The 133,835-nt window shown below is 45.6% G+C and overlaps 1 protein-coding gene across 1 annotated transcript; it reads right to left on the reverse strand.

Annotated features, from left to right (window-relative positions):
• Positions 1 to 7,833: 7,833 nt before the first annotated feature.
• On the reverse strand, positions 7,834 to 111,142 carry LOC142576545 (monocarboxylate transporter 13-like). Its single transcript, XM_075686711.1, has 8 exons — positions 110,784 to 111,142; positions 80,350 to 80,484; positions 60,912 to 61,058; positions 55,201 to 55,344; positions 50,651 to 51,008; positions 35,105 to 35,359; positions 12,503 to 12,759; positions 7,834 to 9,087 (listed from the first exon to the last, which is right to left on the reverse strand). The coding sequence occupies exons 2-8, from the start codon at positions 80,480 to 80,482 to the stop codon at positions 8,858 to 8,860; spliced, it is 1,524 nt and encodes a 507-aa protein (XP_075542826.1). The 5' UTR covers positions 80,483 to 80,484; positions 110,784 to 111,142; the 3' UTR covers positions 7,834 to 8,857.
• Between the last annotated feature and the right edge of the window lie 22,693 nt (positions 111,143 to 133,835).

Below are 133,835 nucleotides of genomic sequence, written 5' to 3' on the forward strand. Positions count from 1 at the left end.
ACGACTGACCTTGTTCAGGTGGTCGTGGGAACATCTTCTTGCTCATCCTTGATGAAATGACTCTCACGAAAATGGCAAGAACGTAAGAAAAGAAGCATAGGGCAAAGTAACTAGTATTCAAATACCGAAATAAAATTTTCGCAGGTTGCCGAGACCACGTGTTATTGTCTTGACTAAAACATTTCTCAGAATTCTGCACAATTTCAGCGCCAAACAAGAGGCCTGAAACATTTGATTCACATGCCCATGCAGCTTGCATGGGTATGCTGCAACGTTCAAAATACTTATTCGAGAAAATTGGGTTGGGTAGGTTAGTCCGTGCGTGGGCGGTTGCGGAGTCAGCGAAGCCAGTGCATTCTGCCAGGTTTTGTGACATCATATCTCGTTTTGATGTTATTTTCTAACTGAAGCAATCAAGGGTATTATGCCGCACAGTAGTGAATTGCTAGTTGGTGTGTTTTCTAGTAGCTTCTTTGGCTATTTGACTGGCAAGCATGCTAGAGAATAAATAGCGCTCAGATAACTCACTGTCAACATATTCCTTTCTGTGGAAGTGCTTATAACCCTATGGCAGCCACAAATTGGCGTGGGCCGCACGCGATAAATAAGGACAAAAGGAGAGACAAGGACACGCCTAACGCTCACTATGAACCTGGACTGAACAGAACCCGAACAGGAAAATGTACCCGAACAGGTATTTTTTCTGGTCCTGCAACTGTACCCGAGCTTAACCCGAATCCAAACAGAACAAAACATGTAATAGCCGAAACAGCTGAAGCATTACGGTGGCATTTGTAGTCAATAAATTTGCTGTGCACTAAAATCTGTTCTCCAGTCAACGGCCTCTCCCACCCCACTCTCCCGCAGCACGTTCTTGTGATTTGCACAGGTTATTGTAGGCAAAAACGTGGAAGTACTTGGTACATGCAGGTAACTTTTTACTAGAGAAGGTTGAATTCTGCTTTGATATAGGTAATGAGCTGTTTCACCACCAATTCGCCCAAGTTTCTCTTCTATTACTGTTCCTTAGCATTTATGTATTGTGTTTTTTTTCTCCAATGCCGTTCTGTGGTGAGGCTAGAGGCCTATAAGGCAGGTGGCCGTTTATGTCGCCGTTTTCGCCTCGTTTCACTGCAATTCTTTGTGTTCCACAAAATAAACAAAAATTATGCAGGAACTGCACCGGAGTTTATCTAAGTATGTGTAAGCATTGTTCCACTTGCTCGTCTCCATGCAGCTTGGTGTCATCACCAATCTTCATCAAACCTGATCTGACCAGTATTAATCCTTATCGCTCGTTATCAACCTTATCACAATCGACCTGATTTTTATCAACCCTGATATGTCCCTATCAACTGATCGGACATGATCCACGCCTTCACGGTGCTTATCATCCTCATCGGATTTCATTCGATCCTTATCCGTCCTTATCAAAATTATCAAAATTGCTACGACTATTATAAGCCTTTATCGGTGTTTGCACCTTATCCATCCGCGTCCAACCATTATCAACCGTGATGAGGCCGATATAACGCCTCAGCGCTCCTTATCCACTCATTGACTGCTTATCCGTCTGTGCTGCGCTACGCGAAGCGCATGAACCCTCAGAGATCGGTGGCATTTCGAACCACGAAGGGACGCACGAACGGAAGGCACGTCCCGATACCGCCGGAACGCGTAGGGAATGCGACATGTTTCGCATTACATTCTGGTAAAACCATTACTTTCCTGATGTCTACAAGGCACTTAGTCCGCTCAACGTATGTTAATATAGGTGGCTTTTATTCAGCCATCAGCGAAACTTTCAGCAAAGCCCTCATACAAACTGTTTCCCTTTTACATTTTTGAACCGTCCCTACAACCCATTCAAATGATTCAGACTTGTTCACCCACTGCAAGCGCTGTCGTTTATGCCAGTGGGTAAGAGACGCGGCTTCTAAGAGTGGGCTCGTAAGTTCTAAACTGACGACCACCAATTTTTTTCCGCATTTATTCTGGTTTTCGTTATATGACGCACCGTGTTACGCGTGACATCGTGTTAGCTTCAAAAATGTAACAAGGCAACTGCCTTAAAATGATCAAGAAATCATCTACCAATGGGAACGTGCGCAGCGCTCTATCGTCATTAACGGTGGCCTCCTTAATCATTTGGTGAAATTTAGACAAATATATCTTGCATAACACAGGCATCATAGAAGAGCCAATACAAGTGCCTTGTTCCTGTATAAAGTGACGCTATCGGAATTTAACTATAGTCGACGATAAGTACGTAGTCAGCAACTCAAACACTTCGGCGCTGACACCACATTTGTTCTGAAATTTGACCACACTCGCTTTATCAATCAATCCGCTAATGACACGGAACAATTTGTAATGGTGCACAGAATAATTCAGGCCTTCAATTTTTCAATGGATAAATTGATAAATTGCAGCACTGGTTGCCCCGGGCATTCTTTCTTATAGAGCTGCAACCTTGTCCATCGAGCTACGAGTTTCGAACGGGTCATGTGCGTCCAGGAAGTTGAGTTGGCTCTGTGGGCATTGCCTGAATGCCTTCTGCCATGATATATCTTCTGTCACTATTGCTCTGAGCGGGCAGTTCACTTTATGTGTCTTTACGGCGAAACACACTTTCAATTCTATTACATCAGTTTTCTTCACTACATTTACAAGATTCACCAAGTTTAGCTCGTTCAACTTCTACACAGCAGACGTTTTTTGCCTTAAGTAAAATGCCTTAAGACTTAAAGTGCTTTTACATGGCTTCCGATGCCTTTTACTAAAGGTCTCTTTTAGGAGCACCACGAGACCTCCTCCTTTGTCAATCGCTAGAAACGTCAAGTCGTGACCAACGGCCAACTTCATGTTATCGGCATACTTAACGAAAGTTCCTATGTAAGAACCCGCTCCAATACATATGTCTGCACCTAGATAGAACGGCGCACAGATTGCTAAATAGTTTCGCGAACAAGTCTAATGTGGTCTAATATTTATAGCACCCGGCTGCTGTTCACCGCGGCAGCGGTTCCATTCCCACTATGATACACATCATTTTCTTTTTCTTGAATCGCGGCCAGACAGGAACCTACCCGCCGCAAATGGGCAAGTATGAACAGAGAACGCTTAGCATTAGCAAACTTCCGGAAGTCGGCAGATACGCTTGCAGTTTCGAACTGGGCCATGCCAGCTGAGCTGCAAGGCAAAACGTTTTTTGACAGGCCTCACAGCACGAACATTCCCTTAAGCCTCACGGTCCACACTTTCCAACAGCAGAGTTAAACGCTTTCTTTAAAGAAAGGAAAGTTCACTGCAATATTGTTTTCATCTTTCAGGTCAACATTTACAAGCACCACGCAGTGCGAAAAGAAGCGGGATAGTAACTGTCTCCCGAAAGGGATAGGAAAACGTGTAAGCACGTACGGTTGGGCCTCCAACAAGCATTTGGGCCCTCGAACTCACTTTGGCTCGCTCGCGGGAATAACAAACATGCGCGAACTCGATAGTATCAACTACCAACATGGTACGAACAACAGTTCCTGGACTATGGCCACAGGAAATCATTCACGTTACGCACACGCCGCATTTGAGTCGCACTCATGTGCACTTACACTCACCCGATCGGCGCTCACGTTCACACTCACTTCCACTGAAGCTAACGCTTGTTGTCAAGGGCGCACGCACACAGGTTCATACTCACATTCACTCCCATTCACCAGCACTGACTCATCTTCATACACCAACTAATATGCAGCTCACTGAGGTTCACACTCATGTCCGCTAACTTACCTGCATTCACTGGCGCTCATACTCGCGTCCTCTCAGCGACACTTGCGTTGACACTATCCTCCATTCACACTTGCCAACAGTCATTCATATTCGTGCTTACGTGTGCTCACCGGCTAGATTCGGTTTGTAATCCCGTCTACCCCGTCGCGTCGGCTCTTGCACTCACACATCATGTTTGCGAAATGAGTATAAACATGAGTCAGCGTACCCACGATTGAAGATGCCGATCTAGATTAGGCCTCAGGAGAACCAGGAGGTAGGAGTAAGGAGCGCCCACGACGTCAGCCAGCTTATAACCTAGAAACCTTAGACGAAGCTATTGTTTCACAAAAACACGTTTACAAATTTACAGCAGATTGGCACCTTACGTTTCTACACTTTCGTTTATAAGACATACATGATTTCATTGTCGGCATGTGGTCACTCATGCTTAGCGTTCAAAGAGAACCACTACTAAATACAAAACTATATACGCTCTGAATGTTGTGGAGTCATCCTCGCATGCACTTTCATGCATTCCGAAGCAACTGCGATCACTTACAATTCACGATAGTTGCACCGGCTCCAGTTCAATCGTTCCTCTCTGCACGCCCTGCCCGAGTCAACACTATTCGCTCCATGCTCCCGCCTACTCGGAGTCAGCTCGACTGACTCAGAATCACAACACTGCGGCTAACTCAGGCTCACTAAAGCTCACACTTGTGTGTTTGTTTGAGCCGGTCAGACTCCTGAGTTCGCCTACCAATGGCTCAAAAGGCGGCAGGAGTGTGTGTGTGTGTGTGTGTGTGTGTGTGTGTGTGTGTGTGTGTGTGTGTGTGTGTGTGTGTGTGTGTGTGTGTGTGTGTGTGTGTGTGTGTGTGTGTGTGTGTGTGTGTGTACATTTGTGTGTGTGTCTACATTTCTTGCTTTAGCCTTTGTGACTCTCGGCTCTAGCGAAATTGCAAGGCATCTCTTATGTTCAGTAGGCTCAACAGACTTTCGCTATCGCCTCAGTAGCATATGAAGAACCTTTATCGCTGTTGGAATAAAGCAGGTTGTTTAGTGAACAGCTTCGTGCGCTCATTGCGTGGCGTGTCACTTTTGGCGAAAGCGGCACTGGATGATTTCCTCTCGTATGCCATCACCGTCCTAGGCAAGGCGACAGAAATGGTATTGAGTAGCAGAAAATACTGACAAACATGAATATTATATTAGGACTCACGAAGATCACTTTGACGTGTTTATTTTTTCTCTCTTAGTATACTGCTCAAATACTACTGCCAAATGCACTATTAAAACGCACCGAGCAAGAACTTCGTAAAAGTCTAGCTCGTGAAGGAAAAAACTTAAACAAATTTTGCTGTTGATTCAGAACAGTAGGTGGACTTTAGCCTAATTGCTAGAATAAATAAGTGAGAAAATTTCTGGCCCTATTTGCAGGACCACCTATTCACGGTCGCTCGGTAGGCATTTTGCCCTCTAATGCCTGTCGTCCATCACAACAGTTTTCTACTGAAGTAAAGTGGATATGGAGGAACACCTTTAGGCACAATATCGCGCCACTTGCATGGCGCAGTTAGAGGATAGGAAGCGGTAAGTTCAAAATGACGCGTCTTGCCTTGTGTCTGATTTTGCCGCACCCCTCCCTAGGTGCCATCTTGAGCTACTTATTTTCGGAATTCTGCTGCGGATGCTATCTATTTTCGTGCATTCACAGAAACTTCAGAATGTAGCAATTTGTTGCTTTTTGTTATCGAATGAATGTATTCTTTTGGACGCGCTGCTTTATTGCCATATCTGCTACTGTTCCGTATCGCTCATGCTTATTTAGCAACACATTCTGCGTAGAGAAGTCCGCCACAATATAATAGTCATACTTCTCATTTGAACCGCTTAAAACAGTATTTCAACAACACAGAGTTACTAAAGAAACCACATGATACTGATAGCATACTGCTGATTTATATTTCTCGATGGTGACAAACAAAGCAAAGAGCAGTAAGCGTGAACTAACACTAAAACGGAGAATTCTTGGTTTCCTACAACATGGACCACATCATATTTTCTACAGAAAAATGTGTAATATCCTGAGAACTTGAGCAAGTACAGCTCTACCGCCAGAGCACACGCATCTCTCCCACACATAATTTGTTCATCTGCGTCTGCATATATTCCAAAATTCGTTTCGTGATTACATGCTGACTGTATACACAGAAATCGTAAGTAAAACATTCTAGGAGAACCAACGTTGCATTGATATCTTTGCAAACTATAGCGATTTAAACATCCCTCAGCACATTGTATCAGTAACGGAGACATGCAAACATATAACATACAAGTAAATATAACATATTTAAATAGTTACATAGTTTCTGCTTTTTACAATAGTCAGAAATAAACAGCCATGCCTTCTTTCTTCTTTTTTGTTGCGCGTGTATTTCTTATGGTAACTGCCTGTGATTTATTGACAATGTGTGGTGCATATGTAATGAAACACTAAGAATGGTTTGGTTCGGTTTATTTTGATGAGTTTTATGTAGGAATAGTAGTGGGACTTGCTCAGTCACGAAAATTGGCAAAGAACACGCTAACACCATACTTCTCATTTGAACCGCTTAAAACAGTATTTCAACAACACAGAGTTACTAAAGAAAACACATGATACTGATAGCATACTGCTGATTTATATTTCTCGATGGTGACAAACAAAGCAAAGAGCAGTAAGCGTGAACTAAAACTAAAACGGAGAATTCTTGGTTTCCTACAACATGGACCACATCACATTTTCTACAAAAAAATGTGTAATATCCTGAGAACTTGGGCAAGTACAGCTCTACCGCCAGAGCACACGAATCTCTCCCACACATACTTCTCATTTGAACCGCTTAAAACAGTATTTCAACCACCCAGAGTTACTAAAGAAAACACATGATACTGATAGCATACTGCTGCTTTATATTTCTCGATGGTGACAAAGCAAAGAGCAGTAAGCGTGAACTAACCCTAAAACGGAGAATTCTCGGTTTCCTACAACATGGACCACATCACATTTTCTACAAAAAAAATTGTAATATCCTGTGAACTTGGGCGAGTACAGCTCTACCGCCAAAGCACACGCATCTCTCCCACACATACTTTGTTCGTCTGCGTCTGCGTATATTCGAAAATTCGTTTCGTGATTACATGCTGACTGTATACACAGAAATCGCAAGTAAAACATTCTGGTAAAACCAACGTTGAATTGATATTTTTGTAAGCTATAACAAATTAAACATCCCTCACCACATTGTATCAGTAACGGAGACATGCAAACATATAACATACAAGTAAATATAACATATTTAAATAGTTACATGGTTTCTGCTTTTTACAATAGTCAGAAATAAATAGCCATGCCTTCTTTCTTCTTTTTTGTTGCGTGGTATGTCTTATGGTAACTGCCTGTGATTTATTCTGACAATGTGTGGTGCATATGTAATGAAACACTAAGAGTGGTTTGGTACAGTTTATTTTGATGAGTGTTATGTCGGAACAGTAGTGGGACCTGCTCAGTCACGAAAATTGGCAAAGAACACGCTAACACCATACTTCTCATTTGAACCGCCTAAAACAGTATTTCAACAACACAGAGTTACTAAAGAAAACACATGGTACTGATAGTATACTGCTGCTTTATATTTCTCGATGGTGACAAAGCAAACAGCAGTAAGCGTGAACTAACACTAAAACGGAGAATTCTTGGTTTCCTACAGCATGGACCACATCACATTTTCTACAAAAAAATTGTAATAACCTGAGAACTTGGGCAAGTACAGCTCTACCGCCAGAGCACACGCATCTCTCCCACACATACTTCTCATTTGAACCGCTTAAAACAGTATTTCAACAACACAGATCTAGTAAAGAAAACACACGATACTGATAGCATACTGCTGCTTTATATTTCTCGATGGTGAGAAAGGAAAGAGCAGTAAGCGTGAACTAACACTAAAACGGAGAATTCTTGGTTTCCTACAACAAGGACCACACCATATTTTCTACAAAAAAAATTGTAATATCCTGAGAACTTGGACGAGTACAGCTCTACCGCCAGAGCACACCCATCTCTCCCACACATACTTTGTTCGTCTGCGTCTGCATATATTCCAAAATTCGTTTCGTGATTACATGTTGACTGTATACACAGAAATCGTAAGTAAAACATTCTGGTAAAACCAACGTTGCATTGATATCTTTGTAAGCTATAGCAATTTAAACATCCCTCTGCACATTGTATCAGTAACGGAGACATGCAAACATATAACATGCAAGTAAATATAGCATATTTAAATAGTTACATGGTTTCTGCTTTTTACAATAGTCAGAAATAAATAGCCATGCCTTCTTTCTTCTTTTTTTTTGCGTGGTATTTCTTATGGTAACTGCCTGTGATTTATTCTGACAATGTGTGGTGCATATGTAATGAAACACTAAGAGTGGTTTGGTACGGTTTATTTTGATGAGTTTTATGTCGGCATAGTAGTGGGACTTTCTCAGTCACGAAAATTGGCAAAGAACAAGGTAACACGCAAAAAGCAGTTACTGAATGGCTAAATAAAAAAAAAAACGAGTAACGCGAAGAGTCTCTTAAATATAATACACCATACTAATAACCAATGGCTATGCTTTGGGAATGCCTGCGAGCTGACCTTATATGATCTGGTTTTATGCAGGAATTAATTTTTCCTAGCGTATAACTAAGGTGTACCATTCTTGGTGATCATAAGATAGTTATATACTGCCGTCCGGTGCTACTTTCATTCGGCGCCTAGCAACACCTAGTGAAATCCAGTGTTCACGAAGCTGACAGCAAGCGATGAAAACCTGACAGATCGCAAAAATACGGGAAGAACCACAGAGAGCTATCTCTTAAAAATGACGTATAATGAGCATGGTGGCTGGAACTTCTGTTCCATCCAGAGTTCTCACGGCTTTCAAGAGGACAGAGCCGTCACACGAAGCTCCTCGCGAGGCACAAAATGCACATTGTGTTCCGTGTACGCCAGAGTGAAGTCCCACTGCTGCACTGCATACACTGGGGAAGTACAGTTTGTCACAGGGAGTACGTAGCGGGGAGTTCTGTTGCATTGCCGATATACTTTGGTAGAACGGATGGCGCTTGTACACTGATGTTGCTCTCACAATCGCCGAGATTCCATCGCCTGGACTGCTTGTTCGTCTCTACTAGGCGAACAGTGATCCAAATAAAACCGCCCAAGATGACTCCAGATCCGCAGATTATGAAAAGCTTGTCATAGGCTCCGACGACGTCCCTGAAATAACCTGAAAAGAACGGACGAGAAGAAAGGGGGTTAACCGAGGGGCCCGATGTTTATTAGTCATATCATAAGAAGCCAACAAACACTGACACCAAGGACAACATAGGGGAAATTACTTGTGCTTAATAAATGAAATAAAGAAACGATGAAGTAATGGAAATAAAAGTGGATGAAAAAACAACTTGCCGCACGTGGGAACCGAACCCACAACCTTCGCATTTCGCGTGCGATGCTCTACCAATTGAGCTACCGCGGCGTCGTTTTCCCATCCACTTTCTTGGGTATTTATGTGTCCTTGTAGAACCCTGGGAGTGTTAGCCAGCGCCATCACTCACAGACCTTGGCGGCGGACGTGGAACGTCTTTTTTTTTTGCCGCAGGCGTCACGAGAACGTGATCTTTTAGGGTGAAGGCAACTGGTCAATAAACCCACATATGCTACCTGAAGGCATCAATGTTGCCGGATTCGAGACCCTCGTTATGTAATGAACGAGAAGAAAGGGGGTTAACCAAGGGGCCCGATGTTTATTAGTCATATCATAAGAAGCCAACAAACACTGACACCAAGGACAACATAGGGGAAATTACTTGTGCTTAATAAATGAAATAAAGAAACGATGAAGTAATGGAAATTAAAGTGGATGAAAAAACAACTTGCTGCAGGTGGGAACCGAACCCACAACCTTCGCATTTCGCGTGCGATGCTCTACCAATTGAGCTACCGCGGCGTCGTTTTCCCATCCACTTTCTTGGGTATTTATGTGTCCTAGTAGAACCCTGGGAGTGTTAGCCAGCGCCACCACTCACAGACCTTGGCGGCGGACGTGGAACGTCTTTTTTTGCCGCAGAACGGAGTACTTTATTACATCTTTAGGCCGTGTGCTCTAAAATGCAGCAAAAATGTCATTTTGCGCTGACTAATTGGGGGGCGGATTCTAAAGCCAATGAATTAAATACATATGTCATGTGCATACTCTGTCTCTCCATGGAATACATTTCCAGATATTCTGGCTTGCGTGAAACCTTTCGCTTAGTCATCCCTGCCACAGCCACTATGTTGTATTTTCGCATTCTTCTTTGCTAGCCGCACAGTGATTGAATGTATTAGTTCTGTCACGTCAACGCCACTCCGTGTTCACGTGATCATGGATGGATGGATGGATTAAGGCTGTGAGCGTCACCAAACACTTTTTATTATTTTGCCTAATGTGCTACCTATCTTTCTGAAAAAAAAGAAGACACGCACACAAAGAATTCACAACATCGAAGTTTCTGAACCACAAATGGGAACTATGTTTTTGTACGCCCCCGTTGTTTGTGGTCTTCCTTCTTTCCTGCTGCAAAACCTCCAATCACCTCTCACTCAGCTGGTGCAACGCGCCGCCATCGTACAGTCCGAATCACATGTTCCGCAGTCCTGTCATTCGATGATCATGACGCCCCTTTATTATTGTGATAGAAATTATCAGGGCCCTCCAGGCTCATGTTTTCCATCTTCGTGGCTGTGATGTTGTGTATAAAGTCCAAGCGTGATAACATCATCGACGCGCGCCGTATGCTGTGTGTGCGAGTGAAAGCAGGCAAGGCTGAGACGATGATGGAGGCTCGATCTCGCGTGCGCAAGGGAGGAAAGTAGGGAGAGTGCGCATCGTCGTCCGTCGCGCGCAAGGCAACGACGGGGGGAGGCGCATGGAGGGGAGGCTTGTTCCACTGCGGAGGCTGCTGCGTATTGTGCGGCCGCACGGGCCCTCTCTTGAAAGCGATCTGCGATGACTACATAGTCCAGGTGCGCCTAGGGATGATAGCTTCGTGGGCGCTACTTTCCCGCCGCTTAGTTCGTGATGAAGCGCGAGGCAGCAAGAAGGTTAATTCCCTCGCGTCTAATGCCGTGCTTCCTCAATCCAGAATTGTGAAAGCGAGATTCCGCGGTCATCGAGGGAGATGTTTTCATGCTTGATTGTGCACTCGTGTATGTTAATTTATTCAGTGAGCGAATCTTCACAAGCTTATACGGCAGAAAAAGCTACTATCTTTACTTCGTATAGGTCTCAACTAAAGTTCTATATCTATCAATGCTTGGCCTTTACCACGAAACTGCGACTTTTTGCAACCACCTCCAGGCACTGAGGTAGAAAGCATCGAGCAATCAATCGCGTCTGCCGCACGCATACTTCTCTACGTTAATTCACTTCGCTGCTCCTTGTTCCTCAGTCCATCGCTCTCCCTCGACCAGCTGCTCCGCCGTAGAAATACCTGTCAACGTCACTGAATGCCTTTGTGATTTGAGTAAAGCTGTCGCGTTAAAGCCTGTGAGGACACATCGCGCACTGGTATCAGGATCTATCAATATACATTGCTTCGGAGATCTGACCATCTGATAACGTACCGACGTGTAACTTACGTCCAGGAGAAGGATCCGTACAACGACAGCGAATTAATTTATACGCGAGGTAATAACACAATGGTGCTTAAGTATACGGGGCGTTTATTTTTACCTCTGCCAAATTAAAAAAAGATATGGCTGTGGCTGATAGCACTGTTATAAACCTTGAATTAAACTACTCGATAAAGCCGCCCTTACTTCTAAGATAAATCAAAATGTCTAACTACATAATTTACATAATTACACTAATTATCTTTCTCAATTATTTGATTCACCACGCTTCATGTCTTTTATGTGATTTTCATGATGAAGCATAAACAATTACTTTTCATTTTCTCATTTATGACCGGCTAATTTGTCTGCGCAAATGTCACAAAAGGCACTGCATGTGCGGAATATTGTAAGCCTTTTTACCAAATACAATGGTTACGTTTACCGTATGCCAAAATGACTTAGTTTACGGAATTCGACTGGATTCGCAAATTTTGGAATTGAGACATTACTGTCCAAATATGCAGTATGCCTAATATCGAAATAAACCTACTGCGCAGAATAAATTAAGGTAATAAAATACTGGAGTGATGCGATATAGTATCGGTCTTTCATTGCAGAACCGAAACAGGTAACCGAAGGAGCTAGGGTCTATTTTTTTACACCTCTCAATAAGTTCAGTTTCCCAGTACTTATAAAAAGAAGTGAAATGCAAGCAAGATGTCACGATATGTTGTGCTACAGGCCTTGGCTGCTGTTGGTGTGGGGTAAGGCAGAAACCATAGTACATTCGTTAAAAGCAGGGTTGTGTAAGAAAAGAACAAAATTAAGCTTAAGGTATAGGACAAAAGGCACAACAAAGTCATATAAAAGCCTGAGAAAGGCGGGGGGGGGGGCGAGTTTGGTGAACCAAATAGGCAAGGGACAGCGAATGCGAAATAAACGCAATGGATGTAGGCCTTGGAGGCATATGAGCATTTGGCATGATCTCACAGGAAGGGAATGGTTCGGAGTTACGTATGTGCAGCCGGGCCTCGAACACTCACCGATTATCAACGGTTTGAAGAGCGACGTGACACCGGAGAATCCGGACACCATGCCGTAGGCCATGGAGACGCGATCGATGCCCACGTATTCCGCCAGTAGCACCGAGAACAAGCAAATTGCAACGCCGATGCAGAAGGCGATCGCCGTGGCGAAGGCAAACACGGTGACGTAGCTCGAGGCCATGGGAAGCAGCACGAACAGCGACCCGAGGCACAGGAACGAGACGGTCAGTAGCGTCTGGCGACCGATGTAGCCCCTGTTGAGGAAAAACAGAGCGCATAAGCTTGAAATGTTTTATTTATTCTATCATTCGAAATAAAATCAACCTCAAATTTCACTCCATGGACTCCCAGGGCTAGTCTTGCACGCATACGCAAGCACAAAAGAGAGCGGGCGTGTGGATCGTGCCGCGGTAGCTTAACTGGTAAAGCACCGAGCGTGTAATGCGGAGAATGTGAATTCTGTTCCCACTAACAAAAAGTTAGCTCTTCATCCACTTTCATTTCTCTTTGCCCTATTCCGTTCCAGTTCATTTCTTTAATGAGTAGATATACAGGCTTGCACAAGTATACAGAAGGGGGTGCCAGAGCATGTGGCTGAAACGGGACCTCCTGTCAGAAAATATACACATTACAGCAAATACACAGCATGAAACAGCAATACAGTAGTCACTAAGTGGAAGATTATACAAATTAAATGTAGTACAAACTGCAAAATAATATAAGGTCAATAGCTAGTAGTAGAATTAAAACAATAGTTTAATGCATTCGCAACACAACAAACCAAAAACATTTATAAAGGCTACAAATGAAAAAAAAATACAAAAGAAAAAGAAAAAACGGAAAGAAAATGAGCAGGAGTGAAGTGAATAGCAAAGATATGTGGATTATTTTGGTTATCTAGTAGAAAAGTAAGTAATGCTTTCTTGAAGAAACCTAAAGACGAATAGTGCTTGACATTTAGTGGGAGGCTATTCCAAGTAGATAATGCTGCGAAATATCCAGATTGTTTTCCGTAATTAGTATGCATTAGTGACAATAAGAAATGGTTGTTAGCTGAAAATCCTGTGCGCTTCAAGGTAAGCAAAGTATCCTCAGAAAATATATTTACTGGTGGAGGATTAGGTGTTACCTTAAATAACATTACGGCTAATTTATATTTACCATGATTTTTTTACTGAAAGTACTCTGCGGTTCAGAAGCATATCAGAAGCATTGCAGTAGAATGAGCTGAACGACAGTACCCGCATGGCTTAATTCCGCAAATGCTGTAGTGGTGCTATAGAGTTGGATATGTGTTACCCTATGGTGTAATGCAATGACTGAGATGGCTGTGAATAAAAGAATAATACAAGGTTAGCAATGTTGGTTTGCTAAAATAATATCTAGATGTAAGTAAAACTCTAATACCAGGATAAATTTTGGGCTTCAAATAGGCGAGATGCTTCGTTATTTTTTAAGATTGAGTCAAGAATTATACCAAGAAATGAGCATTCATTAACTGCACTCATGTCAGATTGAATTCTGGTGACCAATGATTCGATTGAAAAAGCATAAAAGACGTTTCGGTAGGCTTCATTCTTAGCGAGTTAAGCTGGCACGACGTTAAAATATTTTTTTTCAGATCAGTGTTTAGCTAAGTACTCAGAGAATTTAGTGAACGATCGGTTGAAGGAATGTGGTGTCGTCAGCGTAAAGGAAGGCCTCAGTTTCTAGTAAACAACCGGGTAAATCGCTTATATAGAGCAGGAATAGTAGTGGGCCAAGTACATACCCCTGCGGAACCCCTTTATTGGTTGTTCTGAAATTAGAAATTGAGGAACCAAAATACACAGCTTGTTGTCTATCTGTTAGGTAACTTTTTATACGTGCTAATGCTGCGTCATCGACGCCTACTGCCCGTAGTTTAGCGACTAAGATGACGTGGCTTGTGGATTCAAATGCTTTGGATAGATCGATAAAAACTGATCCTGCTCCGGAACTGGCACCTATAGCGCTTTCTATTTTTTCAATGAAAGAAAGTATAGCAAAGTCAGTCGAGAATCCTACCCTAAACCCTAATTTATTTGGCGAAAGAACGTTAAATTTTGAGGAGTATCTGGTCGAGCGCTTTTCAATACATTTTTCAATAACCTTGTTAGAGAAAGGAAGAATAGCAATAGGGCGCTAATTAGAAACGTAGCAGCGGTCACCCTTTCTAAATACTGCAATTATTTCTGCATTTTTGTGAAACATACCCTTTAATTTCGCAGTGTTTTCTATGGCTTTATTGACTGGCACATCGTTGTAACTCAACTGAGAGTCAGCGCCAGAACCGAAAAAAGTCCAAATAACGCTCACCATACATGTTGTACACGCATTCGGTAGGAAAATTAAAATAACTTGCAGGACAACACATAAGACTAATACGGATGTCGCCCTTCTTGGGTAGCAGATCTCGCTCAATACTGACTAGCCAGGGCCAGGAAGTACTGCGCGAAGCAGAGGTTTCGTGACATGCCCGATGGGTGCTCTGGTCTTATCAGTATTTGGAATTGTGTCGCGTCATCGCGCCAAATATTCGTGTTACTCTGTGAATCATGGGTGGAGGGCAACAATCTACTTCAAGTAGAATTTACAGTGAATATGTTATGCTCCGCGATTCCGTTTTAAGCTCAGTATATCAGTCCACCTTGTAACTATGAATCAGTTCATTGAAGTTATCGGCATAGAAATATGACCGCGAAGTGTCATCATCATCATCATCAGCCTCGTTACGCCCACTGCAGGGCAAAGGCCTCTCCCATACTTCTCCAACAACCCCGGTCATGTACTAATTGTGGCCACGTCGTCCCTGCAAACTTCATAATCTCATCCGTCCACCAAACTTTCTGCCGCCCCCTGCTACGCTTCCCTTCCCTTGGAATCCAGTCCGTAATCCTTAATGACTACCGGTTATCTTCCCTCCTCATTACATGTCCTGCCCATGCCCATTTCTTTTTCTTGATTTTAACTAAGATGTCATTTCCTCGCGTTTGTTCCCTCACCCAATCTAGTTTTATCCCTTAACGTTACACCTATCATTCTTCTTTCCATAACTTGTTGCGTCGTCCTCAATTTAAATAGAACCCTTTTCGTAAGCCTCCAGGTTTCTGCCCCGTACGTGAGTACTGGTAAGACACAGCTGTTACGCACTTTTCGCTTGAGGGACAATAGAAACCTGCTGTTCATGATCTGAGAATGCCTGCAAAACGCATCCCAGCGTATTCTTATTCTTCTGATTATTTCAGTCTCATGACCCGGATCCCCCGTCACTAACTGCCCTAAGTAGATGTATTCCCTTACCTATTATTTCCAGTGCCTCTCTACATATTGTAAATTGCTGTTCTCTTCCGAGATTGTTAAACATTACTTTAGTTTTCTGCAGATTAATTTTTAGACCCACCCTTCTGCTTTGCCTCTACAGGTCAGTGAGCACGCATTGCAATTGGTCCCCTGAGTTACTAAGCAAGGCAAAATCATCAGCGAATCGCAAGTTACTAAGGTATTCTCCATTAACTTTTATCCCCCATTCTTCCCAATCCAGGTCTCTGAATACCTCCTGTAAACGCGCTGTGAGTAGCATGGGAGAGATCGTATCTCCCTGCCTGACGCCTTTCTTTATTGGGATTTTGTTGCTTTCTTTATGGAGGACTACGGTGGCTGTGCAGCCGCTATGGATATTTTTCACTATCTTTATATACGGCTCGTCTACACCCTGATTCCGTAATGCCTCCATGACTGCTGAGGTTTCGACAGAATCAAACGCTTTCTCGTAATCTATGAAAGCTATATATAAGGGTTGGTTATATTCCGCACATTTCTCTATCACCTGATGGATAGTGTGAATATGGTCTATTGTTGAGTAGCCTTTACGGAATCGCGCCTGGTCCTTTGTTTGACAGAAGTCTAAGGTGTTCCTGATTCTATTTGCGATTACCTTAGTAAATAGTTTGTAGGCAATTACCAGTAAGCTGATCGGTCTATAATTTTTCAAGTCTTTGGCGTCCCCTTTCTTATGGATTACGATTATGTTAGCGTTCTTCAAAGATTCCGGTACGCTCGAGGTCATGAGGCATTGCGTATACAGGGTGGCCAGTTTCTCTAGAACAATCTGCCCACCATCCTTCAACAAATCTGCTGTTACCTGATCCTCCCCAGCTGCCTTCTCCCTTTGCATAGCTCCCAAGGCTTTCTTTACTTCTTCCGGCGTTACCTGTGGGATTTGAAATTCCTCTAGACTATTCTATCTCACATCATCGTCGTAGGTGCCAATGGTACTGTATAAAGCTCTATAGAACTCCTCAGCCATTATACACAGTTCGCGAAGTGTCACGAACTGTGTGTAGGCCAGGTCACGTAGATCCGCGCCCGCTCCGCTAGTGTCTCTGTGCATTGACATATCAGGGCAATTTTTCGTTACAATAACCCTAAGTATGGTGGCTTCTTTCCGGCACATGTACTGTTTAATAAGTTTTCGTGCATGCATGAATGCGCAGTTCACTGATCGGTCGTAGATTGTCTGCAGACAGCGAAGGACTTGCGTCATGGCGCGTTATCTTATTTTATGCATGAGACCTTGCAATGCAGGGGTCGAACTCTACCGCAGATACAGAATTTTCGTCCAAGAGGTAGCAACCAACCAATTCTGGATGGATATGAGCAGAAGTTGTCGCACTGAGGCCAATGAAAATCGCTGTTGCATTAACCCCACGAATCACCTACAGATAGCACTAATCACTAAAACTAGACGCAAATAACTTGGTGGTGCAACCCACCGCCCCGTTTCAAGAGGGGACGATCATAGCATCCATCCATCCATCCATAGGCCCATAGTTGCAGGGCGCCACCACTCAAAGAGCGGTCACAACCACGAAACTCGTATGGACCATTTAATCCTTGAAAGACAAAAATCGTAATCTGTCCGAATCACAGGCTTTGACTACTACAGAGACAACAGGCCCTGCATCGACTTTCTCTGGCTAAGATGATGGAGACCATGCGGTACTAAATTTCCCGCATTAACAGGCCGTCTTCCGTATATACAGTGCAGGGCAGTATCGAAGATGCATGCGGAAGACCTATAGCCGTATTCTTCTGCGCGGCTCCTCTAGCCACCCTTAATTTTTTACCCGGCAGCGCAATTTTCGGACAGCAGGAGGCAACGAGACAAGACAACGAGGGGACGATACGCGGCTCGGGGCTTCTTGGTAAGCGCTGAAAACTTGTTCCTTCCTCTTACTTTTTTTTTCACAAAGGTTTTAAGCGCTGTTCAATTTCGCTGAAGATACAGCAGATACCTAGGCGCGTTCAAGGCCGAATGCGTGCGTGATATTCGAAAAACTCGATGTTAGTACCACTGGGAGTTGACACTATATCGTGCAACGTACGACTAGGGCAGACAAATTGACGGATCTCTTAGGCATGTAGGGCCCTCTCGACTGTACTTTTCGGCGATAAGGTAGCCTTGCCACCTGCGGGATTATCCGACTGAGTTATGTCGCATGCTCGGTTGCGATAGTCAAAAGTTCAAATCCTCGTTTTTTTTTATTAACGATGGGATGCCTGACTTCGATCTCCTCCAGTGCACTACATCTGCAGGCTTGGAGTGACGCCTAACACAGGCAAAAGATGCCGAGAGCAACTGGGGCTATAGTAATCCAGGTACAACCAAATTATGAAGGGCCACTGAGCTTCAACAAAGACACTCCCTCACCAGAATAGGAATTGGACACCCTGGTACAGTATTCGGCCAGCCTTTCCCTGATTATTCATACAATGTACACATCGCCCTCAGTCGCCAGCAGCTACGGAGCACCTGACCAAGGCGGCGGTCAGACCTGTAATGCAGCAGAGGGTGCTAAGAATCTCTCGAGCCGGACAGGCCCAATGGAAACTGGCCCTGGCAATCGTCAACAGCCGACCTCTGTCGAGTGAGGCTAGCTTAGCAGGGTTCTTTGAGGAACTATCAGATATTGTTTGAGATATCATTGGCCCTTGCGAGATTAGAACTGGTGCTCACTAACGGCCATGTCCTCTGATATGGAGGTCTCCCTGATGAGGAGAAATACGGGATAGGATTCCTAATTCATAAGGACATACCGGGAAACATTGACGAATTCTACAGCATTAAAGACGGGGTGGCAGTTGTCGTAATCATTCTTAATAAGAGGCATAGCTTAAAGGTAGTACAAGCCTACGCTTCAAGATACAGACACGATAATGATAAAGCATATCAGTTTTATGAAGATGTTGAATTAGCGAGTGATAAAAGTGCAAACTCAGTATAGTGTAGTAATGGGCGACTTCAATGCAAAAATGAGGGAAAGCAGACTGGTGAAAAAGTAATCGGCAACCGCGGTGTCGATTTTAAGAACTCTAGAGAGATGCTGGTAGAATTCGCAGAAATTAATAAGCTGAGAATAATGAACACCTTTTTCAGGAAACGTTGCAACAGAAAGTGGACGTTGAAAAGCCGTAATGGTGAAACAAGAAATGAAATTGTTTTCATACTTTCGGCCGATACCAGCATAGTGCAGGATGTAGAAGTGATAGGTAGGGTAAAGTGCAGTGATCACAGGTTCGTGAGGGCTAGGATTGACCTGAATTTAAAGGGAGAAAGAGTAAAATTGGTCAAGAAGAAACAGGTCAACCTAGAGGCAGTAAGGGTAGAGGCAGATAAATTTATGCTGGTGCTTGTCAACAAATGTGCTGCCTTAGAACAGAGAGATGAATGTGACATAGAGGCAATGAATGAAACCGTAACTAGGCTGCAATTGAAAGTGGGAGGTAAGGCACCAAGGCAACCAGTAGGCAAGCTCTCCGAAGTAACAGAGGACCTAATAAAGAAACGACAAAGAATGAAAGTCTCCAACAAAAGAGATACGATAGAATTCGCGGAACTGTCAAAACTGATCAAAAAGGCGAAAATAACTGATATTCGAAACTATAACGTGAGAAAGACTGAAAAAGCCGTAAAAAATCGACGCAGCAGGAAATCGGTGAGAAAGAAACTTGGCTTGGGACAAACCAAGGAAGTATGCACTGAAAGATAAGCACGGTAATATCATCAGCAATCTGGAAGATATAGTAAAAGCAGCGGAAGAATTGTATACTGACCTGTACAGTACCCAGAGGAGTCAGGATACCTCAGTTAGAAACAGTAATGAACAGGATACAGGAACTCCTGCTATAACTAGCGATGAAGTCAGACGGGCCTTGCAAGACATGAAACGGGGAAGAGCGGCAGGTGAAGAGAGAATAGCAGTCGATTTATTGAAAGATGGAAGAGACATAATGCTTGGAAAGCTGGCAGCTCTCTATACGAAGTGTCTATCGACTGCAAGAGTCACAGAAAACTGGTATATTGCAAACATACTAATCCACATGAAGGCAGACGTTAAAGAATCGAAAAATTATAGACCCATTAGCTTACTCCCAGTATTATATAAGATATCCACCAACATAATCTCCTATAGTATAAGGGCAACACTGGACTTTAGACAACCAATGGAACAAGCAGGTTTCAGGAAGAGACACTCTACAATGGATCACATCCATGTCATCAGTCACGTAATTCAGAAATCAGCGGAGTGCAATAAGCTTTATATATGGCTTGCATAGATTACGAAAAGGCATTTTATTCAGTAGAAATACCAGCAGTCAAGAGGCATTAGGTAATCAAGGAGTACAGACCGCTTATGCAAATATCCTGGAGAACATCTACAGAGATTCCACAGCTACCTTAATTCTCCACAAGAAAAGTAGGAAGATACCTATAAAGAAAGGGGTCATACAAGGTGACACAATCTCTCCAATGCCTTTCACTGCGTACTTGGAATAACTATTCAAGCTATTAAACTCGGAGGGCTTAGGAATTGGGCTTGACGACGAATACTTCAGCAATCTTCGGTTTGCCGACGGCATTGTTCTATTCAGCCACACTGCTGATGAGTTACAACAAATGATTGAGGACCTTAACAGAGAAATTGTAAGGACGGGGTTGAAGATTCACATGCAGAAGACAAAGATAATGATGAATAACCGGCAAAGGAACGAGAGTTCAGGATCGCCAGTCAGCCTCTAAAGTCTGTGAAATAGTACGTTTACCTAGGTCAATTATCACAGGGAACCCTGATCTTGAGAAGGAAATTCATAAAAGAATAAAAATGGTTTGGATCGCATACGGCAGGCGTTGTCAGCTCCTGACCAGAAGCTTACCATTGTCATCGAAAAGAAATGTATATAACCAGTGCATTTTACTGGCGCTGAAATATGGGGCAGAGACTTGGAGATATGAGAAAGAAGCATGAGAATAAGTTAAGGACCGCGCAAAGAGCGATGAAACGAAGGTTGCTAGGCATAACGTAAAGAGACAGAAAGAGAGCGGTTTGGATCAAAGAGCAGATGCGTATAGCTGATATTCTAATTGACATTAAGAGAAAAATTGGCGCTGGGTAGGGCACGCAATGCGCATGTTAGATAACCGTCGGACCATTATTGTTACAGAATGGGTACCAAGAGAAGGGAAACGCAGTAGAGGAAGGCAGAAGGCTAAGTGGTGCAATGAAATTAGGAAATTCGCAGGTGCTAGTTGGAATCGTTTGGCGCAGCACAGGGGTAATTGGAGATCGCAGGGAGAGGCCTTCGTCCTGCAGCGGATATAAAATAGGCGGATGAGGATGATAAGATACTATTTTAGATACTCTTTGGGTATCTTGTATCTGTATCATGATACATCTGGCAAGACGTGTATCAGTATCTGTATTTCCGATACATGAAATAATATATCGTGTGTATTAAGATACAAGATACTGCTATCGCGCCACCACCGTGAGAAACTATATAAACGTTGGCTGAACTCCTCTTCTCAAGCTGATACTGCGCAAATAAGCCACTCTAGTAAATCTATATGCAGCGACATTCTTTTTCTTTCAGCCAGAACCCACCAGCGAGGGCAGGCGATGAGGTCTGCGCGTCCTTATTAGTGGGGCAGAGTCACGCGTTGGCACTCGTGCCGTCTCGACAAAAACAAGACCGCGAACATCTGCGTGCAGCCGACCTTTAGTATCTAGATTTTTTTTCTTTGGTTCTTAGTAACGTCGGTGCCATGACACTTTCTGGTAGCCACCGCACTGTTCTGCGTACGCAAATGCGTACGGCGTCCTTGGTGCCAAATATGATGCCGCTACATTGTCATTAACGAAGTTTCTATTGCGTGGTGCTTTTTTACGAAGTCTCAAGAATGCAAGAACTGGGTTGCGTTGTAGTGGCTTTCACACATCAGCGATTTAAAGGATCCCGCGGATGTACGTTTGGTTGTCATGAACCAAAGCGTGGATGGCGCTGCTTCCGGAAGACATGGCATAAGGCGGCTCTTCTTTTTACACAATTGCTGCTCGCAAGCACAGAAAACAGCGGGGATCAATGGGAGCGGCCCCTTCAGTGACCAGCGCGCGGAAAACTGATGCAGAGCCGCTGAACCGCTCGTAAAGGCCCATTCAGACTAGGCCGACCCGACACGGACCGACGCCGTGCTCGCCGCCGACCGTCGGCTGATTGTCAGCGTCGGTACAGTGTGACAGAGGCGGCGACACAAAGGAAAAAACGCGGTCGCTGACAGTCGGCACACCGAAATCGGTGTCTGGTCTGCCTTTTGTGAGTGAGCCTTCACTGCATGGTCTGAGCCGGATCGCTCGTTTTGTCCTATCGTCTGCCACGGCAGCACTCGCTCGCGCTTGTTTGGTTTAATTGGTTTGGTCTCGTTCGCGCTTCTTTCGATTGTTATGGTTCGTAATTTTTTTTTTGTAATTTGACTGTACGCGCGACGCGAATTGTATAGTACCTTTTGGAAGCCACGCGGCACCAACGATTACACTTCAAGAATCAACGAGTCATTAGAAAAGCCGACGCGCTTGACACCCAGATCACATTTTCGACGATCGCCGACTATCCTCTCTCAATTATTCGCCTCAATATATCGCGAAATGAAAACACGTATGTAGCTGTGCTCAAATTGCGCATTAGGGAGTATCGTAATCGTCAGTGAATTTTTTTGACTACGTTACATGCATAAAAGGTAATACGTTTACAAGCAAGGTAAAATTCCAGAGCGTTATTTGCGCCATCGTGCAGAAACTTCATATTTACGTGCTTGAGCTGGTGGTGACCCGCTAGCTAGTCGGCAAGCAGAGTAATGACTCCCTTCAATTACAAAAGCTACAAGCAAAAAGTGCTGACAGCGCAGTATATACAAAGAGCATTCTTGCTAAGCTGCTAAAGCAGCCTCAATAAATTGTTTCAGAGTGAAAATATACTACAGCGCGAAAGACAAAAATGTTTATATACTAACAGACATTTTAATCAAATGAAACAAGGTGGCCAGAGTTAAGAAATTTCCAAGCAAGGAATTTTTGTGCGTACGCGCTTGCTGCAACATTATATATATTTACAAATTTGCGAATGTATCGAAGTATTTTAAATAGAAATGGCGCCTAGGCGCCCAGGCACGTCGCTCGATCAACATTTGCAAGTTAATGGGTGTGCCTCCGGCGTGTTTCCTCGTCTGGCCCGTGATCTCAGGTGTTGCAAGAATACTGACGCGTCGCGTGGCCCTCCGGTACTCGAACCCGTACTCGAACCCGTACTCGAACGCGAGCGATGGCTCTGCAGTACACAACGCTGCGTAGAGGAAGGCCGAACACATCTTTCCTGTCCCAAATTTCAGAGCGCAAGCGTGCACCACGTGGCAGCAGATAAAGGCGACACCGATCAGCCAACGCGCACAAAGCATGTAAAGTGCATTGGACGAAGCCATACGCAAGCTACATTTCACGACCACAGTCACCTACCCGTGCAAGACCTGCTTGCCAAAGGCTTTCTCGGGATGACTAGAAAGGCTGTTTGAAATGTTGCGACTGGAATGACGAAAATCGGTGCAGTCGCACGCGTAGGAATGCGATTTTTACGGCGCCCATTTCACATGATGGCGATTTCAACAGTGCGACTGGTGCGACACCCAGGGTTGCTTACTGCCAGGTTTCGTGGCACACGCCGCATAATTATTTTATTGTAATAAATAAATATTGTTGACCTGTCCTTATTAAGAGTAAATAATAGGCGTGTTCGGTCATTTAAAAACGTGTTTTAGCTTGAATTTGTTTTGGAGCGTGTAACGGTGGTTTCTGAATTTCAGTGCGAAAACACACGGCGTACGTAAACGAGAACTGTTCAGCGCTGTGTGTCGTCTCATGTGCTCTGTATGCCAATCTCCTTCTACGTGCGCTACAACAAATTACAAGGTGACCTATCAACAAGTCAATATAGCTACCCTCTCCGCATGTGCAGTATTCGGAAGTCGGCTGCAGCGAAGTCGAAGTGTCAGTGCAGCGAGATCCTCACACTATCCGTGCACAGAAGCGTCAGCTTCTGGAGAAATGATGCGTGTATCTGTCCTCTGTCCTGATGTCCTGATGTACGCATCTGTCCTGATGCGTACATCTGTCCCTGAAGGAGGCCGGAAATGATCTGCGTGTAATTGCTGAACGTGGAATAGAAATTGTGTTATGACATTCAACCTTAGCGCTAGCCTGGTTTGTCCATTGCGGTGCGCGTGCTGGGAATATATATAGAAGTTCTCTCTGAATGTTTCTAAAGGCGCAAAAGCCGGCCCACGAAAATTTTTGAGCAGCTACTGTGACTCGTGTTGAAACCTGTACGTGGCATCATGGTATTCTAAAAGACACGCCTGCCGTCTGGTTTGTTGTCCCGTGTCTCGCGCTTTTAGTATGCTGTGAACCTCTAACAAGAAGTCATATAATTACGTGCTATGCATAACGCAAGAACGTACACGCAGGGCAGCTGCACTTGCCGTAGTGTTTTTCGCCTTTCTGCTCAGCCTCGCACGCTGCTCACCGCTAGCCTGCCTTGTGCAAATAAATATTATTATTATAGTATTATTGTTATTAGATTTGCTGTAATTTATAGCAGTCATCTATATTTCCTGAGCTAATCATGTATTTAACCAGTATTAGATGAATATTGTTCCGACAGGGTAATGGTATTCCTTTCAATCTTGATTACTCAGCCAAAGTACAAAGGGAAACCTCAATGTTCATTGCTATCTCGTATTTCCAAACAGATTCTATTTGCAGAATTTTATGCCCGCTTGAATTCCCTACAGTTCAGTGCTCCAAGCTGGTAAAAACTGATTCCTTTTCTTGCTGTAGAAAGGCTGCTTCAATGTCAACAGCAAGTTATATTTAATAATTTCGAAAGTGTTAAGCAATGCCTACATCCCAAAGCATATCGAAGCGATTTTGTTTCATGAACAAAATCAACTTTTTCTTTCACCCTCTCATTAACACCCACGAAATGAAACTGTTCGCTTTCATAAATTGCAGGGTCCAAACATTCTGGAGTTTGTCCTGGGCATTTTTCCGTATCCTATAGCGTGCGTGTTTTTGTGATTTTCTGTTGTTGCAATCGCACTGATGTACGGATTCTTTTAAATATATTGGAACTAAGTAATTTATTGGCCTTTTATTTTTTTTTCAAGTACACAAGATGTGTCCAAGCAGTAATGACCACATTAATACGAAAAAAATGCAGATTCAGTGCACGCGTTGGAGTCTGTGTGAAGTTATTGTGAAGCGGTCAATTAAACGCTGTTAAAATAAGTGTGCTTTATACAATCGTCCTTCTTTTCAAGGATACAATATGTCATCTTTTACACGGTTTGAGCATGCCCCGCATAGGTCGCAACTTTGATGTCATGTAAGGTTTATGTCCACGAACTATACCAGAAACCGCAGTTAATGTAGATGCGCACCGCGAGAGATCAACACAGTGACACAGAGAAATCAACACGACGAGGAATGGGGAGCGTTGTATGCAGAGAAATGAATTACACTTGCTTGTGTATTTATTTATTTATTTATCTATTCGTTTATTTATTTATTTATTTATTTATTTACTTATTTATTTATTTATTTATTTATTTACTTATTTAAATACCTCGCAGGTTCTAGATTGGAGGGGGGGACTAAGAATGTAGTTCGAAAGCAAGAAGGACACAGCCTTATACAATACTTACAAACAATACCAGAAAGAAGAATGAACACCTTTCTGCTAGCGACCAAGGTAGAGTGTAAATCTGAGGTTGGATTGTAGAGGAAGAAGCTATCATTCCGTGCAGATCTGCTGATCAGCTGCCTAGAGAATTTATGCAAGCTGTAGGTTTAAAACACTGGGATAACTTTGTGTCAGCATGTCTACCGCTAGAGATGGTTGCGTTTCCTGTCAGGTAACACGCATTAGTTTTTGCTTACACTTTTCGTGTACGTTCGGTTTATTGCTTGTCAGCCAGCATTTACTCCGCCTGTTCATTAAGCTTTCGGCTGTTAGAACAACTGACTTTTCTTGTTTGTCCTGTGTGTTCGCCGCCGCCGGACGCGGCATGACGAGCGCAGACCAGACAGCGCTGGTCCGCAAGCCGCTCGTGGGACTCGACGCTCCCGCTGGCGTCGATCATGCTACGACAGACGCAGCGCCAGAAGACGCCGGAACAAACGTTGAATGTGGGCGGCCTTTAACGCCACGGACGCGTGCATCGACAAGCGACATATAACGCCCTTATGAATTTATCGCGGGCAAGCCACTGCGTTGAGACGGTTTGCGCGTTTGGATTTAGCCATCACGACAAGCTGAAGCATTCAAAATTAGTAATGATAGTGCGTGTTGGTGGCGTCTTCTGCATTTCGAAAAGCGTAGATTGCTCTGATATTTACGACAATGAAGGAATACAAAGCGCAATAAGGGAATCCACGAGAACGTCTTAATCCACAAGCACGAAGATCAGACAAATCCATCTGCTTCCCATCATTCTCATGGTGGCTCAACGATTGCAGCGCCAGAGATCTGTCCAGTCATGGAGGAAGGAAATTAGAGGACGGAGCATCCCGCAACGCGATTGAAGCCGAAATCTGTTGCGCCTGTGGTGACCCAACAGGTGATCGCACGTCTAAGTGCGCGGTTGGTTTTAGTGTTCTCGCTCTGCAGGCAGAGTGGCTACAATATTGGCTACGCAATTTTCGAAGCTGGCATACCGGGGCGCTGAGTAGCACGCTACCGGCTCCTGTGCGTGCAAGTCAGCAATCGCCTTCTCAGCTTTTGCTTCCGGCCAACTATTGCCGCTTCGTGTGCGCGCTTCGCTAAGTACGCACGACCTCGCGCGCTGCGTACGTGAGTGGTTGCCGATGCCCAACAAAGACGGTCTAATCTGTCTCGTGTATGTAGCACGTTGCAAATGGAGCGAAGTGTGGCTCGACTACCTCGGAGGTCGCGAGCGGCAGCGCATGGCTGACGCGTGAGCGTGATTCACACCAGCCGCAGCGGGCAAACGACGCGTACAGTGCCCCGATGTGCGCGTCCCCAAGAACGGAGCTAAGGCGAGCGAGCACATCGGGGCACCCTAACGACGCGTGCTTCCCTGGCGCCTTCTCGTAGCGATCGTCGCCAAAGTCCGTTTTGCGTAGCAGTACGCTTTCGCCATACCCACTTCCGCTTTCGGCCTCATGGCACGGCCGCTGCATAAAAAAGAAAGGTTAGGCCTGCCGCGTGCATCGAAAACGCTGTCATCCGCCGCGGCGCTACCAGTCGGGGTCTGTTGTCCGGGATCGACATACAAAATGCGTGAGGAACGCGGTTCGAACGCTGTCGCCCGTGGTGGTGGTGGTGGTGGTGGTGGTGGTGGTGGTGGTGGTGAAAAACGTTTATTTGCTCTATTTACATATCGAGTTAGCGGTTCTTCAGATGGCTTCTTCCATCTTGATTTGCAGGGTTGGTGCCCCTAGTCCAGGGCCCCACTGAGGGTAGCTGCCGTGCGAGCACGCCTTACTAGCCCTTGCTGGACTTTCAGGATGTCGCTGGAAAGCATCCTCTCCCACTGTTCCGCACTCGGGTTTTCTATTATGGTTATTTCTTTTGCTTTTTGGCAGGCCCACGTGATATGATATAGCGTGGGCTTGTCCCCGCACCAGGGGCATGTGTTCTCATAGTGGGTAGGGTAAATTTTGTTTAGAATGTATAAGTTCGGGTATGTGCCCGTTTGTAGTTGCCGCCAGATTACGGCTTCTTCTCTGTTGAGTTGTTTGTCTGGTGCCGGGTATCTCATTCTGGCGCCCCTGAAGTAGTTTAGCGTGTCAGCGTATGTTTGGCCTACCGGTTCTGGGTCCTCTATGGCGGCAGTGTTCTTGGACGCCCGGTTTGTTGCGTACCCTCGAGCTATCCTATCTGCCTCCAGATTTCCCTCGACACTCGTGTGTCCCGGTGTCCAAACTATCGCTTGTTTGCTTTGCTTGTCTGTGGGTCGGCCGTTAGAGCGGAGAATGTTCAGCGCTTTGCGGCTGATCCTGCCATTCATGTAATTCCGGCATGCTGTTTGCGAGTCTGTTAGAATCGTTAGGGATTTGCCTAGTCGATAGCCCTCCACTGCCGCTAGAGCTACGGCCGCTTCCTCGGCTTCAATTACCGTTCAGTTCCGTATTGACGCGCTGGTGATTTCCCTGAGGTCCGGGCCAATCACCGTCGCCACTTTATGCTTATTGCCTTCTCCTTTGCCGGCGTATGTTGCGGCGTCAACATACACCGTTTCGTTCCGGATGGCCAGTGTCCTTTGCACGTACTCTGCCCTCGCCTCCCTGCGTGCCTTGTGCAGGTTCGGGTCCATATTTCTGGGTATTGGTGCTACCCTGATGGTACTGCGGTACTCGTCCGGGATCGTCATGTTATCTTGTACTTCTCGTAGGGTTGATTCGCCGCCGTACCTGACTAGAAGTCTTCTACCGGTTTCAGTTTGCTGTAGTCTTTGGAATTGTGCGATCCTTTGGGCTTCTTGCAGTTCCTCAAAGCTGTTGTGCAGCCCTAGGGCTAGCAGCTTCTCGGTCGACGCTGTTTGGGGTATTTGAAGCGCCGTCTTGAGTGCTTTCCTTAGGATGGTATCGATTTGCTGGATTTCGCTTTTGACACAGTTATAGTGCGGTAGGCTGTACACCACTCTGCTGACTACTAGGCTTTTTAACAGCTTGAGTGTATCTGCCTCCTTCATGCCATATCTTCTTTTCGACACCCGGTTTATCATTCTGGCCACTTGGTTGACTGCAGTCTTGGTTAGTGCCAGGGCGTATGTGCAACGCTGGTTTGTTTGCACCCACATCCCCAGTATTCTGCATTGCGTCACTTCCGGGATCTGGTGTCCCTCCAGGTAGATTTTCAGGGGCTCGGCCTCGTCGCTGGCCTTGCGTCTCCGGCGTACTCTCAGGAGCTCAGATTTCTCCGTTGAGCATGCGAGTCCTCTTGCCCTGACGTATGTTTCTACGCATGCTGCGGCCTCTTGCAACTTGAGTTCTTGGTATCCTAACAGAGCTCTTTGCGCCCAGATGGTGATATCGTCGGCGTACATCGCATGACGTATACCCCCAATTTCCTCTAATTGTTTGGCCAGTCCTATCATTGCCACGTTGAAAAGGATGGGCGAGATAACTGACCCTTGCGGTGTGCCTTTGTTTGGAGTGCTGAACTTGTCTGATCTTAGCTCTCCTAGCCCGATGGTCGCTGTTCTGCCCGACAGGAATGCTTTGACATAGCCGTGTGTCTTTCTGCCGCAGTTCAGGTTGTCTAGGCCCGTTAGTATGGCTTCGTGACTGACATTGTCAAAGGCGCCTTTGATGTCGAGTGCCATGATGATATTTTCTCCGTAGCGTGGGATTTCGCTGAGTATTTCTTCCTTTATATGCAGCAGCACGTCTTGCGTCGACAGCTTGGCTTTGAAGCCGAACATGCTGTGCGGGTATAATTCGTTATCGTCCATGTAGTCTTGAAGTCTCTTCGTAACCACTCTCGTATATCTTACCCAAGCATGATGTGAGAGAGATTCGTCTGAGGTTCTCTACTTGGAGTTTCTTTCCTGGCTTTGGAATCATGATGATTTCAGCGTGTTTCCATTCTTCTGGAACTGTTTCCACTCCCCAGTGTTTGTTGAGGTAGTCGGTTAATTTTTCGACTAACTCGTCACTGAGGTTGCGGATAAGTGCTTTGTTAATTTTGTCCGCACCCGCTGCCGTGTTTCTTGTTGCTCTTCTTATTGCCGCATAAACTTCTTCCTTACTTATGAGCCTGTCCAATGCTTCGTTTTCTTGCCCTTTATATCTTTCTGTGTAAGCGGCCGGGTTGCTGTCGCCAAAGCACTTCTTGCGTACTTTTTCTAGCAGTTCTTCATTCGTCCCTTCATACTGGTGAACCAGTCGATGGATGGCTTTGTTATTCTCTGACGTGGTTTTGGTCGGGTCTAGTAGGGTTTTGAGTATGCTCCACGTCCTTGCTGTGTTCAGGGTCCCGTTCAGTGAACTGCTGAACTGCTGCCAGTTTTGTCTCGCAAGCTGCTCCGCATACTCCCCCGCTTTCCTTGTGATCTCTGCTATATTTATTTTGAGCTTTCTGTTAAATTTCTGCCTCTTCCACCTCTTCGTGAGTCCCTTTCTTGCTTCCCACAGTCTGAGTAGCCTAGAGTCCACGTCCGGTGTTTGCTGCGTGCGTTCTACTTCTTCCGTGAACTTCCTTACTTGTTCTTTGAGTTTTTCTCCCCATTCGGATATCGACTGGATTTCCCCTCTTGTCGTGTCGTTGCTCGACTCTCTGAAGGCTCTCCAATCCGTGATGCTGGCTTTGCCTATTTGCCGTCTGATTTTATCTGATGTCGTGATTTTTGTTCTTATTATATAGTGGTCGCTTCCTAGGTTTTCCATTAGGTTTTCCCACTGTGCTTGTTTTGTTCGCAGGACGAAGGTGATGTCTGGGCAGGTATCTTCGGTTACGCTGTTCCCGGTTCTTGTCGGGTATTCGGCGTCGGTGATTAGCTCGCACCCCGTGTTATCTGCCGCGTCGGTTACTGTCCTACCTTTTATTTCTGATGTCTTGTACCCCCAAATTTTCTCTCTGGCGTTGAAGTCGCCTAATATAACCAGCGCATTTCCTTTTGCGATTTTGTTTGCTCCTCTAAATAGCTCTTCAAATATGGCCTTCTTTTGCTTAGGAGGACTATATACATTGAATATGAATATGCTTCCTCCTGCCCTTTTCTTTTTCGGAATTATTTCGACTATTACATGTTCTACGTCCGTGTCAGCTATCCGTGTTGTATGGCCGTGAGGCTTTTGCTAACTAGGATCGCTGTCCTTTTCCGTTCTTCGTCCAGATTTTCGTAGCACGTGTAGCCTTGTAATTTTGGTTCTACGTTTGTTTCTTGTAGCGCAATTATGTCCGGAGGTATTAATCGCTTGTTAATGTATTGTTGTAGTAACCTCTACAGTTCCACTGCCATATTTCTAGTTTTTCTTCTTTTTTCTCTCTTTTGGCTCGACTATCCATGATTATATTTCGGAGTCGTCTCTCGTACTGTAGTTTTCTAGCATTGGGCGTCTCTGATTAAACTTGTCTTTGGCTCCCTCCGTAATTTTCTGTTTGCGCATGGTGTGGATTTCCGTACCCTGTATCATAATCTGCTGTTTCATTTCTTGTATTGCTTTTTGCATTTCTGCCATGAATTGGGCAAAGTCCGGTTGCTTTGTTATCTCAGGTTGGCTAGGTGGGGGGGTTGGTGGCGTGAGCGATCTAGGGGAGCTACCTGATCTTTGCTCCTGCATCTCTTGGATTAGTCTATTAATTTTCGCGTCCTGCTCTTCGAGTTTTCTTTTGAGGACCTTATTTTCCTCCTCTAGTTGTTTTTCCCTGTTGCTTATAATGTCTTGATTTTGATTGTCCGAGTGCGGAAAAAGGGATTTGGGAGGGCCTGCTTCCCAGCTCACCTTTGTGCCGCCGTTGGGCTTCTTCTTGGCCATCTTCTGCTGCTGCTGGCCCTTGTCCTTGGTGGCCAGGGGCACCAATGGCGGGGATGATCTGGAGCAGCTGCGTGAGCGGCTCCGTGAGCGGCTCCGTGAGCGGCTCCGCGAGCGGCTCTGCTAGCGGTTCCACGACTGGTTCCGCGAGCGGCTTCGTGACCTATCTTGTCCTCCCTCCGAGCTAAACCACCTTGGTCTCCGTTCCCGTGCCGTTCTATTCCGTTGCTGGTGTAGTTGCTGCTGTTGCCGGCCTCGCAGCTCTCTTGCTTTCTTGAGTCGGTCCTTGCAGTCTCTGGATCCCGTGGTGTGATCGCCTCCGCAGATCAGGCACTTGGCTTGACATTGGTGGTTCTCCGGCGGGTTCTGCATACCGCACGCCCTGCACGCCTTTGTGCTGGGCGCAGGGCAGACGTCGGACCGATGGCCTTGCTGACAGCAAATGTAACACACCTGCCTCGTCGGTCTGTACGGGTAGCATCTGAATTCCTCTCCGGCGAAAAGCACGTACTTGGGTATGGTGGGGCCGTCGAAAGTGATAACCGCCGTTTGTGACTCTCCTAGCATTCTTGCCGTGAGTACTGTGACTCCTTGCGTGCGTACCTTGATTCTTGCTTTGAGCTCTTCCGACGAGGTCCCTGCGTCGATGCCATGTATAACGCCTCGCCTGACGTCGTCCGATAGAGCCACGTACTTGTTGATTTCGTAGGTATGTCCTCTAAATTGTAGATTAGTCATCCCCAGCATCGTCTTCGCTGCTTCCTCGTTTGAGGTACTTGCGATGATGATCTTGGATCCCGTTCTTAGTCTGACGGTGACGTCGTCTTCTTTAAACTTGGCGTCGTACGCCTTTACAATAGCTCTTGCAACCTCGGTCACTTTTAGCTCTCTGATTGGTAGGCCGTTCCTCGGGCGTATTATAATCTTCACGTCGTCCTTGGGGAGCGGCGGTAACCTTTGTCTCGGCTGCCGTTGACCTTGGCTCGCAGCTGCTGCTCCAGCTGTCTTCGCGTTCGCGCCACCCTCTGCCGAGGCGGACGGCGCCATCTTGCTATTCGTCTCCCCGCTCGGGGCTTCTTTCTGATTGAAAGTGGCGGCGTTCCGGGATCCGCTCTTCTGTAGTTTCTTCTGGCGTTTAGAGTAGTAAATCTGCCAGTGGTCGTCGAAATTTTGCATACCTGAGGTACTGGGCTGGTCTTGCTGCATGGCGGTGGCTGCGAGCTCTCCGTCTCCGGTGGCCTCGGTGCCGGAGGAGCTGCTGTAGCGATTGTCCTCCCTATCTTGAGATTCGAGCGGTTTTTGGGCTGGGCCACTCATGAAAAGCTTGGGGTTCGGTAGACTCGGTCGGCGGGAGTCCATTTCGGCCCGCGTCGGTGTCGTCGACGCGGCCTGGTCTCCCTCGAGCGTCGCGCTCGTGCCTTCCTAGCCTTGCGTTCGGCTTAGCTCCATGGCCACGTGGGAGGTTCAAAGTCCGGTAAAACGCCGAAAATTGGGCCTACCGCCTTGAAACTGGTATCCGCGTGGTCCAGCTTGTGAGATGTATCAGGTCCTAAAAGCTTTTGCAGGCCCCGTGGGTCTTGATGGCATGGGTCGGTCGAAAACTGCGGAGCGCATGCGGCGCCCGTTCGCACTCCTCCGCTGCCACGACGGAACTCCTCGCCCGTAGAAACTGACGCGTCCCGTAGTTGTCCGGAATCGACATAGAAAATGCGTGAGGAACGCGATTCGAACGCTGTAACCCGTGGAAACCAACGCTCCCGTCCCCCAGAGCTAGCGCCGTTCGGCCCAGCCAAGCGGCCGAGAATGCAACTACGGCTGAGACATTCGCTCCCATTGCAGCCTGCCTGACGTGGCAGGCCACACCTTTTTTTTTATCCAGATCCAGCGGCTGTGCCAAAGCCACCTAACTTTGGCTTTGGCACAGCCGCTTTCACCCGCGCCGAAATGCGGCTTCTGCGGTCGAGATCCCATCCGCGACCTCGAACAATGACATATCCGCGAAGCTGCCACGGGGGCACAGAAGTGTTTATTCGACGTGCCACCACTTCCGTAGTGTCGCATAGACCCTTTTGATTAATGCGGCTCGGCGTCTGCACGCCCTGCGTAAGTAGTTCGCTTCACATATTTGCATGACGTTTCTTTTTTAAAAATAGAAGAAATGTACGGTACCGCACCTTGAACTTAAGTTTATCTCGTTTTTCCTTAACCACTGTCGTGTCCAGTAGTAGCGTTTCCTGGCCTTCTCACGTCACCTTTCTTTATCTCCACCCCCTTTTAAAGCGAAATGTGGCAAGGCTGTTATTCCCTCGTTTCTCAACTGCCACCGCTCCTACCCATTCTCTACGTCCTCTCCCCCTTCTCCTAACCATTCTATTCAGTTTCCCTCTGGACTTGCACGTTGGTAGAAAGGCGGTCACGGACAATTACAGCTGTCAAAAGACTATGTAGGGATGCCCTGGGAGCTCCCGAGGATATTTTGCGCATTCGACGCGGTGCAAAAGTGAAATGAGTTTCTCGCGTCTCCTTTCTTTTCTGCCACGCTTCTTCTATAATACAGACGTTCTAAACAACCCCGACGTGGCGTGCAAGCCAGCAGCAGCAGAAGCAGTAGCGCGAAAGTTGAAGGATGAGGCAAAGAAAGCTTCGATTTAAAACAGGTGATGGGGCGTGTTCAAGACGTACCGTAGGATCAGGCTACATGCAATTTGTGTCAGGCGCCAGTTGTAAGCCTGAAATCTAGGCTTGTGCTAGAGAACATTCTAAAAAACTCAGTGCCCTTCCACTCTGTGAAGAAGGATGACCCTGTGTATGTGGGCCCCTTACTGGCGAACTGCACCACCGCCGCGGGTCGGGTCGGCATTGCAATATCTTCGGGATCGGCCCACGTATGTGGACTGCTTAACGCCTGCTTCATCTCCGTCACGGGTCGGCCCGGCATTGCACTATCTTCGGGATCGGCCGACGTAGGAGGAGTGATTAACGCGTGCTCCACCTGCGCCGCGGATCGCGCCGCTGACGTAAATGACCAATCATTTACGTTCGTCATACACTGTTTTTATACTATGCCAATCTTGGTACAAACCAAGACGTTGTCGGCTGCTTGATGACTTATATGGTACTTACTTCATAAGATTCATGTCATGACTTATTATTCATGTTGGCCATACGCTCTTGTCATAGTATGCTAATTTTGGCGCATACCAAGTTAATCAATCGACAATGAGAGCACGAAGACGCAGGCGGCTGTTTCATGGACTACATGACACGCATGTCATGACCTATCATTTGTGTTCGTCATACACTCTTGCGATACTATGCCAATTTCGATACATACCGAGTTAACGAACTGGCCATGAGATCACATAGACGCAGGCGGCTGTTTCATGACCTACATGACACATATGTCATGACATTCATGTTATGACCCCTCATTTATGTTTGTCACACACTCTTGTGCTACTAGGCCAATTTTGGTACACACCAAGGTAACGAAACTACCATAACAGCATGAAAGTGTAGGCGGTTAGACAGATACAAAGTGGCAAATGTTCGCTCAGAAACGCTGCCCATTTAATGATGTGCGGTGCCATCAACGTCCGGTATTCTCCAGCTCCTAGCAACAGAAGAATTTTCAAGCAGCCCTTCCTGAAAGGTAAGGAAGAGCATAGCTTGAATATGTGTACAAGACACTTACCTATCTGCTGCCAGAGGCAGCGTGAGACGGCCCACCAAGTCTGCAACCGAGCTCATGGATAGCATCGTGATGGCTCGAGAAAAGCTGACGCCCTTGTCTGTAGCGAAGTCCACCAGAAGCGAGATGTAGCACTCGAAGGCGAAGATGAAAGCGATGTACGAGTAGGCGACCAGGTAGAACATGGGGCAAGAGAACACCGTCAGCGCGTGCCGGAACGAGCCCAGTGCTGGTGCGCTGCGAGCTTTCTTCTTTGGTCTGCAAAAACAAAGCCACAAGCTCTCATGGGCCGATGGCGGGACCCTTACAAAAATGAGTTTAGGCTGTCTAGAGAGTGTCTATAGAGTTCTTGTAGACGACTTTGCCTCTCTATAGATTTGGTCTTGTTGATACAAAGTCTACAGACAATCTGCTGATAAAATATAATAAGCTTTCTTTTTTTTGTCTGCTCCCGGGTTTATAGAGGGCCTTTAGAAGAAATACGATAAGATCTTCGTTCCGTTTTCTCTACTTTCGCTCTATAGACTAGCATTAGATGAAAGGCGATGCAGTCTCTATTTACTCTTGTTCATTCTTTGTCCATAGAATGTCAACAGACGAGAGTTGGTAACCTGTTTGTTTCTCTTTGTCTACTTCTGCTCTGTAGACTACCTGTAAATAAAAATTGATAGAGTCTCTATTGTTCTTTCTTCGTCTATAGACTGTCTATAGAGGAGAGTCGATGCGGTGTTCATTTTTTTGTGCTCCCAGTATATATATTTCCTTACACACACACACACACACACACACACACACACATATATATATATATATATACATATATATATATATATATATATATATATATATGTGTGTGTGTGTGTGTGTGTGTGTGTGTGTGTGTGTGTAAGGAGCTGTATATACTGGGAATAGACGCAAACATCAACACCACATCGACTCTCCTTTATAGACAGTATACATACATACATACATATATATATATATATGTATATATATATATATATATATATATATATATATATATATATATATATATATATATATATATATATACATATATTAGCGTAACCTGGTCCACCAGGAATCTATTGTGCAATAGATAAGGCATATTGTTCGTTTTCTCTGAAATTTTAACTCCGAAGCCAGCGTCCTTACACACAGTGTGTCCCAATAACTATCATGCAACAAGGTATCTCCTTACCAACTACATTACCTTGGTTCTGACAAACTACATGGGAAGAAGAGCGAAACTTCTGCAAATAAAGTTTCGTTCTCCCCATGTAGCATGGTCAGAACACGGATTATGTAGCTGGTAAAAAGACAGTAACATTATTTCTTGCGTTCGGCCCAATTACATATATAGCTTAAAATAATGATCTTCTCAATAACACAATTAAATGAAAGTGTTAATGAGAGAATCGCAGAACAACGTGAGAAACTACCGATACAGCTTTCTGTTGCTCAGTGCGTGCTACATAAAATTGTTTTTCCAAGGGTGAAAGAAGCCCGCGAACACACGCAAAATTGTCGCGCCACTGGCCGCTCAAGGCACATTGCTTGTATTCGCTGGCACGCTGTATCGGGAGGTTCTCATGTTGCTCTACAATTTTTCACGGAGGCTTGTCATCGAAATATAGTAATCGAAAAGTTCATTAATTTATTAAGACTAATTATCTAATCACGGGGAATGCATAAATAATCTGAGTATCTCTAAGATATGGCAGACAACAATACTTTGGTTCTGTCCAGATACAGAGCATTAGCATATTATAAAGTTTGGCTCAAGTTAAGTGAAACACCCTGTATATTTCGCAATTCTAATTATTGTTCATACTTTGCTATATCAGCGCCAATGAAGGCCATAGGGCGGGACGTCACCTAAGGTCATGTTAACTTGAGCGAACAGCCTGTATACCGATTGTGGCAAGGCATGAGATGAACTAGAAGACAGGTGATGCTGTTAAGTTCTTAGTGCTTCAGGTTTACATGCCGTCTATAGATTGATTATAGACAAAAGTAATTAATCTCGGCCCAACCCATGTACGCTGCAACCAAGCGCAGGTACTGGCGTATAATACGAAGCTTCGTCAGATATAACCACTGGAGTTGTATACTGCCGAAATTGCCTTAGAGCCTATTTGTAGACGTTAGTATACATAGTGTATACCTCCGCGTTCGTTGACCACATGATATCACCTATGTAGTTGCTCTCGACAGTCCCAAGACAGTCTTCACAGTTCTCATGACTTTTGCGGACGTAGAATAAAGAAAAGAGATGCTGCTCCAATCGTGATAATAGATGTTATAAACGCCAACTTTAGTTACAAGCGGATTCTAAACAGGCATCAAGCTAACAGCACAGAGACTCGTAATGTTCGTAGCTGACAACGCAGACATTGCGAGCGTTCGATGAACCGATGTCGCGCATGTGGTGTGCGCGTTGTGTGTCATCGAATTCTCAGATGCTTTTCACGTTGTCCCCATATCTCGGCTGCATCACTAACATCGGTTGGTTTTTCGTTGACTGATATCCTGCACTATAAGCTCATTAAAGTTTCTCGTTCACTTAAGAACTGTACCAAATCCTCAGTTCACCCAGTTCTTCGCAGGCGGTATGCCCGCACGGCCGAGCGCATGCGTACGCTATTACTGTATTGGTTGCATTCACCTAACATCGAAATTTCCACTAAGATGTATGCAGATATGCCATTTGGCGGCAGGCGGGAAGATATGCTAGAAATACACGGTATTACTCATCGCCGACGGCGATAACGCAAGCGCCTCACGGGCATTGTAACCGCTTTTACAAACAGTGCGTTCATCCAAGTGTGCATTCCAGTCGAATATGATAGTCCACAGCGTTTGTAATACAGCGCGGCAACGCATTTCCTTCATCCATGGAAAAAACTGAAAAAAAAACTTGGAACAGGCTTCAGCTTTGCCTTTAAGAGTGGAACGCCATAGCATTCAAAGATCCCTGTCTGTTTACCACGCTTCCAGGCAAGTTCAGTGCATGTAATCGTAGTGTTTACCTCGACACGTTCACGGCGAGTGCTATGCACGAAGGTGGGCTTTCTGGTAGAAACGCGGCCTCTTGGGCTATGATGCGACGGGGGCAAGCGCCATCTCGAATTGTTTCTAGGAAAGGGACGCGCGTTTCTGTGACCACCGAGATATTAGCGCGTCGGTGCGTGCAAACGGCATACGCCGTGGCTGGTCTGTATATGGTGGAAACGCTGGAAAATGGTTTGTTTTAGTTCTCGCATAAGAAAATTATGTTCGCTCGTATATTCAAATTATAATCCGACGCTATCATGTCTATAGGTTGTGTGTAAATGGTACTTTATTATTTTTCTATGTATTTTAGCTTGAGAAATTAAGTTCAGTAACTTCGTTGCGCGACATGGGGGGCCTGGGTATGAATGGTTCGAAAATCTATTTTGCCGGAACGACGTGCGACGCCGACGCCGAATTTGCTGCGACACAGGGTCCTTTTCAAATGGAAAAGAAAAGCAGTCCGCAGAGAGAGATAGAGAGAAAATGAAAAGGGCAAAGGCGCCAGGACTCCTCGGAGCGCGCACCCTCTCATCGACCTGAGCGCATGCGCAATGGCAGCAACAGCGGTGCGTCATCGGTCCGCGTCAATCTGAATTCTCAATGGTAGCTCATCGCTTGTTGCAGCGGTGTGTGGTGTCTGCCTGTACGTTGGTGTCTATGTATGCGTGTCTTCTTTGTGGCATCACACGTTAACTACACTGAACGGTGCGTTTAAGCAAAGACGTTTTCCGTCAATAGCTCATGATTAGATGAACGCATTTCGTAACGCGAACCGGGTAAATGTAAGTGTCGGTTTGTCGTTTAAATGATCTGATAACGGGCTCTTCTTCACGCTTCTACTATGTGGAATGTTTTACGGCAAGCGATCGCTAAGTGCTATGGTTTGCATTGCTGCTGCATTTAGTGCCATCGTCGCGCACAGACATGCGCTGTACAAAAAAAAAACGCCAGATTATTGATTATGTGGTCTTTCTTTAATAGATAACGCACAGATCATCAAAATAATTTAGCGTACATTGGACTTGTCCACCCTTATCAACACACCCAAGAGATCGTACCAGTGTTCTTACTCATAAGTAACCTAATCTACAGATCTCATTTATGGAAGTTCTACTGAAAGTGTAGCAAATAACGTATTCATATCGAAGTATGACTCTTGCAGACTCTTCTAAGCGGAAGTCAATTGCAGTTCTTAACGTCGATTGTTGAAAAGTAGTCACTATTGTGAGCATGCACGTGGGCCCGGCCATATTGCATTAACACCCGAAAAGTGTGCACAGTCGAACCGGGTATCCTTTTTTCCGCAATTATTATTATAGAAACGATTTTCGATTCTCTCTATTGTTTCTCATTTTGCTAAGTAGACTATGCGTCATATGAACCTGTCTTGAAAGGAAACGTATCGTTGCTGGCACCTGCGACAATTACGGTTGTCTAATTGCTCATTATATTTAACAAGATGAAACATTACAATGGTACTGATTCGTATTGGCATGTAGTCTTTATTCAGAAGTAAACCAAGTTAACTAGAGACATAAGTAATGAGAGAAAATTATATATAAAGCTACTAATGAACCGGAAAAAGAATACTCATTAATATAGCTTTCCCTCACATTGTTGCATCTGCTATACGTGTGCGTATTTTTGTGTCCTTGTCTTCCATGCTGTGCTTGTATTGCCATAAATAAGAACTTTGCCAAGCCCTTGTGACTTTTACTAAACAAGAGATTCAATTCAGTTTAATCTAATAGCACATGTCAAGTGACTGACGTCTTATTCATTTTATCTAAAAGTTATTGACTGGCAGTAACTTTTCAAGCGTTAAACCATAATATTTTTTCATTGCACTTAAGCTGCGGGTGTCATAGAATGCCAAGGAATTTTTATGAAAGCAGCCAGGGAAGACTTGGAGAAAGATCAGAGATTGTGAGAATGCTAACATAAGTAGGCTGTCTTCTTATATGCCATACAAGGTTTCCCAAGAATGTATCTATCAAACAGATTTTTGAAACGTTTCACCTCAGAAAAATTTGACACAAATTGGTACCATTTATTCAAAAAAAAAATGAAAGTGAAGCATACTGACATGGTATTTGTTACTTGTTTTTTGGCACAACTAAATTTCCTGAACCTCGAAACTCTAGAAAAATTACTCATGTTTGAAAGCACCCTAAATAATTTCCTGTGATGGCATTCATTCGAACTGTAGTTTCAGTTTTGTATCCCAGAAGGTGAATATCTGCCGTGCCATGACACATAAAGTGCTCACATGGTATTTATCATGTTCATGTAGTATACCTAACTTGCAACCGTGTCTTCATCTTCAAGAGGCCTCGTTATGTATAAGAAACTAAGTGACTCTATCAATACAATCACTCCATCTGCCTGCTAGTGAAGTTATGGCCAATGATGCATTCATTTAGGAGTATGAGAAAAACATTTAAATGTGTATTAGGAAAAATAACAGTCCTTTGCATGATGGTGGCAACACTCAAGTCACTCTTCGGAGCATATCATTCTGCGCGAGCATATTTAATTACCAGCCAAGAAGTGTACAGATAGTCCAACTGGGCAACGTTGTTTCAGCAATTCATAAGAGATCATTTGGGATAAGTACAATAATGTGTCATATATGAACTTGTCACAAAAGGAACATGCTGTTACTGCAGCACCAGCATCAGTTGTGACTGTTTAATTGTTCATCATGCCATAAAATGAAAAACAGTAAAGGAGTGCTGTATGTATTGACAAGCAGCCATCAGTTTTACTTCAACCGCAACGATTATTGACTTAAGTGGTTCAAGCGAATATATTCAGCTGCTGAATGAACATACAAAAATACACAATTGTTACTCTTGTCTCACATTGTTGCATCTACTTAATTGCAGCACGCACTTGCGGCACCTTTGGAACATATGACACGGAGGGCAAGGCCGGCCTCGCGACCTTGCTTGCCAAGGGGAAGTAGCCTGTAAATCTGTAAATAGTCTCTGTCGATTATGGCGTAAGACTTACATTTCCATAAAATTAATATTTTATATGACGCAACAAAAAGCGGTAATTCAATTGGATAGTCGCATATCGCATTCGCGCGTGGCTGTCGCATTTTCGTGGAAGAATATTTTTTTTTCTTAAAACGGCTCGCCCCTTTTGTCACTTAACATCCATCGGAGTCATGGAAAGCCTGTTCAATCGATCTCTGTGCGCGGAACAGCATTTGCTAATACGTTCAACTTACATTTGAGGGCACAACAAGTGCGGCGCCTTAGCTGGCAGTCACTTGGTAGTTTTAAATTTCACACACTGTAAGGAAAGCTGGGAAAAAATTAAACAGGGCAGTTAGCATGGGTGAAATATTCCGATGTTTTTGGACAAGCGCTAAAACTTCTGTATTGAAGATTTTTCGCTGGACTTCTATTTGAAAAGTTTATTAAGCAATCTTTATTAATCACCCAGCTTGGCGGAGTGGGCAAAATATCATGACGTGCTCCTTATGACTCAGAAGAATACTGCACCAATTCGACACGCGTAGCGCCTGTCTTTGCTTTTTTAATACTTGGCTCAAGTTAGCTAAAACGCCGTGTATAGATTAACTATAGACTGTTCTACAGGAATTGTCTACAGGCAGTCTATAGACCATAATTTGCACAAAGTGAAAGGGCACAAGTCCATAGAGAGACTAGACTGGTCCATAGGAATACTCTACAGATGGCCCAAAGACATTTCCTAGCCTTCAGTCCACAAAAGTACAACTGCATAAGCCTATAAACATTTGTCTATGACAGCCTGCAGACGTTTTTCTGCGAAAGTGAATTTTCTTTAATCTATAGACAGTCTATAGTCAGCCTATAGACTCAGACATTTTGCAGACTAGTTTACAAAAAGCGTAAGGCCATAATTCCATAGACAGACTATAGACTGGTCTATAGAAATAGCTTATACTTAGCCTTTACACATTTGCCTATATACATTTCATACACTTCAGTGTACAAAAGTAGAACTGTATTAGCGTATACAGTTTTGCCTATAGACATTCTGCGGATATTTACCTAGAAAATTGAATTTTCAATTATCTGTAGACAGTCTATGGACTCGGGCATCTTGTAGGCTGCCTACAAAAAGTGTGGGGCCATAAGTACATAGACAGACTATAGACTGCTCTATAAGAATAGCCTATAGACATTCCATTAACTTCAGCCTACAATAGCAGAACTATATACGCCTATAAACTTTTGTCTACAAACATTTTGCACATATTTGTCTACAAACGTGAATCTTCATTAATATACTATTTATTTATTTAATTTAATTGTTTATTAATTATAAATTATAATAATTACACATTATAAATCATTTATATAATGATTTAAATCAATTAATTCTATAGACTAGTCTACAAAAAGAGTAAGGCCCTAAGTCCACGACCGTCTTAGACTAAAGAAATATCTATAGAAAGTCTATTCCTAGGCACATGTCTATAGACTATCTGTGCACTTTCTACAAAAATTTTTTGTAGGAGTTCTCGCGGTAAGCAACAGAAACTGTGCAGGATTCTTTGTGAAAGCACAGAGTGAAACAAAAAAGAAATTAACTTGATCTTATGCAGCAATAAAAAAACGACTTCATACCAATGCATTACACTCTAAAAAAGTTTGCAGCCTTTGGGGTGTATATCTGCCACACAACAATAATCGTCATCCGCCTTGGTGCGTTTTCTTTCTTGAAAACGCCGCGCCCGCTACTTTCCTGTCCTTCATGCTACGTCATGCTCATAACGCGCATGCCGTTCGTTAATGGAAAGTACCAGGCTCGCAGCGTTAAAGAAAGGAAACGCATCAAGGCAGATGACAATTATTGTGTGGCAGATATACACCCCAAGGGATGCAAACTTTTCTTAGAGTGTATAGTAAAAGCCACGAATAAAAAAGTCACAGTTTCGGCGGTGAAGCATCGATTGCGGTCGCAAATTGGTAGACAGCTATACGAAATAAGGATAGTAGCTTTATCGGCCGTACAAACTTGCAAGCATGGGCTCATGCGCCCGCAAGCAAACGTGAACACATCTCACTCGATGACCGAGTATACTGGCTGTTAAGAGAAAGAGAGAAAGGGTTCAAAGAAAGGCAGGCAGCTTAACCAGGGGCAGTTCCGGTTGCCTACCCTACACGGCGGGAAGGCTTTGAGTCCTGATAGTGGACGATTGCCCAATTAGTCCATCACTCTGCACATCACTTGCCTCTCGGAAATATGGCACGGGCAGACACTGTCAATGCGTGCGAGCGTATCTTGACAGCTGCATATGTCACACGCGGGGTTTTTGGCCATCGCAATAAGGAAGGCACAAGAGCTTGTAAATGCTACGCTTTGGCAGAGACGCTACAGCAGGGTCTGTTCACGACGTGATAACTCAGGCGGTAGACGCATCTGCATATCCGGAGTCAACGAACGCAAACGACACATGGTGAAAACATTCGAGTCCCACAGGAAAAAAGAGTCAGTGCGCAAAAATGAAATGAAGACACATTGAACACTTTCATGTGCAGATCAGCCGGATTCGCTGGTGTGGTCATTCTCGTTGATGTTTCGGTGTCCTGGAAGCCATTGAAAGCTCTCAAAACTGCAATGAAGAAGCTCGGCAGCAGCAGCGAGCGATTTTACCTTTCTTGTGATGCTCGCATTAGTGCGACCTAAGCAGCCAGAACACAGTGTACACGAAGCTATAAGCACTCAGCGCACTCTGTCCCAAGCGCAGATGGCTTTCAAAATAGGGCCCACGCGGCCGCCACCGGAGTAGACCCCCCTCTCCCCCCCCCGTGCCTTACGCTCTTCTTCCACGCTTTCCTCGCGCGCGCAAGATTGAGCTACTGTCATCGTCTAACCCTCGCAAGCTTTCAATCAAACACACAGTATACGGCACGCGGCAACGATGTTATCGCTCTTGGATTTCGCACGAAGCACCACGGCGACAACGACGGCAGAAATGCTCCTGGAGTGCCCATATAATTGCTATAGCAATAGAAAGATGTTGATGTTGAGTTTAATGGCGCATAAGCAACTAAGGCCATCATGCGCCAACAGCAAGGTATAATGTAGGGAAAAGCTGGGTAACCTCAAAAAGGTCCTTTTCTGATAGAGGACCCCGAGGATTCCAACAAATTAAATAAACACCTCAGCGTTCTTCTCAGACATGAGAAGGTGGATGAGGTGTGTCACCGGATGTGAAAGAGAACAAGATCAAGCTTTACAATTTTTCGAGAAAACCGGTTTCTTTTAAAAAGCTAAATATATGAATTGTGCCAACCAGTGCATCTTCGCTTAAAATCAATGAAGGATGAAAAGGAATGCGTTCGCTGTAAAATGGCGTAAAATATTTTTTTCTTAATGTCTCAAGTCGTCTGCAGGAGAGTAAAATGTGAGTTACTGTAAGTTCGTCTCCGCATTTGTCACAAACAGGCTTGTCTTTTTTTGTCAGCAAGTAATTATGGGTGAGGTGTGTGTGTCCAATGCGGAGTCGACATAAGACAACTTCAATAAAACGTTCTTGGTGTGAACATGACTTCCACTCTTCGATGATGGGTTTTACAAGGCGTAGCTTATTGTTCGTTTGGTTGTTCCATGCGGACTGCCATTTTTCTTTCAGTTTATGGCACACTAATTTCATGCAATCTCTGTAAGGAATTCTTATGTTTTTGATTTGCTTATGTCGAGCTTTCGCTGCACTCTCGTCTGCTTTCTCATTTCCACAGATTCCTACGCGGCTCGGCACCCAACAAAATTTGATGTTTTGTCCCCGCCTCGCGGCTTCTGTTATGTTGTTTAGGATGTCACCGATTATTGGCAGAACTGCATTCCTAGGCTGAAGTGCTGTAAGTATGCTTAGTGAGTCTGTATAAATGATGCTGTTTTCAATGTTTTCATGTAATATTCTTTCCACATCCATGGAAATTGCATGACCCTCTGCAGTGAGAATTGATGCACATTGCGGCAGCCGTACTATTTCTTCCCAGCTATTCTGTATCACAGCACATCCCACGTAGTGTGCAGCTTTGGAACCATCGGTGTAAAATGCTGTGTGTTCCACATATTTTTCTTTTAGTGCTAAATATTCTTGTAATATATGTTCCTGCGCCGTTAGTTTTTTCTGAAAACGTGTTAATGATAAGTCACAAACAGAAGGCAAGCAATACCATGGTGGCAGTGGATCGGGTTTCTGGGCAATATTAGGCAGTGTGTCCGTTACATGTAACTCTTGTAATTTCTCTTCAAAACGGAGAAGGAGTGGTCTGATATCCTGGGGTTTGTTTGTGAATAATATTCTAGATGGGCATTTGTTAACTATTGGGTAACATATATGTTTTGGCAAGGAACGGATTTTTAGAACATACGAGCATGTCAGCATGCTTCTTCTGTCGGCAAGTGGGGGTTCGTTAGTTTCTACATACAAACTGGTTATGGGCGACGTCCTGTAGGCACCAGTTGACAAGCGTAAACCTAAATTGTGTACTGGGTCCAATCGTTTCAAATATGATGATCTGGCAGAGCCATACACTATACACCCATAGTCTAAGGAGGAGCGTATGACGGAGCGGTATATTTGTAGAAGGCATGCCCTATCAGAGCCCCAGCGTTCCGTGAAAGGACTTTAAGTATGTTGAGTGCTCTAGAGGCCTTGTTTTTCACCGTGTTTATGTGAGGTAGGAATGTTAGCTTTTTGTCAAATGTAATGCCAAGAAATTTGTGCTCGTTTTTCACTGGAAGTTCGGTTTCATTAAGGTGTAGGGTGGGATCAGCCTGTAAACCTCGTTTCAGCGAGAACATAACGGCCACTGTTTTCTGTGGAGAAAACTGGAACCCATTTTTATCTGCCCATGTTGCTAGTTTGTTTATTGTTAACTGTACTTGCCTCTCGCATGTTGATACGCTTGATGATGTGCAAGCTATCTGGAGATCATCAACGTAAACTGAATACATAATGGTTTTCGGAATTATTTGTGCTAGGGAATTCATTTTTACAATAAAGAGTGTAGTGCTTAAGATACACCCTTGTGGTACCCCATTTTCCTGACTGAACTTCCTTGAGAGAGTTGAACCGAGGCGCACATGGAAGGAACGGTTGGACAAAAAGTCACGCAGGCAGTTTAACATCCTGCCGCGAATGCCCAGATCTACTAGGTCGCGGAGAATGCCATACCTCCAGGTAGTATCATAAGCCTTGTCTAGATCAAAAAAGACGGCAAGGCAGTGTTGTCTGCGGATGAATGCCTCTCGAATTGTGTTTTCAAGTCGAATGAGGTGATCAGTTGTAGAGCACGTTTTTTAAAACCACACTGATGGATGTCGAGTAGTTCACGGGAGTCTAGAATAAACATCAATCTAATATTCAAAATGCTTTCGAAAGATTTCGCCAGACAGCTGGTAAGGGCTATTGGCCTATAACTACCGGGAGATGTCGGTGGCTTTCCGGTTTTCAAAAAGGGTACAATAATAGCTTTTTTCCAGGCCTCCGGTATTTTCCCTTGTAACAGTATCTTGTTAAAAAAATTCAGAAGTGCATTTATAGCGGATTCGGAGAGATGTGCCAGCATTTCATAATGAATTTCATCGGGCCCTGGTGCCGTTTGTTTCCCGGCAGACAGTACTCTAGTGATTTCTTGATGAGTGATTAAACTATTATACGGCTCATTTGTGCTGCCACTAATCGGAAGCCTTTGCTTTTCAGCCACGTTCTTATATTTTAAAAATGACTGAGTGTAGTGTGAAGACTAGAGACTGCAGCGAAATGTTCTCCTAATATGTTGGCCTGTTCCTCTATACTTGTTTGGATGCCAGGGGTTGTCAGGAGAGGAATTGTAAATGGGGAGTAGCTACCATGGAGCTTACGTACCTGCTCCCACATGTTTTTTGATGTGACTGTGCTATTTACTGATGAAACGTGTACTTGCCATGACGTCTTTTCGGCATTACGGCGGACGTATCGTGCTTTAGCTCGTGCCTTTTTAAAGATTAGGAGGTTTTCCTGAGTGGGATATCGGCGAAGGACACCCCAGGCTTTATTTTGTTTTCGCTTTGCTTCTTTGCATTCCCGAGTCCACCACGCCTTGTGATTTTGTCTCACCACTCCTGAACTCTGGGGGATAGCTAAACGGGCAGCGGCTAAAATACAGGTTGTGAGTTGTTCATTGAGATCATCGACACTAAGGTCTTCAGAAAAGACTTCATCTAGATTGGCTTTTTCTCTAAACAGTGTCCAGTCAGCTGCTTGGAGCTTCCATCGTAATAATAATATACTAATAATATTTGGGGTTTTACGTGCCAAAACCACTTTCTGATTATGAGGCACGCCGTAGTGGAGGACTACGGAAATTTTGACCACCTGGGGTTCTTTAACGTGCACCTAAATCTAAGTACACGGGCGTTTTCGCATTTCGCCCCCATCGAAATGCGGCCGCCGTGGCCGGGATTCGATCCCGCGACCTCGTGCTCAGCAGCCCAACACCATAGCCACTGAGCAACCACGGCGGGTAGCTTCCATCGTCGTGGTTTGTTTGAAATGATTGCAGGTGAGGATGGAAGAGTGATTATGACTGGTAGATGATCGCTTCCATATAGGTTATCTATGACGTCCCATTTAAAATCGTTAAAAATACAACGTGAACTAAAAGATAAATCGATACAGCTCATCTTTCCTGAGCTTGGGGAGCAGTATGTTGATTTGCCAGAATTCAACAAACAAACATTATTGCTTAAAATAAAATCTTCTATAATTTGTCCTCTTATGTCTGTTTTCTCGCTTCCCCAAAAACTGGAATGCGCATTAAAATCCCCAACTACCAGATAGGGTTCTGGTAATTGTTGGAACAGGTACTCTAACTCATGAAGGGTTATTTTTAGGTGTGGTTCTAAATACACAGAGCACACCGCAATCGTTTTGTATGAGAGCAAAGTGGCTGCCACAGCTTCAAATTTGGTTTTTATTTTGACTTCACGAGCTGCAATGCCACTTTGTATAATGATGGCTACCCCTCCTGAGAGCCTGTTTGCTTGCTCTCGGTCACGGCGAAAGACTTTGTATTTTTTATTACATTTGTATGCTGAGGACCTAAGTTCGTTTCCTGTAGGCACATTGCTACAGGAGAGAAAGAATTTATTATCTTTTTTATATCACTAAAATTATTTAGGAGTCCTCTGCAATTCCAGTGTATTAGGAACGCCATATTGATTTATGTGTGTGGGGTCGGGATACGTTTAATTGGTTTTCGCCCCGTGATTCGGGGGTTTTCTTTACACGCAGTATCCAAGGAGTTCCGCCGTCCCTGTGACGTTGACGGCACGGAACCACCCTGGCTCGTCTCCATTACCTCATCAGAGGCGCTGGAGGGTCGTGCAGACTGCACGTAGGCACTTTTTTCAGACCTCTCCTCGTGGGCAGAGGCCTTGAGGCTTGCCAACTCGAGGGACGGCATAGCCTGCTTTGCGGCTGGGGGAGCAGCGTGAGCTGCTCCCACCGGGGGCGAGGGTGGCTCCGTCCCAGCCTCACTATGTGTGGTCTGGGCAGGTGCCGGAGGCCGGTGTGGTGGATCGCCCTGTCGCACCACATCGGCGAAGTTCATGTTCGGTTTCAGTGAAAACTTGTTTTTAACTAGGATGCGGTTTCTAGCCTCTTTGAATGAAATGTTCTCAATTGTTTTCAATGTAATGATTTCTTTTTCTCTCTTCCATGAGGGGCAAGATCTGGAGTATGCAGCATGCTCTCCTTCACAGTTCGCGCAGCGAGGTGCTGCTTCGCATATTTCAGAAGCATGGTCTTTGGATGCACATTTCGCGCAGGTTTTGCGACCACGGCAACTCTGGGAGCCATGGCCAAATCTCTGACAGTTGAAGCAACGTCGAGGGTTCGGTATGTATGGGCGAACTGCAACTTTCGTATACCCAACTTCAATTGTCTCTGGAACTGTGCAGCAAGTGAAAGTCAAAATTAGATGCTTGGTAGGTAACTCTTGGTTGTCTTTTCTTATTTTATTTTCTCTGAACGTTGCTGACATTTTGTTCGGAAAGCCCATTTAGCATTTCTTCTTCGGAGAGATCCAAAAAGTCAATTTCAGAAATCACCCCACGCACTGTGTTCAACGATCTGTGGGTTGCAATTAAGACGGGGATGTCTTCAAACGACACGATATTAGCAAGTTTGCACACTTGAGCTTTGCTTTGGATTTCTAGCAGTAAGTCACCGCTAGCGAGCTTTGTTACTTTATAGTTGGTGCCTATGGCTTCTTTCAGACATCTTGCTACTGTGAACGGGGATATTTTTCTAGCCGGTTTTTCTGGCTTTTCACTGTGTATCACGTGATACTTAGGGAAGATTTATTTTGTTTTTTGAAAAAATCAGCTGTGACATCGGTCCGCCCTCTTTTGTGAGGGCGATCTGGTTTGGAGAGAGGAGGTGCCATGGGAAAATGTATTATTCGGCCGCGGTGCCAGCCACCCACCATGGAGCCCTACAAGGGGACGGGAGAGGAACTTGTAAGCAAGTCCTCCCCACGCCAGCTGTACAGCGCAACTGTAACCAAATATGGCTGAACTCAGGGCAGCTCGCCACACAAGGTTAACCCTAGCCACCAAGGAAAAAAGGGAAAACGCAAGAAGAGATGAGGAGATAGGAGAGTTGTGAGAAAGGAAATAGGAAAGTGAAAGATATAGGGGAGGACAGGAAAAGGCGACTGCCGATTTCCCCCGGTCGGGTCAGGCCGGAGGTGCCGTCTACGTGAAGCAGAGGCCAAAGGAGTGTGTTGCCGCCGCTGGGGGGCCGTAAAGGTCCAAGCACCCGGCATAGACTCAACTCCCAGGATCCCCTTTTCCCCGGATACGGCTAAACCGCGCACGACTACACGCGGGAGGGTCCAACCCTCGTGTGCTCGGGTACGTGGTGTCGCAACACACCAAACGCCTGCTCGCGCAGACGCCCCTGCGGGGCAATAGAAAGAGCAGCAGCTAGGCTTCTGTGCCATCGCGCAGTACGAGAATTGAGAGTCACGCAGGGTCAGGGTACAGAGAAGCACCTACTCATGAAGAAAAGCACTGACTCTTCGGGATCCTTTTTTTGTGCCTAATAAAATAATATAGTGCACATGCTGCAAGTAATCTACTGTCTGTGCCAATACACTTCACATCGAGAGCATCTTTAGCGCCACAATCGTCAGCTGTAGTAGCTTCCTTTTTTTTTGAACCCACTTTGCTGGTGCGTTCACTACAGAATAAAAGTCGCAGTTTTGCCCGAAAGACGGTGCACAAATTTCAACCGCAAGCTTGTACACAGCTATACGAAGTAAGGATAGTAGTTTTATGGGCCGTATAAGCATAGAAACATTCTTTACTAAGTAAATTAACAAGCATGGTGTCAACGCCCACGCACAAACACGAACACATCACACTTGATGACCGTGGACGTACGGAGCCAAAACACTGGCGAGAGGTACGAAACACCACAATACGTACGCGACACCATTGACAACTCCCGCCGAATCATTGGGAGCGTCACACATTGCTTGAGCATCCACGGCTATCTGGGCTGCTGCGGCTGCTGCTTTCGCTTGAAGCTCTAGGCGCCTTTTCAACCAACCCGGCTGCCTCAGGAATAGGCTGAAGGCGACGGAGTTGAGGGTGATGGCACCGAACAGCAGCATGGCAGCCCGGAAGCCGTACGTGTCTGTGAGCACCTCCAGCATCTTGGGGAATGCGAACGTCGCCATGGTGGAGCCAGCGAAGTTGATGCCCATGGCCAGACCCCTATAGCGGACGAAGTGCTCGTTGATAACCGTCGGAATTACGACGAACACCAAGCCGCTCCCAATCGCTGGAGTCAGGGCAAGCGGAGAAAAAGAAAGAGAGAAAAGAAAAGCACGAAAAGGTATCCCTAAACGACGGCACTAAGCCGAAATATCTGCACACCGAACACAAGGAATTTCACGGCGAGCCGCCCAAACACCCGCGGCGGTGGCTGCGTACGATGAGTGAGCGAATATGTACAACCGGCAGCAAACAGTTATATGAAGTTGTAATAGTAAATCAGGTTTCTGTAGTAACAAAACGACCATTCTTAAAATGGAACGAGGCATGGTAAACTGTACGTAAACGCGCCTGACGGCGCGCTTACGTCCCACACCAAGTCGCAGTTTGGGCAATGCCAGCAGGTTACTTCAGGTTACATCGTTGCCTATATTTAGTGGCAACGAAGGCTAGTTGCATTCTGCCAAAATTAGAGAGTCAACCAAAAGAGGATAGCAATCTTTTTTTGCGACGAGACGCCCAAACACGCGTACGTACAAGATCGATGACGTCAATGTGATTTACTGATGTCTACGTCTCGGTGCTATAACTTTGACATTGGAACAATCAGGTTGTACGTTTATTAACAATGACCAACTTCCTTCGCGAGAACGATAAAAAAAAGCATTAAAGTGACACTTCACCAGCCTAATGAGATTTAGCAGTCCTCCTCAGTGTCCCTTTGAGCAGTTCTTACTAAAATACTAGAGAGCACAGTAATACATTAAATCTTCGGAGAGACATCATTATTAGTGCAGGACGACGTTAGAAAGTGTGTTGTTTCTCTTCTCGTGCGAAGAAGTCATCAATGCGGAATTGCTAATGTTGTTTTGTGAGGCGTTCATTCCAAATGCGAAATTAAAGCCATCCATTGCTAAAGGCGCATAGAGATGGGATCACCCGTGCCTCTAGTCATTAATCCGTCCGTTGCGGACGACATTTGCGATGTCCATCTGTGGCTGCTGGTCTCGCGGTCATTTGGAAAAGAGAGCCAAGGACTGGCATTGGCGCCATTAAAGATCGATGGCCTCCTCTTCACGAGCACAACTGCATTTCGAAAGGGTCATCGTTAAGCCATCCCCGCCGCTGGCCGACTACAAGACCAGCGTTCGACTACGTCTCCATAACGGCTTGCGTCATGCCACATGCTTGCTGGTGCCTGTGCTCATTGTACGAGAGCACGTATACTTGGGAACTACATTACGAGGCTAGCACCGCTCTTGGTGTTTTCGTGTCGTAGCTTGCATGGATAGGCATTTGCCTTCCATTAGTTGCGTTCCTAGAAAGCTTATCTTGGGCATTTGGCAATAGTTGTGGCCTGCATTTTTATTGACAGTGCATCTGCCAAGTTACGTTCGGCATTAGTTTCACGGAATTTACGTTATTCTCGAAGATATCGCATTTACTTCAATTCCCGCCATCGTTTCAATTCAGTAGTTGTAGCATGGGTCCTTCAACACTTCAATGAACTGCTGAATACGAAAACTTACTGAACTATATGTTGTACAAATCGTACTACCGTTCCATATATAGTTTTCGTATACCTTTGACCCCGTTATGGGAGCATGTGTGTAGCGGTGCGACCATGGGCCACGAACCACATGCGAATTATGGTCCGCTAGGACGATACCACAGAGCCGCAGAGTGAATGCGTTGCACCAACCTTCGTCAGCCCTGCCGGAATGCCGTCTTTAAAAGTATGTGTATAACAAAGTTAATCGTCGATTATCGCCACCTTTACTACTGTGTCAGAAAAAAAATAAAGATACGCTCCTTATCTCTACAGCACTTTTTAATCTTATTTGATGCATTGGTTTAGCCATCCTGTATTACACATAAAGTAATCCAGTGATCGTCACTTTAAGTGATACGCGACATGTCCACTAAGACGAACACTACTAGTAATGAAGTGTCCATCAAAAATAGCGCAGGCATGAAATGTCCACGTGAATGACGTGCTCCACGTCACGTACCCTAGTGCATAATTTACGACTAATGTTCGCCCACAAGCCTTGTGGCGTCTTTTGAACTACTAATTTTTGTTCTTTCGTCTATTAAATCGCACGATTCACTTCCTAAGGGCAAGTTACCTTAATTTTTAGCCGTTACTTTAGATACGATTAATACCCAAAGCACTCGCCCTTATCCGACGCCCCGTTGCGACACATGGTTTGGCTTGGTTACGTGAATTAAGGCACCACGCTTGCAACCAGCTGGGTTTCTTCAATTCTCCAATAGTTCACTACATTGTGTGGCTCCCTAGACATTGTTTTCACGAGGACTCAATGACGCACAGGAAAGGACACCGGAACAGTTAATCCACGAAAAAGATCCATGTACAGCTCGCTCAGCACAGCCTGCATGAAAATTTTTTTTATCGTGGAGCCATGCTAAAGCAGCACTTCGAGACTGAACACATTGTCGCGCCGGAACTCCGGAACTCACGTGCAACTCCACAGCTTTTTTTCAATGATGTTTATGAGGCGGTCATTTGAGCGGAAGAGCGAATGTTGAAAAAGCATAGCACTATGTACAAGGCCTATGAAAACTGCACAACCTTGCTCCCAGAAAAAAAAAGAAGAGCATCACCAGGTATTTCCGCGTTTCTAATCTCTTCAAAGTAGTTACCTCCTGCGCCCAGACACTGAGTCTTAGGTCCCTCCACTTCTCAAAAGTCCTCCAACACCTCCTCAGGAAGTGCTGCGTATTTCCGTCTTTCTAATCTCTTCAAAGTAGTCACCTCCTGCGCCCAGACACTGAGTCTTAGGTCCCTCCACTTCTCAAAAGTCCTCCAACACCTCCTCGGGAAGTGCTGCGTATTTCCGTCTTTCTAATCTCTTCAAAGTAGTTACCTTCTGCGCCCGGACACTGAGTCTTAGGTCCCTCCACTTCTCAAAAGTCCTCCAACACCTCCTCGGGAAGTGCTGCGTATTTCCGTCTTTCTAATCTCTTAAAAGTAGTTACCTCCTGCGCCCAGACACTGAGTCTTAGGTCCTTCCACTTCTCAAAAGTCCTCCAACACCTTCTCGGGAAGTGCTGCGTATTTCCGTCTTTCTAATCTCTTCAAAGTAGTTACCTCCTGCGCCCGGACACTGAGTCTTAGGTCCCTCCACTTCTCAAAAGTGCTCCAACACCTCCTCGGGAAGTGCTGCGTATTTCCGTCTTTCTAATCTCTTCAAAGTAGTTACCTCCTGCGCCCGGACAGTGAGTCTTAGGTCCCTCCACTTCTCAAAAGTCATCCAACACCTCCTCGGGAAGTGCTGCGTATTTCCGTCTTTCTAATCTCTTCAAAGTAGTTACCTCCTGCGCCCAGACACTGAGTCTTAGGTCCCTCCACTTCTCAAAAGTCCTCCAACACTTCCTAGGAAAGTACTGCGTATTTCCGTCTTTCTAATCTCTTCAAAGTAGTTACCTCCTGCGCCCAGACACTGAGTTTTAGGTCCCTCCACTTCTCAAATGTCCTCCAACACCTCCTCCGGAAGTGCTGCTAGGGCAGCCGCTGCGTTGACTTCATGCATTCTGCAGTTTGAAACTGGGTTCCTTTCGGATGCCTTAAGAATTATGGGAACAACTGAAAGCCTTATGTGTCCGCCAACCGTTCGGTACGTGCCACTGGTAACGTGCCCGTCCTTTGCAAATCCTCCGGAATGGACATATTCCGCTATGATACATAAGGTACGGAATACCCAAATGTTGCTCGATACATATTGTGCTTTCCTATGCATAAACCTGTCATGCGCATTCATCTGTCAAGAAGGTTCGTACATCGCCATCGTCATTGCATCGATGCGTACAAGTCTCACGCTGTACAACCTTCTGAATTGGAGCTCGCGTTTAGGCATAGCTTGTAAACGATGTAGTGCATAAACTACACGACAATAAGGTCATAACCATTCTTGTGGATAAATGAATGCATTCCGTGAGATTACTCGTTGCGTAGGAAGAAAGTAAACAAAATTGCATGTATCGCCCTTAGTTGTAAAGCATTTTATTATCTAATGGACAAAAGCTTTGCTTCACACCGATTTCAACATGTGCGCTAGCGCTGCATAACTTTCTATTCTTTCCAATTATTCATTCCTGCATCAATTTTTTCCTATTTCTTTCGGGATGGTATGTAAGGCTGAAAAATTGCACGGCTGATTGCGCCAAGAATTGTCGAAGTTTAAGCGACAATCGAGCGTGCAATATTAGCAGGTGCCCAAAGTGCTAGAACTTACCGTGGAGTATTCCGAGGCTCATGATGAGGTGCTCAATGCGCGTTGCAAAGAAACACAGCATGAGTCCAAACGCCGCTATCACACCTCCCGTGATGGCCACGGGTCTGGCAGTGTACTTGTGCGCCATTGGACCAGAGATTAGTCCTGCGTCAATACAAGGACAACAGGCATTCCCGAGTGATCGAAAAACGCAGCAAGGTGGACACTTGTACTAGTTGCTTGCCTGACATTAATTCCGCTACAAATAAGGAAGACCGTTGGCACACGATACATACAAGGCATCCGCTGGACAACATCCGACTTTTTTACGAAAGTAGCAAAGACACAAAAAGGTCAATAGAGGCTTTAAAAAGTGAAGCTATGATTGCGTATCGGCTCGTTCTCTTGCGCTTATTGAGTGCGACACAGTTTTTCAATGCTACGGATTGAAGTGTATGCATGCATACATTTCGCCTTTTGTAGTTCATATATGCACATTTAAAGGACTGTCAATTGTTTGTCATCGTCTGTTTTCCTTCGTTTCAATTTCATGTTCTTAAGTCCCTTCTGCGCTGCAGGTCAGATAATAATCAAGCAAGGTCACTCGGTGCTCACCACCGTATCTGCTCAAATTAAGGTCTATAAGCAAAGCAAGCAAACACGATTTCTATTTCATAGTGTCATGACCAGCATCAGCCTGGTTACGCCCACTTCAGGGCAAAGGCCTCTCCCATACTTCTCCACTACCCCGCTCATGTACTAATTGTGGCCATATTGTCCCTGCAAACTTCTTGAACTCATCCGCCCACCTAACTTTCTGCCGCCCTCTGCTACGCATCCCTTCCCTTGGAATCCATTCCGTAACTCTTAATGACCATCGGTTATCTTCCCTCCTCACTACGTGTCATGCCCATTCCCATTTCTTTTTCTTGATTTCAACTAAGATATCATTAACTCGCGTTTGTTCCCTCACCCAATCTGCTCTTTTCTTATCCCTTAACGTTAAACCTACCATTCTTCTTTCCATAGCCCGTTGCGTCGTCCTCAATTTAGGTAGAAGCCTTTTCGTAAGCGTCCAGGTTTCTGCCCCGTACGTGTGTACTGGTAATACACAGCTGTTAAAAAACTTTTCTCTTGAGGGATAATGGCAACCTGCTGTTCATGATCTGATAATGCCTGCCAAACGCACCCCAGCCCATTCTTATTCTTCTGATTATTTCCGTCTCATGATCCGGATCCGCAGTAACTCCCAGTCCTAAGTAGATCTATTCCCTTACCACTTCCAGTGCCTCACTACCTATCGTAAACTGCTGTTCTCTTCCGAGACTGTTAAACATTACTTTAGTTTTCTGCAGATTAATTTTTAGACCCACCCTTCGGCTTTGCCTCTCCAGGTCAGTGAGCATGCACTGCAGTTGGTCCCCTGAGTTTCTAAGCAAGGCAATATCATCAGCGAATCGTAAGTTACTAAGGTATTCTCCATTAACTCTTATCCCCAATTCTTCTGAATCCAGGTCTCTGAATACCTCCTGCAAGCACGCTGTGAATAGCATTAGAGAGATCGTATCTCCCTGCCTGACGCCTTTCTTTATAGGGATTTTGTTTGTTTCATTATGGAGGACTACGGTGGCTGTGGAGCCGCCATAGATATGTTTCAGTATTTTTACATACGGGACGTCTACACCCTGATTCCGCAATGCCTCCATGACTGCTGAGGTTTCGACTGAATTAAACGCTATCTCGTAATCACTGAAAGCTATATATAAAGGTTGTTTATATTCCTCAAATCTTTCTATCACCTGATTGATAGTGTGAATATGGTCTATTGTTGAGTAGCCTTTACGGAATCCTGCCTGGTCCTTTGGTTGACGGAAGTCTAAGGTGTTCCTGACTCTATTTCCAATTATCTGAGTAAATACTTTGTCGGCAACGGACAGTAAGCTGATTGGTCTATAATTTTTCAAGTCTTTGGCGTCCTCTTTCTTATGGATTAGGACAATGTTATAATTCTTCCAAGATTCCGGTACGCTCGAAATCATGAGGCATTGCGTATACTGGGTGGCCCGTTTTCCTAGAACAATCTGCCCACCATCCTTCAACAAATCTGCTGTTACCTGATCCTCCCCAGCTGCCTTCCCCTTTTGCATAGCTCCCAAGGCTTTCTTTACTTCTTCCGGCGTTACTTGCGGGATTTCAAGTTCCTCTAGACTATTCTCTCTTCCATTATTGTCTTGGGTGCCACTGGCACTGTATAAATCTCTATAGAACTCTTCCGCCACTTGAACGATCTCATTCATATTAGTAATAATATTGCCGGCTTTCATACATCGGCGTTTCTTGATCAGATCTTTCATCTGCTGCAATAGCTTACTGGCATCCTGTCTAACGGAGTTACCACCGACTTCCATTGCACACTCCTTAGTGATGCCCATAAGATTTTTGTTCATATCTTCAACACTAAGCTCGTCTTTCGGAGTTAAGGCCGAATACCTGTTCTGTAGCTTGATGGGGAATACCTCCATTTTCCCTCTTACCGCTAACTCATTGATTGGCTTCTTATGTACCATTTTCTTCCGTTCCCTCCTCAAGGCTTGGCTAATTCGAGTTCTTGCCATCCTATTGTCACCGCAGCGCACCTTGCCGAGCACGTCCACATCTTGTATGATGCCACGGTTAGCGCATTTCTAGTCGCGGTATTCGGGCTCCTCCACGTCCACTTTCGGCTATCCCGCTTTCGGAAGAAGGTATTCATTATCCGCATATTATTCTGTTCTGCAAACTCTACTAATAACTCTCCCTTGCTATTCCTAAAGCCTATGCCATATTCCCCCACTTGTCTCCAGCCTCCTTCTTGCCTATTCTGGCATGGAAGTCGCCCATCAGTATAGTGTATTTTGCTTTGACTTTACCCACCACCGATTCCACGTCTTCATAGAAGCTTTCGACTTCCTGGTCATCATGACTGGATGTCGGGGCGCAGACCTGTGCGACCTTCATTTGTACCTCTTATTAGGTTTTACAACAAGACCTGCCACCCTCTCGTTAATGCTATAGAATTCATGTATGTTACCAGCTATATCCTTATTAATCCGGAGTCCGACTCCTAGTTCTCGTCTCTCCGCTAAGCCCCGGTAGCACATGACGTGCCCGCTTTTTAGCACTGTATGTGCTTCTTTCGTCCTGGTAGCTTCACTGAGCCTTATTATATCCCATTTACTGCCATCTAATTCCTCCAATAACACTGCTAAACTCGCCTCACTAGATAATGTTCATAGTGTAAAATCGGATAATCCAGCGTGCGCTGGCCGCGGACGCAACCACTCTATGTTGCACCTTTCCCTTCTTTATATGAGAAATGCCAGCAGATTTTATCCTTCGCTACTTTTACAAAAAACAACGGAACGAAAGTCACTCCCCTAACACAGGAAGCAAACGCCATGGCGGCTCATTGGTTATGGCGTCGCGTCGCTGAGCACAAGGTCGTGGGTTTGCTTCCCCGGCGTGGCGGCCGCATTCTAAAGGACTTTGTGGAAGGCGAAAGTGCAGGTGCACCGTGATTCGCGTGCACGCTAAAGAAATCAACGCAGTAAAGACTATTCGGAGACTTCCATCACGGTGTCTCTGGTAAACAATTGCGCAGTTTCCGAACGTTAAAGCTATGATTAATTTATTGTATCAAGCATAACAAATGCTTAAAGTAAGGAGTGCTATCTGAGGCTGCGCTACATATTCCTTTCGAAAGAAATGAGCAATTTTGGCTCACCCAACTCAATATAACGGCATACCTACGCTAATGTTTAGAGAACACACAGCGGAGTCCGGAGTAATAAGGAATAAGTTAGGTCAATTTCATAGAGGTGCGAAGTTCATACCGCTACAGCTGTGGTGCATGACTGGTGTCCATACATTTACGCATTGCGGAATTATGTAGCCGATAACAATTTAATTGGTGTATTAAAAATGTAATCGATTACAGTGACTAATTACTGCACCACGAAAGCAACTGCACAATTTTAAAAAAAATCATCATGATTGTTCCAATAAAGCGAAGAGAACAAACTACCTTGGCTCTCTCAGTGCGTCTTCTGCAGCCCTTAAGGCGTTCTATATCTTTGCTAACAAATAATTTTCACACTTATCGCAGGTCATCTTCCCTCGTTTTCCTGTGTAGGTATCCGCTGCGTTAATGAAGACTCACTAGACGTGCATGCTTGAGGGTACGGCGGTGTTCTAACGTACGAACACTTGGCTCAAAAGATCGCGGAGGCTCAACGCCAGGATGCTCGCGTCCAGTAACGAAGCACTGTGCTTCGTTGCTGAGGCTCAGTCGCTTAGCGGCCTCTCAGAAGGCGCTAGGGGCAGGGCCTGCGAAAAGCTGTAAAAAATATCGCAGTAGGTGATTTCCTGGCGCCAGCGTCTGAGATGGCCATCGATTCAATTTGTGAGCAACAGCATCTGGTGGAGTGTTAAGGGGAAGCATTACCTTGGCGCCTGCTATCTGAATGCATGGGAACGGCGAAATCGAGTTTTCACGGCAACCTCTGCACCAATTTGATAGGGCTGGTTGCATATAAAAGAAGAAGGCAAAATCCAGTTACTGCAGCAAGCAGACTGCTTCTTTAGATTGTCCATTTTGTTGTAAAAATTGTTGAAAATTGCGAAATTTCTGAAAACGATACCATCTAGTTTAAAACGTTGTAACCCGACAACGAAAAACATTCATAATTTTGTAAGCCGAACCTAAGAATCCATCTTAAAGAGGCAAAATTGATGTTTTCTGCAGCTCTCTGAAATCTACTGCTGATTCGTGATTCGGACTTTTGCAAACCCCTCGTGAACGTCGTAACATATTCACGTAAGCTGCTAATTCATGTATCGAAACGAATGCACTATACAGAGCGCGATATCTGTTTGGGGGGCAGTGTTACGAACTAGTAGACTTCGCGCTTCTATTTTTCTGAAACTCAACGATCTTTGGAAATTCCTGTAAGACACTCATTTCGCAAAACAAATATTCTTCTCACTCTAGTCACTAGAATTTACCATTCTCTCCAGAATATGCAAGAAATTTCGTTCACCTTCATGAACTGGTTCTCTCACAAAGGCATTTCTCCATTTGACATGTATTTTATTAAGTGACCTGGGAGTTGGCCCCGATCTAAAGCTTCCTCTTAAGATGAAGAACCATGTGCTGTCTGCTAGGGTTTGCATGTCTAAACACACGCATCCGCCACGCTGCTACGTGACACGACCGCAGACGTTCTACTGTAGCTCGGGTTAAATTCTAGCGCTCAAAACTTCATCGCCAGCTGCAGCTTGTGCTGCAGCTGGCGATGCTGCAAACAGTAATTTGAATTACATAGTGTATTACTGAGTAAAAAAGTCATAGAAATACCAAAAGTACCACATCTGTTGCAAGTTACGAGTAATTTATTACATGCAATTTGTTGCAGTAGTGCTGCATTAGGGGTGGTGCATTAAACCAGTGCACATAAAAACTTCATAAGCAATACTGCCCATATTTATGTGGTGGAGCTTTTCAATTACTATTATGAATACTCAACAAGTCAGATGCAAAAACCGACCTAGGGTCCCGCCAAAGGCTTTCGCCTACCGCCCCAACTATCTATGCGTTATCTCTCCCGTTCGTGAGAAGGAGATCAGTGCTGAAACCAAAGCGCCCTCTGTCAGCCTAGCTATGCTGCCAAGGGCACTTAGGGGCTTCACCTCACCTGCTAGCGATATAATGCCGGTCATGATGATGACTGCCCACGCTGCATCGCTTCGGCTGGCGTGAAACGTGTGCAAGATGGCCACGTACAGGAAGCCAGCTGACCGGCGGGCGGCTACGCCGAAGAACGTGGACAAACTGCAAGCCGCTGAAACGAGGAGTACAGAGACACAGAACGTGAGATCCTAGCAAAAGAAGTAAGGCGGCGCCTGCCTTCTCACATCACTGATACGTATAGTCCTCCCTCATTAAGGTTGGTTCAAACCAGTCCTCAGAAGGCCCACACAGTTTCTATACATTGTATATACCGAAAACGGGCTTATATGTCCTTCCTTCGAATTAGACGTACCCGTCCGCAAGCCGCGCGGTGGAGCAGTGCAACAAAAACCACCTTCCGCTATGCAAAATTTAGAACATACCGCGAACTGAGTAAATATCGGTGCAGGCGAAACTTTCATGAGTGAGCAAAACAAGATAGTACATTTGTGAGACGCGCTGCAGATTTTGTTGACGAAAGCGTCCTATTTGTGATGACTGTATGAACAAAGAACATCCAATGTAGATCAAGGGTGATACGTACACCTGTGTTGGATGATAACGCATCAAGAACCGTGTTGTCAATTAAGTAGTGTATGTTTGTCGATGCATGAAAGTAGAAGCGCCCGAACTTTACCTTGACATGTTCAGTTCCATATACTATGCCTGGAACCAGCTAACTATGTTATCAAGATCAGTCTGGAGACAAAGAACGTCGCTCTGGGTAATTATTTTCCTGTAAGTGGCACAATCGTGCACAAAAAATCATACTTCATATGCTATATTAGTTCGACAATCAGTATTATAAATCAAAGACAATAAAATGCGTAGGCTTAACATTGCAGGACACCAGAAAGCACAAATTTTTCGGAAGTGCCAAATCCATTAGCAAACAAGAGCGAGCACGGTTAGCAAGGAAATCACTAATCCAACTGACTGTTGGGTGGATCTTTGGAAGAACTAACTGAAAGAAATTTAAAAAGAAGAGGGTGACTGCATCAAAACGATTTCGCGCTCTCTAGGAATCTGCAATCAGTTATTATTCCAGATGTAAGATATATATATATAAGTTGGCAGTGAAAGCCAGTAACTCAAGTCTACACGAAAATAACTTACGGAAGCCGCGTTAGGCGGGTGTGAAGAAATTGTTGCTTTCTAGAAAAGTAACGACATGCAAAGATACGATATGCTCCGTCATTTCGCGTGGTATGGACGTGGGAGGATTGAGGCGATACTTATTTGGACCCGAACGTGGACGCAGACTTACGCAGCCTCATCAATGGTACGTTAGCGCCAAGTGCTCAGACTCTGAACTGGACTTATTCATTGTCACGTATGACGTATATTTGCCACGTGTCATTACCTATTTAGTTTAAAGACAGCGCTAGCGTCGCGTCTTCTAGTTTGTGTCCCTAAGTTGCACTGCTACACTGTTAATGTATTCCAACTCGCCCAGTGAACTATTCAGAACTTATTCCTCTTCCTCAGTGCCGCCTGACGTCCTGCACGCAAGGTTAGAAGATCGAAACTGGGTATACGGTGTCCATTCAGTCTTTCGGTTAAGCTCTCGTTATGCTGCCGTTGTCAGTTACAACCCCCCCCCCTTTTTCTCAATATCAGTTTCACCTTGAACCCACAAGGGAAAGCATAACATAAACGTCGTCGACACCACTATGCGATTGGAAGCCGGATGTGCAAAGCACTCAGCTTGCCGCACAGCATTCCCGCGCGGGGTGTTTTGCGCGCCACGCAGACTTGTCTGGGGCGTCGTCTGTGAAAGCACGTCGGAGACCACCACACACGCTACTCAAGCGGACGAAGACGTTTTGCTCATGTCAGCGAAGTTGTTCCCGAGAAGACAGCTGTGTCGGCTGTGACAGCCTGCTTCTGTCGCCGAATTTGTGTTCAGTGAGAGAATCGTTTCTGAGTCTTCTAAGTTCGCGATAATCACGCATGTAAGAAAGACGTTTTTTTTTTGTTTCCTTCAAGAGTGAACTTCCGACCAGTTCAGAGCACCGTGGACTATGTACCGTATTCGTAGGCCTCCTTTCAGAGGAGCAGCGGCACCAGTCGTTTGACACTATTATTAGCGCGTTCTCTTGCTCATTGTTCTAGCAAAAATCTCATATGACAAATATGCCACCCCATCCAATTTTCTCCTATGGACACACACACACACACACACACACAAATATATATATATATTGTACATTATTTGATCTGGCGCATATGTGTCATAAGAAATGTGATAGCATGGGTATAATCAGTCCATTTCAGAATGCATTGGAAGCGACTGGTTTTCATGCAGCGTTTTGCTGTACCATATGCTGTAGAGTTGTGCGTCAAACGAAATCAAATTTTATTTCATCTCTCAACAAAGAGAGAACGGGCGTGGCGGGAAAAAGCTTCATTACTGCAGCTTGACTAAGCCCGGCCCCTATGGTACAATTGGACAGTGTGGAGCAGTAACATAGTTACATAATAACATAAGTCTAGGCACTTTAAAGGAAATGTGAAGAAAAAAAGAAATCATAATATGGACGTACAGGCAGTAAATTGTTGTTCTTTTTTGGCAAGGACAAAAAAGATGAAGAAAGCAGAGGTGCATAGGAAATAATTTCAGAAAATAAGCTGTGGCAATGCAGTTAAAAAGAAAATGAAAACAAAATTGAATACATAACACGCTTCAAACTCGATCATAAGCATATATAGTCCCTCCTATTGTGAAGTTGTTCACTTCGAATTCACCGTTTTAATTCACTGGTTGTGGATTCCTGATCAGCGTTGAGAGCATCCCTGCCCTCAGGATTGGGGATTTCACCAGTTGGAGTATTCAATGGATACTTGACTGAGCGACGGCTTTTTCCAGTTCGCTTAGCGACATCTGGGCTAGGAAAAACACCAGAAAGTTATGCTCCATAATTAACCTTGCCGAGCTTTTGCTTTGTAATTTCACCACGTGTTTTTTTTTAAGTTTACCACGTATGAGAACCCCGCCGCTCTTGAGCTGTCACGCTGCATACGCAATGAACACGAGAACCGCTTCACATAATCCTGAAAAGTATGAACAAAAAAAATCACCGATGATTACGATACTTACAAATGCGAATTTCTAGCGCTGCTGTTTAGGCACTTTGAATTGGCGATACATCATTGCAAAATAATGTGATTCTGAACGACATGACGCTCTGGGCGACGGCGCTGAGCCTGTGCTCAGACAGCTGGTTTAGCAGCAGCGACAGAGGAAGCACTTCCAGCGGTGGCGTCACTCATTATTCAGAAAGAAAAGCTGAACACAGGAACCCGTGGTTCGCGCATGGCGCATTCTCTAGAGGCGGCGGCGCTGTAGGCAAAGGGGCGCATGCGCAGTGGGTCAGAAGCCCACGCCAGCGCTTAGTTTCCGCCCGGGCCGCAAACCTGGTCGTGCCGGCACTCCGCTTTCCTTCTCGCCTTTTTTGCCATATCTTCGTGAGTTTTCAGCCTCATTGTTGCACTGCGCCCTCGCCTCTCCCATTGTCCTCCGCGTTCGCTTTCATCTTTCGCAGCGCTCGTTCACTCGGTTCAGCCGAGGATGACGATCTCCGCAGGAACGCGTGCGTAAGAGATGCGTTTAAAAAAAAATTACAAGGTCTCTTAAGATCTCTCTTAAGAGGTGAACAGCGAAAGCCTACTCTTCCTCCTCTTATCATTCGCCTCTTTCTCCTTGCCTCTTCTCTTCCTCTTCTTTCTTTTAGTCATTTCTGCTCAGCACTAAGCAATCTTCGCCATTTGTAATCAAATGTGGTCATTACAAGCCGTCGTCAGATATGTTGGTCATATCTTAGTCACCAGTAGTCATTTCAAGTCATTTCAGTCATTATTAGTCATTACTGTCATTACTAAGCATTTTTAGTCATTTCTAATCAATTTTAGTCGTTACAATTCATCGCTAGACACATTGGTAATTTCATAGTCATTACTAGTCATTACAAGTCATTTCAGTCATTATTAGTCATTACTGCTCACTAGTAAGCATTTTTGGTAATTTTAATCAATTTGGGTCATTACAAGCAATCGTGAGACGTATTGGTCATTTCGTAGTCATTAGTAGTCATTACGAATCATTAGTAGTCATTTCAGTCATTATTGCTCATTATTAGTTATTTCTAATCATTTCTAATCAATTGTGATCTTTGCAAGCCGTCCTTAGACATAGTGGTCGTTTCGGAGTCATTACAAGTCATTAGTTGTCATTATTAGTTCCCATTACTAGTCATTATAACCTCTAACGCTCTCTATTATAATATTGTCATTCACTGTCACTATCAATCATTTTCCATTCTGTTTTTCATCTGCCTTTAATCTGTCTTCAAATAGCCTGATGACGCTTCGGCGGACACTCCGGCTTCAGGTCTGCTGACACAAAGTTCACCATTAGCCTATAAAGGCTTTCGCCTTAAAAAAGAACATGAATTGCTAACGCGTAAGCTACAGTAAACTTGAGCTAGCCGCTGCGGGAACCAGGGAATTTCGGCAGGCATTCGGTGGAAGGCACGCCTCAGTGACGTGAAGTGCAAAAAATATGTGGCACATGTTGGCGACCTGGGCCTCGCATCTTTGTTTATCGCAGCTTGGGCCCCTTTTATATCATGACTGTACTAGAAATAAACACCACGTAGTATCAAGTTAACCGCAAGATCCATGTGAATTTGGCTCGTCTGCCCGGCTCTTCGCACCATTGAAGAGTGCTTGGCGTCCTCAAGGACATCGGGCAGCTAATTTACTTTTCGCTTTTCTACCACACACCCACAACATCATTCTGAAGTAATGGGACGCCGAATGTCCGTGTTTCTTGTTTTCTTTTTGTCTTTATTAAGTTAAACAGCTTGATTACAAGGAAAATGATGTTCTTGCAGACCCACTGTGCGTACAGGGACGTACATATGTGGTGTAAAATGTTCGAAATGACATTTTATAAACTTGTGTCGCCGCCTGCCGGCAGCTGCAGAAAAAATCCATTCAGAGAGGGCTTCCGCATGTTGCCCGCTACCACGGCCGCTCGATGAAAACACACAGAGTGCGATTTTGTCGAGCGGCCGTGCCGCTACATTGGAACACGCATTATGTCGCGAAGCCTTCCTATTATTTATCTATTAATATTTATTTTTATGTTGATCTGTTATTTCGCGTTGCCTTTCTTTCTCGCGCAGAGACAGGCCATCCCTTTCTCTCTGGTCACATGCTTAATTTATGATGCGCGCACAGTTGTTTATTAGCTACGTGAGCCGCACGCCTTTCCTAGCACCAAGCTAACGTTAGCACTTGAAGCTTTCTTCCCTCTCAATTTAATTCAATCGCCTGCTTACCTATTTCAAGCGCAATTAAATTGAATCAAAGCGTTATGAAATTTTCAAGGGACGGGATTTAAGGGGACTTCCGCAGCGTTTTTCACGCGGCAGCGAAGGCCAGCGTGGGATAAGGATACCAATTGCGGATTTGCAAATGCAAATGGAACACAACATGTGTGGAAGCCTTGCATTTAACTTACAACGTAATGATCGGCGATTGTAAAATATAACTTTCTTGGTTTGTATCTCATTCGACTAGACAATAACTTATATGCACGATTTTTTAAATCAGTAATTCTTAATTCTTGCTCCTTTGCGCCGTGTTATGTCGGAGACAAGCTAGATTTCTTGAAGGCTGCAGCTGTGGAAGCTGACTCGCTGACTCTATAGCTCGTCAGCGCAGCTTGCGTGGCGGTCACCACTAAGAAAGTGCCTCCTACATGCTTATATGATCGCATAATGCTGCATGGGATTGTGTGAATGTCTGCATGAATTGCGTGCTGCAGGAATTTTGCGAATTTCCGTGGGGACAACCGTATGGCCATCGAGAGATGCGGCCGCCAAGAGATTGCGTCGCCTGTCCGCGTCAAGCCAGCACACACGGACAGTGACGGGTCTGCGGTGTCTCCGCCAAGGGAGCACCCACCTTCGCCAGAGTCTCCATCTGCAGCGCCAGCTCCCGAGGTGCTCACGCGACGTACGCACAGCAGACGGCGCTCAAGAGTCCCTACTCGCCTGGGCCTTTTCGTTCGGCAACTCACTAGGCGGGGAGTGGTATTGGCCTCGAGCTCCACCACTGGAAAAGCTGGCGCCACCGTCGGCGTGACGTGCTAGGAGGGATCACGTGGACATAGCGGCCGCGTCGGCTGCTTCGGGAGCGCCGAAGCGAGCTGAAAACGAGTTAAAATCCCTTCGTACGCTGCTGTCCTTATTTAGTGACGAAATTTTCCCGCTTCGAGTGTCTCCTTTACAACGCTTGAAAGCACTACAATAGGTAGTGGCTGCCTTTGAAGGCGCGCAACATAATAGGCTACCGCTCGGTGCCGCAGGGCCGGACGCACGTAACGGAGGCCGGTGTCAGCCTTATTCACACGTCCGCAGGTCAAGAAGCTGCGTGAAGCTTGGCTCGCGAAACATAAAACCGGCAAACAGTCGTCGGCTACAACTCGAGTATGCAGCAAGCACAGACGCGAGGAAGATTTCTACTACGGCGCCCGGTCTGCGATGTTCTGAAAACGCGCACTCAGACGCTCGCCCGAGCCCGCTGCCCGACTAATGTCATGACGGTGTGATCTATGAATTTGTCGATGCTATAGATACTGGCAAGTTCAGTGGAGTGGAAAGGCAGCGGTAAGAAGCACATTTAAAAAAAGCAAGGCATATGGTCATGTTTGTGTCATGAATTAATGCACTGGATTACAAGAAAGGAGCAGCGGGAAATTGCACGTTGAGAGCACCGATAAACATACAGTGCGACGCAACTCGAGAAATAATATTGAAAGGTCAAAGAACTTAGAAGAAAGAAAGATTGAATCGTCGCGACGGCACATCACAGTCCCCGTAGGCGTCGAAGTCTCTACAATGAAATTATTTTTGAACAGCTCTAATGGCGCCCACGCAACAATGGTTGCTTGTATACTGTCAAATGCTCATATTCTGCGGCCTAAAGCTCATGGCACGGTGCGAAAACGCGCGCGCGCTGAGAAAGCGAAACAGTGCGCGGACAAGCATGCAGACGCGCAGTCGGTCGCTGCGAATCTGTGCGATCGCTGCATTGAGGCTTCATTTTATTACGCTCCATTCAGTTATAAAAACACTATAAGAACATATTTCACATAGTTTGCTCTCAGCGTTTACCTACCTTTCACGCAAGAAGCCGGTTCAGGAGACTCCATCGCGGCGACCGGGCGCAGTGGCGTTCACTGTACGTATTCGGTAAAGAGACATAGCGTCTGTAAACGATTCTGTGCTTTCAGTTTGCCCAAGGTTATTATTTAGATAGTAAAAAACTTATCTCGTTTCGAAAATATTTACAGAAATATCCGGGAGAGCTCGCGCATGTTGTTTTCAGTGAGCGCTGACAGCAAAACCTATGAGGAGCGCGCCACGTGATCCCTCATACTACGCCAGTGAGGCGCTTCCGATAGATGGCGACTCCGTAACTCCTCGCCGCCAATAGTGGCCGCTAGCAGGCCACAGCGGGGAACTGGTTTCTCTCTCCCCCCTGCCGTCTCCACTCTCCACCGATGGAGATGAAAGGGGAGGGCGAGATGAAGGCGGGCTGAAGCAAAATAAAACCAGTTGCCAGTTGGGATTCACGCCGCCTGGTCGTCTCTTTCCCCCAAGCGTACTCGCGTCCCAACATATGCTTGGCATGTGGTACGGTTACCGTCACGAGCGAACGTGAACGAAAATTACCTCGAGATTCGCACTCTTACGCCGCACGGAATTTCGCAGTTCCACTCGCCGCCATCCATGTTCCGTGTTTTAATTTCGACATTATTTATATTGCCTCTCCCGCTTACCATTTGCACTTCTTATCGCGCTTCTGTGAACTATCATGTAGCTTTTTCTGGCTCATTACTCGCAGCTTATAACTCGTCTCCTTGTCTACAGCTTGCGTGCGTGAATGGAAGAAGGTATCAGCATCTGACGGCGCAGGGACGCCACTACTACAAACGACGTTCAGTATATACGTCCTTCGAAATGGCAGAATATTGGTCACGTGAGGATTCTATACTCTAGGAAGGGTTTTATAACTTGTTTCGCACTAAAGGCGCACCATGGTTGTAAAACTTGCAAAGCGGTCAGTGGTCTAAGGAGTGCCACACCTTGTACCGCGAGCCCCTTCCTCCCGCTTGCATGAACTTCTTGCCCCTTCACGTATTCTATGCCAGTCCAAGCAATAATGTGTGCACACACGCTTGCTCTCACCTCCGCTCAACCACTCGGGAAACCGGCCGGAGTTATTCTGCGAGATTACCGTGACGAATCATCAAAACAGAATTTGATACGTATTGAAACACGAATGCAACACTTAATCGTGAACATTGGCTGGTGCGTGCGTAGAGTCGCTCCTCACCAAATAAATTAGTGGACGTATTGATATATTACCGCTTTGAAGAAACGAGCTTCGCCAACATTTCCTATACTATAATGTTACATTGCATTTCCACATTTTCGCCCTCTTTAGAACTGAACTCTTGAAAAGAATTATATCTTATCGCACGGGGTGATCAATTTTAAATTTTATGAACTTTTTAAATATAGCGACTGTTGCAGATAACGAAATTATAGTCCTTGAGCTGGATTGTTCAGAAAGGCGGACATAACTTGCAGAAAAATATAAATGCATGTTCAAATAATTAACGACGTTTTACTAATTAACTTCTTAAATAAATACTTTACATGCAATATTTTAACTTACGAACTGTAGCCGGTGCAATTCTGAGGCGTATCTACTTGAAAAGCATTTCTAGAATGACACCACCTTGGAGATATGCGCAATCAAACTCACCGTAAAAATGAGCTTTCGTGCCCTTCCTAACAAGACGCTCTTTTATTCATTGAAACAGTAAAGGAATTGGAACGCCGATGTATTTTATCAGGCATTTCCGGAAATAATATCTTTGATGTGGTGTCACCTTGCAAATTCATTTCAAGTGGATGCGTCTTGCAAACTCACGAGCGGCACTTCGTAAATTGTATGTGACGTAAAGTAAATAGTTAAGAAGTGAATTAGTCAATGTTGGTTAAGTAGTTGAATATTTGTTTCGATTTCGCGTGCTATCTTCGAATAATCCAGCTAAAGGACAAGAAATATGCTGTATGCCATACGCCACATTTAAGTATTCCGTAAAACTTAACAATTATCATGCTGTATGTTTGGCTTCTTACTTTTTCGTACAATTTGTAGCGAGTGGATATTTAATGTCCTTTTTTATTTCTTGCTTTCTTCTGTGGGTACCCACAGCGTTCTGAAACATTTGTACGTGTTCGAGAATTAGTGTCATTATGCACACTGTGTTCTTAGTAAAATATATGAGCAATTAACTTTTCTTTATGTTTTCCGGCATTGGCGACGATTACAATTGGCAAGCATTATGCGTATTTATTTCATGATTTTCAAAGAATGTTGGCTGGCGCTGGCTGTCTGCCTTGATTTTAGCAAGGTAGGGCCCGTCAAGCCGTTTGCAGGTTATTTGCCCTGCCTGCTCCTAATGTATATACGGAATCTCAACGAAAAAAATATCGAGCATTACTCTGCGTTTTCGCGATCCAGTAACCTGTGTGGAAACCTTACATTTCCTGCGCCGAATTTACAAACCTTTTTGTTCGTAAGTGCTCTTTGCGATTGGCTGACTGCCTTCGCTGAGAATTTGAGGCGGGCGAACGTAAAATTTTGCACATAGGAGTCGAATACAAATACTAATACAGAATATCGAATCAAATATTGAATAGTCAAACGCCGACACACATATTTAGAGCAGGAATATTTTTGTGTGTAATTAGGTACCACGTTTGTACTGATTAGTGAAAACAAGACAGCTTGCTATCACGGACAATTAGGATGAGTTCTAAACACAAAGTGACTAACTGTCGATAAGAGAACCGCACATGTAGCCTCTCAACATCTTTAGATCTTGGTAGCCAGCGGATTTTTTCAAGAAAGAATTGCTACTGTATGACTAGCTGTCTGAAAATTCTGAATGAGTGGTTGTTAAAAGAGTTACAAAAATTCTCCCTAAAAAAAACCTGCTGAAGGACTTGTGTACCGTAAGCACATGCAAAAGGGCACGTTACTAGAAGAACATCACTGGTTGTGGCGTAAAGCACAAACCTACATTATACCCTGCGATTGGCGCATGATGGCCTTAGTTTCTTATGCGCCATTAAACTCAACGTCAACATCAACATCAACAAACCTGCCACGTGACTAGACTGCAAAAAACACTAAATTGCAGACTACAAGCAATATATCACATTTCTCATACAGTAGGCGCCCTCGGCGAAACCGAAAACACACCTTGCATTACCTACTTTGTTCCGGCATCGTTTGCAAAATTTTTCTCCATGGTTCATTTCTGACAAATTTAGATACTTTGTTTGATCACAGAGAAGAGTAACCATAATTTATTAGTCTTTTTGTCAAATATTTGGATAGTTTCGATATTCCAAGATACGGACTAGTTCATCTTCGAATACAATATGAATAATTAGTGTGCAATATTCTATTCTATTCGAGAGCTGATCTAGAATATTCGCCTACCCCTACTAATAATATGTCCAGTATTAGAATTGGCCGGACTTCGGTGTTACAGTGAATTCTGGCGGGAGAAGGCTTTGTGAACACAGGCCTGTGTGTTTTATTGCGACAGCAGCGAACTGCTCGAAATTGGTTTAGCCACGTCCGTCCCCATGTCCATCCATTCCGTTACTCTAACGAAGACAGTTGTTATCATCGACGACACCTAACAACCTTTATCCTCCTTAGGTCACGAGTGCTATAACGCAAAACTATCCCACTCTCATTTTATTTCGATCTCCTGACGTCAAATTTACTCAACCACCGACGCAACCATTGGGCGGTGAGTCACAGAGTTCTTTGAACAGCCTAATCAAATACTATCTTCGTTTAAAAAATGTATCTTTTGGTTGTTTTTAAAGCAGACAGAATTGCCTACTTTGACAAGTTTTCTTATCTAATTACCAGACGAGAGGTGAAAGCACGCAGCAGTGGAGGGGGTTTTGGTGAGGCCGAGGTAGCGCACTCAAAGTAGACAACAGGGTGAGGCGAGTGGTGGCGGCGTCAGCGATTGTTCCGCGGCCCCTGGCCTCGCTTGCGGTGGCTCGTAGAAAAGTGCAGCGGCGTGGAACTGGAAGGTTAAAAATGCCGCTAGAACGGATGCTTAGCGAAGAAGAGCTGGTAAAGCGATGTCGGATACATGGCTAAAGGGCTGAATAACGTTATGCTGCCATGCAAAAGTATTTAAATGCGCAAGCACTTCTATGCTTCCGCTACGCAGCGCTGACGAAGCTCTCAGCACACGCCCCACACTGCCCCTTTCACAGGGCGCTTTCAAGATATGGGCCCCTGCGTCTCTCTTCAACGCCAAGCGACGAAAACACCTCGCATCGCACATGGCCTTCGAGATGGGCGCTATAACGTAAAGTCATTCCAAACTTTTCTATTCTAATTCTGCAATCAGCCCTCCGCGATTGGTCACAAACTGTTTTGGGCCAGCCCCCCTAGCCTGTCTGTCACGCGACGTCACGAAAACCGCGATAACTCCCTATCGGATATGACGTGTACGCACTGATTATGCATGATTGGACCGAACAATAGAAAAATAGTTATGTCTGATTCGACGCATTTTTGCCATTAGACCTCGGCTATTAGTCAACATTTTTAGGTGTGCACGCACTTTACCCGTTTGTAACGCGACGTCACGAAACCGCGAAAGCTCACCGCGTCAAAGTGACATGTACGCGTAAAAGATGTATTATTGTGGCGAACAAAACAGATTTTTTTTTCTGAATAGCCGCAGGCTACCCCGTTCGGAAAGGAATAAAAGATGGCTGCTGCCGATCGCTCAGGCACTGGCTACTCGCACCTGCCGGAGAGCATGGGTTTATTTTGCGTTTTTGCGTACAATAAAACTTTTTGCGTGGCCGTGTAACACTTTCGAGCACCTTCGGCCTGTTTACGGCCTCGCTCTGCCAACTCTTTGCTCAGGATCTGTCTTAGCAGCATTCTTAACCTTCCGTTGGATCCAGCCACCGCAAGCTAAGTAAATGAAAGCAGTCCAATCGCAGAGGCCGGCACCACCCACTTCATCCGGTTATCAATTTTCAGTGCACTGGCTCGGCCCTATCGAATCCCTCTCGACTTGCACCCGCTCCTCGCCTCTTGTTAGCCAATTAGGTAAGACAAGCCGCTCAATGTAGCAAAAGTTATTCGCTTTTAAGAGCAGCAAAAGTGACCTCCTATAAATGAGGGGAGCGTTTGATTGGTCTCTTCTGAAAAACCGGAAGGTGACCGCCCGATGCTTGCGTCGGCGGTTACGCAAATTTGACGTCAGGAGATTGGAATAATAACATATTGCAATAGTTTTACGTTATAGGGCTCATACAGTTCGCGTGGCTGTGCCATGCGCAGCCGCTGCTGGAGCACGTTTCATCACTGTTCGTAATGGCTTGACGCGGATGGCTAAGGCGCTAAATAGCGATGACAGCTGATAATGACTGGAACGTCATGAGCGCACTTGGTGCCGCCACCAACAGCACGTTGCTTGCGGTATCAATGCAGCTTGCGCCGCTGTCCGCACCAGCTCTTGTGGCCGCAGCGGTGTCGTTCGTACAGGAGTATCACGTTCCATAACACTGATAACGGCACGAGGCTGCGTAGACATAAGCAAGTGGCACAATGCTTAAGCACACTTAGACAACTCCCAGATGAGTTTCTGCGTGAATTTTTAGATCTCCATTATATGGATACACCAAGCGAATTTTCACCGTCGCTGTTGGCCTGAGGCTCCGTATATATTTAGGTCTATGTATGCTATATGCCATGCCATGCTTTCTTTTCGAGCGCTGGCCTTAGCCTCCCGTTCCTGCATTGAACGTCGGCGTGCCTCGGCATCGCTCGGCCTGCCGCAGCATATCCGAGCGAACGAGCACAGCCAGGTATAAAAGTGAACGCAAGGCGCAGCGGGTGATTAATTACGGCGATAGTGAAGAGATGATGATGGCAAAAGCTGAGAAGGAGGATACAGTGAAAGTTTGAGGCAAAGGGCGAAGAGTGAGAGTATGATGAACGGGTGAGGAGGAAAGCGTAGTGCCGCGCAAGACGGGCTCTGCGATAATGACCGCTATGAGATGGCGCCAGAGTAGCGCGCCATCGTCTGTTCACCGATGGCATGAGGTGAGCACATCGAACGATACCGTACATGAAAACAAAGCACTGGATGAGCGGATGTCTGTCTGCGGCGGTCGCTGTAAACTGCGCCCGCGTGTCACCCACGCGCTGCCTCTCGTGATCTCCCGTTTAGGGAGGCAGTCGCGCCACTCTTCACTCTCTTTTCAATGTGGAGCACGAGAAAGGTCGTCCGCGCCAGCCAATATATCGCTAAATGAAAACTCGTGTATACTTGCGCTAGAATTTCAGATTAGGAAGCATCGTATTCATGGGCGCATTTCATTATTATTATTATTATTATGATTATTATTATTATTATTATTATTATTATTATTACTATAACCAGGAGAAACATGTATCACAAATCTGAGTGGCTGTCTTCTAGACATTACCCTAGGCAAGAATACAGCATTATTAAAGCGAAGCTTTTTTCTTTCTTCTTCCTTTGACTTTTCTGCTACTGCTGCTGCTGCTGCTACGGCTCTGGTCTTCGACGCCACTAACGCCGGCCACAGTGGGGCGTGGTTGACACGCACATTACTAACGCCGGCCTTATCGGGATGGGGTTGAGACGTAGCCATGTCACTAAGAACATAAAATGCATACGCTGTTGCTGTTTTCTATCATGACATTTGTTTATGAGCTGTCGTTCTCAAACTTCCGAAGAATAACCTTGTAAGGAATACAAGAGAAGTTGTGAGCCACCAGGAAGACCTGCGTGGTTCAGAACGATTATCCGCCAAGCGACGCCTGGCACCGAGAGCGGATATTCTGGAATACGCTATCGCCTTAGTACATGACCGGAGAAGCTCGTGCCAGCATTTGGGCCGCGTCGTATGTGTACAATGTCCTCTGGACACCGCAATTACACGTTACCTCCACCCACAAAAGCAGTGAACGAGCTGTCGCGCTTGTCTCCGGGCTCACCCGCAACAACAACGGCAGTGGAGGGAGGAGGTGGGAAGAGTGTTAGAGAGGGAAAAAAAGAGAAAGAAGGCAGTTTTGCGAGTTACAGCACTACAACCCAGAATGGCTCGAAGCGTGCACTTAGTGCCTAGGAGACGGAGCCGCGCATAAAGGGTCGATCGAGGCAAGAACTACAAACACAAGTGGAGCAGGTAACGTGACATTTCATGTAGCGACTTTCGTATGCCGTCATTATATATCCACCAAATAATGTCATTGAACCGAAACAGCAAACAAAGCTCACTTGTATCGATTCCCGCACTGCGTAGAATATGAATATGAATATGAATATATCTTTATTTCCAATAGATTGGGGGAGACAGGGAAGAAAAGCTGCAAGTGCAGCTTGAAAAAACATATTCTTTTGCAGATCCCATTTTTTTCATAGCAAGTGGCGTGCAAAAGCGTTTTACGCGTTTCCTAACACAGAAAAAGATTGAATCGGACATGTAAATCAGGACCATTCTCTGCTGCTGGCGCTTCTGCCTCGCCTGCCATATCTTGCTAAACTCATCTTCGCCCTCAAGCAGTGAACTTGTATATGCAACAGCACCAAAAACACTGGGTCCCCGGTGGCTTCGCATTTTCTAGACCTAGGATGTAGTCAGTTCGTGATCGCCAAATTGCAATATTTATATATATATATATATATATATAGTGAGGCCACGGTTCTGCCACTTCTATTATTTTCATGGCATTTCAATGTAAGAAAGTTCACGTCGTGCCGTTTGGGTATATCTGTACCGCGAACACAATTACAATACAATCCTTTTCATTAACTCTCTCAATGTTACATCAGCAACAAAGGAGAGAGGACGCAAGGCAAAACGCTGCGTTGTTGCAGCTTGAGAGCCACCCTGCCCCCTCTGCCGGGGTGCATAGCCCAGCAGCTGATCACAACAGCAGTGGAAAAGCGCACTCACAAACACAAAAGAAATGCAGCCACAAAAATATCTACATCTGACATTTGCGTGAAGTTACGCTTCTACTATCACATGGACTTTATTAGACAAAAGCTACTCCACATATTCCATGCACATAAAAGATATATGCACAATTGTTATGTTGCCCCAAAAGTATACGGCATCTATACAATACAAAAAGACGTGATGCATCGATTCTGGACAGGAGGAGAACGCGCTATCCGTGGACCACGGCAAGGACAATCTTATCACGGTGCTATGTTTTGACGGGTAAAACTTCGACATGTAACTTAATAAAGAAATCCTCAATCGCTGTTTTAATGCATAAGGACTCTTTGGCGAGTACCCCAAAAAAACCTGTCCGTCACGCCAAAGACATAATGTCTCGTATTTGCGAAGACATTTACTCGTTATAATCGTGTAAATGTGGATGATTGGTAGCTTTATGAGTAATAGGGATGAATCGAAAGCAAAAAATAATTGATTGGAAAGAATATTCCTATGACCAGATATATGCGTAGCCATAGGTGGAGCAGGGCTCCATGAAAATGCACGGGAAAGCCTATAGTAGGTTTGGGCGAGCTGAAAATTGGGGTTGAGCCAACTTAATATTGTGGATTGTACAAATTGAAATTTGGGGGCGTGTCAACCTGCAATTTGGGGGTGGGTCAACTTTAAGTTCAGGTGTCGGCCAGCATAAAGTTTGGGTGTCTGCAATCTTGAAATTTAGGGTAAGCTCAGCTAAAATATGGAGCTGGGCCGTCTACAAATTTGGGGATGAACCAACTAAAGTAGAATATTTCGGAAGACACTTGAAAACGGCAGACACCAGCTGGCTATATGCCATGCCATGTTATGTCACCAGCCGGTTGTATTGCTACACTATTCAATCTCTAAATTTGGTCATACCATGTTTGACATTCATGACAAAGTTATTGCTCAGAATTTTGAAAAAGACAGCCCCCAAATGAAGGTCATCAAACATACCAATGACAGCACATGCCTTCTATTTTAAATCTCTTTAAAACTATAAAATATGAAAATTACATGACAGTACCAGGCCTCAAACCTGAAACTGATGCACTTTACTGGCGCGGCTCTTTGCTTACTTGCTTTTCCTAGCTCATGTGCCTCTACCCATAGCCTTTCCGGTGGCAATGAATGCTTGGGCTTTAGCAAACAGTTGTCAGATTTTCGCGCCGCGTCCCGCCCCTTCGATGCAATCGTACCCATAGAGCCGGAACACCGGCCACGCGCTCGCTCCGACGGAGCAGAGCGGTCAAAAGAGAACACCAGCTGCCACAGTAACGCGCGAGGCCTTGCATGAAGCGATAATGCATCGCGATCTAGCCATGTCACCCTCGCTGTCGCTCTCACAAGGCGGCGTTATGCGCACACTGCTTGTCCATGCAAGCTCTCGTCCGCATTCTGACTGTGCCTCGGTAAGGCTCAATGAAAACGCGCCAAGCGTCTCAACGCGCTCGCTTGCACGCGAGGTGTTCATAACTCGAAGGACGGTCAGCAGCGCACATTTGGACGTTGGGCCACTCCAAAATCTCTAGTTGGCCCAAACTTAAATTTCAAGTTGACCGAACCCTAAATTTAGGTGAATTTAGGTGAATTTAGGTGAATCCCAAATTTCAATTCGGCCTAACCAACATTTCAGTTGTGCCACCTCAAATCCCTAGTAGGCCTACCCCGAAATTTAATTTGGCGCACCCCTAAATTCCAGTTGGGCCACCTCCAAACTTCAAGCTGACCCACTCCTGAATTTAAGATGGCCCACATGCGAATTTCAAGTTGGCCCACCCCCAAGCTTGAATTGGCCACTCCAAAATTTCAGTTCACCCACCCCCAGGCTTCCATTTTGCCTATCCCCAAATTTAAGTAGGCCCACCCCAAATTTAGCTTGGCATACCCCCAGATTTCAACTAGACCCGCCCACAAATTTCAGCTGATCCAACCTGAAATTTCAAGTTGGCCCACCCCAAAGGTTCACTTGGTCCACGCACAAATTTCAGCGGCCCCACCCACAGAGTTCAACCTGGCCCAACCCCAAATTTATTTTGACTCATACCCATATTTCAAGTTTGCCCACCGCTAAACTTGAAGTTGGCTTGCCCCCTAAGTTATGTTGGCCCACCCAGAAAGTTCAGTTGGGCCACTGCCACCCCCAAACTTCAAGGTGGTTCACCTATAAATTTAGCTTGGCCGACGTCCAAATTTCGAGTTGCCCCATTCCACATTTCAGTTGGTCTACCATCAAATATTAATTTTCCCCGCGCCAATCTTAAGTCGACCCATCCCGAAACTAAGTTGGTCCGCCCCCATATTTACAGCCGGCTTACACCCAAATTTAACTTGGCCCGCCTCCAGATTTCAAGTTAGCCCTCCCTCAAATTCATATTGTCCCACACTGAAATTACATGTTCTCCCACCTCCGAATATCAGTTGACCCAAATCGAAATATCAAGTTGGCCAAACCCCAAATTTCACTTGGCCCACCCGCAGATTTCAGCTTGGCCCCCTCAAATTTCACTCTGCCCACGTTCACGTTTCAAGTTGGCCCACAGCCTAATTAATTTTATCCATTCCCAAGTTTCCACTTGGCCCACCACCAAATATTAGGTTGGCCCACCTCCTAAATCAAGTTGGCTCAGCCCATTTTGAAGTTGACCCACCCGAAAACTTCAAGTTGACTCACCCACAAATTTCAAGTTGGATCACCCCCAAACTTAAGCTGGCCCATACCTAAATTTCAATTAGCCCACCTCTAAATTTAAGGTTGTCCGAACCCCTAATTTTGAATCGACCTATCCCCAAATTTCAGTTGGCCCACGCCTACTGTAAGCTTCCCCATGTATTTTCTAAGGATCCTTATGTATGTCTGTGATTTCTCCTTTCATTATTATTTTTTAAATGGTGCTTGATCATTCAAAAGCTTTAATCATCTACATTTACACTATTGGCACGTCGTAGCGACGCCACAGAAATAGTCGCAAAGCTTTGAATAACAAACTTTTTATTGGGCGACCCTGTGCCCACAAATCAAGTTAAACTCCCAAAGCACAATGATAGCGGCGAACACAGACAACAATCATCTAAATCTGATTTGCACAGCAAGCGCGTCGGCTTTTATCATGAGTGATCGGAGGCTTTAGAATAATCGCTGGTGCCCAGGTGTCTTCCAGTAAGTACTATAAGATTCGCGTCATGCATACGGTCAGATTACACAAGGTTCGGTGACAACTCCCAACGGATAGAGCCGTCGTAAAATCCGAGAAACTTCCAATACATGCAGGCGCGTCCTGCACTGAGCGAGAATGTTTAACGTTTGTTAGTCGGTGAAAAAGCGGCCTCCCGAATAAAACAAGTACGCGTTTCGCTATCATAACGAATAAATGGCTTTGCGAATTACGCATTTGCACACACAACGCATTACACTTTTCGCGTGACAGGGCTCGGCAGCTAGCCATAGAACGCTTACGCATAAAAACAAGCGCTTGCTCACTAAATGTGCATTTCACAAGCGATTCTCCTTCAGCAATCCGCCATTGGAACTTGTAGGTGGATGACGAAACCACTCGTACTCGGGCGAACCACCATGAAGCAAAGTCATTCGCTGCGTGTGCAACACAAAACGTTGAGTTCATATAAGATTGTGCAACCAATGTGCTACACCCGCGGTCTCGCCACGATCGACTGTGCACAACGGAAAAAACCTCGTGCGACAGACGCAGGTTTTGTTTGTTTAGCAATTGCACAAGAAGCGCACGGGCCCGCAAGGAGTGGTTGCTTACTTAACTCAACCTGAGCTGTTGCGACCCTTTATCCGTTTTCTAGTTCAGTTCCTCCTAAACAGAGGAATTTGAAAATGCGGCATTGCATTAGGTATTAAAGCATAAAATGCACAACTTGTTATTCAATAACTATATTAGATGCCTGAGTATCCATTCGGGTCACTAAAGAGCACAAAAAAAGATAAAGAGAACGAGCCAGAAATCGCCAGTGTAGTGGGCGAGCTGCGTGGAACTTTCGGAGGTGGCCGGCAGGAGTCACTAGGGGAGAAAATCACATTAATGCCTGTGTTGTGGGGTTATTGTTTCGTAAGTTTCATTTGTGCCACATCTTAAGCTTGTATTTTTCTGTCTAATGTAGTTTGCACAATTTCCCACTTTCTTTTCTCATTGCTATATATTGTAAAAGGGCATTGTGGACAATTTCACGTCAAAATACTTCGTCTTAGGGTATGCTGTCCTGTGCGCTTACCGGCTGTCATCCAACTGTGTACACTGTCCGGGCCGTGCCGTGGCATCCTGGCCCGTTCCTTAGGTGACGTCGCCATTCCAGTCACCGAAGTCTCCGGGGCCGCAGAACCAGTGCAATTTCCTCTGAGGGACATGGCTGCAAAATACGTGCATAACGGTGTGAGTGGACATAAAGCGAGCGCATTCTGTACCAGAGATAACAGCGGTTCTCAGGGCTAGGAAAAAATTGGTGTCATTTTAACGTGTCCTGGGAGTTCGGACTACATATAACAGCTGCACTTTTAGGTCCCACGTGAAAACGCAGAACGCCACGCCTGGTTCATTGCGGAGCGTACAATGCACTTTTCAATTTACTATTTCCGTTTCAGCGCTCTCATTTAACTTGCGCTACAGCTGTACGAGACGTAACATACTTCTGTACAATTCATAGCAGAATTTTTTCTTTAATGGGGCGTCATTCAAAGCAAAAAAAAGAAAAATCAGCCCTTCCACTCTGTGACAAAGGATCAGCAGCGAAGCTGTGGTGGTGTATCTTATCTCACTCGTCTCATCTATGTACATGTAGGTTTTATTATCATTATTATTATTATTATTATTATTATTATTATTATTATTATTATTATTATTATTATTGAAGGACACGGGCAAACAATACATCTTTTGACTGTGGAGTGATTTATACTGATTCTCTTATGATGTAGCGACGTGTGCAAGTACTGCCGCATGGCCAGACGGCAATTCCACAATATTTACAACTTCACCTTTAACTACGTAATTATGAAAAGCATATGAAACTCGGCGTAATGTTAGAGCCGTCTTAGCGGATAATTGTCATGTAATTTGCTTCGAGATAGTTAAAATGAAAGAATAACAGTTGTTTTCTGTAACCATAGTCCCTTCATAGACGCCAATCTATTTATTGACTGCAAACGGAAATAGTGTAACGTTTACAACTTCACTGTGAACTAATTATGACATGTATATGAAACTCGGCAGACTGATAGAGTCGTGTAGTGGCCAATTTCAGCATAATTTTTTCCAAAATATCTACATTGGATTGAGAGCTACAGAACATTAGCGAGAAATTAGAGACGAAAATTTTTTCGTGTCGACACGACGCGTAGACGGAGGGCCATCCCGCACCGCCGGAGGGTAGCTATATACAGCTTCGCTGTAAAAGAAGGCGACCTTGTAGGACCATACGCAGGAAGACACCATGTGCCACTGGTGCTTAGCAACTTACGCGACTGAGAACTAATCACGCAGAGGGTTTTTATATTGTTTCGGAACGCACGATGTTATGCACACAGAAAGAAATGGACTGAGCACCCACCACACAGAGCGCGAATAAGAAATGCTTGATTTCAGACGATTTGTTGAAACATACACGAACGTGTTAACGTGTTTGTATAGCAGACAGACAAGGGTACAAGTATACTGCACACGCATTCGTTTTGCATCTCCAAGACCAGTCACGTCCTTGATAAACACTCTTTCCTTCTTTCCATACATGAATTGAATTTCTTTAGAAGACAAACCTACCCACCGCGCGCTCACACATGCCCGTGCAAGCGCGTTCGCGATGTTCTACGTGCCTCATCTATAATTTTTAAGCATGACATGCTTTTATCTCCCGTTGTCAGGGTCCTTCAAGTGACCTTGAGCCAAAATTTAGAGCTGTTATCCGGGAACTCGAACGAGAATACCTGGGCAACCCATCAAAACTTCAGAAAATGCGGTCTCTGGCCCCCAATCCTTTGTACAGGACCGCATTACATACTCTAATTTCTGCAGAAGGGCAGCGGATTGGGCGAGTTGGTGTTCCATGGTAACAATAAAATTCAAACAGCACTAGAAGACAGGACCAGAAAGAGGAGGAGACAAACACGGCTCTGAAATTTCTACCCAACAAGTTACAAAATATATTGCTTCCGATTTCTTCCTAATGCTTGTTCACATTGTTACTCAAGCTGTAACTTCTATTAGGCTGGTTTTATTTGCCCTTTCAAAGGGCGACGTTCAAAAGGCAGGTATAGGGCATCGTACACTTCACTGCCAGCTTTAGACACTGAGCGCTCTTTTGACGACCGGCGGTCCGTGAGTTCCGCGGCACAGGTTTTGCGTCGCCTCGAGAGATGACGCCACGCTGCATGCCGTCTTCTTCAAGAGTTTCTACCTGCATTTCCCGCGTGCAAGCAAGCGCGTTCAGGTGCTTGGCGCGTTTCAGGACAATATCAATTACATGAACACTCCATGCAGTTTTTCGTCGTTGTCGCTAATTCCAAATAGAAATACTGATTTCCTTAGTTCAAATAATTTTTATCAATAACAGTACTCTCGTTAACTATACGTTTTCCTTTTGCGTCAGAATTTCAACGCAGCGTGGCGAAATATATCTAGGCGTACTGATGTTCCAATCCCTGATGCACAGAAGCAACTTTATTCTAAGAGCTCAGGTTTGAGAGCTTTGCTTGTAGGTACAAATTACAACACAGTAATGCAGACCTTACCAGCTTGTTCCATCATTCTCCTACACTACGGGGAAACAGAGCGGAAAAGGGGGGAAAAGATGGACAAGACCGCGCATGTCTTGCCGGTCTTGTGTGTCCCATTTCTTAGAGTTCTTTCCCCGTAACGATGCCGTACGAGCAAGCTCAAGCTCAGAAGCAAGGTGTGCGACCGGGATACTTGTGGTCTGTACGCGGGGGGCCGCCTTAGGCGACCCCCCGTATGGTGGCCTTCCGGTTGTGTGATCAAGTGCGCGAGGTTATATGTTCATTCCTTTTTGTAATTTAGCACTTGTCTTTGTCGCCTTTCTTTTGTCCTGCGTCCCCTCTTGCGCTGGATACATCATCAAGCTCAGACCCTCTAAAGTTTTCACACACGTACCAGCCATGGTAGCAGCTGTCAGCGCGGGCGTTTCTGCGGTGTCCCTCTCGTCGCGCAAACATGCCTCCCCGTGTTAATTATCAGAACGCCAGCCGAGAAGTTTCATCGGGACGCTAATTGCGCTGAAACAAGGCGGGCTTGTACACGCGTAGCAGGCCAATCCGTTGACCTCGATGCCGAAACAGTCCACTGTTACGTGCGCGGCGCACGCCCACAGCCGGGGCGCCCAGACGCGGCGCTGCGGGAACAAGATGCAGAGGATACGCGACAGCGCCTACAGAACCCTCCAGTTAATTAAGTTATGGGGTTTTACGAGCGAAAACCACGATCTCATTATTAGGCACGCCGTAGTGGGGGAATCAGGAAATGTGGACTACCTGGGGTTCTCTAACGTGCTCTCAAGTCTAAGTGCCGGGATCTTTTCGCCCCCATCAAGCCTGCAGTTCAAAAGTGCGATGCGCACGTACATCGTGCACACCGTAACCATGCCGCGGTACAGTAACGCGAGGCCGATGCGAGGCGACAACGACGGCAAGACACCGTTCTCACCGATGATGCTCGCGTGGTCATCGATGTTTTTGTGTCCCTGCGTGTCTGCACATGTCATGCCATGCGAGTTTATTCAGCCAGCTTATGTTTACCGTAGTTCATACTGGCACTTTAGTTCAGAGCCTTACTTTGTGCAACATTCTAGCATGTTACTATTGCGCTGATTCGCCCTTATGGCGAATTTGTGATTGCTTTAAAATAAATAAATTAATTAAATTGTCAAACGGCCGGATTCCAACACAAGACATCTAGCGCAGAAGCCTCCATTAGGCCACCGATGCCTTCCCACATAACGGCGTGCCTCATTCGTATCGTAGGTTTGACATGTTTAATCCGGGAAGCAATTTAAAATTCATTAAAATGTCAACGTACGTCAAAATGCGCCGACGGCTAAGATAGTGCAGCAAAAGAATCACGCAGGAACTGCTCTGGGTATGCGCAAGCATTATGTCACTTGCTCATTTCCCTGCCTCCCGGTATCATTACCGATGTTATGAGACTTGATCCGACGAGCATAAGCCCTTATCAACGCTTATCTGCCACTATCAACTTTCCCGGACAAGATCCTACCTTAGCAACCGTTATCGGCTGTTATCAAGCATTCAGGGCCGAATCGCGCCTTTTCAATGCTTATTGGTTAGTATCAACTTTATCGCAATTGATACGACTCTTATCAGTGCATATTAACCTTATCAGAATTATCCGCCAATTATGATATCATATCGCTCTTTAGCAGCATATCCTTCCGCGTCGAACCATTATCAACCGTCATGAGATCCATAGAACCCATCGTCACTCTTTATAATCTTTGTCAACTCATTGACTGCTTATCTCTATGTTGCGCGACGTGAAGTGCAGAAGCACTCAGAGATCGGTGGCATTTCAGTCGGTGGAGGAACGCCCCAATGGAATGCGCATTGCACGAACGTTGACAGGAATCGGGAATGTTGCGTGCTCGGCATTATATTTTCGCAATATCGTAATTTTCCTGATGTCTACAATGTTACAAGTCGGCTCCACATGTGGTCCTAGTGTTCATTCCACCATCACGAAATATTTCAACAAAGCCTTCATAAAAACTGTTCACTTGTCACATTTGTTTTGTACTCCTCGATCAACGTATTCATATGATTCATGCATGTTCGCCTTCAGCAAGCATGGGCGTGTAGCGCAGTGTTTTTACAGCGAACCTGTGTGATTAGGACCGCGGCATTCCTTCGTCTCTGCAGTCAAAAACTCAATTAATCACAGCGGGAGGTGAGCGCCGCTGGGTTCCTCGCAGCACCACCAGATGGCGCGCGCATTCGCGGCAGTGGCGGCGCCGGTCGTGTAGCGAAAAAAAAAGAACGCGAAAGCTCGCCTTCGCGCATAGCGTTCGCCCAAAGTGTTTCTCGGTTAAGATTACGGTTGCCTAAGCTGCACTTTCTGGGAAGCGGTAACTGTAGCATACGAAGCAGGCAGTGCATAAGCGCCCAGAGATACATATGATAACGTAACTAGGCTATCAAATGATATCGTATAATATCATATATGATATAATAAATACATATGATTTTACATATGATAGCGTACCTAAACTATCATATGTAAAAGAAGAACACGTCTTAAAATTGATTTCATTTGTGGTCTGATAGCGCTAGGAAAAGGCCACGCATGGTTAGTACTCCCGAATAGCAGTGTGCACACGACGAGCGAAGAAATGAACAGCGACGTCATTATGCACAATGGCGTCGTGCTCCGCTCAAACGGACCCAGCTCGAGGCTACGTCAGAATAATCTATCGGATCAGATGATACCAAAGCTTCGCAGGCCAAGCACCTTTGCAGCGTGGATTAGAGCCCGTTTCTTTAAAGGGAACAGCCTGATATGGGGACCCTTGTAGCGGAAAATCCGGCAAGAACCAGGCGGGAACACCGGCTGGCCAGAAAACCCGCGTAACCAAGTGATGACGTCAGGGTCGCGGAGCTGAAGGTGCTGCGGCTTGCACTGAGAAACCTCGCTGTAAGCAACCACGTCACCGGGCGGATGCCGTGACCCACTCCCAAAATTGGAATAAAGTGGATTAAGTTGGAGAAAAGCGGATTAAGTTTGGTAAAAATTAGAGAAAGGTATATTAAAGCGAATTAAGGTTGGTAGAAACTACACCAAGGTAGATTAAGGTGGACTTCTAATTTGTGGTGATAACTTAGACAAGCCCAACACTTTCGCATTCGAATCACGTAACAATATTTAGGTGACCGTCATTATTCTTCTTTGGTGGCTAAAGCGCGCAGCACTCACCACCGCCAAGGCACTTCCTTGAGAATTAGGTTTGTTTTACACATTTGCTTCTTGAGAGTGATTCTCTATAGTGATATACAGTAATTCGTCTTGCGTGACAGATGGACGGACTGACCGACGAACGGTTTTCCTCGTTGGGTAGGCATAGATATGCTTCACTCCTGACCGCGTCTCTCCTCGCATTGCTCCGGTAACGTGATGGATTGACGCCATAATGTGCAGTGCGCAGTGACTCGTCCCCTATCTCACACCCAAGTCGCTCAGGCCCCACTTTCAGTGACTTTCAATTGAAGGTTGAATAGCCTGCGAAGTTTTGCAGCAGATCAAAAGAATATTGTAAGTTGCTTCTTTTGTGGTTTACGAACTTCCGAACATGGTCTACACCAACATTTTATCCTTTCGAAACGGGACATTGCAACCATTTTCTCGTTTACACATTCCATTGAGATTATTTTGGGGAAAGCGAACCCTATATCTACTTATTGCTTATTGGCTCTCTTTTTAAGCTTGTGCGCAGCTTTAGGTAGTGTCCCGGTACTGTAGATATTGCTTTCTCTTTACTTGAATCATCATCTTCCGTATTTTTTCTTGCCATTCAGTGTCCTTACACTTTTCCCAGTCCCTGACGGAATCACAGGCTGTCGGTGATCTTTCTGTTCTTTTGGATTTCCACCTGGATGTTGAGACTTCGCGCAGCTTTATGGATGCAAGATTTGTGTTTACTTTGCCTGAGGTAAGAAATCACTGTGCCTGTTTACACAAGCCTTGTGTGCGTGGAATCGAATCTTCTGACTGCTTTTGCACCTTAGTTAGACACACCCGACAGCTGTGATCACAATTTAGGCAGATCTTAATGTCTTAAACCTTCAAGGACGATTCTCATGGCAGTTAGTACGTGTGATCTAGCCGGATGAAAACATCTGCAAAGTGCTGAAAAGATTGCTGTCACATTAAGTCACTTTGCTTTTCCACAAGACAAGCGCAGTAGAAAATTATCAACATGGTTAAACAAGCCTTTACATGTGAATCCATCAACATCGCATTAAAAGTCGTTGACCCTTCTCCACGCGAAGGTTACATAGTACAGTGGCTAAGCAAGATCCAATATTAATTTTTTCTTGCTGCGCGTCCACATCATTTCCATATTTTGCAAGCAGTGAGTTTCATGAAATCCGTAGCATTTGCAGAAAATCAAGTACACTGCTTCCGCACAGTCTCCTAAACTTTCTTTCACTAAATATTTTAATGCAGTCTCCTACAGCTTGCAGATCAGCTTTTCGTGGGATACCTTGAAACATATCCTGAACATCAATGTACATGCATATAGCTGGCTAATTGTTTATTTCATTTCATTTATTTACGTAAGCGCCTATACAGCCATTACACGGTGTGGGAGGGGTACATGAATAGAAAATGAAGCACAAACCACACACACACCTGAGGAAGTGCAAGGCCGTCAGCGCTAGTAATTGTGCACACGTAATAAAAAGAGCCATAGAAAATACCGAATGCCGATATCATGTATACTCAACGTAGTACGTACACCATCATATGCCGGCCCATATGCCTACGATGACCTACGTCATTGACGTACGCCATCAGTTGACCGAACGCTCGCACCATGCAGAGGTCTTGCATTGGTATTACAGACAATTGGTTGTGCCTATAGGGCCACGGCCACACATCTCTGCCACGTTGCTTGACCCTGAAAGATCATTCAGAATAAGCAGCTCTTGCATTGATTTTTATGCTCATGATTGGCGTTGGAGTTGGCTGGTTACTTCGTTTTACGTCCATTTAAACATCCCAGGACGGGTCCTTGCACACGACTGCGCTGCCAAGTTTGGTACCCACTTAAGGTGCTTTCGTCTATATTTGTAGCCTAACATATATATATATATATATATATATATATATATATATATATATATATATAATCTGGCTATTGTTTCTACAACATTATAGTCATGTTCGTCCTTGTCCTTAACGACAAACCTTGCAGTCTTCTTGCCATTTAGAAACTGGTTCAAATTTGTTTGTACCAGAAGCTTTACTGCTTCTTCCACAGCATATCCTCTGCTTCTTCGTTTTGAGTAATGCATGATGCAGTCCAGGCCTGCCGAGGTGGTTGTGGTTTCTCTTTGCTGCTCAGAAAAGAACAGGTAAAAAAAAGAAGCCTTCCATTCAGTTTCACTGGACTGGCCTCAGTTTTCGCAGTGAACTTTGCTCCCTTGCTTAGCGTTGCTTGTGCTTTGTGGTCCGTTCTGAATACGAGAGGTTAATATGACTCTGTCTTTCTTAAGCGTTTTATTTATTTTATTATTTATTTATACAATACTGCGGATTTGCACAAATCGAAGCAGGGTGTGTGCAAAAGCATTTGAGTAGACACAAGAAAAAAAGTAACTCGTGTCCATCAGTAGTCGGTACAATTGAGGACGCCATCGAGTTCATGTCGTTAATAATTCGCGGAGAAAAGGAATTCTTGAGTATTTCAGTACTTCCAAATATAGGGCTAAAGTGTCGGTTTGGTGGTACCGGCTGTGTCTATTTGTTAAGGGTTTAATATACAGGGTGTCCTAGTTAACTTTAACCAGTGTTTAAAAGTATGAAATGCCACGTAGCTGGAACGAACAAAAGTATTGTTGTTTGCCATCGCTTGGAGGTACTCAAACATTTTTTCATTCCGCCTAATTGGATAATTCGCCTTAATTATTTATGAGCTTCTCAAAAATTATAATTAGATGAAAGTGTCAATGGGAAAATTGTAGAGCGGCATTAAAAACTTCCTATACAGCTTTCTGTTGCTCAATACGTGCTACATGACAGAGTCTTTTCGAGCCTGAAAGCAGCCTGCAAATGCACGCATAATTGGCGCGCGACTGCCGGTCGATGCACTTTGCATGTACTCGCGGGCTTCTTTCACGCCCGCAAAAATACTGTAGGAAACATAAAGCTGCATCGGGAGTTTTTCATGTCGCCCTACAGTTTTCTCATTGACACTTTTCATCTAAATATAATATTTGATATTATAATTAATTAGGACTGATTATCTAATTAGGTGGAATGAAGACAGTAGTTTGGGTATCTCCAAGCGACGGGAAACAGCATTACGTTGGTTCTGTCCAGCTACATGGCATTCGCATATTTTAAAACTCTAGTTAAAGTTAGCTGGGACACCCTGCATATACAGAAGTTCATGCCAGCCCGCATAAGGCCTGTGGCTTATTCTCGTGACTCGGAAGTCTCCCCTCAAAAGCTCCTAATAGCTGTCACATTATTATTTACAACTAAAAAGAAACAAAGAATAATAACTATGAGAATATAGCATAGCTGCAGGAAGTTATTTTCTCTGCGAGGAAAAATACATCGAGAAATTACCGTCCCGTTAACGTATAGTCACGAAAAAAAGCAAAACTAATGAAAAAAGCTAGCAGTCGCTACTGCTATTTCCTTATAAGATAGCACGCTATGATCTTAGCAGCAAGGAGGAATGGACTGGAGGGCGCAACTCTCACGACAGATCACAGTGATCAGGCTGGTAACTGTGACTGTCACTGCACGCAACTTTTCGTTTTTTTCTGACAGTACGTCAATCACATTGTGATTCAAGTTGCTGTTGAACGTATTGCGAAAACTCGAGCAGTCCCCCGGTGCACGTGCCTGATTTGAGTGGACTCTTGATTGCAAGACTGGCTCACAACCATCCAAGTGCGCTGCCCGGCGATATAACACGCGATGCGCCGCCAGTTCGATGTCACGCTATTACGGCCCCTGCTTCTGACGATATGCCCGTCGCGAGGTTTTTTTTTAATTAGGCCAATGCAGTGCAATTTACATGAAAGGTTATATTTCCCAGACACATAACCAAAGCAAATTTTACGATTTCAAAAGATAAAGCGCCAACAGTGACGGCACACTAGGAAAGAACAAAAACAGGACAAGGCGCTACACGCAACTGTTTATTGAAGTCAAAGGCGGCTGATTAAATAGCTATGGGGAGAGTGGGACGAAAGAAGAGGAGCGCCGAATGCGCACGTGCGAGAACACTGAAGATATATATAAAGGGAGTCGCGATTATTCAAAATCTAAAATTTATCTAGAAACATGCTTTCATTTGTGTATATATTCAGAGACGGGGTGCCGACAAAGGCGTCCCCTCTGTTCTTATTCTGGTTGGCCTCCAACAATTCACGCGCCACAGAATCTTTACTTTTAAACCTGACTGTTCTATCATGAAGCCTTGCTTCACATACCTGTTTGTTTTCGTTCCCGCAGGTCTTGCAATGAAGCGGCAAGTTCGAACTATAACCATTCTTCAACGAAAGCTCATGCTCCCGCCTGCATAAGGCAATCGCACATTTTCTGATACTCTAACAATTAAATCTGTTGACTCTATTTCGTGAACTAAGAAACCAAGCTTAGAACGCCTCTTTCACGCTTCTGTTTGGAAGTAATCGTGAGCGATCTTGAGATAGTGTTATAGAGGGCCCGTACCAAAGGCCATGGAATATTTCGTTTGAAACAAGCAAACCACAAACATCGCCACAAGCTATGTAGTGTTTTTTTTTTCATGAGCGGTTTTTCTTTCCTCCATTTTTGTTTTCCGTGGTAGCTCCTTCGGTGCAAGATAGATGCGCAGAATCAAAAATGTCGATGGAGGTAAGGAAATACATTATGTTGCGCCACCGTACCTTCATAGGTTAAGAACGCAACGAAAAGGAAAACTCTGTCCGCCGCCGGCACTGCGTTTCAGGCTCCTGCCTGTACGGTATTTTGTTTGGAGCTGAGAAAATTCTTCATTGCTGAATCACTAATGGCAGTTGCTTCGTAATTTGGGGGTGGGGGGGGGGGGCGTGTCGCGCGCCACACATGTGGGAGCGGGAACGAGGCAGCTGTTCTTGAGAAGATGGGAATGTCTGGTATGGCGCACTGATGAGTCGCAATGCCGTAGCGATGCCTTCCGCGCGATTCTACGCCAGTCTAATCTGTGTGTCTCAAGTAAAAGAAGTGTTTCAGAATTTCACCCCAGAGCTTTCACTGAGCAACAGGCCTTAAATTAAATTCGGAGGTTTCACGTGCTAAAAACCACAAATTGGTCATGAAGTATGCAATAGTGAGGGACTGCAGATTATTTATTTGACTGCCTGAGCTTGTTTATTGTTCACATAAATCTAAGTACACAACCGTTCTAGCATTCAATCTGCATCGGCCGTCGCGGCCGTGATCGAAGCCGCGACCTCGAGCTCACCAGCACCACGCCATAGCCACTGAGCTATCTTGGCGGGTTTGTGCGCGTGTTTCCCTAGCTGCATATCAGGTGGAGGTTCGTTTAGAGGTTGCATGCCTCTTCGCTGACTTATTCATGCATGAAAGAACAAATATTCCCCCTCAACGGCGCAGTTGGCTGGAGCGCCAATACTCTTAGAGGAATATTCCGAGTTGGGTGTCTGATGGAGCGTTCTTTTGTAGGAATTTTCTAATCACATTTATTTATGATAAGGAATATGCTGATAATTATTTGTATTTGGTGATTTCGTACGACCAGATAGATGTGACGCGTTGCGACTCATTCCGCAGATGTAAGCAGCAGTGGAGGATGCGTTAGGCAAACATCATCGGCCTGGAGCACTTGGTCCATCATTGGTCCTTGCGCCACGAAACACCATATTCATCATTATCACCATTGCGCAAACTTGTCAAGGCCTCCCACCAGGGGCAGAAGGAAGTGAAATCAAAACGCCAAAGGGGGCACCCACTTTAAAAAGGCATGACACGTCACCTCAAAAGGAAAATGCAGGAAAGAGGCTTCGGTAAGCGCACAAATATCGTCGTTGCAATTCGAATGTAAAGCTTTACTCGCACGGCCGCCTCACGGTAAGGAAACAGCAGAGAGAAAACTTTTTATTTATAACAAAATGTTTCGGCTAAAGATATTAACGCAGTACAGTTGAAGCATGTTATTGTACGCAGGCAACTAAGATCGTAAAATTTGCAGGAAAACACGCTGTGGGGCTAGTAAGTGCATAGCTTTCAAAAGATGAAGCGGCAACAGTGACGGCACAGTAGGAAGTATTCCTTTTTTTGTATCCGCTCGAGTGTGTACATGTACAGACACCCGCGCTTTCACATGTGTGGCGCGCGACCCCCCCCCCCCCAAGTTACAATGTAACTGCGATTAGTGATGCCGCAGTGAAGAGTGCTTTCAGCTCCAAACAAAATACCGTATAGGCAGGAGCCTGAAACGCAGTGCTGGCGGCGGACAGAGTTTTCCTTTTCGTTGCGTTCTTAACCTATGAAGGTACGGTGGCGCAACATAATGTCTTTCCTTACCTCCATCGACATTTTTGATTCTGCACAGCTATCTTGCACCGAAGGAGCTACCACGCTAAAAAAATGAAGGAAAGAAAAACCAGTCATAAAAAAAACACTACATAGTTTGTGGCGAGGTTAGTGGTTTGCTTGTTTCAAACGAAATATTCCATTGCCTTTGGTAGGGGCCCTCTATACCACTATTTCAAATTCGCTCACGATTACTTGCAAACAAAAGCGTAAGAGAGGTGTTCTAAACTTGGTTTCTAAGTTCACTAAATAGATTCAACAGAGTTAATTGTTAGGAGGAGGAAAAAACTTTATTCTTGTCCTCTACAAGGTGTTGCCACCTGCCAGCCTAGTCCCATGTTGGGACCGGGAAGTCAACCCTCCTAGCCCTATTACACACGTACTGGACAGCCAGTACTTCAGGGATCTGATCTGGAGATCTGATCCTCCCTAAAAACCGATTCCGAGAAATGCCAGGGCCGAGCGACCCACACTCCCAGAGCAGATGTTCAAGCGTGCATATATCCTTTCCGCATGCTTTGCATATAATAATCATGTCTGCAATGCCATACCATTCCTTTAGATGTGCAGGTGAATGATAAGATTCTGTTTGTAATTGGCTAACTGTAAATGCTGTGCGCTGGTTAGCCTATAGTGAGGAATGGAAACTCTCTCCTTCCCATGTAGCAATGTTTTGTAATTGCATTGTATGTAATGAGCGTATCCCTCTGTAAGTTCTCCAATCCAGCAGAATCAAAACCATATGTAAAAGCGGCCCGGTCTGTAAGGTCACGGGTGACGCTGTTGGCCGATTCATTTGGATTGACAGAAATACCATCAAGTGAACCAAGGTGCGCCGGGAACCAATAAATGTAACGTGTAACATTTGTTTGCCTTTTGGTAATTATTCTCCCAGCCTGTGGGGCAATTTTTTACGTATTGAAAGCTCTAATAGCTGTTTTCGTGTAGGCATATATTTGTGTGACTCTATCGTCTGTTAGTGCCAATGCAATGGCAACTTATTTAGCGACGTCAGGTTTGCTAGTGTAGACCGTGGCGCAGTTGGTGGAATTGCCCTGATGATCCACTACTGCCGCCGCGAACTTAGTTCAATCCTTGTAGGCAGCCGAATCAACAAAGCAGGCCCCTCTGCTCCCTTTATCCATTTTCTTGATTAACGCTCTGGCTCGTGCAACTCCCCTGTTGATGTTAGGTTTTGGGTGCATATTCCTGGGTAGCGGTGCGAGAATTATGTTGCCTGCGAATTCTTGATTAACTTTAATGTACTGTGCTGGATCTGTAAAGGGGTTGATCATGATCTGGTCCACGATTGATCTTCCCGTGTTGGTTGTAGATAGTCTCGCAATTTGTGATGTTTCTTGAGCCTCCGCGATCTCCATGGTCGTGTTGTGTATTCCTAACTTGAGCAATTTTGCAGTGCGGGTTCGAACTGGGACCCCCAATGCGCTTTTAACTACCTTCCTGATCGCTGCGTCAAGCTTCTTGAGTTGAACCTGCGTCCAGTTGTACATGGCAGCGGCATATGAAATATGACAGAGTACGAAAGAGTTGATAAACCTGATGAGGTTATCTTCTTTCATGTCCTTGTGTCTTCCTGCCTGGCGTCTGATCATCCTGCACGCGTTATCCGTTTTAATAGTGATTTTCTTGACCTCCGTATGGTTTCCACCGTTTGCATCAATGAAAAAGCCTAGTACCCTGATCACGTTGACTCTGTGTATATTGGTGCCATTTTCTGTATGTACGTGTATATTGCTTTCTGATAGAGGCTTCCAGCCCTTAGGCCTGCCCCCTTTTTCACGTCTTTAAAGTAGCAACTCCGATTTATGTGGGGAGCACCTGAGTCCAGTTGGCCTCAGGTATTCATCCACCGTCTTGATCGCTTCAGTCAGTGCGTGCTGTATCTGCCCTTCACTGCCACCAGCACACCATACAGCGAGATCAGCATATATGGTATGGTCAATGCCCCTAATGTTGCCCAGCTTTCTGGACAGACCAGTCATGCACAGGTTGAAAAGGACGGGAGAGATCACCGATCCTTGGCGGGGGGGATTTCCGAGCTAAACCATTTCCGAGTTTGTGTCTCTGACCTTTATCTTCGCCTTGCGTGCTTCGAGGAAGGATTTGATGTATTTAAACATCCTCAGCCCGAATCCAATGTCTTCCATCGTTTTGAGGATGCACTCATGCTTGATGCTGTCGAACGCTTTTTCCAAGTCTAATCCAAGTATGGCCTTCGATTTTCTAGAATATCCGTCGAGTATGCGATGTTTCATTTGCTTCATGGCATCCTGCGTGGAAAGTGCGGACCTAAAACCCAGCATGTTGTGAGTGTATATATTATTGTCCGCTAAGTGGTCCTTTAGCCTGTTAAGGATTGCGTGTTCAGCGACCTTCCCCACGCATGATGTAAGTAATATTGGCCTTAAGTTGTCCAAGCTTGGAGGTTTACCCCGTTTCGTTATTAGTATAACTTGTGAAGTTTTCCATTCTTCTGGGACTTCGCCTGAGATCAATGCTTCATTGATGAAGGCTGTCAGCGATTCTGTTGATGGCTCATCGAGATTTCTAAGTCACCTGTTTGTTACTCCATCAGCACAGGGGGCTGACATTCGATTTAGTTCACTTAACACCCTCCGGATTTCGGATGTGGTGAAGGGTTGGTCGAGTTCAGGTTGAGCGGCTCCCCTGTATTCTGATGGAAGTGGCTGGTCCTGATCATTTCTAACTGGTAGGTATTTGTCAATTAGTTGTTTGGTAACTGTTTCGAAGGGTTGATCCTTAAGGGCTACGTGTATAGCTCGGACAAGGCTGTGTCTCTGGTTGGATTTAGTGCCTTTTTCATTCAGCAGATGCTTGGTCAATTTCCACGCCTTGCCGTTCCTTATTTGCCCATCGATTGACTCGTAAAACTCGTCCCACTGTTGCTGGCAGAGGGTATTACAGTATTGTTTGATTCGTTTGTCAAGTTCCGCGATTCTTTTTCTCAACCTACGATTTAGCCGTTGGGCCCGCCACCTTCCGTTTATGGCTTCCTTGGCTTCTATTGGGTGGGCAAGTTTCGAGTCCATTAGTGTCTGTAACAATTGTTAGAGCATCACAAAATGTGAAATACCTTCATTCTAGCTATAAAGGAAACCTCCGTCTTAATACCCACGGTCAGCACCGGAGATGTTTTCGCAATAAATTGTCGCGAACCGAGAGGCTGCAGTGGAGCACCAGAACAAGAGGACTAGTGTAGCAGGCTCTCAGAACGGACTAGTGCATGTCGTGCTAGGGCCGCGAGCACGTTCCGCCCGGCTTTATTTTCCACATCTTTTGCAGTGCCGACCGAGAGCGCCGACCTTTAGCGTTGGTGGGCGCTACAGGACACCGCGCCCAGATGGAGCGGGGAAATGCAGTCGTCGAGGAAGTGACGGCGCTGACTTGGTTGCATGCACGTCCACGGGAAGCTTCATGGGAGGCGTCTCGAGGGATGTCGGTTTGAGGCGGTCTAATGAGACTGTTTTCGCGACCATACACTAGGACGGTGGCAGATTTTAGCGTCCTGTGCTGGATATGGTACGGCATATTGTAGGAAGGAGTAACACTTGCCTTTATAGCGTCTCGTCTGAGAAGAACGCGGGTCGAACACGCAAGGTCCTGATGCACAAAGATGCTGTGGTCGGAAGATCGAGGCGGGACGGGGCGCAGTTGCTTAATACATTCAAGGTACTGCAGCGGCGGAGGCGTTGGTTCCGAAGGAACGAAGAAGTGTCTCGAAATCGGCATGGATGCAGCATAAACGAGTTTCGCCGGAGAATAACCAAGGTTGCGACGAAGGACAGCGCGTAGGCCACGAAACATACTAGGAAGGTTGTCGACCCATTGCTCAAGATCTAGGTCAGCAGTAATGGCAGCATTGAGCTAGCGGTGGAGCCGCTCAAGCATGCCGTTGGCACACGGATGATATGCAGTGGTACGGCAGTGTTCGGTGCCAAGCAGGTGGTTGAGGGAAGTGAGGAGAGTACAGTCGAATTGCCGGCCGCGATCAGTGGTTACGATTCGGCAGCAGCCAACGCGGGAAGCCCAAGCTGATATGAAAGATTTGGCAACCGCTTCCTCAGTGATGTTCGGAATGGGCACCGTTTCGGGCCAACGGCTGAAGCAGTCAATCATTGTTAGTCGTGAGAGGGAGGAAGTGGTGCAACGAAATCAAGATGGACGTGATAAAAGCGGAAGTCAGCTGGCAAGAAAGGCTGCGTGGGAGTCTTCGCGTGGCGGGTCACCTTGGCGTTCTGGCGCGCGACGCACGAACGTGAGGACTGGCGGAAATCGGTGTTAATCCTTGGCCAGACTTAGCGCTGTGTAACGAGACGCTGCATAGCTTGGATGCTGGGGTGGCAGATGCCGTGAAGGGATACGAAAAGCGGACGATGGAGGGCAGCTGGAATGATGGGACGAGGCGCAGCCGCTGACATGTGACACCCGAGTGAACCAGGCACAAACGGGTGAGGAACGACTTGTAGACAGAGCAAACGGGGATGTTCACGCAGTGCTTGGAGCTCAGGGTCTTCCATCGGCGCCTGAGCTAGAAGTTGCCAGTTCACAGTTGAAATAACAGTGCCGAGGGAGATTATGCAGGAGAGTGAATCAGCTGCATCGCTTCAGTGCTTTTGATGCGCCGGATATCCGCAGTGAACTCCAATAAACAGACCAGTTGGTGAAGTTCGCGTGCGACATACTCGGAAGAGTTAGTACTGAAGACATTCACCAGTCGCTTAGGATCCACTAGAATACAAAATGGCTGGCCCTCCAAGAAGTGCAGGATGGCGGAGTAGATAGCGAGCAGCTCGCGGCTGAAGACGTTGTAGCGAGTCTCGGCAGGTTGGAACTTCCGAGAGAAGCCCAATGAACGCCAGTAGGAGTCCACACGCCGCTGGAGAACAAAGCCAATGGTTACGCTGGAAGCATCCACCATGATGCAAGTAGGCACCTTAGTTCTCGGGTGGATGAGAAGCACTGAATCGGAGACGGCTTTTTTAGCAGCTCTGAAAGCAGCTTGAGCTTCGGGAGACCAGGAAATCGCGAATGAGGAGCCCATGGTCGTGCGAAAGTCACTCAATGGGTACAGAAGCTGAGCACAGTGTGGAATAAAGCGTGCGGAGAAATTCACTAGGCCCACGAACTCACCAACCTGGAATAGGATATTGGGTGGTGGGAAGCTTTGCAAGCCCTGGACGTGGTAGTGCAATAGATGAATTTTCAGCGCCGATATGCGGAGACCCAGGACCAAGCTCAGAAGATGCAGAGACGTCTGCGGGTTGATATCTAGGCCAAACTGTTGAAGGCGTTGATAGAGTTCCCGGACATGACGCTCATGACCTGGTAGATAGCAACTCGAGCAAAGGATGTCGTGGATGTAGGCAAGTAAAGCCGAGAATCCGCGCATTACCTCGGCAATGAATCTTTGGAACCTTCGAGTTGCGTTGTGTAGCCCAAAGTGCATGTGTACATACTTAAACAGGCCGTAGGGTGTAGTAATTGGCGTCTTCAGGATATCGGCAGGCTCAGTGGAGCTTTGGTGATAGGCCTCGACAAGGTCCACTTTATTAAAGATATTGCATCCTTCCAAGTGGCCTCTAAAATCTTGAATGTGTGGACGGGGATAGCTATTGTTTACTGTGTGAGCGTTGAGCACCCGGTAGTCGCCGCACGGACGCCAGTCATCAGGTTGGTTCTTGGGTACCAGATGAAGTGGGGGAAACGCAACTGCTGGACGAAGGGCGTATAATTCCTAGCTGCAGCGTGCGCTAGAATTCCCCTTTTGCAATGGCCAGACGCTCACCGAAGAGTTAGCACGGACGAGCTGCAAAGGGTGGACCCCGTGTGACAAGATTAGTCGTTTCGCTGTGCTTGGGTGACCGATTTAAATTACAGGGCCTCATCTGCGCCCACTTTTTGCAGAAGCTGGCTTACAAATGCAAGTCAATGATCTGACATTACAACATTAGTATTCGTAAGCACCTCTCTGGTGAAGAGGACAATCACACTATTTACGAATTCTCTTCCCAGTCGCGCAGGTACTAGTCTACTGCACACAGATCTATTGTCACTAGGAAAGACAGTGTTTTTCTTACTCCTGCAGCCTTTTTTCTTGCGTTCTACAAAATCCATCTAGACGACTTCGAGCTGTTTGTCAGAATGTTGAGGTAGGACCATCTGGTCTATTCTCTCAAGGTAATTGGCTTTGTGGGCTTGTCATTGATGGCAAGACTGGACACATCACTGAAAGTAATACTTCACGTGTTTCCACTGGAAACGCTGGAGAATGTTGTGATAAGCTCGCCAGAACCCGTCGTGCCCGCCATAGTCCGGAGAGTCATGATAAATTTCAAATATTTGAGACACCATTGTTTAAGGAACTACGAACTTTACATCACAGAACTCCAGTTCTTCAGTTTCTTCCTACAGCAGAGTTACGCTCATATTTTCCTGATCTGGGATTACCGCAAGTCACGAAAGTGCGCCTGTATCCTTAAGGTTTTCCCAGGTCAGTGATGGACCACGAACATACAGGGCTGTAGTTCAGTCAGCCACCTCCCAATTTTTGCGAGGCTTTGTGAGGTTAAGGATATACGTTAAGGCTTGGTGATTGTTAAACAGCGTGAAGCTGCTGCTGTCCAGATAAGGTTTAAAATAGCGTATGGCCAATAGGACTACCAAAGCTTCTGTCTGCGTAGTCGTGTAATAGGCTTGCCCTTTCGAAAATGTATATTAAAGATACCCCACGACCTTTCGTTGCTGGCTCCGTGGAACTTCTGTATCCCGGTGATAAAGCACTGCACCCTTGCAGTAATAATAGGCGTTCATATTCAGCTCGAACGGCAACATGAAGCCTGGAAGCATCAGAATCAGATCAGACGAAATGATGCCCACAAGGCTTTGTTTAAGGCAATAATACTGCGCTTGACACCGAAATGGCACACCCTTCTTGATCATTTCTGTCAGGCATTTTGCCTTCGTCGCCTAATCAGAAATGACTGACCTGAAATGCCTCACAAAGCCTGTTGAGATTTGTTCGACTGATTCGGGCTTCGGTGTCTTGGATTAGCCATGATACATTCAGCGTGGTAACACAACTTTTCAAGGCAAAAGATAATTTATCTTCTCATTAACGATGAGCTCAGCATCACTCCGTGCTTGAAGTACACGAGCAAGATTCTGCGAGTGCTCCTTCTCATTCCGAGAGTAAGTTATTATATCGTCGATGTACACGCTGCAAAGTGCCGAAGAAATGGTCGCAAGAGATCGTTCATCATCTTCTGGGCACGCGAGGGTGAGTTCTTCCATCCGAACGGTAGTCGATTATATTAGTAGATGACGAAGGACTTGGTGAAGCCAGAGTATTTCTTCTATTCTTCAGAAAATGGAGCTAGCCAAAGCCGGTCAAATAAATAAATACACAAAAACATTCTGCAGCCATCCGCCTTGTCTGTATTACAGGCTATTCGTGGCATAAGAAAAAGAAAAGCTTTGTCGGCTCATTTATTTGCCTGCAGTGTGTGCACAGTCGGGGGCTACCATGTTCCTTTGGTGCAATATGATAGACGACGTGAAGGTAGACTTGGGTGGACAAATGACCTGTGCATCCAACTTCTTTTGAAACTCGTTCTTCAGTTACATTATCTTGTCTTGTGATACAGGGCTTTTTTTGTTACCGCTGTAGTATCGGTTAACTCAAATGGTACCTCAAACATTGTAGTAGCCTTGGGATAGTGGACTTGGTGCCACCGACCACAGACACATGTTCAATTTCGACGTTTTTGTCATACAGGTTGCTCTGTGGCCGACTGGCCTCACCACTAGCCCGGACGCATATGTTCCGTTGGAAGGCAGTTCATCGGCATTGTAAATGCCTGTAATGCCTGTAATCTGCGCCGCATCGAAGCAAGCCTGGCGAACCGCTATTACTGAGATGCCGCCGTGACGTCGGCGGAACCATGCCTACGCAGGGATGTAACCAACAACCGGCAAGCCTCATACTTCATTGCACTTTGTGGCACTGACTAGAGACAGGCGTTCAATTTCGTCGTTTTTGTCGTACAGGTTGGTGGCAAATACTCAGAGTACTCAGTTGGAGACCATGATGTGACTCTCCATGGTGCTACCAAGTGCACAATTTCTCCTAGGCATGCTTCGTGATTGCTATAGTGTCATTACACGTTTACTGCTGACGTCCGGTGACATCAAACTCAATCCAGCCCTAGCTCAGACTCGCGTTCTGACAGCACTCCTAGCATTGAAATATAGAAAATGGTAAAAGAATATGCAAAAACCAACAAAACATTGAAATAACTTGTCACAAACCTAAAGTACGTTGAAAAATCGGTTGAGAGTACGAATTTGAGAATAGAAACAATCAAAAATGGATTGGGTCGACTGACAAATGCGAAGAAAGAATATATGAAAGTGAGGGATTAAGTGAGCAAAGCGCGAATGGACACCTTGAGGGTCTCACAGCGAAAATAGATTATTTAGAAAACTTAACTTAGCGCAACAATTTAGTGATTTACTGTGTGACCTAGAGACCAGAGGACGATGCTTAATCACTTGAGGGATATGTTAAGCAAAACATCTTTAGAGCGAAGTTGGGCATGGAAGTGAAATCAGTGGAACGAATTCACAGGTTCGGTAATCGTAACAGTCAAACAGCACGTCCTGTCATAGTTTCGCGCTTCAATTCCGCCGAGAAAACAGGTATTTTATCACGTTGTTACAAACAGAAAGGCTTTAATATTCCCATATCTGAAGATTTTTCGAAAAGGGTATACGAGACTTGCGCACCAAGCAATGGCATTCAACAGACTGCGATAGGGCAAATGGGGCAAAGGTGTCGCTTGCTTTTTGAAAAGGTAAATATCAATGGCAAGATTTACATTTGGGATGAAACACAACCAAGCACGATTGCAATAACAATAAAGGCCGAAAATACGAGGCACACTCAGCCAACTCCAGTGGCAAGCTCGAACAGCAAATCTAACTGACAAGCGAGAACCAAAATGCTAAGAATTCTGTCGTTTAAAGCAAGAAGTGCAGTATATATATTAGGTCTCCTGGAGCAGCCATTTTCGGCGCACCATCCTCACATTGTGTTTATAACAGAAATATGGTTGCATGATGGGCTACTTGACATTGAAGTTGTGCCCTCATCATATAAACTGCTACGTAAAGGTATAGGATCGCGAGCAGGTGGCGTAGCTATAGCTATATCGCTTACAAAAACAACATAAAATATTCAGCCTTGATGGGCATTGATGACCACGAAAATGTGTGGTGCAAAGTAACCTATTGAGGTTACTAATAGTGCGACGAGGCGTGCATCGGCCTCCAAAGGTTCCTCCAGATTATCTTTAAAAATGCTCAATTATCTGTTGAAGAACATTACGTCAAGGTCCAGGTTGATGGTGTCGGGCGACCTTAATCCACCAGGAATAAATTCGGCGGACCTTCCACATGACGCATTAACAGCATTTAATTTTTGCCTAGATCATCTGGTTGCCGATAACACCCGAGTTATTTCTTAATCCTCCTCGCTCCTTGATTTGATCTTCGTCAGTCACACACTTCCGGGATGCTCAGTGCGCATCGACCACGGCATATCTGACCACAGATTATTGCTATTAGTATGCCCCATATCACTCACATGTAAAAGAAAGAAACCACCGCCGATCCTTGTCAGGGACTATGGGCGTGGTGATCACCTCGCAATTTCAAATGCTCTTGCGCACAGCTTTGCTGAATTCAATGCATTGAAGAATGTGAGCGAACTGTGGTCTTATTTTAGAAACATCGTGGATTCTTGCAAAAAGAGGTTCGCTCCGCTTCCCAAGAAAACGCATAAACAGGGGTACCTGTGGATAACGCTGAGATAATTCAACTTAACAGGAAAATAAAACGGCGGTGAAAAAAAACTAGACAAGAACGACATTTGAAGTCTCGTCAACAGTTTGCAGAGTAACGTCCAAGAAACAAAATCTAGTTTCTTTGATGTGACATTGCCTTCCTTTATGGCCAACAACCCTCATAAGTTCTGGCGCTGCTTATTAGAAAACCAATCAACTGGTACTATCATTGCAAATTCTGATGGAAGTATCAGTGAACATGACAATGCAAGCGAATTCAAGTTTTTTTCTGTCCGTCTTCCCTAGAGCAGCCTGCCACGCTTCGCTACGCACACGCGCAATCGAACTGCCCATGATGAAACTGACTATCAGTGAATCTGGGATCCACTCTCTTTTACATAATCTTGACACCAAAAAAACACGTGGTCCAGATTCCATCCCAAACACATTTTCAACCCGATGTGTTACCTGGGTGTATAGATACCTACATATACTCTACACAAGGTCCTTACTAACACTAGTAATACCGCATTAGAAATACCGAGTAGTAATAGCGGTGCGAAAATAATTCCAATACACAAATGTGTCTCTAAAACTGAACTAAATAACTATCGACCAATATCGTTAACTTGCACCAGCTGCGAAGCGATGGAACTTATTATTTCTAAAGCCATCATCTGACACTTAAAAATAAAATGACCACCATTTATGAAAAACAACGCCACTTCAGAACAGGACCTTAGACTGCGACGCAGCTAGCCGAAATTACTCATGACATCGCTAACACAATTTCTGAGGGCAATCAGATAGATGCAATATTTTTAGACTTTTTTAACGCGTTTGATCTTGTTCCTCATGACGACCTGATAACAAAATTATTAGCTTTCGGTGTTGATTCTAACATAGTGTCATGGATTTCCTGCAATGTAAAGGAGAGGAAACAATGTGTTAAAATAAGTGACATCGTTTCAAAGAATCTGGATGTGTATTCAGGTGTAACTCAGGATTCAGTTCTTGTGCCGGTTTTGTTTCTCGTTTACATACAAGATGTTCTTTCCTGTGTCCCTTCATCTATCGAAATTCGTCTCTTTGCAGACGACTGTATAACTTACAAAACCGTGAAAAAGCTTGAAGACCAAATTCTCATTCACTCCCTAGATTCAATCTATGCTTGGTGTAAAACTTGGGGAATGCAGTTAACTATGAGCAAGACGCAAAGCATCACGTTGACGAATAAAAAGCATCATCTAAATTTTACGTACATGATTGCCGACACACTTGTTAAAATGTGATCAAGTTAAGTACTTGGGGCTCACCCTAGCATCTAACCTTCATTGGGGACCCTACATGAAATCCATTTGTTCTAAAGCTGAAGGTAAATTAAATTATGTAAGGAGAAAACTGCGTACGGCACCTATCCATATTAAACTTACTGCTTATACAACTCTCGTTAGAACTACATTGGAATATGCGGATCTGGAGGCCCCATCAAAAAATCTTAATCAACAAATTAGAGCGCCTCCAGAAATTACCAGTAAGGTTTGTTTACTCGGATGATTCACAGCAAACTGTGCTACTAATCTGATCAACCGAGATCATTTACGCTGTCACAGCGCCGAATCATGTCAAGGTTAAAGTTTTTGTTCGTGCAGTTTCACGGTCATTTTCAAAACAGAAATTCACGATACTTACATCCTCCCTTCAAACATTCATCAAGAACAAACCAGAAAAAATATTTTGTCAACCAATCAGCCGTGTACATATCCACGAGTACTCCCTGTTACCAATTGCCATTTCGTTGTGGAGTAAATTGCCAGAAGATGCGGTAGCATGTATTTCCGTAGATTCATTTGTTAATTTCATTCAGAAAATGGACTTTTTGGTTTGTCCTCTGGTTCTTTTTGTCTTTAGATGTGAGAACATCGACCTTATTTTCTGTATTTTCTGTTTTGAACACAATAATCATTGTAAACACTCCTGCATGGACCCTAAAAGGCCTGCAGTATGTTTAAATAAATATCCCTACGAGCATAGCAATTAAGAGTAAATCGTCAAAATATCTTCACCTGACGACGGCTTACGTATGCTCCTCGAAGACAAAGCTAAAGAAACACCGAGACTGTGAAAATTTTCGTGTGTGATTACTTCTGCAGTCCAGTAGATGTTAAGGCGAAGTGCATTGACGGCCGGACGTGAAAGGAATAATTGATATGGTACTCATTCGGGTACTAGCGCCTGCGCAGCAACGCTGTCGCCGAGACGTGGTATGGTTACACATGTTTTTTATCATGAACATCTCGCCTTCCGTCGTATCCCTGTGCATCTACAGGCTGTTCCTGTTGTACATTCTGACTCTGAAAAATACTGGCATTTATTGTTCTGATACCACTGTCAACTAACGCGCTTGTTTCCTTTCCAATCACAAAAACACATATGTACAAGAAGCTTGCGTGCGAAAATAAACAGCTTCTCTTGGTGTCGTCAGGTGGACGCCGAGGCCCTTTTTCTAAAGTTATCACATCATCTGACTCTTCATGTTGGCTTGGGCCTCACTGCTCAGTCAGAAAGGACACAGTAGTAGCGGTGGACTTCCACTTTGCAAGGGGGCGCGTTTCTTCAGTTTGTGTAGGAGCTGGACACCTTGCGCCAGATATCAAGCGTTGCTTGTTGGGGTCTTGAGTCTTGTAGGTTTCGCATTCCATGCAGACGTCCTTCAAACGTTTTGGCCCCTTTCACTTGTAGTTGCTTGTGAAGGTCCTGACTCAAACCATGAATGATAAGCGGAACCATGGATGTCTCAGGCAAGGCTGAGTCAGCCAGCCGGTGTAACCTGGTTTTTCTCATAAAAGTAGCTGAGTTCAAATCCAGATCTGTACTTGAGCGTGTTGGCTTGGTCTCTTCATAAAATTATTACGATATTACGATACTCGAGAGACAAGCCGCCGCGAGAACGACGACGAAGTGGGTCTGTGCCCTTGGCGCGAGCGAATGTCGGCGTGTCGCTCTGGCTGCAGTCCAGTGTAAATTAGCGTAAATAGCCTGTAAATAGCCTCTTCCATCTGTGTCTCTGTACACGTAACATTCTGGTGGAGGTCAGTGATCCCCGTTCTCACCACAAAACTCCGAAGTGGTCGGCACACCGAGCTTGTCACCATGCCTCCCGGCGACGAGCCCGCCTCTGCAACGGCTTCGGCTTGTCCGACTGCTCCAATCGTCACAGTTGCCCCACATCGTGACCCAGGTGTGTTCTCTGGCCTGGAGCGACAGGATGTCGACGACTGGATCAAGCTCTATGAACACGCCAGGGCTAATAACAGGTAGGACCCAACGATTATGCTCGCCAATGTCATCTTTTATCTCGGCGGCACCCCACGCGTGTGGCACCAAACGCATGATGACGAATTAACAAGCTGGGACCGTTTCAGAGAAAAGCTACGGGAACTGTTCGGCGACCCTATTGGCCGCAAGGTTGCCGCGATAAAGGCTCGTGCGTCTCGTGTTCAGACATCTACAGAGCCGTACGTTTCCTACATTCTCGACGTCTTGGCTCTATGCCGCAAAGCTGACGATGCTATGTCTGAAGCTGAGAAAGTGTCACATGTTCTAAAAGGCATCGCCGACGACGCTTTCAATTTGCTTGTTTTCGGCAACGTCTCGACAATCGAGGCCATCATTAAAGAATGCCGTCGCCTTGAACAAGCTAAGAGCCGCCGTATCACACACCAGATCACGCGCCTATCCATTACTGCTGCTACGTCGACATGTGAGGGCCGACCGCGTCAGGCCAACACCTGTGACGACGTCACCCGTATTCTTCGCCGCGAGCTCGAGGCGACCTGTTCACCAGCTTTCTGCGCGACGCCTCCCGAAGCGCCAGCAACCACGATTGCGATGATTCAGGCCGTAGTCAGACAGGAATTTGAGAACATGGGTCTGCACTCCGTGTGTTCAACATCTCAACCCAGCGTTCCCCAGTTCTCTGCCGGCCCTCCTGCCATATCCCGCCGCAACCCATTCGAGTGGCGTACCACTGATGACAGGCGGATCTGCTTCCACTGCTGTCGCATCGGCCACGTCGCTCGTCACTGCCGCAACCGATGGCCACCACCTCCTCGGACATATGCCGCCACTTACTCCCGCACCTTTGGACCTTCTGTTTCCTATGCCACCCGCCATGAATCCGCTGCCGCTGATGCCCCTGCTCCGAACCTTCGCTACAGCCGCTCACCCTCACCTCGACGCCATCAGCACCGCTTACGCCCCACCGACTTCCTTCGCCTGCCGCCAAAGTCATAGCCTTTATTGAACTGTTGTCTTCCCCACCAGTTGCTGATGGCGAGTACCTCGTCACTACTCTGCCCGACATTCCACTACATTGTGACGTTACCGTGCCTCACACTATAATTACTATTACTGCGAACCGCACTCGCATACCTATCTTTAACTTTGGATTGGCAAAGCAAATTCTACCGCAAGGTATTTGCCTGGCCAACGTTGATTGTCTCGGCGGCCATCATGTGGCAGCGTTATCAACCGATGGATCTTGCGAGCTTAACAGGCCCCTCGCGCCAGCCTCGGGCGTCGACCCCAACATAAAGAAAATGGTTGCGACGGACCTGTCCTCTGCGCAGGCTGAAAACCTTTACCAAGCGTTATCGTCCTACAGAGATATTTTCGACTTCGACGATCGCCCTTTAGGCCGGACGCTCGCGGTCAAGCGTCGCATTCTTATTGGCGAAGCTGCGCCTATTCACCGACGACCATATCGAGTTTCTGCGTCGAAACGCCGAGTAATTCAAAGTGAAGTGAACAAAATGCTAGATAAAAACATCATTGAGCCTTCTTCGAGTCCCTCGGCGTCACTTGTGGGACTGGTTAAGAAGAAGGACGGCACATGGCGCTTCTGTGTAGACTACCGTCATCTGAACAACGTTACTAAGAAGGATGTCTACCCGTTCCCACGTATAGACTTTGCCTTTGAGTGCCTCCACGGTTCCAGCTATTTCTCTTCTATTGATCTTCGTTCTGGATACTGGCAGATTGCCGTTGACGATGTGGACAGAGAAAAAACGGCGTTCGTCGCACCTGGTGGCCTATACCAATTTAAAGTAATGCCGTCTGGATTATGCAACGCCCCTGCCACCTTTGAGCGTATGATGGACTCCTTGCTCCAAGGTTTCAGTCAAGATTCGGATGCCACAGTATTGATTGCTCCGAAGATTAAGCTCACCCACATCTCGACGTCAATGTCCACACAGAGAGTATGCGGCTAGGCTATGATGTCAGCCATCTCCTTTATTCCGAACCCACTCTAACTTCGTCGTCCCCGTTATGACCCTCTCTAAGCTCTTCTTCACAACATCCACGTACTGTACTTGGTGTCCAACGTAGCCTGAGCCAAACATTAAGTATATTCAAATGCCACGTGGCTGCAGAGAACCAAGGTAATGTTCTTTGCCACCGCTTGGAGATACTAAGACTTTTCGCATTCGACCTAATTACATAGTTAGTGCGAATTCATTATTCACTCAATTTCTCAAATATTATAATTCGATGTAAAGAAGTGACAATGAGAAAATTGTAGAGCAACATGGAAAATCTCAATACAGCCTTTTGATGTCCAATACGTACTACATAAAAGTGTTTTTCCGAGGGTGAATAAGCCCGCGAATACGCGCAATTTCCGTCGATTGGCCAGTCGCCCGGCAATTTTGCGTATATTTATTATTTCACACTCGGAGAAACACGTTTATGTAGTACACACTGAGCAACAGAAAGCTGTATCGGGGGTTTTTCGTTCCTCGACTATTTTCTCATTGACAGTTTTCACGTAAATAAACCATTTGAGAAATTGGTTGAATAATTTATTAACGCTAATTATGTAATTACGCCGAATGACAAAAATCAGAGTATCTCCAAGCGATGGCAAACCACATTACTTTGGTTCTGTCCAGCTACGTGGCATTTGGATATTTTTATTGTTTGGCTCAAATTGGGTTCGACACCATGTATATATTTCTTTTCAGATTTTATCTCTCATTAGAAATGCGCCTATTGAGCGAATTTGCCAACGAAGCAGCACCACTCGACGTGTGCCAGCGACGACGTATAAAACAAGAAACCGTGTGCCAAACATACTTGGCATACCTGTCCACCTATTTTTCACATTTTTTTCCGCTGTCTTGGCCAGCAGCTGAGTAAACAGCATTACACTTCTCTCTTTTCTGTTTTTTTTTTTGCAATGACTAAGAAAGAAATGAAGACGCCTATAGTCCTTGTTAGAGTTGTTACAGGTGTTCTTTCTCAAGCTGCGTCAGTCCTCTCTGGCTTGTAGTGCACAGGCAGTTGATTTTGAAAGTTTATCAACCTAAGACCATTTTGTAGGTGTTCGAAAATAAGTCTTCAAGCAGAAATTCCTCAAAAGTTGTAAGCCGTTATGCAACAGAGCGCTTACCATTTTGCAGTTCTGCTTGCTATTTCTGTGGTGTTATTTTTCGCGTTGATATTTCCGCAGCTCTTATTAGACATGTTGTTTCTTGCGTGCATCGCTGTTTTCTGCTTCAAAACTATAGTTTCTGAGCAGCACCTTTATTTTCCACACGCACGCACGCGCACACTCTGCTGCACATTTACTCTCTATCGAAACATCGTAGCGAAACCAGAACAGGGCAGCGTGTCAACAGTAAATACCCAGGTAGAAACTAATGTGCGCGAGCAGAGCTCTGTGTATGAACCGAAGGAAGACGCTGAGGCTACGAGTCACGCTTGTAACACAGCGCCGCCCAAATGAACACAATCACATTTAAGGGTACGAAGGTGAAGTGCTAAACGTTGTGTCTATTCAACGACATGGGTCGCTAAGTAAATATAAATGTACACCAAACAAAGAGCATATACACGAAACAAGGCCATCACAGCAAAGGTGTCTACACGTGAGCATCAAGAAAAGCTTTCTATCCCTCTCTTTCCGCATTCGGTGTATTTGATCATTGAATATACTGACAAGCCTCTCGTGAGGCTTCTTACAGGAAGGAACAACAATGGAAAAGGAACCTGCCTCCCAGGCTTACAGAGACACCAAGATGCCGCATAATCTTTGAAATCCACATCTAAGCAGTGTTGAAATGGAGGAATATCGCTTGAATTCGCTACGAAGCTCCGTAGAGTGTGCGAATAGTAGTTTTTGGAACCAAATCGAATACTGACCAAACAGTGCCACAAGTCAATCCAATCAAGTATCGAATATTTGCTAATAGTTTTCGAATTATGTACAGGCTTCTTACCAGCAATACCTAACAATTTTCTCGTCATTATATTCTTGATATTAGAAAGCTTGCGTCATTACACAGCACGTTTAATGGCATGCTCTACATTAAAAGCGCAAAGGGAGCCTAAAGAATGGCTAGTTTCTTCGCAAAATGAGAGCTCTTCACATCATACGCCATCATGCATTATGAAGTTAATTTCAGAACACACAAATAACACTTGTGTGTATTTTGGCGTCCGAACCATAAATGTGGTTTATCTGCCGCAACAGCAGAGCGAGCGAAAAGAAAAACTAAATCTATTTTTCGAATGGTCACCGCAGATGGTGTCACTATTGTATCAAGCATGTTGCAATAAGAAGTATTCATATTTAATGCGACTAGAGGAGACAAGTTATGCATCTATATATAGCATCTAAACAATGCCCACTGTCGAATGTCATGTGTAGACAAAATTTTATTGGACTTGATCATGGTTTTCCCCGGAAAAGCCCGGCTCCCTGAGCGCCAGCGTGCTCTGGTGTGTTGTACGCGCTGTCCAAGGAATAGAGGGTATCACATTTTTCCTTCAATGTCAAGTTTGATCGTGTGCAGCCGAAGACGTGAAATATTCGAAAAATATTTGAAAAATAATGGGGTTTTCGAATTGCGGTAATTCGATTGGAGAACCAAATAAAATAAAGAGAATATTCCATGCGTATATATTCGGAAGTTTGGAATATTCGCCCACGCTTGGCAACGTATTCCACAATTCAATGACGGCCGCAGAAGAAAGATGCTAAACACATGCATTAGTGCGAGCAGAACAAGGCTGTATAACACGTTGTGTATAATACGAGCGCATCGCTTACGTTAATGTATCGCATACACTATTTTCTCATTTATTACCTTGCATAATAGACGCATCGCTGACATAATGACTCCCACTCGTTAAAAAAATTATTCGGGTGGCTAATGTGCCAACATCAAGATAAGATTACGACACACGCCATAGTGGACGATCTTGATTCATTTCGACCAGCTGAGGTTACTTAACGTGTACCCAACGCACGTGCGCTTTCGCATTTCGCTCTCACGGAAAAGTGGCCGCCGCGGCTGAGATTTCATCCAACAGCGTCGGATCTACCAGCGCAAAACCAAAATTATGACGCCGCCGGGGCGGTTAGCCGTCGTACTCTTTGACATTAGCAATGGCAACAAAGCAACAGGATGTTTCGAAAACAAACCTTCGATTTGCGGTCACGATGTTCCTTGCTTAAAGCGCTCCTGTTTCGGATGCGAATGGTCTGTGCGGTACGTATCCGGGAAGCAAGACGGGCCACACGCTAAGCAAAGAGCTTTCCATGGAGCACAAGCAGCAGACAAAGGACGCTGGGTGTCAGAGCTGGCCTCGCGAGCTGGTGGTGAATCCTAGGAGTGAGGCGGCTGCCCGATTTCGCGCGGGCGGAGACGAGAAAAGAAATGATAACGCCAGCGAGTGACAGAAAGAGAGAGGCAGCGGGTGTCCGCCATGTCCCCCTCTCCCTCCATTCTTCGCCGCTGAACATCACGAGCGCAACCCGTCAACCTGCATCTTCGTTGGCCTGCTCTCAGATCACGGCACGCAACCCCAACACTCCCGCAGCTTTTGCTGCGGGGGAGCGTTCACTTTTATTTCACGACTCGGGCGACCCTCCGGCCGAAATAGCGTTCTCCTCAGCCTCCGCCGAGGCCCTTTTCCACGTCGCCGTGGTGAGGGATGCCCTGGAGCGCCTTGCAAGCGACGCCAGGCCATGCGCAGTCCTCCGTCAAGGTCAGCCGGTCCGGTCGAGGACGCAATTTGGGTGCGGAGGGGGCGAGGGGGGGGGGGGGGCTGAGGACGGGTAAATAGGGGAGAGTCAATTCACTGAGGTGGGCTGCGTATAACAGCCTAAATGCCCTTCTGAGAGGGAGGAGTGGACGGGAAGGAGAGTAAGCGGGCTTATGAAGAAATAAAACTAGGGGGACAGGACAAGCGTATGTACGGGTACCGTGTTTATACCAGAGCCATAAGAAAATTGAAAAGAATTTAAAAAATACGTTGCAAAATCACTGGGAGATAGGAGATACTTACGCCACAAGGAAGATGGTGTGTGAAGCCAGGTAACGCGTAAAAGGGAGACATTTTGCTCAGCGACGCCAACGAGGCCTTTGCCGCTATTCCGGCGCTCAAAGAACACTGTTAAGGGAGAAACTTTCCACATGCCGAAAGAAGACGTCTACGAGAGTGCCAACCACGTGAGCCGCGCTGCAATGCCGAGGGAAAATGGCGAGAATAACGCTCTTAAGCCACGAGGCGGAGGTGAAGAGGAGAAATTAGCGAAGGGTCAGTTGATGTATGAACCGCATTGATCTTACTTCCTCCCAAGTAACGACGCAAACATGTAACAAGCGCTTTCTGAGTGTTTCTTTTCTTTTGATTTATGTATTTATTTAAGTGCTTACATTTCTGCGCTCCATTCTCTCGGTTGCTTGCGAGTGTGTTCCTGTTTTGTTTTTAGTTCTATATAGCCTCAGTATAATTTGCTTATTTGAGTGCCACTGCTCACTCAACATATATTTCGTCTATTAGAATTTGATGTGCACATAAAAATGTCACAATTAAAACGCAGTACGTAGAACACTCTTTTTTTTCAGGAACTCAAAGCGAGACCATACCCGCCGAACGTGCAGAGCGGCAAGCTTGACCCGCCAGCGGCCACTTTGCATTGCTTGCGCTCGCAACCAAAGCATGCCACGTCCCATACGCAAAGGACTAAGATGCACAGATAATGAGCGACTTGACGTTTCATTACGTCCGCACGTTGTATTTGTAATACGCGAAGCACTTATTCTGCCGAAAGCATAGCACATCAAGAAAAACTGCGCCGCGAAACGCGCGCACTGTGAGTTGTATGGCCGCCATCATAGGCGCCGAGTGCTGAGAGACTCCGGGGCCCGAGCCCGCTCTGAACTTTTGCGCGGCAAAGGGCGGGAGGGGGGCACAGCTTTGCCCCCGGCTATGCCAAAGCCTACGCCGTCCCCTTCCCCCCTGAAAGTATCGTTACTAGAGTTCTGTTATCGACATCATTTGAGGTGTCTTTTGAGTTGTCTTTACCCTCTCACTAAAAATTTTATTGTTACAAAAAATCTTATTGCATCATTGTTGGCCCAGACGTGGACCACTTTTAATGCGTATTTTCACTTTATTTCTGCCAATTCTCAAAGTAGAAGCACAAGCGCATTAGAAGCACCAGCGCCGGCTGCCTTATCAGCATTCTTTTACTTCAAAATTTTTTTCAGAATCTCCGCTGGGAACAACATGCACATACAAAATATATTTAAATATATACGCAGCGCGAACTTTTTTATATTTTTAAAAGAGAAGGGGGTAGCTAACTAACAATTATTTTTAACGGAATGGATAGCTTATGTCTAGAGTATAAATATGTGGATGTATATTCAACTCGCTTGAAATGGTCTTGCGTGCTTTCTTTGGGCCTTGGAGAAAGCTGCAGACTTCAGTGACTCCTTCGGCAGAGTATTTTCTCAACAGGTTGAAAAATGCACGTGAGTGATATGTGTCTCAGTATCGGTTCTCTTTCGAGTAGGCAATACTAACGACTCACGGAAAAAGGCTGTTCTAATACATTACAACATTTATTAGATATGTCAAAATCGCCACTTGCATGCAGAAGTCATAAATATATATAATTCACCCAATAACTGAAAGGTGGTCTAGCCGGATTCAGTCAAGATCAGAATAAATAGCAACGATTCGCAGCAGTGCTTATACTCAGACTCACAGTAAAAAAAAAGGCTGCAGATTCGCCGGTAAATCGAAACAGTATTAGTGATATGGAATTAGAAGACAATTACACGAAGGAAGATTCGTTCCGTATGCATCCGTGTAAGGGCCGTCCCTGTGTACGGGCCTCACCCCGCACTTAAGAAATAATATTTTTTTTTTAAATGCGACCGAGAAGCAATTCCATTCAGTGCGATTATTCAGATCGCGCTCAACAGCGAATTTTCATGCTTCGCTACTAGAGGCCGAGAGGAGGCGATCGCGGAGGCTTACGGCGGATTTCATACTCTTAGCCGCAAAAATTAGATCAAATGACCCGGTCCCATGTAAGCCTCGTCAAAATTGCGACAACAAAGTGCAGCCCTTACACGAGTGTATACGTTAGTTATATCTGCCAAATATATATATATATATATATATATATATATATATATATATATATATATATATATATATATATATATTGTATTAAACATTTACCTGCTAAGTAAAATAACAAGGATAGTACAATGAAAAGACCATGTAAATGTGTAAATGTCTCCCTGCATAACCACGAGCATTCGCTGTCAATACGCTGTCATTGCGAAGAACGCCGGCAGCGAGGGCGAGCGGTTCGTGTAATCGCGCGATTCACCGCGACTTCGGAAACTATATTCATCATCATCATCTGCCTATTTTTGTGTCTACCGTAGGATGGCCTCTGTCAGCGATCTGCAATTAGCCCTTGTCTCTCAGGTTGGACTACGAAATCTGCAACTTAGGAGTGCGGAAAGACAAGCCGGGAAGGAAGACAGCGCGCATGAAGTTGGGAACCATCCCTGCTAGCCCTTTATAATTGTACCCCCCCAATGATTACGAACAATTAGACAAAGCACGCGGCCAGCGGAAGCGTCAGCAGCGCACGCATTCGCAGCTACCGCAGGGCTAGAAGACGCGCGCGCTCCTTCCAAACGTGGCTTTGATCACGTGAGCACCAGCTAAGCCGTATATTGAGCGCGTAAGAAGATAGTTCCAATCAAGCCGCCATCCTTTTCGGCTTACTATTGCGTGCTTTTCCTCGCATCCATGGACAGTGTGTGGGCCGCTAATTCATATGGCTCTTGGGCTTCAGAATGAACATCACGGTGGCGACGACAGCGAAAAGTTGCCTGGAGCGTCGATATAATCGAACTGTCTCCTAGTATGATGTCTTTTATATTGGGGGCGAGGAGTTACGGAGTCGCCATCTGTCGGAAGCGCCTCCCTTGCGTAGTATGAGGGATCACGCGGCGCGCTCCTCATAGGTTTCGCTTACGGCGCTCCATAAAAAGACCACGCGGCTGCCCTCCTGGACATTTAAGTAGGTACTATGTCAACGGGGGAAGTTTTTGACTGGCGATATAACAATCTCGGGCAAACTGGAAGCACAGAATCGTTTACAGACGCTATCTCTTTACCGAATACGTACAGTGAACGCCACTTCGCGCAGTAGCCGAGTTGGTGTCTCCCGAACCGGCTTCTTGCGTGAACAGTAGGCAAACGCTGTAAGTCGATATGAAATATCTTCTTATAGTGGGCTGTTTGTATGGACACGTTGCAAGTCCTAGGCGGCACCCTGTCTTTCCGTCCCCTAGCGCCATCTGACGAATAGTTGCTCGGAGACGGTAGGATTACTCACGGCGTGAGCAGCTCGCGCTATGTGTTCGGCGCCCTGTGAAACGGTAGTGATGGCGCTAAACAGAGTGCCGATATTAATTTTAGCCAGGTTTTGGGAATTACAAGACCTTGACAGCTTTTTGCGTTGAAAGAATTTAAAGAAAGGAAATTGTCTATTTGAAGCGGGGCGGGACATGAGGGAACTGCTGAACTCGCACTGATCGGAAGTGACTGCTAGGTGTATTCCGCAAACTAAAACTTCGTTATCTACGGTGTGGGCGCATGAAATTATAGGTGACATTGATTCTTGCAGATCGGCGACAGCAGATAAATACTGGCGGGGAGCTGCGATTGCCGTGCTGGCATCGCAGAAAAGTGCAAGCACGCCGCGATAGTTGCCTTGCACATACAGGACGGCAAAGGCGAATCGAAGACATCTCGTCTAAGAACGTGGGGCGTACGAACGCCTCGTAAGACCTACCCGACGTATGGTAACGTTGCATTCCCCAAAACACAAAAAAATGTGAGGAGCTTACCAGTTGCGTTAGACTACGCTGGGAAAATATTTTCGCCCAAGTTATTAATAGTTCCAGACTTCTTATGTTGCGATATTTCAGTGCGTGCGAAGGAGGTTCCAATAAACCATGTCGTCAAATATTTTGGCGATCTCAACTGCCCCTTAGTTGATATGCTGCGTGCAGAAGGGTGCATGCCAGCTGAGCCAGCTGCAACCCCTCCTCGTAGCTCTCAGCAAGCCCTGACGTTGTTTGAATGGAAGAGGATTGGGAAAGAGTTCCACAGCTTTGCTGCGGTACACTGTGGAAACAAACTACTTTGTTTGCGACATATCCTGGTACGCAGTGCAGGTGTCAAGTTGCTGCCATCACTGCTGTAAAAGCAACGACTTCAGCGTTAACGCACTTGGCATAACGCCGGAACATAAAACAGCTTGCTTCTGCCGTCGGACAAGCGCGATCCAGTGTTGACGCCGTTCTTCTTCATACGGTCGGCTCGGAAACCTGTAAAACTTCGTTCCTGGTGAGTTGCTGTACGTGCTGTTGCAGCCCAATAGGCAGCAATTCGTGTTGCACTTCGGCGTTGCTCAGAAAGGGCAGCAGCTACGCGCGAAGCAGTGCACAGACAGGCTTTCCGAACGCAAGCGGGCCGGTCGTATCCCACCGGGTGCGCGCTCGCCGCCGCGAGGGGCGCCCTAGTAGGCGCGGGAACTACGTTCGCAACCTGCCGATAACCAAATGGGGCATCACAGAATGTAGCCTAAATGCAGCGATCGGACGGGTTTGCAGCGACAGACTGCGCGTCTGCATGCATGTCCGTGCACAATATATTGCTTTCGTTGTGAGCGCGTTTTTGCACCGTGCCGTGAGCTATTATACCTATTATACCTATTATAGTACTCTCAAATGTTGTCAACCAGACACCTAAGGCGGTAACGCCTCACCACCTATTCAGAACCGCAGCACAGGTGGGACTTTAAACTTGTGTCTTTAGCACGCTTCGGCGCTTCCGAAGCAGCCGACGCGGCCGCTGTGTCCACGTGATCCCTCATTCCACGTCACGCAGATGGTGGCTCCAGGTTTTCCAGTGGTGGAGCTCGCCCCCAAACTCGTACTGAACAATGCTTCGAGGTCACACGGCTTCTTCAAGCGCAATCTTTATTAAAGGTTATGCATATGGAAAAGTTCTGTAGGTCGGGTGCATAGGTAGTTGAAGAAACGAAGGAGCACACTTACGAAAATTGCATTTTTAATGATTTAACGTTTCGGCCGTGGCACGGTCTTCGTCAGAATGGCTGCCGGACGGAATGGGTTCTGACGAAGGCCGTGCCACGGCCGGAACGTTACACCACTAGAATGCAATTTTCGTAAGTGTGCTCCTACGTTTCTTCAACAACATATATATATATATATATATATGTATATATAGTATTTCGTCCATGAATACAGGTCCAAATGTGTTGGTCACAATACAGGTGGACAGATCCTTTTCGGTAAAATTTTTGGAAAAAAGAGGTTGACTTATGTTAGCATAGATACGGTAATTGCGCAGCTTCGAAAGCGTTGCCTTCTGCATAATAAACGGAGTATAACAGTGTCGATGCACTCCGCATTTTTGGTAACTATCATTCTACCTCGATGAACTACCCTCGGAAAGAGCGCTGGATGACAAGAGTTCATGTGGAAAGCTCCACAATCACTTAGTAACCCTTCTTCGTTAGCCGTCTGCAATGCGTTCTTGGCGAAAGTGACTGCAAAAAATGCTCCTCCGAGGAAGGCGGACGCCTGTACTCTGTTTGAGTAGTTACTTACATCAATGTGGAAGCTACGGGCTTCTTCGACCAATGATGAGGGCAAACACATCTTAAAAGTGTCCTTCCTCGTGCTGTAGTTTTGTAGCGGCAAGCGCTGCAAGGTAGGCGGTAGCAGCATCTACGAATACTCTGCAAGAGCGCCGCGAGATCAAGCTGGTGTGATACGAGAGGTAGAAAATTCGCCCCGTATTCTGAAACCAAAAAGGTGTGCATATTCAAAATATTTCGATATACATAGCAGAAAGAGGGTTGGATTTGGAAGGAGCACTCCGGCCAGCGTGTCGCAGCAGAGTTTCAGTATGTGCTACCGATGCTACTGTTGGTAGGACCTTATGGTAGGACCTTATGGGCGCGGGATGCTGACGCCCTCCTTTTGATCCGTACTGCAGCATCCAGATTTACACGGTGTTGACTTTCGTAAGTGAAGCCGCATCCTCAATTAAAGTTAGTGCACCTTTACTGCGCACCTTCCTCACTGCTTCAAACGTCTCCCACGCCCACAAATTTGTTCCTTTGACGTAAAACCAGCAGCTTGCAACGATACCACAGAAACGAGCCTGCGGACATCTTTGCAATGATGAAGCACTGCCCAAGAGCGAGCCCTCCATGGTTTCGCGGCTGACCTGACCACACGTATGAATTGATCCACTGCCAATGCAATAATTATTTGTACTTTTCGAGTGCGATTAGTGTCTGCATGGCAGCTTGCAATAATTTTGTTTCTTCACGCGCATTGATTCGAACAAGTGGAGAACTTTGTTTTCATTATCAAAGAGCTAAAATGAATATTTTATACACAATCATCAAAGTGGCGCAATAAACCGCCGCTGTGACCTGTAGAGTAGCTTCCAAATAAACACCTGCCGACAAGCCCACCTGTCACGTCCATTAAACTGAGCAAGCGTTTTCGAAATATTGCACTACATTTCGTTGCGCAAGGATCGGCGCTCGCACTCTCGTAGCCTTGTCCTTGCTGCGAGAAACTACTGAAAAGCAGTGTAGTCTCGATGGCGCACTTTTCGGACGAAACAAAGGGCGCTATAACGTAAAACTATTCCAAACTTTTTTATTCCAATTCTGCAACCAGCCCTACGCGAGTGGTCAGAAACTTTTTGGACAGCCCCCACTTCACCTGACTGTCACGCGCCGTCACGAAAACCGCGATAGCTGCCAATCTGATATGACGTGTACACACTGATTATGCGTGATTATAACGAAAAAATATATTATTTCTGATTTGACCCCTTTCGCCGTAAGCCTCTGCTATGGGTAAAACGTTTCGGGCTGCGTCCATTTCACCTGTCTGTCGCGAACGTTACAAAACCGCGAAAAATCTTTGCGCCACAGTGACGTGTACGCGTCAAGCATGCACTAATATGCCGAACAAACATGATTCTTTTTGTTTTCGCAACTTTCAGCGACTATAGTGGGCGCGACCACACGGCCAAAATGGCTGCCCATCCGGTGATCACCTGCACGAAGATGTTGCCGCCTGTGTCTGTTTCGGCGCCGCGGCTGCCGGCTAGGATCATTTTGCATGGCATTGCACTTCGCATTCAGGAAGCTACTCACGCTTGAGTGCATAATGTCACAGTTAGAAGCCGCAACAGGGTCACGGATGCGCTGCCTCATATAAGATGAAGTGCTCAATGCGAAGCACATTTTGTGAAAATATTCCATTATTAAAAAAGCAAAGTGCCGGTCACGAATTACATAACATTATCCAATATCACTTACATCTAATGTAGTAAAACTCGTCGAAAGAATCTTACAAGACCGCAGAGATAATTGGCTGGTAGAGAATATGATTTTGAGTCCATGCCAAATTGACTTCAGATGTGGGTGCTCGATTTGGTGTGCCCATGTCAACCTAGAAAGTCGTATTCTCATAGCTCGATCTCAGAAAAAAATATGCAGCCTTAGTCACTTTGGATATCACTAAGGCGTATGACAGCGTAGAATATGTGCACCTAATAAACGCGCTTAAGAATGCTGGTGTGTCAAAATATTTTGTCGCACGGGTTTATTCATTTTTAAACGGCAGGAAATTTTACTACCCTCTAAGCGGATTGTCTTCATCAACTTCATCAACAGCCAAGATGTCTACCACAGGGATCAGTCCTGTCTCCATTGCTGTTTAATGTTTTACTGAGTACTGTAGCTTCGCAACAGGATGTGCATGTTTACTTATACGCCGGCGACATTGCGTTTCTTGCTGCATCGGTAGAAATGAATGTTTTGTATGAACCACCTAGTAATGTGGCTTGATAGAATTAAACTCCCTCTTAATATTAGAAACAAAGCCGTCCTAGTTTTCCCTCAAAGCATTCTTGTGCAAATTTCGATTCTTTATCGAGAAGGCAGCATCCAACAGGAGAATTCACTTAAATATCTGGTAGTGATGTATACCGAAAGCCTTAGTTGGAATCCACCTATAGAGCTTATTACCTCAAAGGGAGCACGCTCAGCAGGAATGCTGCGTAAACTCAGCAGCAATCGATCAGGATTGCGTTGGCATGTTCTCATTATGATCTATTGCATGTATGTTCGTCCGATAATGGTGTTTGGCTGTGTATTGTTTTCTGGCGGACCTGCATGAACATTCGTCCTCTGACTATATTTGAACGGGAGGCGTTACGTTTTTTGTATTGGGCTTCCTAAATTTGTCCCTAACGATAACTTATATCAAGAAGCACGCCTGCCTTCTCTTCTCACTCGACTTCATATCCTAACAGTACAAACTTTTCGAAAGATATATGCATCACCACAAAGGAGATCACAATATGTTTTTGTTAATGAACTGGCATCATTTTTTAACTGTCAGTGGTATTGTTCACGTTGCCCTGAAGATTTTTTCGCTCAAAAGCGATTGGAACCAAGCGATTGGAACCCTTAAACATTCACCTATGCAAGGTGGTCTTAGTAAATTCCTCGGTTGCAGACGCTAAAATTGAACTTGATATCTTTTCAAATAATGCTAAACATCTTCTCTATCAATATCTGAATAGTGTTCTGGAAGACCGCCTTGCACACCTTGATATAAAGAACGTTATAGAAACTGATGCTTCCGTCTCTCAAGAAAAGGCCGGTGTGGGCGTTGTGTCACTACATCTCAATTGATCTTTTCCGATTCAGCTACCTGACTTCATGCCCACACTTCAGGCTGAATCATTGGCAATTTTCTTAGTTTTACGCAAACTACCACCATCTCTGTCATCAGCCCTAATCTTAACTGGTTGCATTTTTGTCTGGTCTGTTCTTCACTAACCACACCTAAATTGACAGATTCATTAAAAACTTTTTATTCCCTGCTTCCAAGATACTTACGTCTCATTCATTTAGTGTCGGTGCCAGGTCACAAAGGTCTAACCTTAAACGAATATGCAGATACACTCGCAGTAGCATCCCACGATGGTCCTATAACCCCCATTTTACCTTCGTCAGCTTTCATGGCTGCGGCGGGACTCAGAAAATTTACTGCTACTGTAATGAAGCAGACGCGCCTCGTGTTTCCGATAGCAGCTTGGGAACAACGACGACGACCCGTGCTGGGATTTGCAAGAGAGCTCGGGCTGTTCGCTGCTGTTGGGCTGCTGTTGATCTGGTGCTTCTCAGGTTCAATTAAACATCATTACATTTGGTGGAGATTGCTGGAATCCCTCGAGTCACCCTGGAGATCCGCAATCATACGTTGCCCACCGCCACCATGACTGATGCGACCTCCGCACCAACTGTACATATGACTTCCCGTCACTTGCGCCGGCATTCTCCGTCAGCGCGAACCGGCCAACTATTGCGGGACCAAAGAACATGATGACGAAGATTGGCTGTCCTTCTATGAACGGGCAAGAGCTCACAATAAGTGGGACGACCAGTCTAAACTGCATAACGTCATAGTTTACCTTGCTGACGTCGCAAATCTGTGGTTTAAGAATCACGAATCTGACATTTCGAGTTGGTCCGCATTCCAGACACATTTCACCGAAGTATTTGGCCGCCCTGTTGTCCGCAAGCTACGCCCCGAACAGCGTCTACGCCGCAAGCACAGCAACCGGGCGAGATTTTCCCCAGCTATATTGAGGATGTATTGGATCTTCGCAACCGTGCTAATCCAACGATGGCGGAGGAGGAGAAGATCAACCATATTCTGAAGGGTATTGAGAACGACGCGTTTCAAATGCTGCTGGCCAAGAGTCCAACCAGCATCAACGTACTCTTCAACCTGTGTCAGAGTTTCGACGAATTGCGCCGCCAACGTAACATCGCCCGCCAAAACGTCCCACAGCCTGACTTGGTCTCGGCCATTGCACTTGCCGCTGGCCATACCGATCCTTCTGCTCTCGTGCTTCAGCTCAAGGAGTTCATTCGCGAGGAAGTGGCCCGCCAGCTGTCGCTGCCCCTGCCACCCAGGAGCCTTCCCCAACCCTGCCTCCGGCCGTGCAACAAGCCATGCGTGCCCAAATATCTGACGCACGTGGCCCCGCTCGCCCGCCAGCTCCTGTGACTACCCGCCGCTATTCGCATCTCTGACGGCCCCGCTCTCTTATGCCGACTACCCGTCGCAGGTCACACCTCCGCCGCTCAACTATGTTGCCGCTGTCGCACGGCTACCCCCATCGTCATATTCCGTCCCACTACCATGGCACCGGGTTCTCCCTGCTCCCGTTCCACGGCAGTCACCCCAGCTTCTTCGTCGAGCCGACACATGGCGCACGCTAGACAACCGGTCTATTTGCTTCGCCTGTGGCATTGTTGGTCAGGCTGCGCGCTTTTGTCGTCGTAACATATCCTCGCACCGTGACGCCTGAGACAATTTTCCTTACACGCCACAACCTGCCGCCGAGATACGCTGCCAAGACGCCGCTGACTCACAGCTGAGACCCTTCGATCGAGATCGACGTTCAGAGAGTCGCCGTTCTCCTTCTCCATGTCGACGGTCGCTGTCACCTATGCCTCGTCGGCCACCTACTGCCGAGAGAAACTGGCTAGCGCAGTTCCGGAGGCAATAACTGCAAGCTCATCGAACTTTCTAAGGCTTCAATTTTCAGAGCAGAATGTCATTGACGTCTATGTCGAGGGAACATCAGCCCAAGCGCTTACCGATACCGGGGCCGCCGTTTCCGTCATCCATAAGAATCTTTGTCTCAAACTGAATAAGTCACGACCTCTCCATCTGGCATGGCACTCTGTACTGCTAGCGCACAACGCATTCATCCTACAGCTGTATGCACAGCCCGCGTAGTCATCCAAGAGGTTTTGTAGATCATCAAGTTTTTTGTGTTGCCCTCCTGTTCTCATGATCTCATCCTCGGGTGGGACTTGCTGTTGCGTCATAGTGCCATCATCGATTGTTCTCGCGCTCAAGTGGCCCTTTCACCGCTATGTGACTCACCATCGGTCGGCGTCGACCTCAGTGTTCGCAAAGTCTTCGTTGATGATGATACTGATGCACCTCCGGAGACGTCGGTGCTTGTGACCTTGTCGTGTACAGCCGTACCAAACTCAACTGTCGCGTTTACGCCATCTGACATGCTTGCGCACCCGAAGGACTTATTTCTCCCGTTCACCGTCCTTACTGTTAGGTCTGATATCCACTTTGATATCCATCTGTAATCCACACTGGTATCCAGTAACGATACTGCGCGGTAAGACCTTAGGATGTGTGCAAGCTGTCACGTGTATTGAAGACCTTGAAGTTCATGATGGCGCCACCCGTTTACATCTGGACGCCATGATGTCTGTCTCATCAACACCACTTTTCGACAGCGCTATCGCCGCAGACCTTTCGATGTCTCACCGCACCCAACTTCCTACTCTACTGAACGAGTTCGTTTCTTCTTTCGAGTGCAAAGAACCAGCCTTGGGTCGTACGACAAGTGTCTCTCATACTATCTACACCAGTTCCCATGCCCCTTTCCGACTGCGTGCGTATCGCGTTTCCGCAGAAGAGCGCCGAGTTATCACGGAACAAGTGGACGACATGCTGCAGCTCGGCGTCCTTCAGCCTTCTTAAAGCCCTTGGTCGTCACTTGTTGTTCTATTGCGCAAAAAAGATGGCACCATTCCGTTTTGTATTGATTATCGCCATCTAAACAAAATTACATAGAAAAGACTTCTACACACTGCCTCGGATCGACGATGCTCTCGACTGTCTGCAAGGTGCCGAATACTTCTCGTCTATAGATCTCCGCTCTGGCTATTCGCAGGTTCCCATGGCTGAGGCTGACCGCCCAACGACAGCTTTTATCACTCCCGATGCCCTGTACGAGCTTAACGTTATGCCTTTCGGGCTCTGAAATGCTGCCACTACTTTCGAATGCATGATTGATACCACCCTTTGCGGACATAAGTGCAACACTTGTTTACGTTACCTGGACGACATAGTTGTTTTCTCACAGGTTTTTCCGACACATCTTACCCGTCTGCACGACATCCTGACCTGTCTCACTTCAGCTGGCTATAGACCTCAGACTGTGCCCTGGCAGCGCTGCGGAAAAACCCGTCACCAGCGCCCCCATCGCAGCCTTGGCGCGAACTGAGTAGTGCAAGGAGAGCTGTCCGGCAAGCGAAGGTGCATATGCCACAATGGACCCTTCTCTTTCGTTTGTGTTGAGGCATAGTTTCCTGAAGATCAAGGACCTGGAAAGCTTCTTCCGCCCATCCACGCTTCGGAAAGGAAGCTCAGCAGCGCGCAGTAAGTGTACAATATAAAATAAAGTTTCAAGTGTTATTTCGACGTTCTGCAACTCGCAAGTACAGAGAGCATCAGGTTTGTCTATAGGCATATCAGCATAAATATCTAGGCATTTCAAATCGGTTCATATTGAATATGTCCTCAACACAAGACTTAAGTAAGTCCTATATCTTTATGTAATTTATCGTAATGTTTTGTGTCGCAATTATTTACAGAGAGTAAATCCTTTCATAGCCTTCTCCAGGGCAGCAAACAGAAAACGTTTTCCAAGGCGGCAAATAGCGTGCGATAATAACGAAAGTAAGCGCCCTACAGTGCCTACGCGCTGCATCTCTTTCTCGCAGGAGCTATGGCATCGCTCAGTACTTTAATCTGAAATTTTCGCAGACGCTTCGAGCAACAAGCGCGCAAATAAATGTAAATAAACGCGAAATTTTTTTCTTTACACACCTGCGTTACTTCGCAATTACTTATCCAGTGCTCCTACAGCAACATTATTGCCCACATTTGAAAAACGCAGTCCAGCAGGCTCAGCATATTGCGAAGCGTGTTTCTTGTATCGGTGCAGGACATACAAAATGCCGAAAGTAGAAATGAGCTCGCGATACAACGATGCTCTGGAACAGGATTTGAAATTCATAAACGAACCAAAATGTTCGGTTAAGCTGACCTGCCGAATCTCTCCGTTCCACTTGTTGAGTCAAGCGGAGGCGGACGTCTGTTAAAAGGTGGAAATATCGATGGCACATAAGCAGGATGGTTCGCAACGTTGTTTTTCCTGTTATCAACGAAGTGGCGGCTGTAGATTATTCAGTTTTCGCTTGGTTACCACGGTCCTCCGTCAGGGCTACGCAACACAATTACAGAAGAACAAAACTGTCGCACTTTCTCATGCGAGCCGCTGTGTTGTGGGGAATGCAAGTAATTACATTACCCAACAGGTTGGACGGCCCGTATCCAGTGCTCTCGCCTTTCCCCTTCATACGATCGCGATAGAAATCGGTAAAAGTGAACTTTGTTATTCAGTCCTTCACGTTCATGGCCATTTACAACACAACAGTAGCGTCGATTGCGGCGTTTCTTCATAGCGCGCGGAGCTATCGCGGTTGCCGTCGTTTCTCCCATCAGTCTGAAGAGTGAACCAGCAAGCGCTTTATGGCAGTTCGGCGGCGCGTCCGACTAGCGTAGAAATTCATAGATCTCTGTCTAGGTATTAAATGCGCAAAACACTCGCAATATGAACCAAAATCCAGTTAAATCGTTGTTTCGCAGTCGCTAGCTGCATAGGCAACTGAGCAAGGGAGTCAGGCTTCGCACTACTCAATTATTGCCTCTTCGCACCGGCAGGTGGCGCTACGCGTCTTGTAAAACTAGTGTTCCTGTATATGCTCCCGCAGGGAGCAGAGTTGCGCATACCTTTTCCGGCGCCGCTCGCACAGCTATTGGCCGAGCGCGAAAAATGACGTCAAATGATCCGCGGCGCTGCGAAGCCAACTTTATGGGCGCATCGCCGACTCATGCGAACTCGTCGTTTCCGTCAGTGTCATCGCCATTGCAATCAGCGGACCGTCAATCGTGCGTTGAGAGGAGCAGCTGCGGTTTTCAGGTACGGTATTCGACGATGTGAAGTCAAGGACCTTGGTGAAGTGATACGAAACACATCGTACTGGCACTTGTATTGTGCCATTACGATGCCAAAAATGTGTTGTCAGATTACAGTCTGCACTGTGTGAATAATTACTCTGCAAGTTTGCCATCTTGATGTGATTAGTGCAATAAAAATAACCTGTTGTTACTCTTAATAGCTTGTTGCCTTTCCATTTTCTTTGAATTCTGCCCCAAAGGTTCCAAGAACCAGCACACTTGGCCTGCTGCCAGCAGCCGTTCATGCATTCCCTTATATGAAATAAATTTGATCTAGAAGCTCTTGCATCTTGAATCTTTTTCTACTTGCAGATTTGCTGATACTATATAGCTGATTAGTCTGCGGTATGAATGAATCGTAAAAGTAAGCTTTGCTTAAAATGTGCGCATGTGAACATTTGAAATGCGCTTAAATCTGTGTCTGCACCGCATGTATCGAAAACGTGCAGCTGTTTTGAACGATGGTTAGTGATAAATGACGCTCTGTTAACGGTCACTGGCATAACTGCAGGCACGATAGCTCTCTTGGCGACGGTCATTAATCGGCTGGTTTCGGCAGCCAATATGCGCTAAGTGTCCAGCTTACGTGTGTGAAGTTTTAAACACTCTCTAAAACATTTCTTGCTTTCTGACAATGATAAGACAACTTCATATGCATGAAAATCATTGCACCGCCTTTTGTGGCAACGTACTGAGCGTTTGCGAGCGAACTTTGGAGCTGTTCGAGCCACGGGAGTATTTTATTTTGGGGAACTGAAGGCGGTCCTACCCCCTATTTGTACGTTCATGTGTGTGTTTGTATATGCGTGTTTACATAGGTACATACAAAGTTTCGGTTGGTTGGAAGCCCACCCCCTCCGACTGCACGAATGACTCATTCGAGTGTAGCCTGTATTAAGAATTGCCCTTTACTAAGCGCCTGCGAACAATTGGCGCTTGTAGCTCGCGACCACTAGAGAAAAAGGCGGAACACCGCGCGGCATTTGGCTCCTGCGCGCGCGAGGAGGGGCTTCGCTGCAGAGCTGGATCACGACGGCGGACCTATGCGCAACTCTGCTCCCTGCGGGAGCATATACAGGAACACTATGTAAAACTGCAGAGTCTGACGTCCATAGCTCCACTTCAGTAAGTGCCGTTTCGCTGCCCGAAAATTAACTGTCTTGGGTCCCGTTGTCTCGAAAGACGTTATCCTTCCTGATCCCGAGAAGCTTCGCGCAGTCGCCGAGTTTCAGAAGCCCACATATTTCATGGCCCTGCGGAGTGTCACGGGCCTGTGCTAGCATTTTCGATGCTTCGCGCGGAACTTCGCCTTTATTATCGCGTCCTTGACGAAGCTACTTGGCGCAGGCAAAAGAATTTCCGCGTGTTCATCAGCATGCTATGAAGCCTTTGACAAGTTACACCAAGTATCTGACTTCATCGCCCATTCTTCGCCATTGCGACCCAACTAAGCCGACAGAGGTTCACACTGACCGCAGCGGTGTCGGCCTTGGTGCGGTCTCGGCCCAACTGAAAGCCACGAATAAAGAATACGTCGTGGCTTATCCCAGCCATGCCCTTAAAAACCTGAGAATAATTACACCGTTAAAGAGAAGGAATGCTTAGCGATCATTTGGGCATTGGGAGAGTTTCGTCCTTATCTTTACGGCCGTCCTTTCAGCATCATCACTGACCATCACGTCCTTTGTTGACTTTCCTCCTTGAAAGACCTGGCGGACCGCCTCGACCGTTGGGCGCTTTGCCTGCAGGAACATGACATTCGTGTCGTATGTCACTCTGGTCGAAAGCATTCCGACGCCGACGCGCTGTCCCGCCAGCCGATGGCACTTGATGCGGCTTCTCTTTCCGTTACTTATCCGACCTTAGACCCGTCACTGCTGACCACTATTGACATGCCTTCCGAGCAACGCAAGGACCCATCGCTTGCCCTGCTGTTAGACTACCTCGCCGCTCCATCGGTCGTTCCTTCATCGAAGACGCTACGCCGTCAAGCAGCCCACTTTGCCGTGCGAGACAACACCCTCTACCGCCGCAACTATATGCATGACGGTCAGAAACGGCTTCTGGCTATGCCTGGTCATATGCGCTCCGATGTGTGCGCGTACTTCCGTGCTGACCATCAAGGCACCCATGCCGGCGTACTAAAGACCTTCAGTGGCTCCATCAACGATATTACTGGCGTGGAATATATCGGTTTGTGGAGCAGTACGTTCGATCATGCACCGCCTGCCAACAAAGCAAAACTCCCCCACTGCGCCCTACTGGCCCACTACAGCTGCTACCGTGCCCTGCTCGACCGTTCGACCGCGCAGACATCGACTTCTATGGCCAGCTCTCACACAGCGGATGTAGAAAGCCCTGGATTATTTTTGGCGTCGATCACCTGACGCACTACGCCAAGACCGCGGCGCTTACCGCTACAACCGCGCGTGACGTCGAGATGTTCATTCTTCGCAACTTCGTCCTTCGCCACGGTGCTCCTCGAGAACTAGTCGGCGATAGGAGCCGTGTTTTCTTGTCAGAAGCAATACAATCCCTCCTTCGCGAATTTGCAAGAGAGCTCGGGCTGTTCGCTGCTGTTAGGCTGCTGTTGATCTGGCGCTTCTCGGCTTTAATTAAACATCATTACACTACGAATAAGTTCATGCAGTCATCATTAGAAACATCTGCTTTCCCGCATCTCACTTTTCCTTGAAACAACAAATGGTGCTCCTGTAGAAAAATTTAAGTAACGATGACAAGACTACGGTGCCGAGTACCCCCACTGAACTTTTACCTCCAAAGTACTGGTCTGGTTATATCGCCCTTGTGCCCTTTAAGCAATGAGAGTGCATCTCTTTAACATTTTTTTTTGACGCGCCGCCGTTTCATTATTCAACGGAAAAGATTTTTAGAAGAGCCCTTCCGAAAGCTTGGCTTGAATTTGACTCTTCCTATAGCTCTTTCTGTTTGAATTACCGCACTGGGTTACAGGCAAAGGAACGTTTGTGAAGCCCTCTGCATCTTTCTGTGTGAGGCAAAACAAATTGCATTTTAGAATTCTCCAAAATTCTTGTAATGTTCACAAAATTGAAAAAATACCTAGATAATTGATCATTCATCCCTGTAACAGTATACACATTAAATGCCAATTGCAAGATACTTATTTTATTTCGCCCTAATTTATTAAAGAAGATGCTAACAGTTTCTTCAGCTCCCGAGTCATGGCCGATCCCCAGAGTGGGTTGCGCCATTTCACTAGGGAACAAGAACATTTTCCGCTGCGGAATGAAAATGGCCTCGACGACTTCGTGCATTGTTGAGGTATTTCGCCTGCAGACAATGCACCTGCGAAGCGATCCTCACGAAGCCTCAATTGAGCTTCATGACGACGGAACCATAAAGGTGAGTGTGTGAGTGCTTTCCAATGGTTCAGTTTTGCATGTTTGGCCGCACCACGTGTGAAGCAAGGGCTTGAATGTAGCACCTTGGTGGCGCTTACTTTCAAATTTCACAACTTGCGCGGCACTTGTTTTTCTTTCCATCGCCTCCAGCAAATAGGTACGTTTGCCAGAAACCATGATAAAACCAACGGCTGTTGTGCAACAGTACATGTACAAATGTCAACCCTAATTGCAAGAAGGCGGCTCGAAAGTTGCGCATACGTGCCAAAATCGGCAAGGTTACGCGCCTGCTCACGCTACTTATGACCACGCGAGGCGAGATGAACGACAGTCTTTTGTTGCGCGCTCTTTAGGGTTACGGCTGGACTACACGGTAGAAAGTTAGAAGTAGAAGTTCTTTCTACAGAAGTAGAAAGAACTTTTCCACCAGCTGGCACTTAAAGAGTGAACCCGCCTGAAATTGTACCGGTATGCAATGGCCGACTCAGACCTGGCATTCTATGAGATGCCACTGTAACAGCAGCTCAGGCAGCTGAGGTATGCTTGTACACAATAGGGCAGGACAATTGAAAGTGGAAAACAGACAGAGATAATGTTTCGAATAACAGGAAGCGAATACCACACTCTCTACAGGTTCCCGCCGCAAGGATAAAAATATTCTAAAGAAAAATTGTGCAAATGCTGACGTGCAATTTTCCGGGAAATGCAGCCACAAAACATAGGAGAGCCTCTGAGAAGCCAACATTTAATGAATATGAAGAAAATATTGGCCAGTCAGTGTCAACGCTCGGCTTGGTTGGGCTTCAGTCCAGGTGGAGCCGTTTTGTCGTTTTTAGGGAAGGACAGCCAGTACTTTTGCTAGAAGAGCGCTGCTCTGGGCAAGACGCAAAAGATTGCTAACCTGGTGGAGAACAAGAACATTCCATACATCCTGCGTGAAGGTAACGTATACACTCTACGGCTTACACACAGTTACTACACACAAGTACAATTAGGTCCATCCCTCCTGGAATTAGATGAGGCACACTTGATTGTGTACAGTGAAGTTGAATACCTGCTTATTTCAGTAGAAAAATGCGTGGACTTTGCTTACACACTAATGCGCTGACTTCGATATCTGTACTTCATACATTATCTGCAAGAACTAGTGAAGTAGGTATGAGGACAGCTAAGAAGAGTGTTTCGAACCATAAAACCGTGGAAAAGAGGCTGAAATGTGTAATTAACAAGATTTTGTACTATTATAATTGCATTAAGAGCCCCGAGTACCACTTGCAGCACAGATGGCACTCAGTTTTGTGATTTTGGTTATTGCGAATGATGTATAGCCCCTTGCAGGCTACAGAAAAGTGATTTCCACTAGCTTGCCGCAAGTCTACGTTAATTTTTTTTTGCGATAGAGAACACATGTTCCACTATCTGTCACATGAACACAATCTGCCCATGTAGGTGTACTTCATACTAATCGTTGGCAGTTAACTAGTCATATCTATAAATAAATATGTGTGCATTTCAAACATTGCTAGTCAGCCATTTTCCCACTCATGAGCAAAAGATAATGAGCAAAATAACTATTTAATCTGTCCATATGGTCGTATTCTATACTCATTGTTAGCAGTTCACTTTCCGTATATATAAAAAATATGTATTCAACACAAACATTGCTATTCAAACTTTTTCCCCAATCATGAGCTACATATAACAAGCAACTGTCTTTATCGTGTCTATGCAGGTGAATTTCATAGTTGTTAGTTGTACTTACCGTTCATTCGAACCCACAATTGTTAGAAGGTCACACCGACGCCTGCGAGTAAGAAGCAGGGCTGATGATGATGAGGAGGAGAAATAGACGCAAGGACGGGGAAGTTAGCCAGTTCTCAGACAGGCTGGCTACCCCAAGCAGGGCTTAGTATTACCACAGTATGAGGGTGGTAATGCTCAAACAAAGTTCCACATAAAGAAATACTCCATCCTATTTCTTGCACTTACTTTCGGTCTTGGAGTGTATATTTGCACGAAAAAGAAATGAAATGGTATTTCCATAAAGAACCAAATTAGTAAAGTAATTCATTGTTTTTAATTGGTTTCCTGAACTACCCACAGCCGAATACTTCACTGCAGTATATGAATTACGCAACCATGGGCTTTAGACTTAGTTTCCTGCACCAAAAAAAAAATAATTTTGAGCCATCCAGCTTAGCGTAGCACTTACCGTACATAAGCGTGCAATTGCCCCATCTATGCGACCAAAAAAACTGGTGCACACATTCCGATTTATTTTTGATCCACATATGTAAGCAAAAAAAAGCGGCATATTGTACGAAATTGTGGGAAGCGTTGCCAAGCGAAGCTTTCTGTGATCTTTGCTAAAATTGTTGATGTTTATTTCTTTTGAAACGTCTTCAGTTCTTCAGAGTTGAGCTCTTTTAACTCAAAGCGCGCCGTGTATGTGTTTGACGTACCTGCTGTTTTCTGAACTCGTGTATCATATCCACCATGTGGGACATTGGCGAATACTCGGATAGATGAATATGAAAATTAAATTTAAATAGGCCTAATTAAATACGCTTAATGAATATGAAAATTAAATTTGATTTTCCAACTTGCGACAACTCATACTTTCCATGTTATAAATGCAGGAAAAGGAATGGCGTAGCTTGAGTTGAATGGTACGGGACATATTAATAATAAAGGATGCAGATTTAACTGGTCGATCACTTGGAATCAATGATAAAATGGACAGCTCTATGACTGCACCCGAGAGCTAGAGTTCCGAATGAAATCATTGCTTGAATTGTTAGATCGATGCCAATTTTCCGAAGGGGACTTTCGAACATTTTTTTCTCCGTATAGTAAAAGCTGCCGCACAAAGAAGGGTACCGTCTCTATTGTTCCCTCCTAACTACAAGAAAGGTAAAGAGGGAATGCGTCAAACCAGACCTGAGAACGAAAAAACTTAAGAGGAGGAATTATACTGTTAAAATTTTCACACCCTTATGGGTGTAATGCGGGTGTATTCATCTTTTCACCCTTGTAAACACCCTCGAAACACCCTTTTTTAACGGAAAAAGTGTTCAACAAGAAAACACCCTTGGAACACCCCAGGCTTTCTAATTTACACCCTAATTATAAGGGAGTAAGTGAACAAGCTTACAGTATATGATAAACGAACATTGCCAGTTGAGGCGTTGATATTGGCTATACATGAAACGCGCGCTACCTGCGCTTGAATCAGGCAGCTGGAATGATTAGATCGGGGCACCTAGGCAGCAGCGCACTGACTCCGAACAGTGGTCAAAAATGAAGTTTCCCACGAATGTTGATATCGAACGGATGACACTAACGCGCAGACTTTGCATAACCAGATATCTGCAAAAGGCTTCATATGATCAATAGCAAAATATTTACAATGCTATCACTGAATACTTAAAGGCGTGCAACCAGTTAGACTGGGAATGGTTAGGAGTGAGGGCTAACGGTAAATAGCTCACCAACTTACGGTTTGTAGATGACATTGGCATACTCAGCAACGCTGCAGACTATTTGCAACAAACGTTTGAGGAACTTGTCGAAGAAAGTGTAAGGATGATTGAGAGTTAGTATGCAGAAGAGAAAAGTAATGTTCCGCAGCCTGGCGAGAGAACGAATGTCATGGTCGGCAGTCAGCCTCTAGAGCCTGCGCAGAAATACGTTTATTGAGGTTAATTACTCGCAGGGGCCTCTGATCAAGGAAATTAACAAAAATAAAACATTAGCTGGAGAGCTTACGGCAGGCATTACTAAATCATGACCAGGTAGCTTACTGCTAACCATGGCTTTTTACCGTTACCAACGTATGGGGCCGAAACTTGGAAGTTACCAAAGAAGCTTGGGAAGACGTTGAGGACCGCGCAACGAGTGATGGAATGAAAATTATTAGGCATGATGATAATAGACTGGAAGACAGCGATGTGGCTTAGAGAGCGAACGGGGATAGCTGATATTCTGGTTGACATTCAGAGGAAGAAGTCGTGCTGGGCAGACATTGCAATGCGTAAGGGAGAGAACTGCTGGTCTATTGGAGTCGCAGAATGGGTGCTAAGAGAAGGGAAGCACAGTCGAGGACGGCAGAGAATAATGTGGACGTGATGAATTTAGGAAACTTGAGGACACGTGGAACCAGTTGGCACAAGACAGGGGTTTTGGAGATCGCTGGAGAAGCTTGCCTCCTGCGATGGACATCAAAATAAGCTGATGATGATGATGATGTGACGACATCCATGCCAGCTTCGCGGCATGTCATTCATGTTATGTCATGCATACGTGTCATGCACGTTCTGATAGCTCGATTTGCGTCGATTGCGGGGGGGGTGGGGGGCTAGTAGCGGCGCAGCCAAGTGGGGCACGCCGGGCACTTGTAACGCTCACTAACAGTAAAATTTTTGCTGCTATGTCAATGGCCTTGCTCCTCCCTCCTCCACGGTCAATTGGGACCCCCCGCCCCTCACACGAAAAAAATTTCTGGCTATGCCACTGTGGGGAGGGGGGTGTAAGATTGCTCTAGACCCCTCTCCCTAACTTGTCAACGGAAACGGGGGACGGGAGGGCAGCTGCCGCCGGGCCGCAAACCTTAGGCAGCCCAATTACCGGCTGCATTGCCCTTTGGCCGTGAATACTGCTCTAATGACATTACACTGTAGGATTCGTGGCGGTTCGAGGGCATGCGACAATAAAAAAACACACATACAGCCATCAGCAAGTCTTAGCTTGAGCAGATCTTTGGGAGCTGGGCAAGACTCTCACAAAAAA

The sequence above is a fragment of the Dermacentor variabilis genome, chromosome 3, assembly GCF_050947875.1.
Source record: "Dermacentor variabilis isolate Ectoservices chromosome 3, ASM5094787v1, whole genome shotgun sequence".
NCBI lineage: Eukaryota > Metazoa > Arthropoda > Arachnida > Ixodida > Ixodidae > Dermacentor > Dermacentor variabilis.

Excerpts from the sequence above, each read along its gene's own strand:
- LOC142576545 (XM_075686711.1), bottom strand. The coding sequence starts at position 80,482 with ATGTCCCTCAGAGGAAATTGCACTGGTTCTGCGGCCCCGGAGACTTCG. Across the intron at positions 55,345-60,911 it reads CGGCATTATATCGCTAGCAG|GACTAATCTCTGGTCCAATG; the intron begins GTGAGGTGAAGC and ends GTATTGACGCAG. Across the intron at positions 51,009-55,200 it reads GAGCCTCGGAATACTCCACG|CGATTGGGAGCGGCTTGGTG; the intron begins GTAAGTTCTAGC and ends CCCTGACTCCAG.